Source organism: Silene latifolia, chromosome 10 (genome assembly GCF_048544455.1).
Source record: "Silene latifolia isolate original U9 population chromosome 10, ASM4854445v1, whole genome shotgun sequence".
NCBI lineage: Eukaryota > Viridiplantae > Streptophyta > Magnoliopsida > Caryophyllales > Caryophyllaceae > Silene > Silene latifolia.
The window spans coordinates 110350021-110494199 of record NC_133535.1 but is presented as its reverse complement, the minus strand read 5'-3'; the positions used below and the strand labels follow the sequence as shown (position 1 = coordinate 110494199).

The 144179-nt window shown below is 38.3% G+C and overlaps 4 protein-coding genes and 3 long non-coding RNA genes across 8 annotated transcripts; 4 read left to right on the top strand and 3 right to left on the bottom strand.

The window, feature by feature from the left end:
* Nucleotides 1–45207: 45207 nt before the first annotated feature.
* Nucleotides 45208–46206, bottom strand: LOC141608062 (uncharacterized). Its single transcript, XM_074427414.1, has one exon. It carries the CDS (start codon nt 46204–46206, stop codon nt 45208–45210), a length of 999 nt encoding a protein of 332 aa, XP_074283515.1.
* Nucleotides 46207–61248: 15042 nt separating this feature from the next.
* Nucleotides 61249–63629, top strand: LOC141605807 (uncharacterized). Of its 2 annotated transcripts, none has more exons than XR_012526482.1 (3): nt 61249–61355; nt 62213–62274; nt 63411–63629. It is a non-coding gene; the product is annotated as an uncharacterized LOC141605807 (long non-coding RNA). The 2 variants fall into 2 exon arrangements; XR_012526481.1 differs by lacking the exon at nt 63411–63629 and adding an exon at nt 62873–63048.
* Nucleotides 63630–66047: 2418 nt separating this feature from the next.
* Nucleotides 66048–71745, bottom strand: LOC141605806 (uncharacterized). The gene is made up of 2 exons (XM_074424705.1): nt 71463–71745; nt 66048–66443 (listed from the first exon to the last, which is right to left on the bottom strand). Exons 1-2 carry the CDS (start codon nt 71603–71605, stop codon nt 66311–66313), a joined length of 276 nt encoding a protein of 91 aa, XP_074280806.1. The 5' UTR covers nt 71606–71745; the 3' UTR covers nt 66048–66310.
* A 3622-nt stretch (nt 71746–75367) lies between these two features.
* LOC141608061 (uncharacterized) lies at nt 75368–77017 on the top strand. Its single transcript, XM_074427413.1, has 2 exons — nt 75368–75955; nt 77006–77017. The coding sequence occupies exons 1-2, from the start codon at nt 75368–75370 to the stop codon at nt 77015–77017; spliced, it is 600 nt and encodes a 199-aa protein (XP_074283514.1).
* Nucleotides 77018–97991: 20974 nt separating this feature from the next.
* LOC141609125 (uncharacterized) lies at nt 97992–98749 on the top strand. The gene is made up of 4 exons (XR_012527231.1): nt 97992–98037; nt 98245–98339; nt 98474–98572; nt 98665–98749. It is a non-coding gene; the product is annotated as an uncharacterized LOC141609125 (long non-coding RNA).
* Nucleotides 98750–98887: 138 nt separating this feature from the next.
* Nucleotides 98888–99763, top strand: LOC141609126 (uncharacterized). The gene is made up of 3 exons (XR_012527232.1): nt 98888–99007; nt 99493–99557; nt 99651–99763. It is a non-coding gene; the product is annotated as an uncharacterized LOC141609126 (long non-coding RNA).
* Nucleotides 99764–115512: 15749 nt separating this feature from the next.
* Nucleotides 115513–121083, bottom strand: LOC141608060 (uncharacterized). The gene is made up of 4 exons (XM_074427412.1): nt 120917–121083; nt 120552–120777; nt 115652–115717; nt 115513–115545 (listed from the first exon to the last, which is right to left on the bottom strand). Exons 1-4 carry the CDS (start codon nt 121081–121083, stop codon nt 115513–115515), a joined length of 492 nt encoding a protein of 163 aa, XP_074283513.1.
* Between the last annotated feature and the right edge of the window lie 23096 nt (nt 121084–144179).

Below are 144179 nucleotides of genomic sequence, written 5' to 3'. Positions count from 1 at the left end.
GAGCTAGTACAGACATCTATCATACAGACACTGGCCTAAAACAACGAACTGGGGGCTATCTGCCACCTACCGAACTAAGCACTCCCTGTCCTCCCAATCGGAAAAGAAAAGGAGCAACACGGGAAACAAGGGAGTAACAACGGAAGCAGAAGTGGTTACCATAACGGTAACACCTCGCTCCTACTCCACGACAAAAATGAATACATTGTCTGGCAGACTTTGGATGATAAGGAGGCCAAGAGCCATGCCACCGGACGCTACCCCGATGTTGAACCCTAATCATCGAAATTCAACAACGATCGAAGACGGCAACGTAGAACAGTGCACCCGTCTTAACCCCCAATCATCAGCCATCCTCTACCACCATCTCGGCTCTAGCAGCCTCCCCAGTCGTCTCTACTCCTCCAGGATCAACCTCCTCCTCCAAGGCCTCAACAACAGACCCCGTAGGTCCTGGACACTCCCCTACAACCAAAACAAAACAAGAACGTCAGCCGAAATTTCGGCATTACGACGGCATAAAATGGGCAAATCCAAAAAAAAACCTGCAAAGCAAAACAAGGGCAATCCCGCCCAAACCCAACCAAACAAAATAATTTACAAAAAACGCACAAAAAACAACTCGCCCTTCTTTTCAAGCAAAAGACGAGTCAAAACAACAACAACAACAACAAAAACGGCACCTCAAGACCCACACAAGGTCCGCCAACAACCCAAAACATATTCTCAATGCAATGGGGGATTTTCTTCGGCTCCAAAAAGGCAATTTTGCGCCAATTTGAGCACAAACAGGTCAAAATTTCAAAATACGCCCACAACGAGGCAACGTGATTTTACCATGTCTCAAAGCGACCTAAATTACCAATAAGGTCCAATTCAAGGCAAACTTACTCAATTTGAGCTCAAACAGACGCTTATTTTGTCAGACATAAGACCGTCGCAAAAGGCAAAATTCCAATTTTTGCCCACAATACCCGACGAAGGTCCAAAATGGCAAACACGGTCTTCCCCAACTAAAATACAACCTAGTGGGGCACACAACTCAAGCAAATAAACTTGACATTGTGAAATGAGACGGTTTCCTCACCTTATTTACGTTTTTCGAGCATAGGGAGAGGGAACGGGGACCAAAATGCAAACTAGAAGCACCCCTATACTCCTAAACAGGTTTCTAACCTAATGCAATCATCAATTTCACTCGAAATTGGCTCAATCAAAAACGTCTAATTCGATTTTTTGAGGGTATAAAATTTCGCCCTAATTCAATCAACAAAAAGACCAACAAATTCAAATGGGTTCAAGAGGAATTACATACCTTGAGATGACATATTGATAATGGCACGAACTCAAGCAAGCTAGAAGACCAACAATGGCGATTTGGTTTGTTTTGTCGAAGAATTGGAGAAGACGAAGTATGAATGACGAGCAGCCTGATCTCGCATCTTTTCTACAAAAATAGGGAAGCCCCTTCCATCGCCAAAGGGCTCGCGCCTCAATGAGGCTTCCATTTACTTTGATCAACGAAATTTTGGGCTTTGGCCCAATTTCCCTACACAAACTATCAAATTTCAACAAAGGCGATTAAAACCGCCATTCCATTTCAAAAAATAATAGTGAAAATTCAAAATTCACTATTTCTTCAAATTTCAAGCTACGGAAATTAAAACCGTCATTTCAAAAAATAATAGTGAAATTCAAAGTTCACTATTTCTTCAAATTTCGAGCGAAGGCACTTAAAACCGTCATTTAAAAAAAAAATTCAAACGACGGCAATTAAAACCGTCATCTCAAAAATAATAGTGAAAATTCAAAATTCACTATTTCTTCAAATTTCAAGCGACGACAATTAAAACCGTCATTTCAAAAAAATAATAGTGAAATTCAAAGTTCACTCTTTCAAATTTCGAGCGACGGCAATTAAAACCGTCATTTCAAAAAAAAATAGTGAAATTTCAAAATTCACTATTTCTTCAAATTTCAAACGACGGCGATTAGAACCGTCATTTCACTTCAAAAACAACAAATAGTGAGAATTCAAAATCCACTATTCCTTCAAATGTCAACGACGGCAACAAAAACCGTCACTTCAAAAACAATAATAGGGAAATTCAAAATTCACTATTTCTTCAAATTTCAAACGACGGCAATTAAAACCGTCATTCCAAAAAAATAATAGTGAAATTTCAAAATTAACTATTTCTTCAAATGTCAAACGACGACAATTAAAACCGTCACTTCAAAAACAATAATAGTGAATTCAAAATTCACTATTTCCACGGCGGCGTCAAAAGCCCCATCTGTCAAAAACAAGCAGGTAGCAGGATTCAAACCCGCTATCCCCACAAACATTCAATACAAACACCGAGATTCCCCAACATGATGTCGGGGGCTTCCTCGTGAAGCCCGCTATTTCAAAGCAAGCCCATCCAACGCGGCCATTTCCACGGTCGCTCAATCGACCCTTCATTATGGGCGGCGGGCCTTACAATCGCACATGGCTGGCGAGCCTTACAACGCATTATGGCCGGCGGGCCTTACAATCGCACATGGTTGGCGAGCCTCACAATGCATTATGGCCGGCGGGCCTTACAATCGCACATGGCTAGCGAGCCTTACAATGCGCGGGCCTTACAATCGCACATGGCTAGCGAGCCTTACAACGCATCATGGCTGGCGGGCCTTACAATCGCATATGGCTGGCGGGCCTTACAATCGCATATGGCCGGCGGACCTTACAATCGCATATGGCCGGCAGGCCTTACAACGCGTCAGGGCTGGCGGGCCTTACAATCGCATATGGCTGGCGAGCCTTACGACGCATTATGGCTGGCGAGCCATACAACGCATCATAGCTGGAGAGCCTTACAACGCACCGCGGCTGGCGAGCCCCTTTCATATATGCCCCACGGCTGGCGAGCCCCTTTCATATATGCCCAGCGGCTGGCGAGCCCCTTCATATCCGCAACGCGGCTGGCGAGCCCCTTCATATCCGCAAGCGGCTGGCGAGCCCCTTCATATCCGCAACACGGCTGGCGAGCCCCTTCATATCCGCAGCGTGGCCGGCGAGCCTTATAAACGCACTTTCAATGCAGCTGGCGAGTCTTTGTCCGCAAACAATTATACAAATCAAGGACGTATCCCGAAGATGCCTCGGGTACGACTCCTCCACACAGCTGGCGAGCCTTTGTATGCAAACAAGATACGATTCAAGGACATATCCGGAAGATGCCTCAGTTATGACTCCTTCTTATGGATGGCGAGCCTTTGTACGTAGTCTAACGGGCTTTAAACGACCCGCACGGATAGTCGACAGACTCTAAACTGTTCCCAACGACAGTTCCTTGGCTCGTACCCTCGAGTCGCCTTGGCGCCGCCCTTCCCGACGGCAGGTCCTTGGCCCGAATCCTTTCGAGCCACCTCGACGTCGCTATGGTCTCCAGGTTGTAATCTTCAATTGACCGGGGGGCTCTACTTTGACTTTCGCCCTGTCCAAGCCTCAGTCAAAGTGGGGGCTCTGTAGATACCCAGTATCTGCTGAGACTCCAATAAACACCCGATGATTATCGGACTACAACATGCTTAGGAATCGCAGCGTTTGATCGACAGTTTGTGTACAACTTTACGTCGGAAAACTTAAAACGATTTCGAAAATAAAACATTTCAAAACTTTTCAAAAGTACCTGGAGTGTTTAATGCATGACGAAGGGGTCGCAATGACACTAACTAGAGTCAAAACCGACACAGGACCAAAAACCGACTCAAAATTCAAATCCCGACTCCAACAACGAGTCAAACCAAGTCAAACACAAAAAACAAACCATTCAAATGCTTCTATGTTAAGATTTCCCGGAATCTTACATAGTCAAGTACCAAACATGTTCATCCAAATCCTAGGATAGAACAAATCATGATTGCATTCGTGTGATAGTGACAAGACACCTCGAAGACGTGCGACATGGCTCGCGCCTCTTTGAGCAGCCCAGGTGGCCACGTCGCTCAAAACTCACACAACCACTCATTCTCCTATAAATACCCCTCAAATGCCACCATTTGAGAATTACGCGAGTGTTCGCCCCCTCTTTTCTCCCTTAAAATTCTCGACTCGACTTCCTAAGTCACAATCCGACATGTGTTTACGACCTACCGATCGTAAACACAAGCCTTACACATTATTTGGTACCGTCATCGTGCATTAAATCACGTGACCGACGATCTCGACCACTACACCATCACTAAACTTAACAAAACACTCTTTTTACTTACCAAAACGGTTTTAAACCGAGTTTTCCGACCAAACGAGTTGATACACTTACGTCGATTTCTCGCCATAAGCCTAACATGTAAGTATGAGGGTGTAAAAATCTTCTTTTATCATGTTTTCATATGTTTCATGACTATAACATGCTAAATCATGCATAACATGGTCCAAAACATGGGAAGAATGAGCCAAAACCGGATTTTTGGTTGAGGCATAGGCTACTTACGTATCACACAGGCTTGCGCCTAAAGCAGCTTGCCTCACCCTCAAATCCAAACCGTGTTTGGTCTCTTCATTTCCTTTATTTTCATTTCATATTTGTAATCGGTTTTTACCATTTCAAGTATTTTCAAACCATTTTTACAAGTTTTTAACCATAAAACATTTTTCACCCTTGGTTCCTAATACCATGACGGTTTAATCTATATTTCGGTGATAATATTTGGTTAATTACATTATAAAAGGTATTTTAAAACCTTTTATTTCATTTATTTACATTTTGGAGGGTATTTTAAAGCCTTTCATCATTTCTTTACATTTTCAAAACAAATGTATTAGTCACCAATACAAAGTCATCCTTGGTTCCACATACCATGTCAGATTTTAACCCGAGTACGATGATGAATATTAACTAATTATATTCAAATGAACTTAAAACAATTAGTTCATAATTATTTTTCAAAACTATTCATGTCAAGTTTACAAAATTGAACCCGACACCGAATATCGTCAAAACGATGATGATTATTCAATTCCCGTTCTTCAAATCAACACAAAAGCGGTCTAAACGACCTTTTCAAACCAAAACGGGTTCAAACACCCGTTATTCAAAACATTTGACAAACTCTTTCAATGGCCAGAACACGTCTTCCATCGTTGACAGACTCGCGCCTAAAACAGGCCTTTCATTTTTCTATTTTCAATCCAGGGGAGACCCCTTTGCATCGTCAATAGGCTCGCGCCTCTTATGGCTGCCTGATGCAGGGTCTGTTCCCCTTCCAGCATTCGTCTAGGACGACCCCCGACTTCGGTTAACCCGAATACAGGACGGGTCAGATGACGAATTTGCTTATTCAAACACCATATTTGCAAAATGCCTTACTAAGACAAATGGATCACGTTATGCACCATAAACCTAACTCGGTAAATGGATGTTTAATTTTCGTCTTTCTTGCAAATCAACCATAAATCCAACTCGACATCTTATACTTGATACTTGGATTAATTCAAATCGACGTAGAAAGCTCACATGTTAGGTTAAACTTTTGGATGCGCATTCATGCATTTAAACCATTTTATCAATTTTTGCATTCAACCAACCAAGATCGATCAGTGGAGGCCGCTACCGCGGCCGGGATTGGGTGTCTAATTAAAGGGCTTCCCAATACGTTCCTTCACCTCTTACTCAGAAACTTTGGATAGTGGACGACCTTATCCAGGGCATACGAGAGTCATTCTAGAGATAGGATGCTAAAGAGGGACGATTCCTTATCTTTAGTACCTATTTCAAACCCTGCTTTGTGCTTCGTTTTACCGAGGTATAAAGTGGATCCGAACGGGTTCCAAGCATCCCACAAATTCTTGGTGGCGACTCCGAACATCTCTAATCGTTTCGAGACCCTTGCTGAGACGAAACTGACCAATCTAAAACGATCCGGTCGAAAGCATTCTTACGCCGCTGAGCGTGGCTTTTAAAAAGACCGCTGCCGTTGTCCACAGATCGGCTGGGCATACGCAGGTGGGCCATGTCCACAAGTTTTAAATAATTGATTAAAGGCACTAGGGTGTCATGGGTTCATAGGGGATTCATAGGAGTAGATCAGACAAACATGTTCTCAACTAGATGCAAGCACTTATTGTTGTGATGGGATCGAGTTAGTGTATATCTTACAATCCCTAAGAAGGTTTGGGTCCCGGAGCCGAGTCGTCTAGACTGTACAACACCTACAAGTCGACTTAATCCTTCATATTCAACTCTATGCATGGTCTAGTGAGGCTCGAGTTGGTCTATATCTTACAAGCCTCATTGAAGAGATAAGGGATGGATCAAAAAACGCAAGGATTCATAGGCTCGCATTTCATCAAACATAACATGTGCATAGGTTGAAATCACAACAAGCAAGCAAATTAATTATGAAAACATATTAGATTAAGCATAGATTAATCCCCATGTTTATTTCCCCTAATTCCCCATTAACCCTAGCTAAAGAACTACTCATGTTGGAGTGTCCCCGACAATAATGCGATCACAATTGTCGATCATGATGATCACATGTTTAAATCTCATTTTTAAGAATACGTAAGGGATGATTCATTTTTATAGTCAACTGATCAACGTTAATCGGTAACGATTGGCTTCCTAGAGTTTGACGTTAATGTCGTGGGACGGTGGTGGTCAGTTGATCCCTTAAGGTCACACCTAAAGGATGATGCCCTTATCTGTAAAGTTGATTAATTGTATGACGATACAAGTTAATCAATTCCTTAAAATTGAACAATTCAATTTGCGAGAGAGAATATTGATATCATATTGTAATGGGATTAAATAAGATTTATTTTATTAATTGAAATACTTTATTACTAAAGTTGTTTATTGTTTGTGAAACAATAAAGATGAGAATGAATGGTTAATTATAATTACAAGATGTTGTGAATTATAATTTTATGACCCATTTTATTTATGTGATCAAGTATCACTAGTAAATTTGTTGTATGTAATTTAATTAATTTATAAAATGATATTTATGTGATAAATATGCATTAAATTAATTAATAACATGTATCATACTACATGTGACATATTGTGTGACAAATGACAAATTGACAAAATAAAATGGTAGTCCATTTTATACATATGGACCGAAATGAAGGTAGTAGTAGTGGATTGTGGTTGATTTATTTTATGAGATAAAATACTTGTAATCATACCTAGTCTTACTAGCTAGCATACCTACACATTTTGATAAGAACAAAAGGAAAAAGGGAAGGACCATATATTGGTCCTTAGACTCCCCAAAACCGGTACACCCTTCTAATTCCAAGGGGTACTTTTGTTTTTGTTCTCTAATTCATTCTCTTTATGCATGTTTAAGACTTTCACATGCATCTTTCTCTCTACTCCTTCATCTTTCTCTAAAAACTTGAGAAATCTTGATTCAAATTGTTCAATCACATTACTAATATTATTAGTGTAATATATGAGTATTAGTAATCAATTTTAAGGTAAACTACTAAACAAATATCTAGCACATATTATTTAGTAGATATAAGGGATAATCTTGAGTGCAGTCAAGAGGAGTGGCTTCTACACTTGAAGTCTTTAGAGGATCATCCTATTACTCATCATAAATCAAGAACAAGTGAAGGTAGGAGACCTTACTTGTGCCCATAAACCGAAATATCCAATGTAAGGAACCGGTTTTCTTTTACACTTATTTATATGTTTTGCATGCATAAGATCCTTAAGTTTTTATGACTAAAACTTTAAACTAAAATATGTGATATGTAAAATATGATTTTCAACAAGTGGTATCAGAGCAACACGGTTGTTGCATGCAAAATCGGGTTAGTTTTTCCGAGTTAATTTAATTAACATATAAAACTTGTAATTTAGGATTTATGAAGATAAATCATGAAATAATTTTGCATGTTAAAAATTTCTGGTCCTAAATGGATTTTAGGTCATATGGGACGATTTATGGATTTTTATTGTTCATTTTATATATTATTGGCATTAAAATGTGATTTTTATGTGAAAAATGTCATCTTTGGACGAAAAATAGCTAAGCTTCGAATTTTTCAGTGATTTTTTGATATGTTTTCATATATATAATCTACTGGTCACATATTAAATTTCATGAAATAATAAGTTAGTTTGCATAAAATATGGATTTTATATGTTTAAATCGAATTTAAAGGGTTATTTAGGTTAATATGAGATAAATTTTGAATCTGGTCATGGAAATTTTATATGTTGTCACATGCATTTTTACTCAGTGTGTGTAAAAATCTTAGACGTATTGTACTTCTTTTACATGATTTATGAATTTTTGAGTAAAAATTCAATAAATAGTGACTTAATTTAGTATATAATGTTAAAACATATTTCATGACTAAAGAAAAACGTCATAGGTTGCATTGTATCCCACATTTCGATCTAAAAGTGAAAAGTTGATAAAATTAATTTTCTCATATTTTTATGGTCATATTTGTTAAAACCGATAAATCGCAACGATGTTTTTCTCGAAAAATTTTCGAAATTTTTAACCTAAGTTTTGAACATTATGAGTGTCATGGTATTTTTCCAGAATGTTCATGAGTTTAAATTTCAAATTTTGAAATTATTTGAAATTTTTATAATTTAATTTGGAGTTTATAGTTTAAAATTGTATTTTGGGTCCAATAATGAACAATATTAAGTTATCAAGTTGAGTCATTGTCAAAATATTAGTGAAGATTAAGTTTTGAGTCCTAAGATGGTTAGGGTAATTAACTTCAAAATAAATATGAATTTATGAGACACTTTGTGATTTTAATAAGTTTATAATCACGCAAATCCATAAAAACCGATGAAATATACGATATTGGCTCTTTAAAAGGCGATTTGGCATAAAATTAAGCATGTTCATACATATTATAAATGCTGCATTTTATTTATGATTGTCATAATTTTGGTTTATATAATTTTGAATTATGTAATTTTACTTAGTATGGCCTTAGTTTTTAGTCGATATTACCCGAAATGAATGGGAATATCGATTAGGTTGTAATTTTTGTGAACTCGTATCACCAATTTGTAATTTAATAGTTATTTATTTTTTAATTACAAATGTATAATAGGAAATTTTGTAATTCATTTTGTAATTTATTTATTCCGGAGATACTTGAAGACGGTGCCATCTAGAAAGGCGTTCCGATAAGACGGTGTTGCCTTGGGATGCGTGCCAAGACCGAAGTTCAAGGGACCAAAGGAGTTGGTTTCCAAATTTGTAATAGTTTATTAGATTTACTATTTTAGAAAGGCCATACTAGGACTTTATTTTTATGCTTTGCATTTTATTTATATGTTGCATGCATCGCTAAATCGCCATAACTAAACATGCATTTTAAATCGAGTTTATCGACCGTGTCAATTACAATTATCGTAGTTCACCGCTTTAGTTCACTTAAAACGTGATAGATAATAAATTGACATGACCTCTCGCTAAATAAACAATTGAGACTTAGCCTTACCAAAAATTAGAAACCATGAAAACCTATTTCGTGAGGGAGTGCGCTCGACCAAACCGGGGTACAAACCTTGTTACGTAGGGGAAGTGGGTGATAAATGTCTATCCACCGAATTCATGTTGATGAGGGTTGTATCGCCAAAGCGTGCCCAAGTTAATGTGAATTTGGATCATGGACACATTTATTCGAAATTTGGGTTGAACTCAACAAAAGTATTCTCGACCATAGCCGGATGTGTTTTGGGCTAAAGATAAATATTAATGTAATTTTATCGACCAAGAGTTCTAAAAGTAGAATCGATTAAAGAGTTAATCCACCGAGTTATATTGATGAGGGTTGTATCGCCAAAGCGTGCCCAAGTTAATATGAATTTGGATCTTGGAATCATTTATAATAGTTGGGTAGAGGTCACTATATAAATGCTCATATCTTGTTAAATTATTTACAAGTATTATTATAACGATAAATGTTTTGTTTTCATTATTCCGTTAATCATATTGTTCTATTTCATTACCTCAAATTTACGATATCATTTCGATTTTAATTCAAATCTCCATTAAAACATCGTAACTAATAACAAATTTGAATTTTCTTTTAAAAACCTCGTATTATCCATTGCAAGGATCTCTTGTGAAGAGTATAGATAAAAGTTATTCGTGATCAAAAGGGTTTTTGATTACGAATAACATATCTACTTACAATGAATTGTTTCTCATGTGCTTAATTGAGTTAAGTACTTTGAAACGTTAAATCATTTTGGTGACTAGATTTGTTAGAAATCGTAATTGACCAAAATACCGCAACCACTTCAATAAAAGTTTTAAGACTAAACGAATAAATTGAAGAGTAGTCTTCATGAATTTCAATTTTGCTTCTCTTAGCAAAGACTCATTGAAATAAGTGGGAGCATTCTCTTAAACCGTTAAGAAAAGGACGAGGTTCAAAGAAGTAAAATTAGAATGGAATTGATACAAGGTAATGTTAAAAGTAAAGTTATTGAAAATAACGATACTAAACCTATCAATCCCGACCGATAAAGTTTCCATTGTCTTAAGTGTTGGACACTAGAAAGGAAACTACCCCAAATTATTGAAGAATCAGCAAGTTAGTTGTGGGACATCTAATGAAACTTTCTTCTATAAATGTTTATTTGATTGACGTAAATTTTGCTAGTACTACTTCGTCAATATTAGAAACCGGTGGTGGTTTTCATCATTGTATTCGATACATAGGATGAATAGAATATGACGACTAGCGTCAAATGATGTCGAGAGATAGAGTCATTGTGTACTCAATCTAGTTTTGGGTTTATAGTTGTACCTTAATTATGACTATTAAGTGCATAAACTCTAAATAAGAATATAAACTTGTTAAGATACAAAAGGGGTTTCACTTTTGTGACCCTATACACCACGATTTGATGTATGGCTAGCCCATTATCAAGGTGATTATATTCTAAACCAAACTAGAATGATATATCATGTAGATGATGCAAGACTCAAATTGGTAACCCAAGATTAAACCTTAAATTCTGGAATGATGAATGCGAATAATTATCGAGTACTCTTGGAACCATTAGATTGTTAATCTTATGGTATATGCATATCTTGTATTCGAAGCAAGATGTCTCGTGCCTTTTGGTTGAAAAGGAGATCGAGGATGTAAATCATTGATCCAGAATAGGTTGATAAATTTCTTTTACCAACAATTTAAGTTGACACTAATGTGCTCACTTAATAAGGTAAAAGGAGAAATCTTTGAAGAAATTCAAAGAGTTCCAGGAATCACGATTTAGTCGTGATGGGATTATCAAAGAGAAGACTTTGATATAAGCCAAAGGAAATGTGATATAGTATCACAAGTTAATCTCTCTTAGCACGCATTATGGGATAATGTGTGGTTGGATAAAGAAATCAAACCCTATTATATATGGTTTGAACTTTAATCAAGTTACTTTGAGTTACTTGATCTTATTCTGGGGATTTTATCATTTTGTCAGTTATTTTTCCACTAAATTTAAACGATTCATATGAGATATGAAATGGTAAGGTACCATGCTTGTAAATTTTTCACAAGAAACAAATGCTCATTTTTCTTACAATAATCACGAGTACAACGGGTTTGTGGCTCGTGAAGCTGTCTTTCTAGAATACAAGTTTATTTCTAGAAGACAGAGTGGGAGAAAATATTCAAGAGCCACAAAAGAATTGTGTAAAAAAATTGTATGTCGCAAGAAACTGTACTTTCTTGGCTACATGACGTTGTTTCTTCGAAACCTAGGAGGTTAAATTCATCACTTGTTGAAGATGATTAATTCATGTTACTTTTAAGAAAGTAAAGAGCTTACAACTTACAAAGAAATTGTTTGATTCAAGTTACTTCTGGAAAGTAATGAATATATGACTTACATGAGAGTGTTTAAGTCACAACTCAATACAAGGCTTAGAGCCATGAAAATCCGAAATAAATTCCAAGTGAATTGTTAGATATCAAAGCTTGATTGGTGGCAAAGGGTTTTGCACTAGTTCTAATGCTTAAGTCTATTTGGATCTTCTTAGGGATTGTGTTTCATTATGAGATATATATTGAGTGAATCTAAAACCCACTTCTTCAATTAGAAGGAATGTATTCAATACATGTCTTGAGTTTTATAGATTCTTGCAATCCTAAGATAATGTGAAACTTAAGAGAGGGTCTTAAGTAGGACATCAATGAGTTGGAGTCAACATTTTGATCATGTTATAAAACTTTTCTCGATAGGTCGAGAAGTTGTGTTTATACATAAATTTTAGTGGGAGTTACGGAAATTTTAATTAGTCTAATATGTGGATAACATATTGATCATTGGGAATGATTTAAGACTTGGAGAAATATAATACATCTATAATATCTGGATTTATGGAGATAAATCCACATGATATTAGCGCCAAATAAGAAGTCTTATGTTGATAAGATTCATGATTAATCGAGTTGAACATATTTTATTGATTCCATTTGCTTCCGCTGCCGGATCAATTAAATGAGTAATGATGTATAACACTTCATATACTTTGAGTATGATGAATTGTTTCAAATCGAATTTAAGTAATAGTTACCTAGTAGCCATATAGATTATCCTTATGTGCTTGAGGAAGCATTAAGGATGTAAAGTTAAGTGTTTTTTATGCAATTCACAAATTGGTGTAAGTGCTTACACTAATGATTGTTGAGATTGTATAAGGTTTCAGATAAAAACCGTATTCAAAACACCTAAAGATGGTTAAGGAACCATTATGGCTATGTTATTTAAGAAATGGATTTGTTAGAATCGTTCTAGGCAATAAAGAACAATGAGAGATGCTCACAACGGAAATTGAGTACACTTGTAATCATGAGATGTGCGAGAGGGATGGGTCCCGCACACTGTAAAAACAGTGGGAGCCATTCTATAACTAGAGAGCTTATGTCTAGATTGGATCTAGACACGTACTCAGAAAGTTTTGTAATGCAAATGTATACATTACAAAGGAAACCGAGTATGTAGTGAGGTTAAGTAAGGTACAAGAAGTTGATAAAACCTACTAACCAAAGCCTTCTCATAGGCTAAACATGATGAGTCATGTCATTTCAATTGGATTGAGATAAACAACTACATACATGATCAAGTTGGATTATAAGAATATGAAGTAGTTATCAGGTATTGACTATTCATATGTGATAATCACATTTGTCGTTCGTGTTTTTACTTTAAAAACTCTTTTATACTTTGTTACATCCAAACGGGTTGTGGAGACAATATTGAACCCCGTTAAAGTGAACCCGGATTAACATGGTATTTGCCCATAGTCACTTGTATGAGGTGACGTCTCGAAGTGACTAGAGTGTGATGCCATTGATGGCAAGTTCAAGTGCCATAGAGCCATATGAAATGACTAGTCGATCACATAGGCAGACTGTTAGGAACACTCTGTCGGGCAGTGACCGCTTATAGAGTTCTGGCAAATTTATAAAGCCTGGTCGTGGCGAGAGCTACTATAATATTCTAATGAGTCGATTCTTTTAACTAAAGAGTGTTCGCCTAAGGTGGCACGGTTTCAGATTAACTTTGATTTATGTTACTACGACCTTCGTAAATGGGGTCAAATGGGCATATTTTTGGTTATGATGGTTGTGGCTAGTCGAAGGGAATAGTGCGACAGAAATTGTCCACCCCCTTGTCAGGGTTAAAATAATATCTCAGGGCCACTCGAGGAGTAATGAACTGGAAATGTGTGGCCACACTCGGAAGGTATCTATGGTAGATAAATTTTGGTCAATCAGTTATTCTCCAGATCGAGGAAACCACTCTCGATATGATCACTTGCAAGTATGACCCAAAAGACACCTTGCATTGAGTGGGAGATAGTAATAGGACAAGAGAATTGGTGACGCACACTTGTCGAGGACAAGTGGGAGATTGTTGGAGTGTCCCCGACAATAATGCGATCACAATTGTCGATCATGATTATCACATGTTTAAATCTCATTTTTAAGAATACGTAAGGGATGATTCATTTTTATAGTCAACTGATCAACATTAATCGGTAACGATTGGCTTGCTAGATTTTGACGTTACTGTCGTGGGACGGTGGTGGTCAGTTGATCCCTTAAGGTCACACCTAAAGGATGATGCCCTTATCTGTAAAGTTGATTAATTGTATGACAATACAAGTTAATCAATTCCTTAAAATTGAACAATTCAATTTGCGAGAGAGAATATTGATATTTTATTGTAATGGGATTAAATAAGATTTATTTTATTAATTGAAATACTTTATTACTAAAAATTTTTATTGTTTGTGAAACAATAAAGATGAGAATGAATGGTTAATTATAATTACAAGATGTTGTGAATTATAATTATATGACCCATTTTATTTATGTGATCAAGTATCACTAGTAAATTTGTTGTATATGTAATTTAATTAATTTATAAAATGATATTTATGTGATAAATATGCATTAAATTAATTAATAACATGTATCATACTACATGTGACATATTGTGTGACAAATGACAAATTGACAAAATAAAATGGTAGTCCATTTTATACATATGGACCGAAATGAAGGTAGTAGTAGTGGATTGTGGTTGATTTATTTTATGAGATAAAATACTTGTAATCATACCTAGTCTTACTAGCTAGCATACCTACACATTTTGATAAGAACAAAAGGAAAAGGGAAGGACCATATATTGGTCCTTAGACTCCCCAAAACCGGTACACCCTTCTAATTCCAAGGGGTACTTTTGTTTTTGTTCTCTAATTCATTCTCTTTATGCATGTTTAAGACTTTCACATGCATCTTTCTCTCTACTCCTTCATCTTTCTCTAAAAACTTGAGAAATCTTGATTAAAATTGTTCAATCACATTACTAATATTATTAGTGTAATATATGAGTATTAGTAATCAATTTTAAGGTAAACTACTAAACAAATATCTAGCACATATTATTTAGTAGAGATAAGGGATAATCTTGGGTGCAATCAAGAAGAGTGGCTTCTACACTTGAAGTCTTTGGAGGATCATCCTATTACTCATCATAGCTCAAGAACAAGTGAAGGTAGGAGACCTTACTTGTGCCCATAAACCGAAATATCCAATGTAAGGAACCGGTTTTCCTTTACACTTATTTATATGTTTTGCATGCATAAGATCCTTAAGTTTTTATGACTAAAACTTTAAACTAAAATATATGATATGTAAAATATGATTTTCAACAAGTCACTCATGATCAAGTTTAGCAAGCTAATAAGGTTGTTAATCATACTAACAAAGCAAAACATGACGAATAAATGAAAGTGATTAACAATAATTAAACAAGGATTAAAAAGGAAGAACAATAGAGAAATTAAGGAAAGATTAAGATGTGATTAATATTGAGAAATGTATTACAACTAAATTAAGACTAAATTACAATAGGATTAAAAGAGTATTGAGAGTTGATGCCAATCTAGGTACTACAAAGGGGTATTTATACTAAAGATTAGGTACAAGAATTAGGGTTACTAAGGGCTTAAATGACTATTAAGACCCTAAGAAAACTTGAGGAATTGCTACTCCCGAGGGAAATGCGCGGATCCTCCTTGCTAGTCCTGCCACGACCCGCTCGTCCCGTGCTGAGGCACGGGCTGTTCTGTCTTGTGATCCGCTCGGATCAGGAAGGAGACGCTCGGATCTTTGCTGCACAGTCCGCTCGTCCTGGGATCAAGCCGCTCGAATCCTTGCGGTGTGGCATGCTCGGATCATGCTCGGGCCGCTCGGATCTTTGGGCATAGTGCTTCTCTTGTTTAGCTCCTTAATAATCCACGAGGATCATGTTGGGGATGCAAGGATCCTTTCATCATTGCCCATTTCACTTTATTTATCTACTTAGGCCTCTAGTGTCGGTCTTCTCTTTGATTCTTGGTCATTAGATGCGATCCATTTAGCTCCATTTCGCCTCATAAATGCAACGTTAGCAATCCTTTCCTACCAAGGAGATAAAACCTCAAAGAATATGCAAAATGGGAAACTAAAGATAGTAAATGACCCAAATATGTGTTATAAAGCATAGGAACGAGGTTAATTCGGGGACTAAATGTGCTCAAATATGAGTCATGTCAATTATAATGACTTAGGTTTTTAGGAGTACATTAAAATATCAAGCTAAAGATATTTATCGCGTAAAATAAGCATTGACAAACGTGAAAAAGCAAATGTGTAATGTGGAGTTGAATGGAGGGAATATGTTTTTTGTTACCCCATCCTCTGGAATTCAGAGACATTATCACCATATATGTCTCTTTCACCTTTGGCCCAATCCACACAGTTGTTTTCCCATTCCAACGGCACTGTCCCCTGCTCGGCAATGCGACCTTGGCGGTGCAGAATTGGAAGTAGTAGGAGACGATCAGACTCATTCGCAATCCATAAATATGGGCCTACCCGCTGATCATCGTGATCAAACCAGAGTCTCGAAGAGTCATTATTATAGAATGCCCGCTCAAGTTTGTGAGCCTGACGAAAGCATTCCCGCTCCTCACCACCGCCAAACTCGATGAGGGCGCACCGCCCGAAGCCATCATGCGCATCATTGTCCGGGTAAATAGTTTGAACCAAATTCAATCCGGATAACCGAATCAAACCTATTAACCAGTCAAGGCTATACGAGAGTATAGCCTTTCCATGCTCGTCCTCCTTATACGGGAGATTGTGAATGATGCACGTAAAGGGTTTAGCATACATAAATATACTTGGGGGTCCTGCAAGAGGTTCATATGATGCTTCATCATCATCATCATCAGCGGATGAATAATATGAACCACTATAAGTTGATGAACTTGACTATATAATCGATGTGGAAAATTAATGGAGGACTTAACAAGTTAAGAATTGGAAAGTGCAAACGGTACAAGTTAAGATTGTGAAAATTATAATTCTACCTATAATGAGTTTGGGTTGTATTGGAAACGGTATAATAAGATAGTAAGAATTGGAACCGGTATAATAATAAGATAAGAATTGGAAACTTAACAAGTTAAGAATTGGAAAGTGGAAACGGTACAAGTTAAATAAGAATCGGTCAACTCTCCCGTGTTAAATATATTAGCTTACAACGGTTATCAAAAAACCGTTGTCCAATTAGTAAAAACACAATTGTTATCAAAAAACCGTTGTCCAATTAGTAACAACAAAACGGTTATCAAAAAACCGTTGTCCAATGATTAAAAACACAACGATATTGATTTGACTAATGCATGCCTTGTAATTTTTACTTTTTCTGATTCAAAGTTGCAGTATTGCGTGTTTAACCATATGTATAACACAAAATGATAACGGTTCTTTGTTAAGCTGTTATCATATTACATATATCAACAACGGTTGGACAGAACCCGTTTTAAAAAAAAATTGTTTAATTATCTGTGATTTTCTAGTGTTTGTGATTTGACTAATGCATGCCCCTGTAATTTTTACTTTTTCTGATTCAAAGTTGCAGTATTAATTGTTTGACCGTATGTATAACACAAAATGATAACGGTTCTTTATTAAGCCGTTATCATATTTCATATATCAACAACGGTTATTGTAAATCCGTTGTCATATTACACCAATAAACAACGGTTTTTCTTATAACCGTTGTAAATACAGATCCACTGTGAAAACTGAAAAGTTTGTGGTTTTACCAATGCATGCCCTATTATTATTGGTTGTTTGACTATTATTATTGGTTGTTTGACCAATGACAGAGTGGCAGAGGAAGGTTATAAACAGGTTAGTGAATGAGAAAAAGAGCATGGATATCAAGATTACTCAAGTGAGAAGTATACTACATCAACTTGAAGAATCGAAGCGGGGAAATGACGGTGAAATATTGAAGGCAAAAGAAGAATGCAAGAAGTTAACCATGGATATCGTAGAACTCAAAAATAATGAGGCATGTCTTAAGTTAATTGTCAAATTTCTTCTTCTAATTGTTATTTACCTAGTTTATTATGTATGGTGGTAGTTTGTACTCTTTATGTGTAAACTTGTAATCCTTTAAATTAATGGAAATAAGCAAGATTTTCTGAGAAACATATTGTAATTAGCTGGCATATACCAAATGATACTTTATTTCTTGGCGGTAAAATCAAACACAATGAAATATAAAATAAAACGGTTATACCCAAACCGTTGTTCAGGACGTATACACTTATAACGGTTCAGGCCGTTTTATGTATATAAAAATGATTATTTCTAAGTTTATAACCCGTTGTAGATAGTACTAATCAATTACGGTTTCAAACAAAACCGTTGTCTGTTTGGAAACAAAATATAACGGTTTTTCTTATAGCCTGTTTATTACTTTCCATTAAACAAGGTCTTGCAAGTGTTGTATTATTCACACATATATACTCTGACCTTCCCCTCCCCCACATAATATCCTCAAACATTGAGCTTCCCCTCAACCACCAGCCTACCCCATCGCCGTCGCAGTCATCGTCATCATCACCATTGCCGCCGCCAGATCAATCCAGATTCTCCTCTTTAAAGAAGTAATAAACCCTCCTCTCTAGAGATTTGTTTGTTATTATAAGTATGCATTGTTATTATTTGTTTATTAATTTCTGCTTTAGATATGGTCGAAAAGCGGAAAAGAAACGACGGAAATGCGTCAGGCGACGATTCAGGTGATGAGAATAATTTGCAACACACTGCGGGTCGAATGAGCCAGAGGGTTTCCCTAGAAGCAATAAATTCAAAGATACCTAATCCTTTACAGTGGGATAAAGATACGGGGCTGCCATATGGTGAGAATGCCGGGTATTTTGCGAGTTGGATTGGTTGTTGTGTAAGACAGTATGTGCCTCTCGGTACGCCGCGTATCAGTGAACTGAGTAAAATACGGAACACCATGCTAATTAACAGAATAAAGGTATGTATGTACAATAATAAATGTTTTAGATGAAATTAAGTTACTACTTGATATGTGTATTAGCCGAAACACTTGTACCAACTATGCTCATCATATATGCAGTTAGTCCCCGAAAAGTATGATAAGTACCTAAAAAAAAAGACAGGGGAAGCCCTCAGTTCTTGGAAGTTAAAGATTGTTGAGAAGCACTTGTTCAGCAAGTAAACCGGGGAGATGAACAAGAAACCACCAACAAAGAAGTATCTGTATGTCAGTCAAGACCATTGGGGTAGCTATATCGCTTATAGGAAGTCTAACAAGTTTAAGGTAACTTAATAATAATAAGTAAAGAAGTATACTTAGTTTAGTGTTTTGTCATGCTTACATTTCTTGATACAATTTATTTGATGAAGGCTATGAGTGAGAGGAACAAGGCGAACATTTAAAAAAAAAAAGACTGTCTTTTACGGCTCCCGAGGTGGGGTTATATATTGATTAAGAAGAAACTTGTAAGTACATAATTCTTATAGTATTAGACTATTAGGTGTTTTAGTCGGATGTTATATATGTTCATAGTAATCATACATATTTTGAGAGGATATCAGTGTGATGAATGAATTGTAGGCAAAGCTTGGAAAAATCAGTCATCACGACGCTTGGGTGAAAGGTCACACTCCTAAGAATGAAAAGACGAAAACTGAATATGATAAGGACATCAAAGAGAAAATTGTAAGTTTGAATAAATATATCACTCCTGCCACTAGTGGTCGGAGTTATATAATTATGAGTTGCTTAATGGTTTCATGTGTATGTAGAGGATCTGTGAGAAGGAGGACGTGATGACATTCTTGCTAGGGCAATCAGCAAAGTAGAGCATCCAGGTCGTGTGAGAGGGGTATCGACGCATGTTGGTATCAGTAAGTATTTTGGGAAAACTAATCGAAGTGTGATGATTCCAAGAAGGTAATCTATAAATATTGTATTTGAACCAACGTAATTTATAATTATATATGCTGAGAAAACTTACTAATTCTGGCCTGATGTTGTCAGGGACATCAGATCCTATCAGTACATGCCTGTCAGGATACTCAGGGTCTAAAATTACTTGATCTGTTTCCATTTTGGTTTCTGCCATATGAGTTGTCCTGACAGGGTACTGTAATTGCTAGGCGAGTGACTTACCTGTCTTGGAAGGCTTCAGTGACTCAGTATAGCATTCCTGGGCAGATTTTTGTTCACCTTTTATGGTTGCTACTCCCCATTCTGTTGGTATCTTGATGCACTGGTGATAGGTGGAGGGTATGGCCCTTACGTTGTGGATCCATGGTCTTCCTAGTATGGCGTTGTAGGATGACAGGCAGTCCAGGACTCCAAATCTTTTGTATGAGGATACTCCTTCCACATATGTGGGCAGGTGTATTTCTCCCAGTGTGTTCCTTGTTTCTCCACTGAATCCTACCAGGACATTAGACTTCTTTATGATTTGGCTTTCATCAATCTTCATTGTTTTAAGGACATCAAGCATGATCAGGTTTACTGAACTGCCTCCATCTACCAGGATTCTCATGACATGTGCAGCTCCTATTTGCATGGTGATGACCAGGTTGTCGTGGTGGATGTCTGGAATGCCCTGCATATCAGTGTCGTCAAAAGTAATTTGAGGTAAATTGCAAGGTTTAAAAGGAGATTTCATTTTTTACTCCCTGGCGATTTTCTTTGCAGCTGAACTGGTCAGGCCATAAATTTGTGATCCTCCATTGATGAATTTGACTTCATAGATGGGTGGTGCAGGGGGTAGGTCACGTTGTTGCCTTTCTGTGTTCTTTCTTGTTCCATCATCTTCCCTGTTCTTTGTTGGCATCAGGTCTTTCAGATATCCTTTCTTTAGCAGGTAAGCCACTTGTCTGCGCAATCCTAGGCATTCTTCTGTTGTGTGCCCTATATCCATGTGAAATTCATGCCACCTGGTGGTATCCTTTCTTGAGTTGGGGTTGTCTGACTTCTTTGGCCACTTGACAATGTCTCCCATATGGTCAAGTCTCTTGATCAGTCCTGCAGTGTCAACAGAGAAGTTATATTCTTGGATAGGAGGATAAGTATAGGAGTTACCTCGTTGTTCATGTGTATAGTTGACTTCTGATCTGTCAGGTCTTGTGTAAGGAGATGGCCTGGAACTGCTTCCTCTGTGGTTGGAACTTTTTCTGTTGACTTCGTCATATCCTGAATTGCTGTCAGCATTGTCTGCCTTGTAGCATTTGTCTTCTTCTAGCCTAATATAGCCTATGGCTAATGCCTGGACATCTTCAAAGGTATGACAGGGCTTCATGGTCATTGCGTCATAGAAGTCATTGTCCAGGGGTAACCCTTGCCTGAAAGCTTCCATAGCTGTTCCAACGTCACATCTGGGGATTGAAACCTTTTCTTTGTTGAATCTTGTCATGTAGGATCTGATTGATTCTCCAGGCTTTTGTTTGATCCTGTATAGGTCACGGATCTCTTTTCTAGTTCCCCGCTTTGCAAACCGATGATTGAAAGAATTGACCAGGTCGTGAAAGGACTTGATGCTTCCATTTGGCGGTTTATGTACCATTGCATTAGGCAGGTCCGTTCAGGGTTGTTCCAAATCCTTTACACATGCAGACTTGGCGTAGTTCACTGGGAATTGATGCTGCCAACATCCTTTGCTTGTAGTAGGCCACATGATTTTGTGGATCTGTGGTCCCATCATAAATTCTCATTGAGGGAATCACAAATTTCTTTGACAGGTCTGTTTTTGCTATTTCATCCACAAAGGGTGAATCAGCATAACTCTCTGGATTTGCTTCTTCAATTGGGGTAGGAACTCCTGGAATCTTCTCAAATCTTTCATGGAGTTTTTGGATTTCCTGGAGCATAGCCATCATGATGGCTGTGTTGGTCTGATCTGGTGAGGTTTCTTCATTTTGGAATTCCTCTGAGTCTGTTACTTCTCCTGTTTTGGATTTTGGTGGAGTAGGAGTTCCAAGATTAGAGAATTCAATGTTCCTAATGATTGAGGAGAATGGTGTGCCAGGCTGAACTTTCAACTTTGATCCTGAAGCTTTTTCTCCCAGCTTTAGTTTCAGGCTGGATTCTGATTCTTTCAATTTTGCAACTTCTGCTTCAGCCCGGGCCATTTTTTGTTTCAACTGTTCCAACTGCTGTTGTTTGGCGGCAGCCAGTTGTTGCTCAATGCTGTCTCCTGCCATTTCTCAAGTTTTTTGTGGTGTTTAGTTATGGGTTTTGATTATTTTTGAGCTAGATGCCCCACGGTGGGCGCCAATTGTTTTGGCAGGAATTTTACTGAATAAGAACTTTCTGCCAGGGATTTATGTGTAGGGTGATCTAACTCAAACAATTCGCCTGACTAGTATTATTAAATAAAAGAACAAATAAAAACAAGGACACAAAGATTTTATACGTGGAAAAACCTTGGGAATAAGGGAAAAAACCACGGGCACCAAGCCAGGAGTGATTGTTACTATGATCTTTGGTAGCCTGACAGAGTATTGGTTTATCAAGCGTAGCAGGCTAAATTATATATCTTAAGAGTACAAGAATATAAGTGAGAGTAAGAGTGTGTTCGATGTCCTTTCTGATTTTATCTTCTCTTGTATTTATACTCGCTTTTCAAGTCTCCCTTGCTACCGTTTAGGGTTTCCTGGTAAATAGGGCTTGTGCCATATTTACCCGGAGGTGGTTGCCCTTTATTCATCTGTTGCCTTTGACTATTTTTCACATCTTCTTCTCTTGAATTGGTCTTCCTTGTTTGTAGGGAGCCTATATAAACTGCCTGGTTCTTGCCTGTTGCGCCTGTTTAGCATTTTCTTGTGCCTGACTTGTTCTCCTTTCGGCCTGCTGGTTAGCTGTTGCCTGCCTTACATCAACTCCTGTTTGGTGCCTATCCATAATTGATAAATGCCTGGTTTCAGGTGTCTTTAGCTTGGAACTTGGCTTTGGTTATTAGTTGGCCTCTGTCAGGTCAGGCAGGATAATTCTGGGCCCAACAATTGCCCCTTATCTGCTTATTCCATTATTGGGTCTGGCCAGGAATAAGGAGATAAAAATTTGGGCCAGGCAAAGAATTGTGCAGGGATCTTTTATCGGATCATAATTTGTGTTTGATTCAGCTTCTTATAACGGCTCTTTGTCATAAATAGGGTAGGTTCACAAAACCCTAGAAGAGTCATGATTAAACTCATCCACTTGCTTTCCTAGCCGTTTTAGTTTTGCGGCTATAAATATCTTTCCTTGCCGTGTTTTGTCTTCACATTTCAATCTCTAAATTTCTTCTCTCTTTCTAAAATTCCCTGTTTGCAAAAAAATCACTTCCTAGGAAAAAATAAGATATGGCTGGTGGTAGGAGAAAGACGGCAGCTTCCAAGGCTTCTGCTGAGGTTGAGAAAGTTCCTGTTGAGGTAGAAACGGTTCCTGCTGAGGTGGAAATGGTTCCTGCTGAGGCTGAAAAAGTTCCAGATATTATTCCTGAGGATGATGTGGTGGAAATTGTTGCTGCCCCAAAAATTCTGTCCATGTCATATAAGGGGGTTGAATATACTCCTGTTAAGGCATTGGCAGCCTCTTTCCATGAAGCCAATCAGCTGAAACCGGCCTTTGAGCATTATATAAAGGGTAGGGGCCTCATTCCCAGTGGGGCTGAAGTTTGGATTCCTGAGAGTGGTCCAGTCAGGGCTAATTGGGGTAGTCCAGGCTGGTTCTGTATTTTTGAATGGGCATTCAGGGGTGGCGGTCAGCTTCCACTTTCTCCTTTCATGAGTGAGGTGATCAGGGCTATCAGGGTTCCTCCGTTTTAACTTATGCTAATGGTTTGGAAGATCGTTCACTCGGTTGAGCATTTGTGTTCTAAGCATAAGTTGGTTATTACCCTGGATGACTTCAAGAATGTCTATCGCCTTAAGAGTCATTCTACTGGACGGTTCAATCTTCGAGTCAGGTCGAAGATGGCTCACCTGATTACCAACTTTGATTCAGGGGATGACAAGGGATGGGCTCAGACCTATATGTTTATCAAGGCTGATTCAATTGCCCCTGACCTGGACTATCTCACCTATCCAGCTGTTGAAGGAGGTAACTTTCTTTTCTATTGTATTTTGGTTTGGCAGTGATATATTTTGGGAAATTTACTTACTTTGCCTTTGTTTCTTGTAGTAAATGACTGGGTGAACAATCCTGACGCTGAAGGGTCGGCTGACCGGATAGCAGCATTCATGGCGTTGCCTGAAGAGGAGAGGGCGTGGCCTGCCTGTCTGGGGCAAGCCTCTATGCCTCGTTTTAAGAAGGCCAAGTTGAGTGCGTATAAGCTAGTAAAGAGTGCTAAGGCTTCAAGGGCTTCTTCGTCAGGGAGTAAGTTTCTGCTTTCTTTTGCCTTATTGTTTCCTGTGTTGGACATATGTTTATATTGCTGATTTAGGGCCTCGTCGTGCAGCCATCAGGTCTTCTGCCAGGATTGCTAGATTTGGTTTGTCCTTGGTGAAGGCAGGGGTTTCCCAGATCACAGGGGAGAAGTCTAAGAGTAGTGAGGCCACAGGGAGTGATAGTGCTGTTCAGATTCAGGAGCCTATGCAGAAAGTCCAGTTGGTGTCCCCTGAGAAGTTTGTGGACGAGGGTGGTCGTGCTGAGAAGAGAAAAAGAGTAGATGAATCTTCAGAAAGGGTTCATGAGGTCAGGGGGGTTAGGGCTCGGCTGGATGAGGTTCAATTTTCTAAAGAACAAATCCAAGCCCAGGCTTTCATGGTTGATGACCCTTATTTCAAGTATCAGGCGGAGGATTCTTCTGCCCGTGCTTTGGCTGCTATGTATCGTACCAGGGATTATACTGCCAACCTGGTTACTATGCTTCAGAAGGTATGTTTTTTGTCTAATTTTGTATGGGTGTTTATGTGTGTTTTATTTGTTTTTGTTTTGTGGCTTAGATGGGTATGTTTTCTTTGTTAGAATGTCAATGATATGCTGAGGAGTGCCTGTCAACTGGATTCAGTCCACAGCCTAAAAAATACCTTGGACTGGGAGGTACAGATTTTGAAGAAGGATACTGCAAAATTTAAGGCTGAATTGGAAGTATCAAAGGCTGAGAATCATTCGTTGAAGAAGGATAATGAGGCAAGGAAGGCTCGTTTGGTGGTGGAGTCTTCTAAACTGAAATCTGCTCAGGATGCCCTGAAAGCTCTTCAGGCCAAGTTTGACACTGTTCAGGAAGAGTTGAAGGCTGAGAAGCAGGCTATGCAGGAGCAGTTAAAGGTGAATGAAGAACTGGCTGTGGAGAGGGATCTGGTTCAGGCCAGATATAAGGATGCTGCACTTTATTTCTTCGGCAGGGGTCGTGTGGATGCCATGAAGGAGCCTGTTGAAGTCAAGCCTTTTTGGAATCCTGACCAGGAGCTGATGCGTGTCGTTCAACACCAAAAATAAATGCCAACAAGCCTATACTATAAATAGTTAGGGAAGTCGGGTCGATTCCACATAGAGGCTTTCTATTAACCGTAGTCTAATCTGTCGGTCACAAACTGGGGGGTTTTGAATTTGATATTCTAACTACTAAAGTTTAAGGGTAAGAGAAAATAAGGGTATAAGAGAAAAATAGAGAGAGATGTAAACAAACTATCAGATAAAGAGAGATATGCCAGGATTTCGGTCTGCCGTGTTCTACACACTATCGGAATAACTAGGTCGGTAAGTTTATTAGTAGGAAGGGCTAGGTTATCTCCTTTCGGTCTCAAACCCGACTACACCTTTCGGTCTAAAGTCGCCCTAAGGTCATCCTACTTGACTTTCGCCCTCATAGGAGTCAATTATCAGAGCTAAGCAAGTTTACCCTTCCAATCTTTCGATCCAGGTCGGGGGTTAACTAAACAGACGGTCTCCTGCGTGCACTCATTCAACTGAACTACAAATAAATTGCTTAGACCTGATTCCTACCGCATAACTACCCTAGTAGTCGTCCTAACATGCTTCTAACACGGTTTCCCTCATCCCGGCATATAAAGAAATTAGCTACGCATGCTAATTATATTAACTAACGCAACTAATGATGAAATGCTAACGGAAAACATGATGTAACAATAGTATAAAGCAATGACGAGGTTAAGGCAGGAATTAACAACGAAATTAAAAGAGCAAATATAAAACATAAACAAGAGAAGAGATTAAGGGAAAGAATTATACTATAATAGCGAATCCGGCGTAAAGAACAACCAAATCCAAGATCGTAAAATTCCAAGCAGTGAACAGTAAAAAGCAGTAAAAATGTATGTAGAAATTTGAATGATAGGTAAAAGATAATGACCTAGCAACTCGTCTAATAGTTTTTATAACAAAACTCACGAGTTGTTTTATTAACCTACGGGCTTTAATAGCCCACGTAAAGGAGAACCTCTCGATCGAGAGGTTAAGGCCCTCGATCGAGTACAGGACAGCTCGATCGAGCACAGGGCAGCTCGATCGAGGGCTTGACAATTCGATCGAGCACAGGGCAGCTCGATCGAAGGCTTGTGTTCCTCTGTGTTCTCGATCGACAGCCAAATAAGGTCGATCGAGATCTTCAGTCACTTCTCAGCTTCCGTAGTAGTTCTGACTTGCTTAATTTGGTTGACTTTCGTCTTCACGCTTTCCCATGCACGAGTCCTTCGTCTTCTTTTCCGTCCATCTTCCAGAAATGCTATCTCGAGGCCACTAAAGGTTGGTTTCCGCTACAAATCTGCAAAATAGCAACAGACGCACAAAGTAGCCTATTCGGTGTATAAAGTGACATAATATCACTCAAATACATAGAAATGCGTGCCAAAAGAGACCGTAAAAGTCTATATAATATGCACGCATCACTTGCTAATCTCAATGCTACTTACCCTGAGCTCTGCAAACTTCATGCTGATGAGGAAGTGGATTCTCCACTATCCAAGGAAAAAGGTGGTGATGCTGAAGGGGAAGGAGGTGAAGATGAGGAAGAGGAGGCTGCTGATGAGGGAATTGGTTCTGCTACAGCTTCCAAAGCAGGCTAAGTTTTGTTGTTTCGTGGGGTTTTATTTTGTGTATTTTTGGCCTATCCAGGGGGGGATGTTCCCTGGACAAACAGTTGGTTTTTAGATTTGTTTTTTGTTGGTTTTTGAATGTTCCTGGATAAACGGTTGTTTTCCTCGCCCTGGGAAGGATGTTTTTCTGGGTAGGTATTTTGTTATGGCATAAATATATCGTTTTCTCCTCTTGATTCTCTTGCCTTGTTTGACCGGCTTGATTTATACCTGTAAATAATTCACTTGACGTTTTTCTATTAGAATAATGCCTGTCAGGAGGGCTTATGGCCCTCATTCCTGTATTTTGGAAAATGGTGGCTCTGTTTGCCTGTCAGGAGGGCTTGTTTCTCAAATGAGGGTGGTTTCCAATCAGGAGGGCTTATTTTGACAAGTAGTCTGGTCTATTCCACCATTGTACTTGTCTTTTATGTACTGAGCTCAGTTTAGTTTTTAGGTCAGGCAGGTAGGTGCCAAATTGTGGAGCATTTCAGGAATGCTTTTCAGGTTAGATGGAGTGGCCCTCAATCCTGAATATTTGTTTAAGCCTTAAATGCAGCATATAATAAATAAAAAGAAGGCGTGAAACAAGTTTTCAGGATTTGGTAAGAAATGATTTGAATAAACAGCCTAGGCAGAGCTAAAAGTAACAGACATGTTTCAGGCAATTTAGCACGTAGCAGGAAGGCAGATTCCTTATATATTTTCCTATAAGATTCTATTGACACATATATGGAGTGGATAGTTTTACCTGCTTCTTGATTAAACATGAAATAACTTTAAGTGGGAAATGTTCCAGGATCTGGGGATCATTTCTCCTTCCAAAGTTTGTAGCCTGTAAGCTCCTTGTCCTACTATTGAATCAATTAGATATGGTCCTTCCCATGTGGGAGCTAGTTTGCCTGCATTTTTCTCTCTGGTATTGGGGAAGACTTTTCTTAGAACCAGGTCTCCTTCCTTGAATATTCTGATGTTGACATTCTTGTTGTAACTTCTGGCTACTGCCTGTTGGTAGGAGGCTATCCTGACTTTGGCTGCATCCCTTAGTTCTTCAGTTAAGAGCAGGTTATCTTGCAATAGGGGTCTGTTTTCCTCTATGGTATTCAGGCTGCTTCTGGTGGTTGGCACATGAATTTCTGCTGGGATTACTGCTTCACAGCCATAGACCAGGGAATATGGTGTCTGGCCTGTGGTTGTTTTGGGTGTAGTCCTGTCAGCCCACAGGACTAGGGGGAGCTCTTCTGCCCATCTTCCTTTTCTCCTTTTTAGCTTTTTCTTCAGGCAACTGATTACTACTTTGTTGCTTGATTCTGCCTGACCGTTGGCTTTTGGGTAGCCTGGTGTAGATGTGACTAGGTTGATATTCCATTGTGCACAGAAGTTTGCTGTTCTTTTTCCCACAAATTGTGTACCGTTGTCACAGACTATTTCTGAAGGTATTCCATATCTGCATATGATATTCCGTTTGATGAATGATATGACATCCTTCTCTTTGACTTGCCTGTAGGAATCTGCTTCTATCCACTTGGAAAAGTAGTCAGTCATTGCTAGCATGAAAACTTTTTGTCCAGGCGCTTGAGGTAATTTGCCTACTATGTCCATGCCCCATTTCATGAATGGAATGGCAAAATGAAATGGAATGTAGTAGCTCTGATGGTTGGTGGATATAAGGGGAGTGGATTTGGCAGGCCTCACATTTGGAGTTGTATGCTATGCAGTCACCTCTCAAGGTTGGCCAAAAATAGCCTGTCCTGAGAACTTTACTTGCCAGGCTTCTGCCACCTTTATGATTTCCACAGTATCCATCATGTATATCTTCTATGACTTGTTTGGCTTCATTTGGTTTCAAGCAACGTAGGTAAGGTCCAGCCTGAGACTTTTTAAACAACGTGTTATTGATAATGGTATAAGTAGAGGCTTTGATTTTCAGGGCCCTTGCTTCGTTTTTGTCTTTAGGGAGTATCCCCTGTAAGAACCAATCATAGTAAGGTTTGGTCCAAGAGGTTGTATCCTCCTGAATGGGACGAATTTGATCAGGCCTTTCTATGGTTGGTTCCAACAGGTGGATAATGGGTATTTTATCAAACACAGCAGGGCTGAAGTTTGATCCCAGGCTGGCTAGGGCATTAGCCTGGGTATTTAAGTCCCTTGGTATCTGGTCAATGTCAAAGGTTTTGAATTTTTTGCAAAGGTTTTTGACATATTCTAAATAAAGCATCATTTTTGAATCTTTTGCTGCATATATTCCTTTGACTTGGTTGGAAATTAAGAGAGAGTCAGTTTTTACCTTGAGGTTTGCTACACCGAGTTCTATACATACCTTTAGTCCAAAGAATCGGGCTTCATACTCAGCTTCATTATTTGTGGCTTTGAATTCACAACTAATAGCCTGTGCAATTAGGTCTCCCTGTGGTGATTTCAGGACTAGTCCTAGGCCAGTGCCTTTCATATTTGTTGCCCCATCCACGTGTAGGGTCCATTCCTGGTCTGTCTTGTGGGTGTCAAGGTGATTGACCTCTTTTATGAGGTCTGGTTCTAGGGTAGGACTGAATTCAGCCACGAAGTCTGCTAATGCCTGAGACTTAATTGTTGTCCTGGGTTCAAAGGTTATGTCATAGGTGCTAATTTGTACTGACCATTTTGCCATTCTGCCTGATAACTCAGGCTTTCTCAGGACAGATTTGATAGGCAGGTTGGTTCTTACAATAATTGGGTGGCTTTCAAAATAAGGTCGAAGTTAGGTGCATGACATAACTAAATCAAGTACATATCTTTCAAGTAAGCCATACCTGGTTTCTGCATCTAGGAGACTCTTACTTACATAGTAGACTGGATGCTGTTGGCCGTCAATTTCTTTGGTCAGGACCCCACTTACTGATGTCTCCGTGACAGATAGGTAGACCGTCAGGGGTTCTCCTTTGTCTGGTTTGGCAAGTAGTGGAGGTGTGATCAGGTATGTTTTGAGATTTTGGAAGGCTGTCTCATGTTCAGGCAACCATTTGAATGTCTTGTTTTTCCTGAGTAAGTCATAGAATGCCTTGCACCTTTCTGATGATCTGGATATGAATCTATTCAGGGCTGCAACTCGTCCTGTCAGCTTTTGAATGTCTTTGACTGACTTGGGGGATTCCAGTTCCAGTATGGCTTTTATTTGTTCTAGGTTGGCTTCTATTCTCTTTTGGTCACCATGTAACCTAGGAATTTGCCTGAAGAGACTCCAAAATGGCATTTGGAAGGGTTAAGCTTCATGTTAAATTCTTTCAGGATCCTGAAAGCTGTTTCCAAGTCCCTGACATGGTCCTCAGCCTTCTTTGATTTGACTACCATGTCATCAATATAGACTTCCATTGTGTCCCCTATTTGGTCCTTGAACATTGTATTGACCAGGCGTTGATATGTTGCCCCTGCATTTTTCAGGCCAAAGGGCATTGCTGTGTAGCAGTATATGCCCCTTTCCGTGATGAATGCAGTATGTTCCTGGTCAGATGGGTGCATCTTGATTTGGTTGAATCCACTTGAGGCATCCATGAATGTTAGGAGTTCATGCCCTGCTCTAGCATCCACCATTGCGCCTATGTGTGGGAGTGGAAATGGATCTTTTGGGCAGGCTTTATTGAGGTCCGTGTAATCTACACAAACTCTCCACATGCCATTCTTCTTTTGTACTACCACTACATTGGCTAGCCAGTCAGGGTATATGACTTCTCTTATCATCCCCATATCCAATAGTTTGTCCACTTCTTCATTAATAATAGCATTTCGTTCAGCGGCAAATTTTCTTCTTTTCTGCTGGACAGGCTTATAAGACTTGTCTATATTTAGTTTGTGTGTAATAATGTTGGCATCTATACCAGTCATATCAAAATGTGACCAGGCAAAACATGAAGATTTAATTTTGAGAAAACTTACTAATTTTGGCCTGATGTTGTCAGGGACATCAGATCCTATCAGTACATGCCTGTCAGGATACTCAGGGTCTAAAATTACTTGATCTGTTTCCATTTTGGTTTCTGCCATATGAGTTGTCCCTGACAGGGTACTGTAATTGCTAGGCGAGTGACTTACCTGTCTTGGAAGGCTTCAGTGACTCAGTATAGCATTCCTGGGCAGATTTTTGTTCACCTTTTATGGTTGCTACTCCCCATTCTGTTGGTATCTTGATGCACTGGTGATAGGTGGAGGGTATGGCCCTTACGTTGTGGATCCATGGTCTTCCTAGTATGGCGTTGTAGGATGACAGGCAGTCCAGGACTCCAAATATTTTGTATGAGGATACTCCTTCCACATATGTGGGCAGGTGTATTTCTCCTAGTGTGTTCCTTGTTTCTCCACTGAATCCTACCAGGACATTAGACTTCTTTATGATTTGGCTTTCATCAATCTTCATTGTTTTAAGGACATCAAGCATGATCAGGTTTATAATCACAAAAAATACATAAACTCATATTTATGCATAAGTTAATTACCCTAACCTCTTAGGACTCAAAATATAGTCTTCACTAATAATTTTGACCATAATTAACTTTTATTTACAAAATTGTTCATAAATGGACCAAAATTTACAAAAATAAGCTATTAAACTTCAAATAAAACCAAAAATTTCAAATAAATTCAAAATTTGAAATTTAAATTCATGAACATTCTGGAAATATTCCATGACACTCATAATGTTCAAAATTTTAGGTTAAAAAAATTTCGAAATTTTCTCCGGAAAAACAATGTTGCGGTTTATCGATTTTTAATAAAATAATCATAAAAACATGGAAAAATTATTTTCATTAACTTTTCAATTTTAGACCTGAAAAATATAATAAAATGCAACATTGGACGTTTTTCCTAAGTCATAGATTATGTTTTATTAATTTTCAACTAATAATGTCACTATTTATGCTATTTTTCTTCAAAAATTCATAAATCATGCTAAAAGACTTCTTTATAGCCAATTATTTTACACACATCTTGTAAAATTGCATGTGACAACATATTAATTTTTTTATGACCAGATTCGAAATTTAACTCATATTAACCTATTTTTCTCTTAAATCCGAATTTTAATGATGAAAAATTCATTTTTCGAGCATAACAAGTCCAAAAATTATGAAAATTTACAGGTTATCTCAAAATAATATATGTGACAACATATCCAAAAATCAACTTAAAATTCCGAAGTATAGCTATTTTTAGACCAAAAATGACATTTTTACTCATAAAATCGCATTTAAATGCCATTATTGTAAATTATGAACAATAAAAATCCGAAAAATTAACCAAAATATCCTAAAACACTTTAGGACCAGAAATATTAACATGCATGTAATAATTTCGTGATATATCATAATAACACAAATTTTACAAGTTTTATTTTGTTATTCATATAACTCGGAAAAACTTTTAACCAATTTGCATGCAAACAACCGTGGCTCTTGATACCGATTGAAGGAAATGTAGATTCATATACATGTTAACATACTCTTATATGTCTAAATAATTTGTCATAAAATTAAAACGGATCTTATGCATGCAAACAATGATATAAATAGAGGAGAAATCATGTCCTTACAAAATGGATTTCGGCTATTAGGGCACAAGAGAGATCACCTATCTCTTCTTGTTCTTGAGCTATTCTAATGGAAGAACAAAGATCTAAGTTTAAGATCTCTCCCTATGCTTTATACCCAAGGCTTCTCTTAATTAAATTAATATTACAAATACTAGTTATAATATTAATCAAGGTAGAAAAATGGAACCAAAATATTTATAAACTCTTATATTATTTCGGTTTTTAGAGAGATAAAAGGGAGGATTTTATTTCTCTCTAAAACTCTAATTTTGGATGAGTGAATTAGAATGAATACCCACTAAAACATTTTAGTGTTATTAGGTAAAATTATAAGAAAAACAATGATCACATTTTGCTTCCCAAAACCGTGTAAGAGGAGCTTTAGGGTGAGCCAATGCATGGAGAAATTGTTCTTCACAAGGAACAATAGGCTTGCATGGCTAGGTTGCTTTTTAATCATTGTGTTTTCCACTAATCACAAACAACTTATAATTAGCTAAACACCTTCTAATTTTTCGGCCCTTTACATAATATGGTGTCCATATTATTTTTGTCAATTGTCTATATGTTACATGTCACATGTCACATATATTTGTTATGTAATTTTTAACTTATTAAAAATCAACGTATTAATAAAAATACGTCACATACAAAATCGACTTTAGTAATATCATAATTACTAGTACCAAAATATTTTACCAATTATAAATCACAACTGATTGCATTTATAACAATTCATTCAATTTAATTGCTACATTAAACAATTATTTCATCCGAGTAATGATACAATTCAATTACTCAGACCGTACCTTATTTAATCACATTTCAATATGATACGTAAATTTTACTTCCAAAATCGTCCGTCAATTTTCAAGTAATTTAATTAACTCGTAACATTATACGATTAATTAAATAATCAATTAAGAGTATTGCCCTTTAGGTATGACCTAGGGGTCAATCGATCACCACCGTCACACACACAAGAATGTCAAACTCTAGTCACCAATCATTACCGATATATGTTGACCGAGTTGTGAAGAACAAAATTACTTCCCAATTGTATTCATTTTAATGAGACTTAAACATGTGATCATCATGATCAACAGTCGTGATCGCATTATTGTCGGAGGACACATATTCCAACAATCTCCCACTTGTCCTCGACAAGTGTGCGTCACCAATTCTCTTGTCCTATTACTATCTCCCACTCAATGCAAGGTGTCTTTCAGGTCGTACTTGCAAGTGATCATATCGAGAGTGGTTTCCTCGATCTGGAGAATAACTGATTGACCGGATTTATCCACTCTGGATACCTTCCGAGCGTGGCCACGCATTTCCAGTTCATTACTCCTCGAGTGGTCCCGAGATATTGTTATAACCCCGACAAGGGGTGGACAATTCCTATCGCACTCATTCCCTTCGACTAGCCACACCATCATAACCCAAAATATGCCCATTTGACCCCATTTACGAAGGTCGTAGTAACACAAATCAAAGTTAATCAAATCGTGCCATCTTAGGAGAATAGTCTTTAGTCAAAAGAATCGACTCATTCGAATACTATAGTAGCTCTCGCCACGACCAGGCTATATAAATTTGCCAGAACTCTATAAGCGGTCATAAGGCCCGACAAAAAGTTCCTAACAATCTGCCTATGTGATCGACTAGTCATCTCACATGACTCTATGGCACTTGAACTTGCCATCAATCGCATCACACTCTAGTCACTTCGAGACGTCACCTCATATAAGTAACTATGGGCAAAAACAATGTTAATCCATGTTCACTTTAACGGGGTTCAATTGTCTCTACAACCCGTTTGGATATAACAATGTTCAAGGTGAGTTAATAATAACTCAAACGACAAGTGTCGACATCACACTCGGGTAGTCAATATCATATTGCAACCTTGTGATGTTTATCATAAGTGTAAACACTTATTGATTGCAATAGAAGTTTAACATCCTATGTGTCCACGTGTTCAAACTTCTTACACTTGCAATTTCCTTCACATTCATGTTCTCATACCATGAATTTTACCAAGCACACATCAAGGTTCTCGACCTTGGTTTTGGTTCTTTAACTTGAAAGAACTTTCTTATCGATCATCTCATAACGAACGAATTTGCGATGAATAATACAACTTGTACCGATCAAGTATTCCATCCACACACAATGCACTAGGTATATGTTTTGTAGAATCTTGTAACAATTGACAAGATTATTAGCTTAGTACTTCTCACAAGTCCTAGCTTTATTAGGAAAGATTGTTTTGAATAACCTCTTATTTAACCAAGTATCTTTCCAAAACTTCTCATTTCTCTTTCTGGGCTTGAAAGATTTGGGATTCTCATAAATCCTCATATGTGCTCGGATTTTCTACAATATGTGCAAACTCTTGACACACAATAGAACATCCGTCAATCACTGAAATCGCTCATCGGATTCTACTCGAGAATTCATGACGCTTCTATTATGGCTCACCAAGTCAATCATCATGCTCTTATGCATATGATTCATAATTGGACATGTACATGATTATTCTAATGGCGGAAACATTAGTTACTAATAATCATGAGATCAACCGTTCTCGGGTTCAATGAACTACCATGATTTGCTAATGGTAATCCCATTTTTCATTCATATGAATAACCTATGTAAATGTTGATACGATGTGTATCTCTTTAATACTAATCCAACATCTCATGATGTAATTGGATTCATCATTGTCCATTTTCATCCAGAATTGAAAACTCAAAAGCTTCTTTATGAAAGAAGGTATTAGCTCGTCATTCTTTAATGAGTAATGAGTTTTATACATTCAAGGATGATAGCTCCCACTAAATTCTATGTCTTCACATGAGAATTTCCTAACTCCCACTCAATTCTACATATTTTGAAATTGACTTCTTAATCGAAATTTGTCAAGAATATAAATATAAATTGCTTTGCCAAGTTACTAGGATAAAACCATATATGTTCCCATCATATCCTTTCAAAATGCCTATTTTGAAGTGGTCTTATCTCAACCTTACGGAAAGGGATTTTAAATCTCTAACACACTCATGTCATAATGATGTGTAGCAATGTCAATATTCAAATACAAATAATATTTAGAATACGTCCTTCGCAAATACCCTTTTGGAAGGAGATTTAACCATTTCATAGGGAGGTTAAGCAATGACATTTGTATGGTTAAAACGTTGGCTATAGGAGATATCGGAATATCAAACTTTGCAACTTGATTTTGATCATAACTAGTATGTTACTTTGATTCATTTAGGCTCTTAAGTAAAACTCATGATTGAAACTATTAGGTCAAAATTTATCATATAGAACTTAGTCAAAAAACTTGTTAAGACTTTGCATTAGTCATTTTCATCCAAAACTTCTTTTGGTCTCCTCGTGTAGTTATCTTGAGAATATACTCTTACGATTACTACACTTGGTCTCTTTAGTCATATAGAACTAACTTGAGACCATAGATCTCATCTATTCGGCATACTATGTAAATAGATATACCTTTATTCAAATCATTTTCTCTTGCGTAGATCTTTATTTACACAAGTACACAATTTGATCTTTGTCTTGTGTGTTGTGACACAATTTGATCTTTGTCTTGTGTGTTGTGTCCTCATTTTTCTCCCACTCTATCTTTAGAATGAATACACTAAACATTCAAAGATAGCATATGAGACACAAATTAATGATGTTGAATTATAAGGAGAACTACCTCATAGGTTGACTAATTGTTATCGATTTCATATGTGTACTTGGTGGTTGACATACCTTTAAGAGAGTTCATAGACTCAAAATCGCTTTATAAATGATCATACACAAGCCTTAAGCATGTGGACATATAATGAAACCCGTCATTATAATTGTCTATGGGATCACTTTTAAGTGAATAATCTTATGTTTCAAAACGCAAGCATTTAAAGATGAAATTTTAGAACATAAAGGATAAATGATAAAACGGGTGACTTGGGTTGCAAACCAAGTCACCATCATCCAAAATACAAACCATTATCCAAAATACCTTTCCATGTCGAACACGGAAACTTAAAGTTCTAAAATTCAAAACATAACTTAAAATAAGACAATGAAAAATAAAGCTCCATAAAAGCTATCCTTAGCTTCTCATTGGTTTCTCATGCTTGTTTTTCTTTTCCCTTGTCTTTGCTTGGTGGAGGCCCTATTTACAATAAAAGGGAGATACATTATCACAACTTTGCATCATAATACCATAGTTGAATTTAGAAACATAAAAGAAGGTTAGTCATTTACCTACTGGAGTGATCTTTCCAGCTTTGATATCACCAAGGTATTTGGAACAATTCCTCTTCCAATGTCCCATGCCATTACAATAATGGCATTTGTCAAGAGGACCCTTCTTGACTTTTGATGTGCTAGCTTCACAAGACTTAGCTTTGGTGAATGTGGGAGCTTGCTTCTTGCCCTTTCTCCCATTCTTCTTGAACTTCCCTTACTCTTTGTGCTTATGTTAAGCACATCCTTGGGAGGGTTCACATTTAACCCCATGTCCCTCTCGGCTTGCACAAGTAACTTGTGCAACTCTTCAAGAGACACGTCCTTGTCTTGCATATTGAAATTCACCCGGAATTGCACATATGCCTTGACTTTAGACAAGGAGTGTAGAATCCTATCTACGATGAGTTCTTTGGGGATTTCAACCTTTTGAATCTTCAAGGTCTCGACAAGCTCCATGAGTTTGAGCACATGAGGGCTAACCTTTTGGCCCTCTTTGAAGTCGAGATCAAAGAATGCCGCGCCGCCTCATATTGGACGATCCGCGGAGTTTGTGAAAACATAGTCACAAGTTTGGAGTATATCTCATTAGCATTGCTCATTTTAAAGGCTCTCCTTTGGAGTTCCGCCTCCATCGCAAATATTAAGACATTTTTCATTGCGGCGGACTCCTTTTGGTAAGTCTCATAGGCTTCCCTCGTGGCCGCGGTGGACCTAGTGGAGGGTTCGGGTGGAGAGGCCTCGGTAAGGTAACGAAGCTTGTCGTCACCTTCGGCGGCTAATTTGAGTTGGGCATCCCATTCGGAGAAATTTGACCCATTCTTTTCAAGTTTACATCGATCCATGAAGGATCGGAGCCAAGACGAAGTAGCGAGTGGTGTAGCATTAGGAGTGGGTGTTGATGTTGCCATTTGTTATGAAAAAGAAGTGGTCTACAAAACAAAATATAAGGAGTAAAACAAATGTCGTTTTAATTATACTCGTAAAAATGTATGATTTAAACAAGTTTTACGCATTTTTCTAGTGACCTCTACCCAACTAGATAAATGATTCCAAGACCCAAATTCATATCGACTTAGGCACGGTGGGGCCGATACATCCTTTATCAATATAACTCGGTGGATTAACGTTTAATCGATTCTACCTTTAGAACTCTTGGTCGATAATATTACATTAACTATTATCTATAGCCCAAAACACATCGACAAGGGCACGGTGGGGCCGATACATCCCTTATCAAATAATTTTGTTGAGTTCAATCCAAATTTCGAATAAATGTGTCCATGATCCAAACCCACATTAACTTGGGCACGGTGGGGCCGATACATCCCTCATCAACATGAATTCGGTGGATTAACATTCATCACCCACTTCCCCTACGTAACAAGGTTTGTACCTCGGTGGGGCCGAGCGCACTCCCTCGCGAAATAGGTTTTCATGGTTTCTAGTATTTGGTAAGGCTATGTCTCAATTAATTGTTTTAGCGAGAGGTCATGTCAATTTATTATCTATCACGTTTTAAGTGAACTAAAGCGGTGAACTACGATAATTCGAATTGACACGGTCGATAAACTCGATAAAATAAGACAATGCATGTTTAGTTATGGCGATTTAGCGATGCATGTGACATAAAATAAAATGCAAGCATAAAATAAATAAATCCTAGTATGGCCTTCCTAAAAATAGAAAAACTATTAATCTATTACATATTCGGAAACCAACTCCATTGGTCGCTTGAACTTCGGTTGTGGCACGCATCTCGAGGTAACACCGTCTTTATGTATCGCCATTCTTGAAGTAATCCGTCTTTTGGAACTCCGGAATGAATGAAATTACATAATAAATTACATAATTTCCTATTATACATTTGTAACTAAAATAAAATAAATCTATTAAATTACAAAACGGTGATACGAGATCACAATAAAAATTACAACCGAATCGATATTCCCATACATTTCGGGAAATACCAATTAAAACTAAGGCCATACTAAGTAAAATACATAATTCAAAATTACATAAATTAAAATTATGACAATCATAAAGAAAAATGCAGCATTATAATATGTATGAACATGCTCAATTTTATGCTAAATCGCCTTTTAATTAGCCAATATCGTATATTACTCGGTTTTTACGGATTTGCGTGATTTCAACATTTTATAATCACAAAAATACATAAACTCATATTTATGCATAAGTTAATTACCCTAACCTCTTAGGACTCAAAATATAGTCTTCACTAATAATTTTGACCATAATTAACTTTTATTTACAAAATTGTTCATAAATGGACCAAAATTTACAAAAATAAGCTATTAAACTTCAAATAAAACCAAAAATTTCAAATAAATTCAAAATTTGAAATTTAAATTCATGAACATTCTGGAAATATTCCATGACACTCATAATGTTCAAAATTTTAGGTTAAAAAAATTTCGAAATTTTCTCCGGAAAAACAATGTTGCGGTTTATCGATTTTTAATAAAATAATCATAAAAACATGGAAAAATTATTTTCATTAACTTTTCAATTTTAGATCTGAAAAATATAATAAAATGCAACATTGGACGTTTTTCCTAAGTCATAGATTATGTTTTATTAATTTTCAACTAATAATGTCACTATTTATGCTATTTTTCTTCAAAAATTCATAAATCATGCTAAAAGACTTCTTTATAGCCAATTATTTTACACACATCTTGTAAAATTGCATGTGACAACATATTAATTTTTTATGACCAGATTCGAAATTTAACTCATATTAACCTATTTTTCTCTTAAATCCGAATTTTAATGATGAAAAATTCATTTTTCGAGCATAACAAGTCCAAAAATTATGAAAATTTACAGGTTATCTCAAAATAATATATGTGACAACATATCCAAAAATCAACTTAAAATTCGAAGTATAGCTATTTTTAGACCAAAAATGACATTTTTACTCATAAAATCGCATTTAAATGCCATTATTGTAAATTATGAACAATAAAAATCCGAAAAATTAACCAAAATATCCTAAAACACTTTAGGACCAGAAATATTAACATGCATGTAATAATTTCGTGATATATCATAATAACACAAATTTTACAAGTTTTATTTTGTTATTCATATAACTCGGAAAAACTTTTAACCAATTTGCATGCAAACAACCGTGGCTCTTGATACCGATTGAAGGAAATGTAGATTCATATACATGTTAACATACTCTTATATGTCTAAATAATTTGTCATAAAATTAAAACGGATCTTATGCATGCAAACAATGATATAAATAGAGGAGAAATCATGTCCTTACAAAATGGATTTCGGCTATTAGGGCACAAGAGAGATCACCTATCTCTTCTTGTTCTTGAGCTATTCCAATGGAAGAACAAAGATCTAAGTGTAAGATCTCTCCCTATGCTTTATACCCAAGGCTTCTCTTAATTAAATTAATATTACAAATACTAGTTATAATATTAATCAAGGTAGAAAAATGGAACCAAAATATTTATAAACTCTTATATTATTTCGGTTTTTAGAGAGATAAAAGGGAGGATTTTATTTCTCTCTAAAACTCTAATTTTGGATGAGTGAATTAGAATGAATACCCACTAAAACATTTTAGTGTTATTAGGTAAAATTATAAGAAAAACAATGATCACATTTTGCTTCCCAAAACCGTGTAAGAGGAGCTTTAGGGTGAGCCAATGCATGGAGAAATTGTTCTTCACAAGGAACAATAGGCTTGCATGGCTAGGTTGCTTTTTAATCATTGTGTTTTCCACTAATCACAAACAACTTATAATTAGCTAAACACCTTCTAATTTTTCGGCCCTTTACATAATATGGTGTCCATATTATTTTTGTCAATTGTCTATATGTTACATGTCACATGTCACATATATTTGTTATGTAATTTTTAACTTATTAAAAATCAACGTATTAATAAAAAATACGTCACATACAAAATCGACTTAGTAATATCATAATTACTTGTACCAAAATATTTTACCAATTATAAATCACAATCGATTGCATTTATAACAATTCATTCAATTTAATTGCTACATTAAACAATTATTTCATCCGAGTAATGATACAATTCAATTACTCAGACCGTACCTTATTTAATCACATTTCAATATGATACGTAAATTTTACTTCCAAAATCGTCCGTCAATTTTCAAGTAATTTAATTAACTCGTAACATTATACGATTAATTAAATAATCAATTAAGAGTATTGCCCTTTAGGTATGACCTAGAGGGTCAACTGATCACCACCGTCACACGACAGTAATGTCAAACTCTAGTCAGCCAATCATTACCGATATATGTTGACCGGTTGTGAGAACAAAATTACTTCCCAATTGTATTCATTTTAATGAGACTTAAACATGTGATCATCATGATCAACAGTCGTGATCGCATTATTGTCGGAGGACACATATTCCAACATCCTAGGCATTCTTCTGTTGTGTGCCCTATATCCATGTGAAATTCATACCACCTGGTTGTATCCTTTCTTGAATTGGGGTTGTCTGACTTCTTTGGCCACTTGACAATGTCTCCCATATGGTCAAGTCTCTTGATCAGTTCTGCAGTGTCAACAGAGAAGTTATATTCTTGGATAGGAGGATAAGTATAGGAGTTACCTCGTTGTTCATGTGTATAATTGACTTCTGATCTGGCAGGTCTTGTGTAAGGAGATGGCCTGGAACTGCTTCCTCTATGGTTGGAACTTTTTCTTTTGACTTTGTCATATCCTGAATTGCTGTCAGCATTGTCTGCCTTGTAGCATTTGTCTTCTTCCAGCCTAATATAGCCTATGGCTAATGCCTGGACATCTTCAAAGGTATGACAGGGCTTTATGGTTATTGCGTCATAGAAGTCATTGTCCAGGGGTAACCCTTGCCTGAATGCTTCCATAGCTGTTCCAACGTCACATCTGAGGATTGAAACCTTTTCTTTGTTGAATCTTGTCATGTAGGATCTGATTGATTCTCCAGGCTTTTGTTTGATCCTGTATAGGTCACTGGATCTCTTTTCTAGTTCCCCTCTTTGTGGCAAACCGATGATTGAAAGAATTGACCAGGTCAGCAAAGGACTTGATGCTTCCATTTGGCAGGTTTATGTACCATTGCAGGGCAGGTCCGTTCAGGGTTGTTCCAAATCCTTTACACATGCAGACTTGGCGTAGTTCACTGGGAATTGATGCTGCCAACATCCTTTGCTTGTAGTAGGCCACATGATTTTGTGGATCTGTGGTCCCATCATAAATTCTCATTGAGGGAATCACAAATTTCTTTGGCAGGTCTGTTTTTGCTATTTCATCCACAAAGGGTGAATCAGCATAACTCTCTAGATTTGCTTCTTCAATTGGGGTAGGAACTCCTGGAATCTTCTCAAATCTTTCATGGAGTTTTTGGATTTCCTGGAGCATAGCCATCATGATGGCTGTGTTGGTCTGATCTGGTGAGGTTTCTTCATTTTGGAATTCCTCTGAGTCTGTTCCTTCTCCTGTTTTGGATTTTGGTGGAGTAGTGGAGCATATAATAAACGATTTAAGCTTAGAAATGTATTTGCAGTAAACAAGGCATAAACTTTATGGAAAATCAGATTAAAGTAGGTTCCTTTTTGGTGAAAATTTTGAACAACTCTCAATGAAAGACGCAGCAATAACAGGCTCACAATGAAACAAGAATTGATGGTGACATTCACAAGAGTAATAATAAAAAGACTAAGGTAAATTGCTGCCAACACAGGTCAGCTAAGGATTCAGTCCCACACAGATAACTGGTCCTTGTACTCCACACAGGAAATAAGCTGCAGAAATGCAGGTTCTTCTTTTTATCAAAAGCTTGCCCTCATTCCAGGGATGGTTACAGAATTTATAGTCCTCAAATGGCAAGTGTTTGTAGGGTTTTAGAACAGAAAAGAACAAACGAAATTAAAACAGTACAGCTAGGAATGCAATGACTCATGAAATGGACAAAATAACAGCTACAATAGTACTCCTCCTCATGTGCTCCTTTTGGGTGATATTTGTGTTGATGTGGACGTCAGCAGCAGGAAGGTTCCTAGGCAAGGTTGTAGTGGCTACCTCCCTTAGGCTAGATGGACCATGGTCAGGCCCCATGGTGTTAGACCTTGACCAATAAATTGCACCCATTCCCTTTGTGCAGGTGTATATGCCTAGTTGTTTAGGATTGTGTCTGTGGTGGGATTTGAACCCAGAGCTCCTGCTCCAATCCCCTCTCCTTGAAAGTGTGCTTCATCTGTTGGACCTTCTCCATGAACCTCATCTCCATAGTAGGGAGATAGATCCCCCAATGTTGAATGTTCCTTCTACCACATCACTCCCAGGCAGAAGGAGTTTATAAGCATTATCTCCCAGTTTCTGGCTGATCTCAAAGGGTCCTTCTGCCCTAGGCATGAGTTTGTTTTTCCTTTTGGCTGGAAATCTTTCCTTCCTCAGATGGAGCCATACCAGGTCACCAACCTGAAATGGTTTTCTTGGTCTGGCTTGCAGTGCTCTCTTCTGATACCTTTCATTTGTTTTTTGAATCTGTTGATGTACTAGTTTGTGGAGCTTGGTGATGGATTCTACCCTAGCTTGGGCATCAAAATTATACTCTTTAGTGGGTATCTTGGCCAGATCAAGGGGCATGTGTGGGTTCATACCATAGACTACCTCAAATGGGGACAGTCCAGTTGCTGCAGCAGGAGCCCTGTTATAAGCAAACTCAGCTTGAGCCAGCTTGAGGTCCCAGTCTTTCAGAGATTTGCTCACAATGCTCTTGAGGATCTGAGTTAAGGTTTTGTTGGTGACTTCAGTCTGCCCATCTGTCTGGGGGTGGTAGGCTGTACTGAAAAGTAGCTTGGTTTTGAGCATCTTCCAGAGTGCCTTCCAAAAGTAGCTTAGGAATTTCACATCCCTGTCAGAGACCATGGACCTAGGAACACCATGTAGCCTTACAATATCCCCTGAAGTATAAGTCAGCCACACTCATGGCATTCTCTGTGTTTTTGCAAGGTACAAAGTGTGCCATCTTGCTAAACCTGTCTACCACCACCATGATGGAATCCTTATTTCTCTGTGTCCTAGGCAAGGCCACAATGAAATCAAGGCTCACATCATCCCATGGTTTACTAGGAATAGGTAGGGGCATGTATGGACCAGGCCTGAATTGACTCTTGGACCTTTGGCAATGGCCACACCTTTGAATAATGGCTTGTACATCAGTTAGCATCTTTGGCCAGTAAAACTGATCTTGCAGGATTTCAAGAGTTTTGTTAATTCCAAAGTGTCCAGCTAATCCATTAGAGTGGACCTCCCTGATGAGGAGATCCCTTGTTGAGCTCCCTGGAATGCACAGCCTGTTTCCTTTGAACAAGAAGCCCTGTTGCAATATTAGTTTACTGGGTTTGCCTTCCTTGCAGTTGTGGTAGTCTACTGAGAAATCAGGGTCCCCAGCATACTGTTCTTTGATCATTTCAAAACCAAGGACTCTCCCTTCCAGCAGGGCCAACACATGGTGTCTTCTAGAGAGGGCATCTGCTACAATGTTGTGTTTGCCCTCCTTGTAGCTGCTGGTGAAAGAGAAAGCCTGTAAAAACTCCACCCATTTGGCATGCCTATGGTTCAACTTATGTTGGCCATTGATGAATTTGAGGGCTTCATGGTCAGAGTGTAGGACAAAGGGTTTGGGTTTCAAGTAATGTCCCCAGTGAGTTAGAGCCCTAATCATGGCATAGAATTCTTTGTCATAAGTTGAGTAGCCCAATTTGGCCCCATTGAGCTTCTCACTGAAGAATGCCACAGGTTTCTTCTCCTGGGTTAGTACTGCTCCTATGCCTACCCCACTTGCATCACACTCAACCTCAAACAGTTTCTCAAAATCAGGTAATGCCAGGATGGGTGCTGAACAAATCCTTTCCTTGATGGTTTCAAAGGCAGTCTGTGTTGTGGGGGTCCATTTAAAATCTCCCTTCTTGAGGCACTCAGTAATGGGAGCAACCAGGGTGCTGAAATTTTTTATGAACCTTCTATAGAATGAGGTTAAACCATGAAAACCCCTGGCCTCAGTGATATTGGTTGGGACAAGCCAGGATCTGATGGCCTCCACCTTCTCTTGGTCCACTGAGATACCCTGGCCAGAGACAATATATCCCAGGAATGACACTTCAGGGACCATGAATGAGCATTTTTCTAATTTCCCAAAGAGCTTGTGCTTCCTGAGAGTTAAGAACACTGCCCTCAGGTGATTCAAGTGTTCAGTAGTGCTGGAGCTGTACACTAGTATGTCATCAAAGTATACAACTGCAGACACCCCAATAAAAGGCCTCAACACCTCAGTCATGAGCCTCATGAAGGTGCTAGGTGCGTTGGACAAACCAAATGGCATGACAAGCCACTCATAAAGTCCCAGTTTGGTTTTAAAGGTTGTTTTCCACTCATCACCCTACTTAATTCTGACCTGATGGTATCCCTGTCTTAGATCAATTTTGGAGAAGGTCTTTGCTCCACTTAGTTCATCTAGTAGGTCATCAAGTCTGGGAATTGGGAACCTGTACTTGATGGTGATGTTGTTTAGTGCTCTGCTATCTATACACATCCTCCAAGTACCATCTTTTTTTGGAACCAACAGAGCTGGTACTGCACATGGGCTTAGGGACTCCCTGACATAACCCTTACTCATAAGGTCAGTTATTTGCTCTTGCAGTTCCTTAGCAGTACCAGGGTCACACCTATAAGCAGGTTTGTTAGGTAAAGTTGCTCCTGGGAGGAGGTCAATTTGGTGTTCAATCCCTCTCAGAGGAGGTAATCCAGGGGGAAGTTCAGTGGGGAATACATCTTTGAACTCTTCCAGAATCCTTTTGAGAGGTTCAGGTTGGGGAACACAAGAATGCACCTTGATTTCTTTGGGAATGACAGCAAAAATGAGGGTTCCCTGGTTGAGCTCTTGTAGTACCTCATACTCCCTGAGTAGTAAGGTTCCATTAATCTGATTTGTGGGAGCTTTCTCACTAGATTTGGGGGGTGTAGCTAGGGCTAAAGGTGTGAGGGTGATCCTTTGCCCATCTTTGGTGAAGGAGTAGGTGTTATTCCTCCCATGTTGTACAATGCTCCTGTCAAATTCCCAAGGTCTCCCTAATAGGATGTGGCAGGCATCCATGGGAATGATATCACACATAACCTCGTCATTATAGGCTTGCCCAATAGAGAAGGAGATGAGGGCCTGCTTGTTCACAGCAATCTCAGAACCTTGACTAAGCCACCTGATCTTATAAGGGTGCTGATGTTCCCTGGTGGGAAGCTTGAGCTTCTCTATCAATGTAGTGGAAGCTACATTAGCACAATTGCCTCCATCTATGATTAGGTGACAAACCCTACCTTGTATAGTGCACCTGGACTGGAAGATTTGTTGCCTCTGACCCTCTTCTAGGCTTTGAGTGTGCATAACCCTTCTGAGCACTAGTGTTGGACCTTCATCAGAGGCCAGTACCAGCTCTCTATTAGATTATCCCCTGTCTTCTTCTTCTGTTGACTCCTCAAAGGGGCCTTCCACTTCAATATCCCCATCCTCTTCCATAAGTTGGATTTTCATTGCAGTGAGGGTTCTTTTGGTGGGACACTCTCTACTGAAATGTCCATAACCCTGACATTGGTAACACCTTCTCTTCAGGTCACCAGGAGGAGATCTACCGATCCGGCTTTCCTTTTTCTTCTTTAGGTGGCATATTAAACTTGACAGGGGTGTAAAGCTTGGAACTTTGGGGTTTGTATTGTGTTTTTGGTGCAGTGGCCTTTTCTTTTCCTTGTTTTTCCAATTTTTGTGACACCCTGACTACTTCATCAAAGGACCATAGGAGTTGTAGTTTAACCTTGGCACCAATTTTTGGGTCTAACCCCTCTATGAACCTAGCCATTTTCTGTTCTGGTTTCTCTTGTAACTCACACTGTAGGGTTTGGTTTTCAAATTCCCTGAGATAGGCTTCTACAGAGTCATCCCCTTGTTTTAGGTGAGTAAGTTTTAGAAACAAGTCTTGGGTGTAGTCAGTAGTAATAAACTTAGTTTTCATTTTGTTTTTGAGTTTATCCCAGGATTTGATAGGTTCTTTCCCCCCTCTTAATCTCTGGTTTTTCATGCCTTCATACCAGAGTGAAGCATAGCCCTTTAGTTTTAGGATAGCTACTTTAAACTTCTTTGAATCATCGTATCCTTTGAACTCAAAGATTCTTTCCATGGACCTAAGCCATTCTAGGAAATCATCTGGGTTCAAACTACCATTAAACTCAGGGAAATCTATTTTAATGGAGTTGTCATGTTTACCTGATCTAGGCCTCACTGGTATTGCTTCATCAGAGTTAGAGTTTTCTTCTGTGGCTCGATCCTGAACCACCCTGTTGACAGCAGTTGATATGGTTTCCATACTACCAGCTAATCTCCTGGCAGTGTCTTCTAGGAGGTTTAATCTCTCATTATCCATTTGTGCTTGCTTTTTTTTTTTTTTTTGATTTTTTTGAGTAGACAAGGTTTTTGAGGGGTTGGGAAAAAAAAGGTGGTGTATTTATAGAGAGTTTTAGCCTTGGCTCTGATAACCAATTTAGAGCATATAATAAACGATTTAAGCTTAGAAATGTATTTGCAGTAAACAAGGCATAAACTTTATGGAAAATCAGATTAAAGTAGGTTCCTTTTTGGTGAAAATTTTGAACAACTCTCAATGAAAGACGCAAAGAATAACGAGGCTCACAATGAAACAAGAATTGATGGTGACATTCACAAGAGTAATAATAAAAAGACTAAGGTAAATTTCTGCCAACACAGTCACTAAGGATTGATCCCCACAGTGTAATCGGTCCTTGTACTCCACACAGGAAATAAGCTGCAGAAATGCAGGTTCTTCTTTTATCAAAAGCTGCCCTCATTCCAGGGATGGTTACAGAATTTATAGTCCTCAAATGGCAAGTGTTTGTAGGGTTTTAGAATAGAAAAGAACAAACGAAATTAAAACAAAGACAAACTAGGAATGCAATGACTCATGAAATGGACAAAATAACAGCTACAATAGTACTCCTCCTCATGTGCTCCTGTTGGGTGATATTTGTGTTGATGTGGACGTCAGCAGCAGGAAGGTTCCTAGGCAAGGTTGTAGTGGCCACCTCCCTTAGGCTAGATGGACCATGGTCAGGCCCCGTGGTGTTAGACCTTGACAAATAAATTGCACCCATTCGTTTTGTGCAGGTGTATGTGCCTGGTTGTTTAGGATTGTGTCTGTGGTGGGATTCGAACCCAGAGCTCCTGCTCCAAGTAGGAGTGCCAAGATTAGAGAAATCAATGTTCCTAATAATTGAGGAGAATGGTGTGCCAGGCTGAACTTTCAACTTTGATCCTGAAGCTTTTTCTCCCAGCTTTAGTTTCAGGCTGGATTCTGATTCTTTCAATTTTGCAACTTCTGCTTCAGCCTGGGCCATTTTTTGTTTCAACTGTTCCATTTCCAACAGTTGTTGTTTGGCGGCAGCCAGTTGTTGCTCAATGCTGTCTCCTGCCATTTCTCAAGTTTTTTGTGGTGTTTAGTTATGGGTTTTGATTATTTTTGAGCTAGATGCCCCACGGTGGGCGCCAATTGTTTTGGCAAGAATTTTACTGAATAAGAACTTTCTGCCAGGGATTTATGTGTAGGGTGATCTAACTCAAACAATTCGCCTGACTAGTATTATTAAATAAAAGAACAAATAAAAACAAGGACACAAAGATTTTATACGTGGAAAAACCCTGGGAATCCAGTGCAAAATGCTTGGATTTTGTTTCAATCAAGCTATATTTCTGGTATGATAAAACTAGGATTGGCTATGCCAGGCTAATGATTGAAGTGGAGGTAGGACAGGAGTTCCCTGAAAAATTGGTGTTCCTGGATGAGAAAGGGGAGGAGGTGTGGATCAGGATAGAATATGAATGGAAACCCATAGTTTGTTCTATCTGCAAAGGAGTGGGGCATGGCAGTGATGTCTGCAAAAAGCCTACTAAGGTTCAACCTGTGAATGCTCCAGTGCCTAAAGTTGCACCCCAATCAAGGAAAGTTTGGAGACCTGTGGCTAAACCTTTACAGAATGTACCAGTGAGACCTGCTCCCAGTAGTGTCAATCCACCTGCTGCTGGGATTGTTAGAGTCCCTGCCATCACACCTGTTTCTGCTGTTACTAGGATGGTTAGACAAGAGCATCATTCACCAGGTCCTGGGATTGCTGGGCCTTCATATGCTGCTGTTTTGACCAGCCCTACAAAAAATGTGAATGGGGGACTGACTGAACCACCTGACATTGTTAATAATGGATAATCTGGGCTGCTGGAATGTACGGGGTATGAATAAGCTCTCTAAACAGCTAGACATTAAAAGATTTTTGCACCACAATAATGTAGGTCTTTTTGGTTTAGTTGAGCATAAAATAAAGGATCAAGATATGAATGGAGTTCTTAGTAATTTGGGTCAGCATTGGCAAGGTATTAATAACAATAATCAGCATCCTGGTGGTAGGGTATGGATTATATGGATACAACAAAATTTTCATATTAGCTTAGTGCATATGTCTTCTCAGCAAATAACAGTTAGGGTTAATGAACTCTCTTCTGGTGACATTTTTCTCTTCACTGCTGTCTATGGTTCTAATGATGATGAGGAAAGGAAAGATCTCTGGGTGGATTTAATGCATATTAAAGATGGGTGTAATGTCCCTTGGTGTCTCTGTTGGGACTTTAATAATATGTTGGACTTTCATGAAAAAATAGGTAGACCTGTGTTATGGAATGACATTGCTGAGTTCAGAGCTTGTGTTAAGTATTGTGAAGTTACTGATGTCAAAGGTCAGGGAGCTTTCTTCACATGGAACAACAAGCATGAACCTGCTACTCGAGTTTTTTCCAGGATTGACAGATGCTTGGTTAATGCTGAGTGGATGAACAACTATTCTGAATGCTATGCTTACTTTCTTCCTGAGGGGTTGTTTGACCATAATCCTTGCATCTGTTATAGGAGAATTGTAGCACACAGGAAACCTCACTTTAGAAACTTCAATATGTGGGGGAGTGATCCTAATTTCAAAGGTCTCATTCATTCTTATTGGAATCAACCTGTCTCTGGCACTCTCATGTATCAAGTGGTCACCAAATTAAGGAATCTTAAGAAACCGTTGAGGGAGCTTAACAAAAATGGGTACTCTGATATTGAGAAAGCAGTGGGGGTGGCCAAAATCAGACTGGATAGATTGCAGGAGCAGATGCACAATGATCTTGCTAATCACTTGATATTGGCAGAGGAATTGGAAGCTGCTTCTACTTACAGAGATCTTTGTAAGGCTCACCATAGCTTCCTCAGTCAAAAAGCTAAAGTGGCATGGCTCCATGAGGGTGATGAAAACACTCAGTTCTTTCATGCTCAAATTAAAACACGTCAAATCCAAAACAAAGTTCTCCAAATTCAGGACTGTGAGGGTAAAAGTTACTGCAGTCCCTCTGATATTGAACAGGCTTTTTTGAATTATTATGAAGACCTGCTTGGCACTAGAAAAGCCACTACTGATGTTCACAAAGCTACTGTCAGAACTGGTCCTATGCTTACTGAACAACATAAAATCACTTTGCTTAAGCCTGTGCACCCTGATGAGGTAAAAGCTAATATTTTTGGTATCCCTGCCACAAAATCCCCGGGACCTGATGGCTTCTCCAGTCAGTTCTTTAGGGACTCATGGGATGTGGTTGGTCCTGATATCACTGCTGCTGTTCTTGACTTCTTCAGTACTGGGAAGTTATTGAAGCAAACTAATACTACCACTCTTACACTTATACCCAAAGTCCATAATCCTACCTCTGTCACTGAATTTCGTCCCATTGCATGCTGTAACATCATCTACAAATGCATTGCAAAGATTTTATGCACAAGATTGGGAGAGGTATTACCTGACATAATTAGTAGTAATCAAGGAGCTTTCATTAAAGGGAGGAACATTGTTGAGAACGTGCTTATTTGCCAAGATCTTGTGAGACTGTACAATAGGAAAGCTGCTTCCCAAAGATGCTTAATCAAAATTGATCTCAGGAAGGCTTATGATACGGTTGAATGGAAATTTGTTCATCAAATGCTTATTGCTATGAAATTCCCCAAGAGGGTTTATTGAGCTGGTGATGACCTGTGTTACCACACCTTCCTATTCTTTGGCCATCAATGGAAACTCCTTTGGATTTTTCCCTGGCAAGAGAGGGTTAAGGCAAGGGGATCCCCTCTCCCCCTTGCTCTTTACCTTATGTATGGAGTACCTATCTTGAATCCTAAATGTCATTGCTCAGCAATCTGATTTCCAATTCCATCCTCTGTGTAGACCTCTCCAACTTAACCATCTCCTTTTTGCGGATGACCTACTTTTGTTTTGCAAGGGCACTGAAGTTTCTATCATGTGGTTGTTGAGGGGTTTTGCTACTTTTTCTGCTTCTTCAGGGTTATGTCTTAATAAAACAAAGACTGACATCTACTTTAATGGTATGACTGGGAATACTATGGCTAAAATTCTTCAGGTCTCTGGTTTCAGGAAGGGGACATTGCCTTTTAGGTATCTGGGAGTTCCCATTTCATCCAAAAAATTGTCCAAGAATGAATGCTCTAAGTTGACTGAGAGAATAGTAGCTAAGATCAGAACTTGGGGCACTAGGCACCTCTCTTATGCAGGGCGCTTGGTGTTAGTTAATTCTGTTCTATCCACTATTCACACCTACTGGGCGAATATTTTTCTGATTCCCAATGGGATCATGAACAAAATTGACTCTATCTATAGAAACTTCTTATGGAGTGGCAAGGATTCATATGCTAGAGCACCTAATGTGAATTGGAAGACTTGTTGCACTCCTAAAGAAGAGGGAGGGCTTGGTATTAAAAATTTGAAAGAGTGGAATAAAGCCTTGCTTGGGAAATACACTTGGTGGATAGCTGCTAAGAAGGATCACCTCTGGGTTCGTTGGGTGAATCATGTCTATATGAAATCTGGTGACTGGCATGACTACACTGCCCCTTTGGATTGCAGTTGGTCATGGAAGAAGATTGTCCTGGTTAAAGATTCCTTCAAAGCAGCTTATGTTGGTAACCAATGGCTAGATCAAACTAAACCTTATACTGTGAGTGCTGGTTATCACTGGATTAGGACGCCAGCTATGAAAGTTCCATGGAGGTATACTTGTTGGAACCCTCTCAATGTCCCTAAAACTTCTTTTATTTATTGGGCCAGCAAACTGGAGCGTTTATTGACCAGAGACAGAATTGCTCGCATGGGTTTTGGGCATGAGACTACTTGCTACCTGTGTGATACTGAAACAGAGACCCACCATCATCTGTTCTATACCTGTGAGTCAGTAAGCAGTGTCTCAGATGTCTGCAGCAGCGTTTATGTATCAGTTTTCCTTCACAATCTTTTGATCAATGGTGTGCATCAGGCAGAGGTAAAAGTAAGCTACAAAGGAGAGTGGTTAGTGCTTGTGTGGTAAGCCTTACTTATGAAATATGGTATGCAAGGAACATTGCACGTCTTCAGCAGCAGGTTTGCCGACCTGATATACTTGTGCGGAGGATTGTCACTAATGTTAAGCATCGTTGGAGCAAGAACAATCACAGTACTCTACATCAGCGAGACCAAACTTGGATAGATAAGCTAGAATGAGAGTTTATTATTTTTCCTTTTTTTCTTTGAGAATGTATATGCATACGAACTAATTGTTGTATTCGGTTAATTCTTTTATTAATATACTTACCCTTCACCAAAAAAAAAAACCTGGGAATAAGGGAAAAAACCACGGGCGCCAAGCCAGAAGTGATTGTTACTATGATCTTTGGTAGCCTGACAGAGTATTGGTATATCAGGCGTGGCAGGCTAAATTATATATCTTAAGAGTACAAGAATATAAGTGAGAGTAAGAGTGTGTTCGATGTCCTTTCTGATTTTATCTTCTCTTGTATTTATACTCGCTTTTCAAGTCTCCCTTGCTACCGTTTAGGGTTTCCTGGTAAATAGGGCTTGTGCCCTATTTACCCGGAGGTGGTTGCCCTTTATTCATTCGTTGCCTTTGACTATTTTTCACATCTTCTTCTCTTGAATTGGTCTTCCTTGTTTGTAGGGAGCCTATATAAACTGCCTGGTTCTTGCCTGTTGCGCATGTTTAGCATTTTCTTGTGCCTGACTTGTTTTCCTTTCGGCCTGCTGGTTAGCTGTTGCCTGCCTTACATCAACTCCTGTTTGGTGCCTATCCATAATTGATATATAAATGCCTGGTTTCAGGTGTCTTTAGCTTGAAACTTGGCTTTGGTTATTACTTGGCCTCTGTCAGGTCAGGCAGGATAATTCTGGGCCCAACACTGACATTAATTTCTACTACACAGCTACATAAAATAGCCAGGTTGATTGTGATAATGTTGGAAACTGGGGAAAAGCCATCCGAAAAAGAGTTGGATATGGTTCAAGAAGTCATGAAGGAAGCAGAGGAGGAAAAGGAGGAGGAAAAAGAGGTAATAATATTTATGTCTTATATATATACAATGTGTTATATGATTTGGAAAATCAGTACATGTTATATGGACAAGTGTTAATGTACAGAAGGAAGCCGAGGAGGACATGGCAAGGGAGAAGGAAATGGCAAAGGAGACTGAGGTGGGAGCCGAGGATCGATATCAGGCAGTTGAAGAGGAAGAGGAAGCCAGGAAGGTCGTGACACAGGATGAGATTGAGGTAGTTGATGATCAGACGTGTTCTTCTCTACACCTAAAAAGGTAATAGCTTCTAGTTTATAATTATTCATCTCAGTACACGTTTTTTACTTATGAAATTTATTAAAGGTAGTGAATGTATGTGTATTAATTAATTAAAGCTGTCGTGAAGGGCGATTGGAAGGTGGCTTGTCGTCTGTTCTATTTACAGGGGAAACAGAAAGTTGTTGTTGCTAGGGGATACGTGTTCGCTTACGACCGGCTTCAACAAGTTAAGGTTCATGGTATACCCCTTCGTCACAATTGCAGGAAAGTGGAAGTGTCCCAATTATATAAAGACGAGTATAGGGAAGTAAAAGTACCATTTCTTAATAAGGAGATCACTTATTTGAAATAAGCCCTAAGCTCTTATGTGCAATGGCCTAACAACCTCATCAATGTTGTCATCCCCGAGGTACCTATACGCTGACGTTAATTATTACTTGTTCTTTAAATATATTAGGGTACGAATATTAACACATCATAAGTACTTTAATCTTTACATTTGCAGAAGTTAAGCAAAGCCATGGCGGCAGCTAAAGCAATTACTACTACGTCAATGGAAGTTGTTGCAATCAAGCCTGCTTATGATTCTTATTATGAATCGTGTGAATATAAGAAAAAAATGAAAAATTTGAAGGCTTTGCACAACTGGTCAGTAAAGAAGTCACCTAGAGGGGATGTAGTCATGATTAACATTGAAGAGGAAATTATGGGCGCAATTTGATATAGCCGCATCTTTGGACCGAAGCAACTGATGGAATTTGTCGACCTTGACAATTTAGATGCTGTTCACATTTTGATTTGGATGAAGTAAGTTTTATTAATAAAACTATTTAGTCATTTCCATTTATGAATAATGATGTTTGTTTAAATTATCAATTACAATAACATTCTTCATTCCATGTGGCGTAATAGGTACCTGAATAATCAGTTCGCTGAGTGGAAGGTCCCAATTCACGCCTACGGATTCTTGAGTCCTAAGGCATTCTCTGTGCACAGAATTTCTTACGAAGAACAAATCAATAGTATCGCTCGTCGGTTGATGTCGACCAAAAAACTATGGCTTGTCCCCTACAATGAGAATATGTATGTATAGTACGTGATTAATGTAATGAATCATGGTTCTGTGAAATTATTATTAACATGCTTAAATGCGTGTAAATGAACTAACAGTTCAATGTCCCAAATTGAATAGGAAGCATTGGGTGCTACTGGCAATCCAAGTGGAAACAAAAATAATGTACTGGATTGACTCTTACGAAGGCAAACCCTCTGACAGTTGTGTAAGGATGATAACTGAGTAAGTTTACAACCTTCAATAATGTCATTTGTTATTGTATGACTTGAGCCATATATATGCAAATAATAATGGCATGTGTGTATATTTATGAATTAGTGTTTTTGAAGCAAAAAAAAGATTATGTCCACTTGGGAAATATGAAAGCAACGTTGTTCCCAATTTTATCACGCCATTAGTAAGTATATTCTTAATAATTACTTGTATCATTTAATTAATGTTTATGCGAGAGGTTGATTATCTAATTCAGCTGAATTGTGTGTGATTTATATATTAGTCTCCTAAAGTACCAGACGATAAATAATGCGCCTTTTACGTTTGTCAGTCCATGTGGGAGGTTATCAACAGAAAATTATCTATTATTCCGATACGGGTTAGTGTGATTTGAAAACTATTTCAGACGTAAATTGACTTCAATTCTGTATACTTCCTTGTATTATATCTATTTTGATTATGTATATTTTGAATTGTAGTTTCCACTAATACTCAACAAAGCCCCAGAATATTCGCCAGAGGACATCAACCAGATGAGAAATATGTGGGCCAGTTATGTTGTTTCATTAGCGGAGTCTCAATAGGTTTCTCGTGCTTTATGTACGAGTGTGTATATATAGAGCCATTGTGTGTATTGGCTTCTTTTGTTTTTCTGAGGAAGTTGTGTTTTGGCTTTTGATCATCCTGTTTGTACTGTTTTAAAACTGGGTTTAATTGATCGCAGGGTGTAATATTTTGATACAGGATTGAGTTTTGCGATTGCCTGCACAATTTCTTTGGAATGCTATTTTCAAAGCAAGAAATTTGAAAAATAGCATTCCAAGAAATTTACAAATTTCTTTGAAAAAATAGCATTTCAAAGAAATTTGCTAGAACAAGCTAAAATCATTTTAAAAAAAAATAATTAAAAACGATAACGGTTAAAAACAACCCGTTGCAAACACTTATTTGACAACGGTTTTATATAGATAAATAACCGTTGACATATTTTCCCTCCCATTCAAACCGCCAAAAATATAAGATAACGAACGATAACCGTTGTCGAGTTCAAAACTTTTACAACGGTTTATTTAAGCAGAACCGTTGTCAAAAATTTCATCAATAAAAATAGATAACGGTTACATACCGTTGTCAACAGATGAATATAACAACGGTTTTGCAGGCAATAAAGCCGTTGTTAAATTTTGACATTCAATTAAATAAGATAACGAAATGAACCGTTATCATATATAATATTTAACAACGGTTTTAGAACGATAAGACGTTGTCAATAGTAAACTATGACAACGGATTTGAAACCGTTCTTAAGATTTAATAACGGTTTCGTAAAAGATTTTATAACGGTTCTTGATGTTATATAATGGTCGCGTGTTATTTGTACAACCGTGGCATATATTTAACAACCGTCGTTGCAATAACGGTCCCGTGTTTCTATTTAAAAACTGTAATTGCATTATTTGACTGTTATTGAAGGTCTTATTTGGCGTAGTGAATTATAAGCCATCTTATGTTTTATTTGATTCGGGAGAGACCCACTCCTTTATATCAAGTGACCATGTTAAAGTGTTGGGATTAGTTGACCCAGTAATAATAAAAGATGAAGTAACAATATCTTCTGGGGAGTCGATATCTTGTACCAAAGTATATAAAAATATAAATATTCTTATCGGAGAGGTTTTATTTTCTATGGACTTAATAGAATTTCCTTTGGGTGGTTTTGAGAATATTTTGGGGATGGATTGGTTGAGTAAAAATAGAGCCTTTATTGATTGTCATCAAAAGAAAGTATCCTTGAAGGGACCAAAGGGAGTAAGAGTGTCTTATAGGGGATTTGTCGTAAGACCAAAGGTGAGACTTATATCAACAAATACCTTGAAGTCGTGTTTGAGGAAGGGAGGAGAGTTGATCTTGTGTCACGTGAGAGACCTGCGTGGGGAAGTGAAGGGCGCAGGAGATATTTCTGTGGTGAGTGAGTTTCAGGATGTGTTTCCGGACGAGATTACAGGGTTACCACCAAAGAGAGATGTAGATTTTAATATTGAGTTGAAACCTGGGACGGGACCTATTTATAAGGCACCTTACAGAATGGGACCTAAGGAGTTGGAGGAGTTGAAGAAGCAGTTGGAGGAGTTGCTATATAGGGTTATGTGAGACCAAGTGTGTCACCTTGGGGTGCACCAGTGTTATTTGTTAAGAAGAAGGATGGGAGCATGAGATTGTGTATAGATTACAGGGAGTTGAATAATGTGACGATTAAGAATAGGTACCCTTTGCCTCGAAATGATGATTTATTTGATCAGCTTAGTGGGAGCTGGAGTTTTCTCTAAGATCGACTTAAGGCAGGGTTACCATCAGTTGAGAGTTAAGGAGGAGGATATTCCTAAGACTGCCTTTAGGACGAGGTATGGACATTATGCGTTTGTGGTTATGCCTTTTGGTTTGACTAATGCACCTGCAGTATTTATGGATTTGATGAATAGAGTGTTTAGTCCTTACCTTGATCAGTTTATTGTCGTCTTTATTGATGATATATTGGTATAATCTAAGAATAAAGAGGAGCATGAGAAGCGTTTGAGGATTGTGTTGCAGATCTTGAGGGAGAATAATTTATATGCTAAATTGAGTAAGTGTGAGTTTTGATTGGATAAAGTAGCATTTTTGGGGCATGTGGTGTCAAAGGAGGGAGTGTCAGTTGATCCATGTAAAATTGAGGCGGTGTATAATTGGGAGAGGCCGAAAAACGTGGCAGATGTGAGGAGTTTTCTGGGGTTGGCTGGTTACTACAGGAGATTTGTGAAAGATTTCTCTAAGGTAGCTAAGCCTTTGACTGCTTTGATGAGGAAGGAGAACATGTTTAAGTGGGATGAGAGTTGTGAGACAGCTTTTCTAACCTTGAAGGAGCGCTTTACCACAGCTCCTATCTTAGCTTTACCTGAAGGGAGTGAGAATTTTGAGGTATATACTGATGCTTCAAAGAATGGATTGGGATGTGTGCTAATGCAAAGAGGGAAAGTGATAGCTTATGCTTCGAGACAGTTGAAACCTTATGAAGAGAATTATCCGACGCACGATCTAAAGCTAGGCGCGGTCGTATTTGCCCTTAAATTATGGAGGCATTATTTGTATGGAGCCACTTTCAAGGTATTTTTTGATCATAAGAGTCTTAAATATATTTATACTCAGAAAGAGCTTAATATGAGGCAGGGGAGATGGATAGAGTTGATTGGAGATTATGATATGGAGATAGTTTACCATGAAAGGAAGGTTAATGTGGTGGCAGATGTTTTAAGTAGGAAGTCTATTCATGCTTTGTGTTTAGCTATATCACGAGTGAAGTTGCAAGATAAGTTAGAGAAAATGGGGATTTGTGTGATAATAAAAGGGGAATCAGTTGGGGATTTGACTGTTGAACCAGAGTTGTATGCTGAGATTAGAGAGAACCAGAAAGGAGACCTGAGAGTAGAGAAGTGGCGCACGGCCGTGATGGAGGGCGTGACGTCATGCTTTGCCGTGGGGGTGGATGGTGGTTTGAAGTTCGATGGGAGATGGTGTGTACCTGATGATGAGGAATTGAAAAGAAAGATTCTGACTGAAGCACATTCTACACCGTATTCTGTGCATCCTGGAGGGGATAAGTTATATAAAGATTTGAAGAAAACGTTCTGTTGGCCTGGGATGAAGAAGGAGGTTGCTGAGTTTGTTTCGAGATTTCTAGTTTGTCAAAGCATGAAAGGTGAGCATAAGAGACCACAAGGTAAGGTACATTCTTTAGATGTGCCTGAGTGGAAGTGGGAGACCAATTCTATGGATTTCATTGTTGGTTTGCCTCGTACTCAGAAGGGCAATAATATGATTTGGGTGATAGTAGATCGTCTGGCTAAGACGGCGCAATTTATTCCTATGAAAGATACTTGGAGTAAGGCTGAGTTGGCTAAAACTTATGTGAGAAATATTCTGAAGTTGCATGGGATTCCAAAATATATCGTTTCTGATCGTGATTCAAGGTTTATTTCTAAGTTCTGGCAAGAGTTGCAAGAGTGTATGGGTACAACCTTGAAGATGAGCACTGCATTTCATCCAGGTAGAGACGGACAGACTGAGGGGACTATTCAGAATTTGGAGGATATGTTGAGAGCTTGTGTCTTGGAGTTTGGAGGTTCATAGGAAGAGAGGTTAGACTTGATAGAGTTTTCTTATAATAACAGTTATCATGCTAGCATTGGTATGTCACCTTTTGAAGCTTTGTATGGAAGGAAGTGCAGGAGTCCAGTCTATTGGGACGATGTCATTGATGTCGTGACACTGGGGCCGGATTTGATCGAGCAGATGGTTGAGCAGGTACATGTAATTAGACAGAAGATGAGAGTTGCACAAGATCGACAGAAGAGTTATGCAGATTTGAAGAGAAGTGAGATTGAGTTTTTTGTGGGAGACAAAGTGTTGTTGAAAGTGTCACCAATGAAGGGATTTGATCGAGCAGATGGTTGAGCAGGTACATGTAATTAGACAGAAGATGAGAGTTGCACAAGATCGACAGAAGAGTTATGCAGATTTGAAGAGAAGTGAGATTGAGTTTGTTGTGGGAGACAAAGTGTTGTTGAAAGTGTCACCAATGAAGGGAGTGATGCATTTCGGCAAGAGAGGTAAGATGAGTCAGAAGTACATTGGGCCTTATGAGATTTTAGATTATGTTGGTGAAGTGGCATACCGTCTTGCACTACCACCAGCCTTGGCGAGAGTTCATAATATTTTTCATGTTTCACAGCTGGGGAAATATGCGAGTGATCCTACTCATGTGTTAGCAGTTGAGACAGTTGAGATGGATGAGAATTTGTCTTATGTGGAGGTGGCTAGAAGATTTTGGACAGAAAGGTGAGAAGACTAGAAATAGTGAGATTGCATTGGTGAAAGTTCTATAGTCTAATCATAATGTAGAGGAAGCTACTTGTGAAGCTGAAGCTGAGATAAAAGAGAAGTATCCTCATTTGTTTGCGTAAGGTATGTTGGTTACGAGGACGTAACCTTTTCTTTTACGGGGGTAGAATATAATACCGCGTTTAATTTTGGTCATAAATGATAGTAATTTAACTAAGTGTGTGTCGGTTACCATTTAATTGTTTAGTTTGGGTATTGAAGTGTGGTGAACTTCGGGACGAAATTCTTTTTAAGGAGGAAAGACTGTAATACTCCGCATTTTTAATTAAAATTTTATAATTTATAATTTATAAGATGTGAATAAATAATAGTTGTTGTCGTAAAAAGAAAAGAAAAACAAAATAAACAAATAATATGGACCGGGTGTTGGACCGTGTAAGAACACGGGTGGTTGGGCCGTGTTGCACACGGTTTGGACCGAGTAAAGAGGGAGTTAGTATGTGGTTTGGGTGTTATCTATGTACTAAGATATTTTCATTAGTTTAATATTAAAGGCAGCTTCCTAGAACCTTCCACCTTCACCTACCAATTTATATAAATACATAACCTATGCCTCACCATCATAATTATTTCACGTTAAAAACTCAATGCATATAATTGTGAGGAAGAGCTTTTGTGAGACAACCTTAAGACGGACTTTTCATCTCGCACAAATTAATTGTGGTAAGTTGTTTTATCGCCTCACATCAATTATTTACGTTTTACCTTGACCCGTACCCTTGACAGTTGACTGATCGTGGCCGTGGGAGGCGTTAACCGATGAGTTTGACCACCGTCGGGTCAACCGTGTTATGGGGGATGCGTTGTGACGGTTTTTGCGGGATTATCTTGGGTAGTTTACATCTTAAATTCATTAATAAGAATAGTTTATAATCATACATAATTTAATTGATTGTTTAGGTGGTGGATTTGTGGAAGAAGCTTTTTAATTTATTTGATTGATTGTGAAGAATTGCTAAAGGTAGGTTAACTAGTCAACTATGTTATTTGGTAATTAGTGAATTGTTAAAAGATGGATTATTATCATAACTGTTGTCTTGAGCATATTGTCATAATTGTTGTCTTGAGCATATCGTCATAATTGTTGTCTTGTGTATCTTATAATCATATTATTATTATTGTTGGTTGGTTCTCTATTGTTGGTTGGTATTGTGAAAGAGGATTGGCATTGCTATTGAGATTATTTGGTCGACCAGGCTGTAATACTCTGTATTTATATTTTATAAAATAATATTATATTATATTTATACGAGTTATATTTGAGACGGAATAATAAAATAATAATAATTATTATTAGATGGTAATGATAATAATAATAATAATAATAATAATAATAATAATAATAATAATAATAATAATAATAATAATAATAATAATAATAATAATAATAATAATAATAATAATAATAATAATAATACGTAATACGGCACATGTATAATATACGCATACTTCTACCTCACCTTATATACACTCTACCCTATTAATACTACCCTTATCCTATTGTAATCTCAACACAATCCACATTTAAGAGAGAAAAGATGAGGGAAGAGAGAAAGAGAGGAGATTTGGAGATTTGTCCCTCCGCCTCGAGATCGTAAGGTAATACCGTCTTAAACTAGCATTTATATTAATTTATTTATAACATCGACCCGCCCCGACCTCGACCGATCTTGACCCGTCATTTGACCACTCGTTTGACCGCCATTGACCGCTCAAAAACGTGTTGACCGAGTAGATCTAGGGCACGTTTTTGGTTTGTGTGACCCGATTTTTAGACGGGTTTTTACCCCTTAATTCGTGACTGACATTGGGTGGTTATGAGGTGGTTGGGTCGAGGGTTGAGAGGGGAATATAGTGGTGGTTATGGGTGGTGGAATGGGTGGTTGTAGGTGGCGGAATCTGGGGTAGAAAAAGGGGTGTACGAATGCGGGTGGGTGGTTGTTGTTGTCGGTTGTTGCTGCTGTTTTATGGTGTTTAGTGGTAGCCGTGTGGGTTGCTGGTGTCGACTAAGGTCAGGGACACGATGGGGGTGGTTGGCGTGGCCGGCCGTAGCCGGTGGTGGCCATGGTTGGTGCATTTGCGTGTTTCTGTTGTTGTTGGTGGTTGTTGAGGTCGTGTTGTTGTTGGTGTTGGGTGGCCGTGCTGCCGACCGTGAGGGCTACTGGCCGTGGACCACCGTGGCTGGTGGTGGTGGCCACGGTGGCGGCAGTAGGTGGTGGTGGTTGGATGTTGACCGAGTCATAAGACGGGTTTTGTATAGCTTTAAGACGGGGTTTTGTTTATTTAATTATATATTTAATTTAATTAGAGTTTAAGACGGGATGTAATAATTAAATAACGGGTATGAGTCGGGATTTGAATAGCTTAATTAAGACGGGTTTATAATTAAGTAATTAAGTCGTATTTAATTTAATTAGATTAGTTTGTAATTAAATATATTTCATTACTTTAATTAGGTGACGGTTTTATCAAGTGGAATTTTTATTGGATCGGGTTTGCTTATGGAGCTTGCGAAAAGGTAAGTTTATCCTACTCAGTTTCGATAATGTGTCTATTTATTAAATGAGTTGTTTGTCATTAATTGCATTTAATGAGTCGGAATTTGGTATGTTATACGGTATCTTGCATTCATTGTGTTTGTCATGTATATTGGAGGATATTGCGGTGTTGGTTGGTTACTTGTTCTATGGAGACGGAAGGCGGTTGGGAGACCGTCTTTCGCTTGAGTTGCCTATTGGGGTTTCCCACCCCAATAGGAATGTGCACATTAATGACTTGAGTCTTGGAGGGACGCGTGTGGGTGAGTCATGGGACCTGAGTCGCTCTTGGGCCCGGTACCACCGACGTGTTCGGAGTACCTTGTGTGAGTTCGGTGTCGTGGACATGTTCCTGACACTAGTGGTTGTGGGTACGTCTGGGCGTGTCCCGGTACCGGCGTGACGGTTGGATAATTGTGTGTCATTCATATCATGGTCATATTGTTGACTCACGCACTTGAGTCGTGTCACACTTTAATTATCGTTACTGATGTTTGTCTGTCTGTTTAATTGTCACCTATCTCTTTTGGGGTGGCCTGTGTCGATCCATATGATATCCTTTGGTCATATGGGGAGTAGATTATGTACAGGTTGTTTGGTTAGCACGCGGGAAACGGGACGAGCTTGATGAGCCACGAGACGAGTCTAGTTGATTAGAAATGTATAGTTGTCATGAGTTGTACCTTTATTCATTTGTTTACGTTTATGTAATTCACTAAACATTATGTTTATTTATAAAACGTTCTTTTATTGAAGATTTGAAACACTACCTCGGAAAACCGAGATGGTAACGCTCCAAGTATCTTGGTAGGATATTTGAGGTGTTACACAGGCACGGGGATGTGGAAGAGCCGTGGTCCTGTGCGGTTTTGGTCGGCCAGGCACGGCAGTGTTCGGAGTTTGTCGTGGACCTGAGCAGTACACTTTTGGTGTCGGTTGTGGTGGTTCAGTGTGGCACACGGTTTGGCCGTGTGAATGAGACGGTCTTGGCTTGTGTTTCCTTATTATATCTTATCGCAGGTTATCGTATTATTATTGTTGTTTAGTTATCCTACTCAACCTCGTGGTTGACCGTGTATTCGTGAACACCTGTGATGAACCAAATATTGGGATGCAGATTTATTTCAAGTTAGCTTGTGTGAAGTGCTGGATGCTTAAAGGGGAGCTTGGGGCGTGATCATCACTTGAGTCTAGAGATCGTCTTAAATTATTCAGACACTATTTAGTTTAATTTCCGCTGCAGTTGTTATAAACGTACTTTGTATTATTTATTTATCTCGTTGGAATTTTGTAATAAAACCTTTTGAGGCACTTTAATTCATATCGTCTTAAAGAACTTGGTAATTGTTTGTCTTTAATACTTACTACAAACCAAGTGGTGTTAGTCCAGTGGTAGCCGGGTTAAACCTTGAAGCTTGCAGAAATGCAGGAGTACTCTAAGAGCATCTCCAATTGTTGCTTAGATAGACCCACATACATTTATTTGGAAACTTTCTTCGTCCAGACGGAGAAAATTCCTTGTTGCTATTGGAGATGCTTTTAGAGGCTCTCTACGTTTGACAAGACGTTTTAGGTCCAGATGAAAACTTTCTTCGTCCAGACGGAGAAAATTCCGGGGATTTTTTTTTTTGTCCAGACCATTTTTAGACATTTTTTTTGTTTTAATTTTAAAAAAAAAAAATCTGTCTTAGATTAGTTTTGGGTGCGGAGATTGATAATCGTTAATCCGTTCTACTCTAATCCGTTCGTCAAATCAGAAACGTGAAAGTTGAAACGTAATTAAAACGTAAATATATTTCTTGAACATTGTTAATAGTTTGATCGTTGTTACCGTCATTAGTTGACATGATTAAAACCGTTTAATTGAAAATTACATAAACTAAATGACGATTTCTATGATTATGTTGTCGTCATTTTTTATTTTGTTTAGTTTTTTTATTTTTTTTTAAAAATCGTCGTTTTTAGAAAGATGTTAGAGAGAGTAAAATGGGGAAAGTTATGGGGGACATTGTTGGAAAATGGTGTTTAATTGTTGATGATATTTAGTAAATGTGTCGACAACGTTTAACGTGACCCGTATTTAATACTCGGAGTTACAAGTAAATTGCACATTGATGAGTCGGTATCAGTATCTACTCCATTTGATCTTGTAGGGATAGAGTGTTGTTATTACTTGTTATGGCCTTTTGTTTACAAAAAAATAGTAGAAGAAGTCGTAGAATGCAATAGGTTAGACTACTGGTGATCACATGTTGCATAAAAGGTGAGTAATTGACCTCGCCTTTTGTTTTGTTTTTACATCATACAAAGATACAAACACAGAGGTCAAAGTATTACTTACATGTGCATTTGTCAAATAGACTAGTGTCGCTACCTTTGGAATCCCATACCCTTGAAAAGCTTTACACAACTCCACCCTGTCGATTAGCTAGCTACCAAATCCCGTCCAATTTCAACATACATTGTGTCACACCGATATTCAATCATGAGTTTTTAAGAACCTCGAGTCATACGGTTCGATAGAGCAAACATTTAAAAAACAACACCCCCTAAATTTTCAAGGGGATATTTAACAATGAAAGTTTGTTGTAGCACATTGCATCAAGTAGTTGAGAGTTAAACCTTTTCATGACGGTTTGTTTTTTGAAACAGATAAATCATTTGAATCAATTTAGATCATTTTAACAAATAGGGTTTGATGCAAGAAACATGCAAGTAGTAGATAAGATATAGACAACCGTAGTTTCCGGCTTTATGATAATCATCTTTTCCTTTCAATGCTTTGGGTGTTTATGCCCTTGTCCTCTTGTGACTTGTGAGTCCCTTACCAAGTCAAGGAGACATTGGCGGACATACAAGACCAGCCAACATGGGTTCTGGCCCAACATCTTAAACTGACAAGAACCAAGTGGACAAAATAATTAAACAAATAGATTTCAACCGTTCAAAAACGGGGCCGATAACACCCCAAAATATGATGAAACATAACCGATTCACTTCGGCTTTGATTCCTAACAGGTACCCTACCTTTCGACTTCGAAATTTGGCGCATCTGGAAACCGTGCCGCTGAATTTAATCACATTTGCCTAGATCTCTACCACCACTGATCGATGGTGTTTGGTTGCCCCCGCCTGACAGTGCAAAACAAGATATACACTGCTCTGTGCTTCGTGTATATCTTGTTTCAAAGACATTTGAAAGCCTCGTCTTCTTCCTATGGCCTCACAGTCACAGCCCTCACACAATTAAGCATGAAACTCTTCAGCCTCGATTGGCGAGTCAAAGTATTTCAATGGCATCGCTTTCATCAAATGCGAAAATGTATCTCCTACAATTAAGGTAAAAGACTAAGGGTCCGTTTGGATTGAAGGAATTGGAGAGAAAGGGAGGGGAGGGAAAGGGAGGGATTTAATTTACTTTGTTTGGATAAAAAATATGGGAGAAAGGAAATGGAGGGGGAGAGAAATGAGAGGACTTATTTTCTCTCCTATAGAACAAACTATAATCTTTCCAATGGTGACAAGATTTGGAAAGAAAACATTATTTGAACCTCTAATTATGTCACTAGCATCCTTCAATCCTCCATCCATTCTTCATCTCCCTCCTTCCTCCCCTTCCATTTCCCTTCATAATTTTTGTTATCCAAACATCCACATCCCATTTGCCCTCCCCTTCTCTCCCCTCCCTTCACCTCCCCTCACTCCCCCTCCCCTCCCCTTCCCTCCTAAAATTGTATCCAAACGGACCCTAAATGATCATAGAAGCAGATCAAGAAAAATGAATTAATTTACCAACAGATATTTGCACCACCAAATCATCATTGTGTCAAATTTAAGGTAAACTGTTGTATAAGCGGTTAATCTAAAAATGTCTCCAAATTACAGTCACATTCACACCAGTTTGCAAGGTGCAAAGCTATGGCTATAACTTGTCATCCTAGAGCATATCAGACACTAACATTTCCCTCAATTCATCTTTTTGATATTTTTTTAGCTGCACATCATCTGACAGAGTAATCAGTCCTTTAATTTCTTCAAAAGGCCAGATACCCAGCGCCTGACACGTCGCTTCAAAGTGTATCCCACAAAAACTCCGGCAACAAAACACACTGCACATAGCTTTGAGCATGTCCATACTGATACCAAATTTCTGCATTCACAAATAACATAAGTTATGTTCCGAAGAAGCCATCCAATGATGTCTGCTACGATACGCTCAAAAGTATATGAGCACTTTTTTGAAACATGATTTCAGAAGGAAATATTAGATAGGAATTTTAGGTTCTACTGTCATAATTTGAGTTCTTTTTCAAAATAGTCCCATCACTCACAAGTCATTAGTGTCGTAAAAGCGGAACTAGTATCCTTAATAATTTCTCAGAGACAAAAAAAATTGATGCAGTGCAGCCATGAAGGGGTTTTTTTCTTACACAGTAAACCATAACTGGAGACACCTTCTAGCCAGCAATCAATTAACATACGGCTTTGGGCAAAATAAATAAAACAAAATTGCAATTGGGGCAAAACTAATTTCGACAAGCATTCCATTGCACTAAACTCCGCTACTGAGCGAAAAAGAGAGCAAATTTGCAACAGAAAGCTTCATGCATAACACCATTATCCAAATGTTAAAATCTTCAGGCAAAAACCTCATACTCCCAACTTAATGAGATTGATCACTAACTAGTGTAGCTCCCGTGCAAATGCACGGTATTTTAGATAAAAAATATTAGAGAATTTGATATAAAAAGAATTAGAATTTAATTATTACTCTATAAGATTATATTTTAAGAAAAAGATAATATTTTATTAGAAGAAAGTTTCATTTGCTTCTTTATTGAGGTAGCATTTTGGAGGGGAAAACTAAGAGAATTTTTATTCTCGTAGTAGTAAGGAGGATTATTAGAGTAGACATGAACTATGTTACTAACTACTAAGAGACTTCACTATGGTTGTGCATAGACGGTTGACCTGTCAAAATTTGACTCGGTCCATTGGTCAACCCGAAACCCGCCCTATTTTAACCCGCTTTTGCCCCTGAATTTTGAACCTGAAGCTTAAAATGACCGAACAAGTAAATAACCGAAATACTAGGTCAGAATGGGTTACGGTTAAGGTCCACCCATTGGGTCAATGAATAAGATAGATTCTAATTATGAAGTTAATTTTCCTTTTAGCTGAACTTTATTTAATTATACTTATTAGTTTAATTACTTTTTTTATTTATATTTAATTATCAATTCTATATTTAATTATTTATTTTATCTTTACTTATTTATCTTATACTCCGTATCTCATTAATAATCTTATATTTACTTATTATTTTTTCAAAAATATAATATAATGTTGAAAAATATAGCCCTAGTTAGTTTTTTACGGTATGTCCTTCCTCAACTAGCCAGCTAGCCTCAATGTTTTTTTGTCATAAACCTTACGTTGTGCATTACCAAATACTTCACTTTGTTTTAGTTGTGTCTAAAGTTGAATTGTTAGTTGAAAATAATAACTACAAAAGAATTATCTTTTGATTTATAGTTTCACAGCTTACACGTAAAGGTTTAGGTACATTTATAAATTTAAATACAAGCAAAATCATACATTTATAATACTTTTTATAAATACACTTGACCCGTATAAACCCATAGTGAAAAAAAAATACTTCAGATAAAGGCTTTAGTCAACCGTATTTGACCCTAACCGGTCTGAAACCCGTATAAACCCATACCATAAATACACTTTACCCGTATCTCCCCGAACCCGCAAACCGGCCAACCGACCCGTTTGACACGCATAGTTGTGTGGCATGACAACACCGGAGTTCTTTCAATGCAGCATCACTCAACTTTAGTCCAAAACCTGAAACTTTTCACAATAGCCATGTACTGACTTTTTTACATGAAATCGTGTCTGACACCTCTAACCTAGTTTGGGTAACATCAGCTGCGGCCAAGCAAAAGTGGAACATAACAAAATTCCTTCAAACAATAGCTAATTTTTAAAAAATAAATAAAAATAATAATTAAAAGAAAAAAAAGAGTTGGATTGACAGCCTAAAGTGCATGCAAGTATAACATCATAACCTCAAGGTTTTCCACAGTATAGACACTTCCCATCTCCAATACTTCTCCCCCCAACAAAAATTTGCTTTACAAAAAAATTGGGACTGGGGCACTTGATAACACCATATTAGCTAAACAGCACGATAGAGCATTAGCATTGGTACCAACAGCTTCATTGGATACTAAACTAATCTCAGTAATTTTAGTGTCTTGTATAACTAAAAGCCTAATCCGGTGTTCAAATACAAGTCTAATAAAGTAATCCTATGTGCCACATATAAACTGCACATTCACCCCTCATAATTCAATCCAATGATGGCTATGCGTTTCGCTTGGTTCTGATGATTTGAGCATCCACATAAAAATAACACCTTATGTTTCCCCATGGAACTTTTCTGGTTCACTCCAACACCTTATGTTTCTCTTGGCACTAAAGAGAAACATCCAACCTGCCGTGAAGATTGGTGGCCACATAGCTTGCTTATAAGCATTGACATCCTTGCAACTATCAGTATACCTCATACGAACATGCTAGCTTTGATTGGACTTCGCCTGTGTTACTCCGACTCTTCGACATGGTGTCGTGTCGTGTCTGACACGTGTCAATGTCGGATACGGCTATTTTGAGCAAATTTTCCAATTTTTTGGTCTAAAGTGAAGTGTCGTGTCAGTGTCGGACAAATAGGTGTTGGACAAGCGTGACGGCAGCTAAGTGAAGTGTCGAAGTAACATAGGAGCTCACACATCAGAAAGATATGACATCCTCACATACTTAATTGTTATCTTTGTCCAATAGTTTATTAAACAACATTATATTTAAGAACATGGGGCAACTAGCAATAAACTTTTTTCTTTAAGATACCAAAACAGTTTCTACAACTGCATGCAGCTTTTGTAGTGATATTCTAGGAGGCACATAAAAGTAACTTTGGACTTTGAAAACAACCAGTTACCAGCCTGATCAAAGGCCTCTGTTTCGTTTTAGCGGCATTAGGAACCATCATGCTATACATATCAAATGGTATCAACAGCTCAGCTAGTTACCACAAGAACAAAGCTCACCTAGCAGTTACACCTACCTGCTTCTATCACAAAATGTCCTCGAGCTAGACACCTCTGGATTATGATTGAATAAAGCAAATTACTAACTAAAGTGTCACGTTTTTTCTATTGTGAAATAGCAGTCATTCAGTACTCAACGCAATTTTCATCTTGATTAAACGGAAACAGTCTCTTTCTGTTGCTAATACCGGAGTAAGGCTGCGTATAGCCGACCCCCCTAACTCCGCAATTTTCAGGAGCCATCGAGGCACTAGGGTAATATTGTTGTTGTTGTCGTCCTTCAGTCTAGGTTGCACGGACACACCTCCTAATCAGCGTTCCCGTGTCGGACACCCGTGTCAGACACGACACTCGTCGGACACACGTCAAAACGTGTCGGACACTTGTAAAGTCGTGTCTAACTTTCATCTTTTATTTGGGCACGTGTCCATGGTATTTGGACACACCTCCAAACGGAATCAAGTTGAATTTAAGGTAAATGGCGAGAATTGTTATATGGTTGAATTTGGTGGGGAAATAAGCTGAATTGGAGACAAATGATGTTCTTTAGACTAGTAATGAAATGTCGAAATAGATTGATTATTAGTTGGTTTTTGGTTTTGGAAATCAGAATGAGTTATAATTAACGTAAGTTTTACTTTCACTTATTTAAATTTAATATTCAATACTTTTTCAAAAATAAAATCACACATATATAACTATAAAATATATATTTTATCAAATTTAAATGACGTGTCCCGTGTCCTAAATTTCATGGGATGCCGTGTCACGTGTCCGTGTCGTGTCAGTGTCCGTGTCCGTGTTCGTGCAATCTAGCCTCCAGTTGGACAGTGAAATTATTACTCAAGTTAGACTATAAAACTATTCTTAATAAAGTTTGACGCAAACCAACTACCAATAATGGTCCGCAATCAATAGTCACAAGCCTAATTCCTCTCTAGAGAGTTTATTATCCTATCATAATTTCAATACTGAATGCTACTTGAGATTTCACAACCCTAGGGACAGCGTAAGTTACAGTAAACAATTAGAAACAAATGATCGGCAAATTAGCCTAAAACCTAATTCATCTTATAAATTATACGTCTCAAAAATGTTAAATAGTACAATCTGAGATGCTCTAGTCCAACTCCATTCATCCTTCCAACCCCAAACGACCACACTAAGTATTCTAAATGGTTATCTAAAAAGAATTGGGATGATAAATGAGAGGGAATGAGTATGAAGGACATTAAAATTCAGAAGGGGCATCATTAACTAGCACAGATTCGGTATGTGACATCTAGGATCATATTGAGTCGAGCATTAACGACCATTCGGACATACAGAAATATTCAAAATTGAAGACTTTAGTTCCACAATAGCTTCATACACGTGGCCCCAAAATCGATTCCTCCATGCCAAACCCTGAAACTAATACAACTCCTCCATTTCCACTTCCCTCTCAAAGCTCCATTGTTACACAATGTCATCTTTGAATAAGGAACTATCATTTTCAGACAACAGTGAAAAACACGCCACACAAACGAAGCTATCCAAAATTAATAATTTGTACAATCATCATAGAAACGCTATCAAGGTCGAACATTTACCGTACAGTACGTCAACAATGAAATTAACTTGAGTTAAGATTGGCAGAATGAGTTTGGTTGATTCTCGGGGCTAACCTATGCTAAAGATTAAATCTACTTTCAGCTAGTTTTACCCATTACTGTTAAAACCCCATTAAAGGGTAATAAATAAGTTGACATCTTCCACAAACAGAAATTAATCAAACTTCAAGTTCATCACACCGTAAAATAAAACTTTAAGTTAATCAAACCCCATATATAGTAAAATAAAACAAATATTGATCTGGGTCGCATTTAGGGTATCGGCTATCGCGGTCAAATCTGGCAGAAAACAGTAAAATCCGGTCTCAAAACCAATGAAATTATGATGACAACCTAATTGTTCACATTCATCAAAAAACAAAACCAATTAAATTCAATACAAAATAGATTATAATGAATGTAATAAGGATAAAAAAAAAAGGAGAATGCAGGAACCTTGGAGGTCTAGTGATGAGAACTCGAGAAGGTATAAGAGGAGGAGGAGGTGGTGGGGAAGATAGGGAAGGTAATTCAAAAGAAGAAGCCATTGATTTTACATCTTCAGAGAACTTTTGGAAAGCAGTTTGAAGTCCTTCCATTAATTAATTCTGTAAAACCCTCGTACGATGAATGATAAATCTTCGCCCTTTCGATTGGGTTTTTAGGGTTTTAACTTCATGAGGTTTTGTGTTTGTGTAAACAGCTGCCACCAAAAAAAAAATAACAATAAAAAAAAAAAAAATAATAATAATGTTTGTGTAAACCTTGTGTATAGTGTCTAGCAACCGCTAATAAAATTCCTCAAGTTTAGGGAAGAGGAAAAAAAATTCCGAACCGCTTTTTTAAATCGGAAAATTCACGTGTTATGCTCGAATTTTGTCCTTTTGCACGTGTTATCCATCTTTTAGAGTTTGTGCACAAGATATCCTTGAAATTTGATTTTCAAGCATAACGTGCCTTTTTATCGTTCTTAAAGTTTTTGATTAAGCATAAATCATAAAACAGAAATCGAAATTGACTAATTTTTTTTTTCAAATTAATTAACTCTTCGAGATCTATAACTTGATTGCTTCCGCCTACTACAGTCACAGATTGCTTCCGCCTTCTCGCGGTGTTAGCTATGATCACAGGTTCATCCCGCGAAACCCAGACCATTAATGTGCACTCCCCCCTCCCCCCTCCCCCCTCCCCCCAATTGTGGGTGGGAAGACCACAAGGAGCGGTCCCGTGCGGATTCAATCTCCCAATTGACTCCTCAACCACCAATCAACAACACAATTCATATTCAATAATCAACATCACACTATATCATCATTATCAACGATCCATCATGGCAATATCAAGTAAGATTACATGTACACCAATATCTGAGTAGGGAAACCCTACCTTTTCGCAAATCCGAGCACGACAAAAGCAATCTCAATAGCAATCATTCATGAAACCGTCACCTACATTAGTAATTACATATAATTACTACCTATTCTATCACAATCAATCTTACCTATCTACTTTCCCCCAATTTATGATTAGAAGAAGAGAAATGAGTTTAGGGAAGCTTAAGAAATGATGCAGGTTCTAACATGAGGTTTAGAAAACTGATTAAGAATATAAATAAACCCTTGGTTTAAAATAAAAAGAAATCGTCAACTTCTTGCTGAACCAGCCCACTCGACCGAGCCAACACCGAGTAGATCATTTCTGGAACTTTATGACACGACTCAAACCACTCGGTACATGCCACTCGACCGTGTACACTCCACTCGGTCGAGTGGAAATACGGAGTATTATTACAATAATAGCAACATTTCAAAATTATACTCATAAATAAGAGGATGGTATTCCAACAAAATGATTGTTCTAGTGAAAGGGAAATTAAAAGCTTAATTGACAGTACGATTAGAGAAAAGGGGACAAGAATTTGGGTTCAGATATTAAAAAAACTTGCCCAGATATAAGTAGAAAAAGATGGTCAGAGTAGCGTTATAGGGTTGCCCGAGTAACATCAGAGGGTGGCAGAGTGATAGTGCGATAGGTGGACTTTGTTTTGGGATTTTGTTGGGTTCCTTTCTCTTAGGGTCGTTTGTTTCAAATATTAGGAATGGAATGGAATGGATTTCAACTCCAAGGAGGTATGGAGTTAGAATCTCATACATGTTCAAAGTTATTTGGTTCAATCCGGGAATGAGAATAATAATGTGATGGGTGGAATGGACTTGGAAACTTGGTAGGAGAGGTGGGTATGAGATTCCAAGTGATTGGAATAGAGTTGGAATCCATCATATATCTAACTCTATTCCAAAATGTTCCAACCAAACATTGGAATGGGTTGAATCCATTCCAAAAGTTTGTGTGACACCCCCATTTACCAAAAAGTATTTACCGAGGCATACCGTAGCAAATAGGGACGTTACTATCTCGGTTGCCCAAGGTAGTACATATTAAATCGACCATAAAGAAACATTTATTAAAGTAAACAACGATAAAACGATTACAAGATTTCTAACTCCAAAATGAAACACAACTCAATATTCAAAATGAAATAACTGTTACTAAACTCAGCGGGAGCTACAAACAAATGACTCGTCAGGTGTTCCATCCAATCCCGCTAACAAGCTCAATCATCAATACCTGCTAAACTCACTGCAACTCGTTTGCCGGCAATATCAAATGGTTCACCACATTTTTGAAAACATACGAAGGTCAGTACAACTATACGATTAATCACAAGATTTGACAATCACATATAACTCATATGAACAAACCAACACAACTCCATAAACCCCGAACTACATAGTAGCCTGTGTCTCAACCGCAGCGCAGATACCAATGGTTCCCATCGCAACAGGTAACCAACCCCTACCAATGCCAGACCGCACCACTAGTCATCAAAAGCCCGCTCATCACAACGAGCGAACCCAGATCCTAAATGTGAAGATCCCCGACATGGCTTCACAATCTCAACCATAACTCCATCATCATCCACAATTCAACAATAATCACAGTAATGTAAATCACACATCATGTAAACACAAATATCTCATAATTAATCATATAATCATACTAATTAGAGAAACCCTACCTTATTCGCAAATTCGACTAGCACGCAAATCAACTAGAAATGCTCCTTTACGAAATCGTCACCTATATAAACGATACAATTACAATTACTGCAACAATTCTATAACAAATGCTATCAATTCTCCTAATCAACCCAAATTAGGCTTAAAGGAAACATAAAGTGAAAAGAACAGAGATCGAGACTTACAACGCGATTGGCACGAAAATGAGAAACCAGAATGCCCAAAAATGCCAAAACCTTGCTTTGTTGATGATTAGGGTGATTAGGGAGAGTATAAGAAATGTGTGTAGATTTAAAAATGACGTTTAAGAAACTGAAAGAAATGTTTTATAACCTCTCTAATCACTTTAATCAAACTGCAGAAAAACGTTTTCCCATACCCGCCACTCGGTCGAGTACTACATCTCACTTGACCGAGTAACCATTACTCGACCGAGTGCACCACCTACTCGGTCGAGTAACTCCAAAACAGTAACCATCCCAACTCCAACCACTCACTCGACCAGTCACAATCGGCCGAGTAAGGCCCACTTGGTCGAGTTCCCCTCCCACTCGACCGAGTACCAAAACTCCAAAGCGTAGTATTACAGTTTCAACCAAACACCCCCTTAGAGTTTTGAGATAAGGAAAGCTTTGAGACAAATGAGTAAATGACATTGAAAGTATGAGAAACGTGTGCGTCATTTTTTTTACTTTCATTTTTGTGTTGAAACATTTCGACTATTTCAAATAGTGTTACCTTAATGGCAACTGATTTTTACTTAGCGAGTTAGCACCACTTTTATAATACATAATTTATAGTTTACATTAATATAGTCAATTTTATACCGGATCGTTTTTATATTAATACATATTATTATGATATGCAAATAATTACATGTAAACATTAGATGTAAAAGTAAAGACAAGTCGATTGGTCAGATTACGTATTCGGTCATTTTAAGTTTCAGTATAAGATAGTTCAAGTCTAATTCGTGTTTGGAAATTACGGGTTTGTATGAGTCGAATTTATATGAGTTTCATATCGAAATAAAGTTGAAATACGAATTTATATATTTTTTAAAAATTATAAATACATAATTATTCTTAATTTCCGCTTTTATCTAATTTAATACTCCGTGTATGATGTTGCTAAGAATAAATATTAGCCATTTTATATGGACTCTTATTGTTTAAGAGTCTTTTTGCAAATACCGACAGCAAAACATCATTATCAATTAATATTCGAATATTAATATTCGAATATTAATTGATAAACAAAAATGCTTTTGCTAATGTGGAGATGAGTGCTCAATTGGCTCAGCTGCAACTAAGGAATGCTCAGATTGCCCTTCATGGGGATCCAAAAAATTTACTTCTACAGGAGGATGAACGAATGGCTGGTCAGGTGTATAGAGGCTTGTCTGAAGCTAGAGATAGTTTCTTAGATCAGAAAGCTAAGGTGCATTGGTTGAAGGAGGGAGACAGTAATTCTCAGTACTTTCATAGTCATATGAAGGAAAGAAGAATGTTGAATAGGGTGCTGTCTATAGAGGATATGAATAGTAATATGCAGACTACTTTGGATGGCATAAAGACTGCCTTTCTGGAGTATTATGGTAATCTGTTGGGCACTCATAAATCAGTAAAGAAAGTACATTATCCAACTATAAGAAATGGTAAAACTGTAAATGATGCTCGTGCTTGTCTCTTATTGCAACCTGTTATTCCACAAGAGGTTAAAGAGGCATTATTCTCCATTCCTGCTACTAAGACCCCTGGCCCTGATGGCTTCTCCAGCCAGTTTTTCAAAGATGCATATGAGGTTATTCGAAAAGATGTTGAAGCAGGGGTTATAGAATATTTTCAGAGTGGGAAACTTTTGAAACAGGTAAATGCTACTATGTTAACTTTAACACCTGTTGGACCATATAGATATATGATTAAGTTTTGATAATGACAAGTGTGTGCTTCGTTTTATATATACTCTTGCTCGTAATCGTTTGTTTAGTCTTTGTTAGATTGACTTAGGTTTACAAGTTTAGCAAGTAATGTTATAGCATCCTTGGCTATAACATTGAAGATTTGTGAAACATCGTTCAAGTAATGTTATAGCAGCTTGAGCTATAACATTGAAGATTCTTAAAGCGTCATAGTAACTGTAACAAGTTTCAAGTATTATGATCACTCAAGCAAAAAGGCTTGATCAAGTCTATAACAAGCTTAAGATGAAGAGCTTATGATCAAGATAAAGAGAAGATCCTTTACTGAAGATCTCCAGAAAGATTAGCTAGTATAGGTCTTCATCTAGTAACTGTATCTTAAGAAGAAATATTGGGAAAGTAAAGTTATAGCTATTTCACCTATAACTTTACTTACCAGACTTAAGGTTATAGCTGTTTCTACTATAACTTTGAGTAGCAATTTTATGGCACGATTTTAATAATTTTAAAATCATTTTCAAAAGATAAAATTCTTCAAATGTGTTTCAAAAGATAGACTACCAGCTGGGGCGATGATCACTTGGCCACTGCAGCCCCCGAAGGGGGTGGCTTACATGGTCCATGTGGTGGTGCGGGAATGCATGGGCCTGGGGGGGGGGGACTCAACCCCCTCGTCATCAAAAAAAAAAGATAGAGATAAAATATGGGTTGTTATAATGAATAATTTGCATTTCTCTATTGGTTAGTAAAACGGCTTATGGGTGTCATGCTACCTAGGGTTTGCTAGATTATTTGACCTAACCCCAATCCAAGGAGTGGATTTTCTACCTAGCTGGACACGGCCAAGGGTTCGGCCACACGGCCTTGAGTCGTCTTGGTTTCGTGAGTCCTCTAGTACAAGTAATCTATCCAATTTAATCTAATAATATGTTAACAAGATATTCTCATATCTTAAATATATATTTGATTTAATTTGTTTACTTATCTGAAAATCATAGAGATTAAATTAAGGTAAGATAAGATCTACTTTTATCTTATTTGCTAAAGTTAAATTATCTCATGGATTAAATTAAGGAAGAGATAAGATTTATTTTTCTTGCGAAATAATCTATCTATCTCACGGCATCCATAAGGGTTTCGATTTAAACCCTAATCTTCCTCTCTACTATAAATACACATGATAGTTGTTCATTAAAAATAAGCTTTTCGAAATACAAAATTCCTTGCAAATAATTTTGAGTTTATTTCTAATCAGTTCTTTTATTGTTTTGCATTTGAAAATCTTTACGAAAAGTCGTGCTCTTTAATTTGCATATTATTCTTAAGGTTACGTTATAAGATAATAGTACTTCATATTGTTTCTTACTCGTTCAAACTGTGTGAACACTTAGAAGAACAATCAAATGCTTTCTTAGAAACTAAAGATAGTCAAATCGAATATCTAGTGATATTCAAATTGACTTATAACTAGAGTTAGTTATACGAGTTGGGTTGATAATTTTGTAATCCGGAGAAAGGTACTAAAATTATTAATCGAGAATAGTGGACGTAGGCTTCGACGTGTGAAGCTGAACCACTTCAAAACCGCGTGTCTTTGCAGTTTTCGTTTCCGTTCATTTCATTACGTTCACAAACACTTAGTTAATTAATTAAAGTTTAATCAATAAACTTTAAGTAATTAATTGCATTGACATAAAATAAAAAGTGGGCATAAGTTTTTAAATACTCAACTAGTTTTGAAACCCGTGAAAAATCACGGGTCCTATACAAATTTCCCTTTTCTGTTAATACTACTTGTATAAAACAGATTTTGATTTGGAAACATTGTATGCGATAAAATAGGATGGAAATTATGAGATTGAACATAATAACACGGTAATATAAACAACAACAACAACAACAACAACAACAACAACAACAACAATAATAATAATAATAATAATCTAGGCCCTGTCCGGCTTGCTCTCGGGTTTTTGCTGAGGATGTTTTTGGGGACCACGTTGTTTCTTGTACTGGTACTGTGGGCGTTAAACATCGGCATAACCTTGTCCGGGACACTCTTTTCGACGTCTGCTATAGATCCGTATTCTGCGGGAAGGAGGTTGATATCGGTTTGGTTGATGGACATGGTGGCTCTCTTCGTCCCGCGGATTTATTGCTTTATTCTTGGGACAGGGGGCGTGATGTGTGCGTCGACCTGACAGGTTTTTCACCCTTGACTCGGACTGGGTTGGCAGATTTTGGGCCGGGCCGGGTTGTCGCTGATGCTGCTCAGCGAAAGTGTGCTAAGTATGGGGATTTGTGTGCGGTAGCGGGTTATGGTTTCTTACCCTTCCCTTTCTCTTCACTTGGGGAGCTGGGTTCGGATGTTGTTGCCTTGCTCAAGCGGATCCAGAAATTCTCGGTATCTCAGGATGCGGGGGCTCGGGTGGCCGCTTACATTTTTACTAGACTTAGCTTTGCTATTGCTAAGGGTGTGGGAGCTCAGATTGTATCTCGGCTCCCCACCAATTTCATGTAAACTTTTATTTTTATTTTAATGAAAGCTGCGCACCTCCCTATAAAAAAAAAATAATAATAATAATAAAAAAAAAAAAAAAAATAATAATAACAATAATAATAATAATAAGAGATTAGTGGGGAATAGCCGAATAGAGGCATTGTATTTGTCGTTAAAATGTGGGTCTTTGTAAGAGATACAAAAAAAAAATCTAATCATGAATAACTCTTGTTCTCCCCTATTAACAACCTAGTAAATTAATGGGATTTAAGAATTTAATAGAGAGTTTTTTTGAATGTATATGGTGAACGGATGATGTTGCTCATTGCTCTGATGATTCATGATTTATGCTGACTCGTAAATTCAGTAATGATTTGCATTCTCAATTCAACATACTCAAACTAAATAGTCTAATTATATGTATATAGACATCATTTGTTTATATAGAAATCAATGATTAATACTTATACATGGGTTATGTATTATGTAACTTCAAGATATTGGTGCTCAGAAGATTGATGAGTTTCTTTACCGCCAATTTACCAAAGACGGTCAAGTTTTTCTCCTTCAATAGGTAAGAGAAAAATAGGCTAACAAAGTGAATGAAGTAAGACTAATATAGTAATTGAATACATTGAATACGTGTCTCTCCATTTCAAATTTAATTATCATTTGATGGTTTTGTTTTTCTTGTAAGATTTATCCATCAATGTTGTGTCGAAATTATTACTACAACTAAAAGGCCGAGAATAACTAATAGGCTAAAATTTTTAGCATAATTATTGGAACAAAAATAGATAGGCTAATTAAAATGATCAACGACATAAAAATACATCCTCAATATGGTGATTACTCCATTCAAGAGCTTCAGATTTGATCATCCATATGAACACATCCTCCAACATCAAATATCGTGATTTATCCATCAATGTTGTGTCGAAATTATTACTACAACTAAAAGGCCAAGAATAACTAATAGGCTAAAGAATAACTAATAGGCTAAAAACCTTAGCATAATTATTGAAACAAAAATACATAGGCTAATATCAATTAAAATGATCAACGACATAAAAATACATCCTCAATATTGTGATTACTCCATTCAAGGGCTTCAGATTTGATCATCCATATGAACACATCCTCCAACATCAAATATCGTGTTAACTGATATTGAACTAATATCTGAAATAAAAAAATTGATAATTCTTAAATTGTGTTGTGTACTCACCGATTGTCATGTATTAATAATTAAAATAGGAAAATCTCCAAAAAAAAGAATTTCCAAGAAAAAATGAGAAACATCATGCTACCTCTTACAAAATCCACATACTTATCGATTGTTATTTGCACTTATTGATCTCCAAGTATGTCATGCTCCTGAAAAATTCAATCAATTGTACACGAAATGCAAAATTCCACAAGATATACCGAGTATATGTAAAATATTATCAAATGAGTTTTGTATTAATAATTAAAATAGAAAAATCTCCAAAAAAAAAAAAATTCAAGAAAAAAATGAGAAACATCATGCTACCTCTTAAAAAATCCACATACTTGTCGATTGTCATTTGCACGTATTGATCTCCAAGTATGTTATGCTCCTGAAAATTCAATCAATTGTACAAATTAGTATTATGCCAAAATTAATTGTACACGAACTACAATATTGCATAAGATATACCGAGTATATTTAAAATATTATCAAATGAGTTTGACCAATATAGTAAAATCTTATATTAGAGAACATGAGAAGAACGAATGAGTTGTAGGCTAATAAAAAATTATAATAAAAATGCATGCCTATTATTGTGCTCATGGAATAGACATTATCATCTCAAGAAAAAAAGTAGTAATTAAGAAGTCATAATATCATCAAACGTTTCAAAGTAAATTTCTAAAAAAAAAAATCAAGGTAAATTAAAAATATGAATCATTATAAAAGAACTTGAGATATGAGTTAGGAAGAAAGAAGATGAAAAGTATAGTTAAATGCTTGTGGTGAATTGAATAAAGTATTAAAGTGGAAGAAGATAAAAAGTTTATTGTCTTCTTTGATTTTTTCTAATATTGTAATTGTAAGAATAAATATTAGGGAACATAAAAGAAAATAATTATGATATGATGAGACTTGTAATATGGCTTCTTGAAATCATGTGGTTATATCATATGTCATTTAAAAATACACTCAATGTTAACCTTTTTATAATATTATGATTATATGGATTTTAAAGAAAGAAATAAATGTATACTTTAATTTTTAAATTTGTGTTAATATGAATAAATTTAACCAATTCACTAACATATATGTTCTCTTCCAAAATTTCAATTAAAATGTGAAATATAATTGTAAATTATGAAACTTTAATGTTAATTTTGGTAAGTTACATATTTTTCTGGTTTTTTTAGCTCATCAAATCTTGAATATATACATTTTATTTAAGAATACTAATTATTAATTTTGATTTTCTTTATTTGTATGTTACACAATATGTAATGACATTTTTGTATGGACTTTTAGTAATCATTCATTTTTAAAAAAAAAAATATATCAAATAATCAATAATCTAATAATAATTAATAAATAATTAAATAATCGATAAAAATTAATAGAAATTAATGGGGTATAAAATATTAAATGTTGATGCCATGTGAAATTAAATTAAATGATATAAATAACTTTTTAACTATATAGTATAGATAGATGTCTGCGTGGAGAATGATGGGGGTAGACGTGTGTCAATTTTAACCAACGTGGCAATGTGAATGTCTATGTGGCTTTTCCACATCCCATGTGGCTTTGTCTAGTTGGCCTTTTTAGGATGCCTTTTAATAATATTTATAGATTCAACCCCCCCTCTCTCTCTCTCTCTCTCTCGAGTATTTCGACTGTGATAGACTCTTCAATTGGTATCAGAGCCTCGTGCTCTTTATTGCCTAAACCGCAAAGAGGCTAGATCCGTCTATCTTTTTATCTTTTTATTTTATTTTAATTCTGCTGCCTTACACGTGTGAAATGGATTCCAAGTATCTTAAGTGTCCTATCTTTGATGGGAAGAATTATGGACTTTGGAAAAACATGATGACACACTACGTAAAAGGACATGATTGAGAGTGCTGGACGATTATTAAGAATGGACCACACAAAATTTTGGTCGCATCTTCGGAAGGCACTGCCTATGAGAAAAAGGAAGAAGACTATATTGAGGCTGATTACAAGAAGGCTGAGAAAAACTCGAAAGCGATAAGCCTGTTACAAAACGGCATGACATCGACCGAATTCGATCGTTTTTCTTCTTGCACTTCGGCCAAGGAAATATGGGATGGTCTTGAGCTAGCCTATAAAGGAACGTCAGCTATTGGGAAATATCGTATTGACTTGCTGATTCAAAAATATGAACTGTTTAAAATGGAAAAGAATGAATAACTCGATAGCATGTCAGCACGATTTTCTACCATAGTCAATGAGCTTAAAAATCTTGGCAAAACTTTTAACTCCGAGGATATTGCTAGAAAAGTACTTAGGAGTTTAACCAAGAAATGGCGTCCCAAGGTCACGGTTATGGAAGAAGTCAGAGATCTCACTTCTCTACCTTATGCAGAACTTATTGGTGCTCTCATGGCTCATGAACTCGTCTTGGAAGATGATGAGGCCGAGGCCAGTAACAATAAGAGCATGGCTCTACAAGCTTCTGCTAAGGAAGAAGAAGATGTTGAAATAGAGGACGAAATGGTTTTATTTGCTAAACGATTTAATAAACGCATCTTCAGAAATAAGCAAGCAAAATCGTTTAACAACAACAAGTCCTATAATATGAAAACTTCTGAGTCTAAGAATACGTTTGCTAACAGAGGATGCTTCAAGTGTGGAGAATCCAGTCATATGATTAAGGATTGTCCCACATGGGATAAAATTAAAGACAAAGTAAAACGTCAGAAGACCAAGAATGAATTCAAGAAAGTAATGATGGCATCATGCTGGGGAGATCTCGACACTGAAGATGACGAAGCATCATAAGAAGAAGAAGTTGCTAACCTATGTCTAAGCAACGTCAGTCTTGACCTCTTTTCAGACAATGATAGAGATAGTGTGGACTCCTACTGCTGCTTTCTAGGAGATTCCAAGTCAGAAGAAGAAGAAGAGGTAAGCTATCTTGAACTTAAGAAAAGTGTTAAGAAATTGCCTAAGAATGCTTTAATTGAATACTTTGAGCAATCTCTTGATAAGTGTCACGAACAAGATATGGAATTGAAAGACTTAAAAGAACAAATTCTCGATATTGATGAAGAGAATCATCTCCTTAAAGCAAAGGCCAAAAAGCTTAAATCTAAAGTTACAACTAATATAGCTACAACTTCAGATATGACAAATGCTGAGAAGAAGGCTCTTGAGTCTAAAGTTATAGCTAATGAAGCTATAACCTCAGATCTGAAACTCAACATTAAGCATCTCCAAGCCAAAGTTACAGCTAGTGAAGCTATAACCTTGGAATTGAGGAAAGTCAAAGAGCTGCTTGAGTCAAAGGCTACGGCTAGAGAAGCCGTGATCTCAGACCAAAAGAAGGAGATAGAATCTCTAACTCAGCAATTAAAGGAATCTAAAACCGTTCTATCAAATACTAAAAGAACGCATACCGAGACGGTACAAGTTCTCAATGACAGATTCCAAAACTTTCGTGATAATTATGAAGAGACTCATCCTCCCAAGGTCATAGAGTCAGACCATTCCGAATGCAACAAAGAGATACAATCCTTAAAAGACTTACTCTTGCATGCTAGAAAGGTTCACGAAAAGTGGGAAGGTAGCACACGTGTCCTAAATTTCCTAACTGAGCAATCAGATAATAACATGAAATTAGGATTAGGGCACGAGTGCTATGGTCGTAGAGATCACTCTAAATGCAAATCAACCCCTTCCGAACGAGATTTCAGAAGAAGAAAATATTCAAATCTACCAGAATACTTGATTTGTAATTACTGTGGTCATACTGGTCATATCAAAGAAAACTGTGTCAAACATGCTCAGGATTTAAGAAAAGGAATCAACTTTGTTAAAGCTTCTGACACTGTTTTCGAGGATAATGATTGTACCCCATATGAACCAAGTACAAATGAAGAACGCAACAATGATCACCGTTGGTTCTATGATATGAGCTTTGATTTTAAGAAGGCTACCAAATCAGAACAAACACCTAAACCTAAAGAGCCCTTCAAAACCAAAGCTCCCCCAAAACAACCTGAAAGACTACGACATGAGGAACCCAGAACTTAAACCAAGACGGTTCCCAGACAAACCCATTTGCCTCCAAAATGTAAAGTTATTAAAAAGGTTTGTGTCAGAAGAGATTTAGTTTTTAGAGTGACTAACGTCAAAGGACCCAACTTAGCTTGGGTACCTAAAAGCTGGCTCTAATTATTTTGCAGGTTGTAGTGAAAGAAAATAACTTATGGTACCTTGATAGTGGATGCTCAAGGCACATGACTGGAGATGTAAATTTATTTCTTTCACTTGAGCCCTTCGATGGAGGTAAGGTCACATTTGGCGATAACAATAAGGGTAAGATTATCGGTGTTGGTAAAGTTGGAATATCTTCTTCTCATGCTATTAGTGATGTTTATCTTGTTAGTGGTCTCAAGCATAATTTACTGAGTATCTCTCAATTATGTGACAAAGGAAATAAAGTTGTCTTTCATTTAGATTCTTGTCGAATAATAATTGAAGGAACAAGTAGTGTTGTGCTTGAGGGACATCGTAGAAGGAATGTCTATTTGATTGCTCTAAATAATATTCCTACTAATTCGTTCACATGCATGAAAGTAACAACGGATGATCCGTGTCTTTGGCACAAAATATTTGCTCACATAAATTCAACAACGTTGAATAAGCTAAAGAGATAGGATTTGGTTGAAGGACTTCCCTCAATCAAATTCGATCAAGAGACTTTATGTGACTCGTGTGCTCGATGCAAACATGTGAGATCATCGTTCAAACCCAAGAGAATGGTAAGTACCAATGAACCACTAGAACTCGTGCATATGGATCTATGTGGCCCTATAAAGGTAAGAAGTAGAGGTGGCGTTTTAGTTGATGATTACTCTAGATATGTTTGGCCAATCTTTCTCAGCTCAAAAGATGAAACTTTCGAAGAGTTTGCAGTTCTAATGAAGCTTGCCCAAAACAAATATAAATCCAAATTTGTATGTATTCGTACGGATCATGACACTGAATTTGATAACCATGCTTTTATAGAATACTATAGGGAGAATGGTGTTGGGCATAACTTCTCGGCACCATGAACCCCACAACAAAACGGTGTTGTTGAGCGTATGAATAGAACATTGGAGGATATGGCACGCACGATGTTGTTATGTAGCGGCCTACCTCGCAATTTTTGGGCTGAAGCTGTTAGCACTGCATGCTATGTTCATAATCGAGCTTTGATTAGACTCATTCTCAAGAAGACTACTTATGAGCTTCTTAGGGGACGTAAACCTAACATATCACATCTATGTTGCTTCGGGAGTAAATGTTTTGTCCATAATAATGGCAAAAATAGATTAAGCAAATTCGATCCCAGAAGTGACGAAGCGGTGTTTGTTGGTTATTCTAATCATAGTAAAGCATATAAGGTTTTCAATAAGAGAACCTTATGCATCGAAGAAAGTGTTCATGTTGTTTTTGATGAGAATAATATATTTGACAAAGCTGAACAGGATGAGGAAGAAGATTTGAACGAACCGGACTTCCGACTATCCAGGGATGATCTTCCAGAATTGGATGAGGAGGATAAAGAAATTGAGGGCACAAATGATGAACAGGGAAGCCCTTCGAACGATAAAGGAAAGAGAACTGAGAGTTTAGTTGATGATACTAAAACCTCTTCTCAATCTAAGCAATTGGAGAATAAAGTTATAGGTGATGATGCTATAACATCAACTCCAAGTCAACGAACTAAGTCCAATGTTATACCTGATTCTGTTATGACCCCAGGATTGGATTCAGGGGGAACAAGGCTTGAACCCCAATCATTTGAAGAAGATGAGACTAGTTCAGATGAAGATGTGCCTCCTGTTTCTAAGAAATGGAGATATAAGGACTCTCATCCAATGGAGACCATCCTAGGAAGTCTGAATGAAGGTGTTCGAACTCGTAGAAGACTTAACAAATTTTGCTCGTTCTACTCCTTTCTCTCAGCCATTGAGCCAACAAATATCAAAGAAGCACTTGCAGAACCAGATTGGATCGTTGCTAAGCAAGAAGAGCTTCAACAGTTCGAACGGAACAAAGTTTGGCATTTGGTTGCTAGACCTAAAGAGCGAACTGTTATTGGTACAAGATGGGTTTTTAGAAACAAACTGGACGATACAGGAGTTATTATACGAAATAAAGTCAGATTGGTTGTACAAGGGTACAATAAACAAGAAGGAATTGACTATGATGAGACTTTCGCTCCTGTAGCTAGACTTGAGGCTATTAGATTATTAATAGTATTTGTTGCTCATAAAGGAATTAAACTTTATCAAATGGATGTTAAGACAACATTTCTTAACGGTTATTTGAATGAGGAGGTTTTTGTTGAGCAACCTCCAGGATTTCTCGATAGCAAATTTCAAAACTATGTTTTCAAATTGGATAAAGCCTTGTATGGTTTGAAACAAGCTCCGAGGTCGTGGTACGACAGATTGTCAAAATATCTACTTGAAAGTGGGTTTAAAAGAGGATCTGTCGACAAAACCTTATTTCTGAAAACTGAGAATTCCGATTTATTAGTTGTACAAATTTACGTTGACGATATTATTTTTGGTTCAACTAATGATCGTTTATGTAAATATTTTTCAGAATTAATGACCTCAGAATTCGAGATGGCCATGATGGGAGAACTCAAGTTCTTCCTTGGACTCCAAATTCAACAAACTTCTGAAGGAATTATGATACACCAACAAAAATACATCAAGGAACTAATCAAGAAATTCGGTATGGAAAATTTTAATTCTAAGCCAACTCCTATGGGTACAGATAAGAAGTTGACTTTGGATGAAAACGGTAAGTCTTTCGATGAGACGACTTATCGAGGTATGATTGGCTCACTTCTTTATTTAACTGCAAGTCGTCATGATATTATGTTTATTGTATGCGTATATGCTCGATTTCAATCGTGACCTAAAGAATCGCATATGATTGCAGTTAAGAGAATCTTGAAGTATTTAATTGGTACATCTAAATTATATCTATGGTATCCTATTGAGTGTAATTTCGATCTCATAGGGTATTCAGATGCAGATTATGCAGGTTGTTCACTTGACAGAAAAAGTACTTCTGGCATAGCTACGTTTGTTGGACTGTGTATTATTACATGGGGGTCAAAGAAGCATAATTCCGTTGCATTATCTACAGCTGAAGCCGAATACATTGCCGCTGGGCTGGTATGTTCTCAACTTTTATGGCTTAAGCAACAATTATGTGATTACGGTGTTAATGTTGGATGTATACCTATTTTATGCGATAACACGAGTGCTATAATTATATCTAAGAACCCTGCGTAGCACTCACGAACTAAGCATATAGACATTAGACACCATTTTCTACGTGACCATGTAGATAAGGGCAACATAAGACTGGAATTTTGTAGTACAGAAAAACAATGGGCTGACATTTTTACCAAAGCATTGGCTAGAGAACGTTTTGAGATTTTACGGTTGGAAATTGGTTTAATTGGTGGCAACTAAACTTGTCACAAATATTTTATTTTCCGTATGACTGACTAGATTTGACGAGATTGTATAACTATGTCCGTATGTTTCGTTGCAAGTTTATTTGTGTTAAATGTTATATTATATTACGAGAATATTCCATCTGCTAGTCATGTATATCTTATGCTCTATTACGAACCTTAAAGTCGGTAACAAATTTTATCTGTTATATCTCCTTACCGAAAATTCCTCTATAATTCTATCTTTTGTCAAATTTTATCTTACCATATCTCACAAAAGATTTACCCTAACTAATATCTCCTAAACTTTCTATAAAATTTGGTAAGTAAATAAATAAATAAAAATCCCACAAAATCCACTTGCCTAATCCTACACGCTACCCTACTCCCTTTCCTAATCCCACACAAACTCAACTTACCATAATTTACTTTGATCAAACCCATAAATACCCCACCTCTATCCGTCACCATCACCTCACAACTCTCAAAAAATTTACCTATCTCAATACTTTTCCACACTCAACCTCCAAAAATTAATCATCATCATGACACCTCCTTCAACTCGCCTCCACTCTCCCTTAACTCGGTCCACAACTCGGACCGGGTTATCTAAGCCACCATGCAACAAATCCTTTACTCTTACCAAAACTCCCTCACCTCAACCAAGCCATAAGCCTACCAATCCCGATCATAACCGGGTTGATCCTAACCTAGAAGGGAAATGATGAAAGCTTAACAAGGGTAAGAAGAAGGTTGTTGGTTTTGAGGGTTCGGTTGAAGAAACCGAGATAGTGGTCAATCAAGATGGTCCTCAAAGAGCTATGTTTCGTGATTACATGCCGAATGCAACATTGACGGGTCTGGATAAGGTTCGGCTTACCGCTGATGAAAGGACTCGGGTAAACCGTGTTATGAGATACGGTATTCATGGAGGACGGTCTTATTCCGAAAAGTGGTATGGAAAAAATTGAAGCTTTACAATTTTTCAAAGATTTCTTAACCTATCAAGAGTGGAAAAAGGTTAGCTCTTTCATCGGTCCCGTATATCCGATAGAGGTAATCCAGTTTTATTCTTTGGTTTCTATGAGGAATAACATGTTGCATGCAATGGTCAATGAGTCTGAAGTCACCATCTCTTTTGACGATTTTTGTACTCTGTTTTCGGTCCCTGATGATGGGATCGAAATCAACCCGAGTGTGGAATGGAGGGATGTGACGGAGGAAGAGAAGCTCAAAACTAAAAGGTCTTTTGATGATGGTGCTACGGGGTCGAGTAATATGTTAGCGGGGCCGTTTAATCCTAAGTTGAAATTTTTCCTAAATTTTCTTTGGAATACGGTTGTCCCGAGGAGAGGTGGTCGTGATAAGTTGTCAAGTTATGAAATGGTTTTGGTCTCAAAGTGGCTCGAAGGAACCAAGGTTAGTCTACCCCGACTTGTTTTTCATCGGATTATCCAAACTAGTATTTCCGTCACCGAGGAAAAATTGTACACCACTTTGGATTTACCTTTTGGAATGTGGATTTCTCGATTGTTAGTACATAAAGGGGTTGTCGGTCCTACTAGCTATGGCGTCATGGTCAAGGATGAGATGTGTGACACTCATCTTCAATTCATGAAAATTGGCGCAATTGGACCCGACTTGGTTTTCATGGCTAAGGGTAATGTGGTGGAGAAGACTTCGGATGGGATGTCGGTTGTGGAAAAAAAGTTGGACTCGTTTATGGCGAGTATTTGTGAAAAATTAGATGCTCAAAACAAGTTGATTGCGGAGTTGGTCTCGGGTTTGGGTAAAGAAAAGAATGGGGCTTCGGTTTCGAATGGTTCGGGTAATGCCGAGGTCCTAGCTTATTTGCATGGGTTGGAAGCTCGTGTTGATGCTATGGCTCGTGATGCGGCTAGAGCGGCTAAGGAGTGCGTTCGTTATTCCGGGTCATTGGCTAATTTGGCTAGTCAAGGAGGGGCGATTTGGCGTGAAGGGAAGGCTATGCATGAGGATATGGGGGTCATTTACGAGGCTACTAAAGCCTTGTCCTTAAAGGTGCTCAATTTTGAGACGTGCCTCACGGCACAAGCTAACCATGTCCGGTCGTGCTTTGATCGTCTTGACTCTCTTGAGTTTAGGACTCGTCCCGGTTATGTGAACCCGAATGTCGTGAAACGCGACTATCCTTAAACTCGCCACAATCCTTTCCTTGCTTTCTTTTTATTAGACTTTATATTTTGGATTTATGTCTAATTCGGCCTATTTTGGCTTACTTTACTATTCGGCCCATTAGGCATTAAAACTTGTTAAATCATTCGGCCCTTTGGCATTAGACTGCTTGGTTTGTAGTAGACATATGTTATATTTGGCATGCTTATCGTAGATTACTTTCTCGTTTTATAATCTTTCTTTGCATGATTAATGCGTGTCTCGATCTATATTATTCTAGTTGTTTCATGTCTTTTCTCGTCTTTTCGATGATGTCAAGAGGGGGGAAGAAAATGATCGTGACTTAAGTATTTGCCTTAGCTTGCTCCTTGTCAGAACCTTTAATCTCTTAAGGTCCTTAGATGCTATACTTTGTATATAAGTGGTTTGTTCTTGCGTTCAACTGACCATGACTTTTATGGTATTATGTTGAGGGGGAACTTACACTTAGTCACAAATCGTAAGAGACTTGTCATCATCAAAAAGGGGGAATTTGTTGGACCATATAGATATATGATTAAGTTTTGATAATGACAAGTGTGTGCTTCATTTTATATATACTCTTGCTCGTAATCGTTTGTTTAGTCTTTGTTAGATTGACTTAGGTTTACAAGTTTATCAAGTAATGTTATAGCATCCTTGGCTATAACATTGAAGATTTGTGAAGCATCGTTCAAGTAATGTTATAGCAGCTTGAGCTATAACATTGAAGATTCTTAAAGCGTCATAGTAACTGTAACAAGTTTCAAGTATGATGATCACTCAAGCAAAAAGGCTCGATCAAGTCTATAACAAGCTCAAGATGAAGAGCTTATGATCAAGATAAAGAGAAGATCCTTTACTGAAGATCTCCAGGAAGATTAGCTAGTATAGGTCTTCATCTAGTAACGGTATCTTAAGAAGAAATATTGGGAAAGTAAAGTTATAGCTATCTCACCTATAACTTTACTTACCAGACTTAAGGTTATAGCTGTTTCTACTATAACTTTGAGTAGCAATTTTATGGCACGATTTTAATAATTTTAAAATCATTTTCAAAAGATAAAATTCTTCAAATGTGTTTCAAAATCATGTGTGTATATGGTAGAGATAAAATATGGGTTGTTATAATGAATAATTTGTATTTCTCTATTGGTTAGTAAAACGGCTTATGGGTCGTCATGCTACCTAGGGTTTGCTAGATTATTTGACCTAACCCTAATCCAAGGAGTGGATTTTCTACCTAGCTGGACACGGCCAAGGGTTCGGCCACACGGCCTTGAGTCGTCTTGGTTTCGTGAGTCCTCTAGTACAAGTAATCTATCCAATTAAATCTAATAATATTTTTACAAGATATTCTCATATCTTAAATATATATTTGATTTAATTTGTTTACTTATCTGAAAATCATAGAGATTAAATTAAGGTAAGATAAGATCTACTTTTATCTTATTTGCTAAAGTTAAATTATCTCATGGATTAAATTAAGGAAGAGATAAGATTTATTTTTCTTGCGAAATAATCTATCTATCTCACGGCATCCATTAGGGTTTCGATTTAAACCCTAATCTTCCTCTCTACTATAAATACACATGATAGTTGTTCATTAAAAATAAGCTTTTTGAAATACAAAATTCCTTGTAAACAATTTTGAGTTTATTTCTAATCAGTTCTTTTATTGTTTTGCATTTGAAAATCTTTACGAAAAGTCGTGCTCTTTAATTTGCATATTATTCTTAAGGTTACGTTATAAGATAATAGTACTTCATATTGTTTCTTACTCGTTCAAACTGTGTGAACACTTAGAAGAACAATCAAGTGCTTTCTTAGTAACTTAAGATAGTCAAATCGAATATCTAGTGATATTCAAATTGAGTTATAACTAGAGTTAGTTATACGAGTTGGGTTGATAATTTTGTAATCCGGAGAAAGGTACTAAAATTATTAATCGAGAATAGTGGACGTAGGCTTCGACGTGTGAAGCTGAACCACTTCAAAATCGTGTGTCTTTGCAGTTTTCGTTTCTATTCATTTCATTACGTTCACAAACACTTAGTTAATTAATTAAAGTTTAATCAATAAACTTTAAGTAATTAATTGCATTGACATAAAATAAAAAGTGGGCATAAGTTTTTAAATACTCAATTCACCCCCCCCCCCTCTCGAGTATTTCGACTGTGATAGACTCTTCAATACCTAAGAAAAATAGACTTGTGGCTGTCTCTGATTTTAGACCCATTGCATATTGTAATGTATTATATAAGTGTATCACAAAGATTATGAGTACTAGAATTTCTCGAGTTCTGCCAGATATTATTAGTGATAACCAGAGTGCTTTTATCAAAGGGAGAGACATTGTTGATAACATATTGATTTGTCAAGATCATGTGAGACTTTATAATAGGAAGAGTTGTTCACCTAGATGTATGATAGAAGTGGATTTGAAGAAGTCTTATGACTCAATAGAATGGGAGTTTATTGAACACATGCTGAAAGCTTTAAGATTTCCTAATACTGTCATTGGGTGGATAATAAAGTGTATCACCACCCCTTCTTTCTCAATCTCTTTGAATGGCTCAACATTTGGCTTTTTTAAGGGACAAAAAGGGATAAGGCAGGGTGATCCTATGTCACCTCTACTCTTCACTATCTGCATGGAATATTTAACTAGAATTCTGAATGTGTTCACTGGTAGAAATGGATTTAAATTTCATCCTCTGTCCAAGACTCTAAAATTGTGTCATCTATACTTTGTTGATGACATGCTTTTCTTCCGTAAAGGGGATGAAAACCCAGTGCTTGTGTTACTTAAGGCTTTTGCTACATTTTGTGAGGCCTATGGTTTGTAAATTAATAAGGATAAGTCTGATATCTATGTAAATGCTATTAGACAGGGCAGTGCACATGCTATTTTGGCAATGTTTGGGTTTCATGAAGGGGTGTTCCCTTTTAGATACTTAGGCATACCTATCTCTTATAAGAGAATTGCAGTGGGGGATTGTAGCAGACTGGTGGAGAAGCTTGTGGGCAGAATAAGAAGCTTGGGTGCTTTTAAGTTGGGCTATGCAGGCAGACTGGTCATAGTTCAAAGTGTGTTGTCTTAGTTGCAGTCTTATTGGTCCATAATTTTTGTTATACCCACCACTGTGATTACTAAAATGATGAATATCTGTAGAAATTACCTGTGGGCAGGATCTGAGGAATTTCTTAAGGTGCCTCCAGTGTCATGGGAGAGGGTCTGTAAGGTGATTCAAAGCAAAGTATGGAATCAAGCTATGATTGGCAAATATTGTTGGTGGATTGTCTCTAAGGCTGACCATCTCTAGATCAAGTGGCTCAATCACATTTATATTAAAGGTCAGGACTGGCTTTCTTATAAGCCTTCCTTGAACTCTAGCTGGACTTGGAGAAAAATATGTAAAATCAAAGAATTGTATGTTGAAGCCAGGGTATGTGCAGGATTAGTAGAGTATGAATGGTGGTAGGTGTACTACTGTCTCTGGTTATGAATGGGTTTTGGGGGCTCAAATTCAGGTACCTTGGGTGCCTGTGGTGTGGAATAGACTGAACGTACCTAAGCATAGCTTCATTGCTTGGATGTATGTTCAGAACAGGTTATTGACTAAAGTCAGATTAAGTCATTTTGGTATGGCTGTGGCAACTGGGTGTGATATGTGTATGGTGCACTCTGAAACTCATTCTCGCTTATTCTTCGAGTGCCTATACAACAGAGCTTGTTTGGACAGAGTAAATGTATGGTTAGGGGTGCAGGTTCTGGTGTGTGATCCAGTTCAATGGTGCCTGCAACTGAGATGTAAGTCATTGATGCAAAAGAAACTTATCTGTGCTCCAGTCTGTGCTTTGATCTATCTTATTTGGTTGGCCCGAAATAAATGCAGAATTTACAATGTGCTCCCACATCCGGCCTTCCTTACTCAAGAGCCGCAGAAGAGTATTAGGTTCAGATTTCAAAATCAGAGATGGAATTTGAAGAATAAGGTACCATGTTTATGGTTGGCTCAGATTGGTTTTTCATAATGTAACTAGTTTTTGTACCCGTGCAAAAAGGACGGGTCGCTTTAAATATTAAAGTGAAATTCGGTAGTTTAATTAATGGTTGGTAAATTATTAAACTTCATGCTTCATATTTTACTACACGTCATTTTAGCTGTTCCTTTTTACCAGAAACATCTTTAGAAGCTCACCGGAGTGCAACGTAAAATAGCTTCATTTTTCGTTAATCAATAAATACACACTTTTCTCAAATTGATACATTTTTTTGAGAAAAATCAAATATAACTTGATTACTGAAAACTAAACCGTGCTTATTTGTTTGGGTAGGATGAGAAAAATTGAGTAGCCTTATTACTATCATGATTTGAGTGAAGTATATTTAACGTGAAATCTGACAACACTATCAATTCACGGCGCACTGAAAACTAAGATAGTTATACATTTTAATAATTTGATCATTTACTACACCATTAAAACTCATAGGAAATTGAAATTGCGGTATCAAAATCTTTTTTAGATTTAACCATCATGAAAATATGTTTTACAATAATGACAGTTATCTACTTGTCTAGAAATTTTGATAATCAACCATCTCAACTTCTTGTTAATATAAACAGTTCACTTACACATTAATCATGTAAATACTTTACCTACTCCATAAGCAAACATTTGAAGAACCAATAAAATACTTGAAATATTCTAATTTTTCACTAATTTATGGCATTCTTGATCTATCTAGGGAATGACTTTTTCATTCAATGTAAACACTTGTTGAATATTAGAATAAAACTCCAATGCCTTCTCCCTCTCTATTTACTTTTGTAATCGATCAATTACTAAATGCATACATAGAAAAGAATTAGCGGTAAAAGTAATAGGAAAAAAAAAAGGAAGAATTCTTACCTTCTATATGGAATATAATTATTATCCAATACTTAATCTTTCATTTGTTAATTAAAATTAAAATATATTTATAAAACAGTATTACCCAAGACATATTAAGAGTCACTAATTTAACATAATTCATTAATTACTAACTAAATACCATGAATTATGTGACCACAATCCACATTAACTTCTAATAAGAATATCCTAGATACATTGCATACATTTTTTGAGGTAAATGATGAAGAAAAATTGACGTCCAAATACATTGGTGTAACCTTTTTACAACTTTATAATTTTTTTTTCCATATCCATACTCTTTAAAAAACCCAAGGTATGGTTACTGTAACTGTAACAGTATCATTTAGCTATTCTGCCCATTATGCCCCCCTTTTATTCCTATATTACTTCCGTGCCATTTTTTGGGTTAATTTACTCATCTTCATCTCATTCCCCTCATTTCCTCTCGAAGGCTCATATCCCCTTTCCTCATTTTCCATTTCTCTGGTTTCTACTTTCTTCTGTGGATTTCTTTTCTTTTGCTAATTTCTTCTTTTATCAAAAGCAATCAACTATGGCATAATCTCCCTTTTTAAAATCCTGACCCTAAATCTAGCCAAAACAACAATCGTCATTACAATCGCCAATATTCCCGTTTTTTATTTATACAATCGCCATTATTCCCTTTTTTATTTATATATTACGAGAAAGCATCTCACTTATGAGATCGACAGCAATGGCCGTCACGAATTCAGTCTGGCTGAAAGAACATATAGCAGGGCAAGTTGTCATGTTCATTATTATGATTTTCTTCCTATATGTGTTGATTGTGAGTTATTATATTATTTGCAAATAATTTTTAGTTGGTTTTTTGGGTTTTAATTGATTGCATGCAATGATTTGGGGTTTTTAAAAGTTTATTAGAGTGCTTGAATGCATTCATTTGGGGCAATTAAACTTTCTGGGTTATTTGCGTGCTTGGATCCCTCTATTACTGTGATTTTTGATCGTGAGTTAATTTAAAAATTTAGGGTTTAGTCTTTGGGTTTACACATTTATTTGCATGCAAGGTTCTGGCCATTTTTAAAGGTTAAAATTGATTGCATAATTTGGTTAGCTAAAAAGCACTTACAGTATTTTAAGACAGTATGTTCGTATGGAGGTCAGTCCAGAGTTGTAAACAAATACCACATTTAGTGTGAGCATGGTTCGAAGTGATCTTCTATCGGCGATTCTGTTTTATTCACTTTAGCCTTTTCCGTTTGATTTTATTTTATTTTATTATTTTGATCAATTAATGGTATTTGAGGTTTTATGGTTCATTTTTTTATCCGTTTAGCTCTGGTTTTATTGGCTGGTTCAAGATTTGTTGTTTAAGTTTGTGTTTGGATAACTGACTTGTGAGTAGCTATTTGATTATGATTCGCATTTTTTTTGGGTGAATGACTTTATCTAAGTTTGTAATATGGGTAGTTCTGTAGACTTCTGAAGGTGATCACCAGTAGGTGTTGGTCCATGATTCGTTTCGTTAAATTATTGGGTTAGGAGCTTCTCTTATACAATAAAGTATGAGGTTAGCGGTCACTATTTCCGTATACTACTACGATGGGGATGTATTTTTTTGATCATGTCGTACTGTAAATTTGATAGTTTTGAACTATCTCTGTATTTCAAGGCTACCATTCATTGTTGCAATTCAACATGGATTTGTACTTAATAGCTCACTGTTTGTCATCAGCAAACCATACTTTAGTTTTTGCATTATAATTGGTTCATGACAATGATTCGTTAGTTGTATCTACTAATCATGGTACACTGAATTTGCTCTTAGGTCTTACTTTTCTCTTTTACCATTCTCTATGAAGAAGAGATAAAGTCGAAGCCTGATGTTGCATTGATTGTGGTAAGGTCTTTGATCTCACCCCCTTCATACATTTTATGTGATGTAAGTTCTTAATATTTCATCACCTACAAAATGAATAAATGGGTTCATATGTGAATAATTGATGCACAATTGACTAGGAAGATGAGCTTAATGGGAAAGTTATGGTTCTTACTGATTTTTGGAAGTCAGTGTGCATGCTTTATATGGTTGGGTTTGATCCAAGTAAACAAAGGATAAGTACGTCCTAGCTACCAGGACTATTTAGGCGTCTTTTGAATTTCTTTTATTGTGGTTTTTGATGTTTTGCACCTTTATTACATTTTTTGCATTAGGATAAAATATTGGTTGGCTTACGTTGATAAAACAATCATGGAAGAGCTAAACTGAGTAGTTGCCTGGTAAATATGGAATGGACGGTAAGCATTGCGCTTATGCTTCCTTTACTGAAAGTCGGCCCGGGATATAAGGTTAGTTTTTTTTCTTTTCTTCATCCACTAATCTAATTTACATAACTTAGGGTTTAGTTTCTGGGTTATAATTGATGCATACGATCATCTGGGCTCTTTGGTATGTGTTAAGTTGTATAGAGTTAGTTATTGTGAGTTCCCCTGTTCATTATTGTAATTTCCTTTCTAAATGTTGCCTATTGATGAGCTGGCTTATTGATTGTGAGGTAATTTAAATAATTTAAGGTTACCACTTTAATTAATAGTTATTGCTTGAAGTGTAGTTAGAGTAGTGACGTTGTTTGGCAGTTTAAGGCATGGTTTCGTTCTCCGGTTCGCTTTTAGTGAATATACTTGTGTTCATGATTTGGTTTGATCAACTTGTAGTGGATAATTGACTGGTGTTCATGATTTAGTTCCGTTTGATCCAAGTCATATTTTGGCTTGCTTATTTGAACTAGGTTGCCTTCTAATTTGAATTTCTTGATGATTATGGAATGCTTATTCTTGGTTACCTTTGTGTGTTTAACATGGGTTGTTTGCTGGTTCGATATTTTACTTTTATTGATAGTACATCTATATTATCGGGCGCTTTGCGTTTTCAAGCCATTGTTTGTTACTCATTTGATGATGTATACTTTAGGGTTTTGCTTTGAGATTAGGCCATATTTTTCGATCTAGGGTTTTGCTCTATACGCTACTTAAACATCTTTTTATCCTCTGTTCTTCGTTTTGAGCTTACCTGCTCCACTGCATTTTTTTCAGCTTTCTTTGTTTTTCTTTTTCTTGTGCCTTTTTTTGGTTTGACCCTCCTTTTAATCGTGTATATCTGGAGTTTTGCAGCATTGCTGCAAAACATCACATAGATTCGAGCACAACCATATTAGGTGTCCAGGGTGTGGTATGTTATCTGGAATATTTATATTCGAATAATGTTGTGGTGAGTACTGAGTTGGTCGTTGACATATTGGTTAGCTTTTGATTGTATATTATTGTTTGGTGTGTGAAGGGTTTGAAAAACTTCACAAAGTCTGCCAATAATCTGATACAGGAGCTTCAGAAGATTGATGGTGATTATTATCCTGAGGTATGCATCAGAGTATTAGACATTAATAACTTCTATTCAGCGAGTTTAACTTATAGACCAAATGATCAGCTTCTTGCCATCTACTGACTGTCATTGTGACGGTTTTATATGTGCAGACACTTTACCAAATGTTTATTGTCAACGCGGGCCCTGGATTTAGGCTTCTATGAAACTCTATAAATAATTTCTTAGATCCAAAAACCACCTCAAAGATTCATGTATTATAAAGTTTCACCTTCCCACCGAAGCAACTTACTAATTCATAATCATGTGAAAATATGTTGTAGGTTCTTGGTACCAAGTTCCAAAGTAGGCTACTTGGAGTGATTGATGGTAGGTAGTTTGTTTATCATTTGTCAGGGTTGATTTCAATTCCTTATCTGACAGACCTACAATTTCTACAAGTTCTCTTAATTATTTAATTGTTGAAAATTTAAGCAACATTTTGTCGAGGTGGAGTGTAGTCATTGCATGACATGCCTTTGTATTATTCTGTTCTAGAGGTAGCTTGTCTAATAATTTGGTAATTGTCGTATGCAGTGAGTTGTCGGATTTCTTTGTGGTACGTGCTCTTGTTCTGACCAAGGAGGGTGTCTTCTGTCTGATAAGGGTCACCTGGGCCTGAGATATTGAAGGTCTGTCATCTGTTTAATGAATTCACTGTCTTCCGTCTTTCTTTGAAGGTTTTATTTTTATCTTTTAGGTAATTCATCACATAACCCTGAATCCTTTTTTTTGTTGCTATTTTTTTATATTTATTTTCATGCAGATGGTTCTTAATGGGGAGGCACGGCGTGCAAGATAAGTTGTCAAAGCCCTGAATACTGATGGAAAGGTTGTTGCTTATGCGAAGCCACAATTGCCAATGGTGAGCCCATTCATAAGCTTGAAAATGGGTACCTTCATTGATGTGAGTTTGTTTATTATTTTTTGTTATGTGATGCTTTTGTTATGAAGCAGTTAAAAGAAAGTGACACATAACTGCCGAGTCAAGATCCGATGCCGAAGATATTACTTCTCCAAAGGCGTCAATTAACTACTCAAATTTGACTTTGACTCATGTGCTTGAAGAGGTAGATTTGGAACACATATTGTATTTAAATTGCTGGTGTTACTACATAATCTATTTCTGTTTATGTTGAAAAATTATCGGGTATATCAAGACTGTTGTTGGGGGCATGCAGGCTAAGATCAACGGAAAGACGAGCTATGCTACTGGCTTTTCAGGTTATGATGAGTACGTAACAATGGTGGATAAGCCTGTGGATACTGGTTTGAAAAAAGCAGTCATTTGTCCCCAAAGGTAAGCAATTACATAGCTTTCTAAGAAAATATACCAGGCGTGATTTGTAGCGTTATATGTATGGAGTACTCCCTATGTCCTAGATTATGGTTCACACTTTTCGCTTTAGGTCCTCCCACCACGACAAGGTTCACACTTTGTTTTATGAAACTTTTTTTGTCTGTTTTGTTCTAATGTACGCCACTCATTTTTTTCTCCTTTCTTATTAATTTGTCTCCACTTACCCCTCTTTAGTTTCTTGTGTCTAGACGGGTGCAGATCCTGCTTTGGGACACAAGGAGTAATATGTCACTATTCTCGAACTTATGGAGATCAACTCAATTGGGTGTAACTATTACGTTTTTGTATTGCTTTTAGTTTCTGAAAGAACGGTATAGAAGACAAATTAGATAAATGGGAACCTCTACTTTTGTACTTGCTGATGATTGATGAATTACTATTGTATTATAATTGTACATTCTCATACTGTTTCTCTATTGTTGCAGAATTCCTTCATAAGCTATGACTCTCTTCATAAATTAGGAATACCCAGCCTACACAGTTCTTGCAGGTATATAGCAGCCTCTTTTGTTTACATGTGCATATGTTAATCAATTCACCTCCCTACAGATCTTAATTGATGTGTTATGACTTCTGAATGTAGTCCAGATATCCTGAAGGTATTTCATTAATCACCATGTTCATTCATCCCTCAATGATTAAGATGTTGGATGCATCTGTTGATGTCTTGATGATGTTATTGAACGTAATAGCGGGTAAGTGTCTGTATTGTGCTATAAGTTGATAATGGTGGTTTATGTATGTGAGTTTCACCATTGAGAAATCTTGTCTCGGTTGCTAACACAGTGTGGGGCTTTGTACAACAGACAACTTAAAACATGATTTGTGGGAGACTTTGAGTCAGCGAGTAAAATAGTAGTATAATGGTGTGTCAATCCTTGAATTTTTAAGATTCTGTAATTGATGTATGATCGGGTTGGAAAAATGTTTTTCCTTTGCATAGATTTGATAAGGGATTGTTGATATAGAAAGGGGCATACTCATAGTAGTTCGCAATAAGAAAATGCAGTTATTTACCTTCTATTAAAAGTGACTCATTTGGCATGAGAATGGCGGGAGGAAGAGATCGTTTAGGTTTGGTTTTGTTAAGATTGAGAGGAGGGGAGAGCGGAAGGGAGGGAGGGAGAGGGGCAGAGGGTGGAACTGACGGAGATCGCCATGGCATGGTTTTGTTCAGATTGAGAGTGATGGGAAGAGTAAGGGAAAGGAAGGAAAGAGAGAGGGAGATGGGGAGTGGCGCAGGGTAAACGCGAGAGAGATCGCCAGGGCTTGGTTTTGTTCAGAGTAAGGGAGGGAGGGAATGCATCTTTAAGAGGTGCGAATAAAACTCAGGGTTGCGTTTTCTTAATCCCTACTTTTGGTAGGTGTTGTGTATGTTAAGTTAAGAGATTTTTTGTTACTCTTAAATAACTGAGTTTTATGTACTGATGCAGGCTATAAATAATTGTCGAGATTTACCCTTGAGACAACATTGACATTGGAAATTAGAAAAATACATTAACTAAAGGTATGACATATCACCTCCAATTTCGTGCAGCTTCTCCATGCATTTTACCTGTAAATGTACACTATTATTTATTCTCCGTTGATGTTACTGGCAATTTAATTGTTACTTTAACCAAATTTTGGAATAGGCAGTGACGCATAGGGAGAGGGCGGAGAAGAGCAGGGTTCATCTTAGTAAGAGTTTAAATGTATTATCTATAAGTAAGTTGATGTTTTTTTTTTCTTTTTGCCACATGGCAGCAAGTAGAGGAGGAGTAAGGGAAAGGTGAAGAAACAGGTTGTGATTCTGATGAACGCGTAGCATTGGTACGATAAATTTTTTTGTTGCAGAATCAGATGCTTTTCCCTGTATGATTCTGCTTATAATTTCTCTATCCTTGATATATCCTCAAAGAACTCAACCTGCCAAGGTTAGATTTTCAAATTTTTGTGATAGAGATTGACCTTTGTCAGCCGCTGATTTTGGTTCTTAACATGTGACTTATTTTAGTTTATTTGGTGTAATGTTACTGGAATCCAGTTACATCTATCTTCGGAACCAGTAGTTGCTAGAGTACGCTAAATGTGACGAACCTGGCTTATTTTAGTTTGGGAGGCATGATTACTCTATTTAGCTCTTGCAACTCATTCTTCTTTGCTGTTGGGTTTAGATCGTAAGTTAGGCTAAAAGTGTGTGCTTTCACTTTCTAATATGCAATGTCAGTCGTTTGTTGCTCCAAGGGTCGCTGAAGAAGTGGGTATTAAACGTGGTGAGAAAGTTGGCTATGTGATTAGATCTTAAAACATAACAACACCGATGAGACTATTTTCCCTCATTTATATCTGTATTGTTCGGTCTGCTTAATTTAGTCATAAATAGTCAATCATGCATAATCTGCTTCTCGTGAAAATTGAAGTGTTTCAGCTTCCTATTACTGATGTACTAGGATAAGGTTTATGATACATGGCGTGTTGCTCGGAGAAATGATGGATGATTTTCCACTTTCCAAGTACTGGTACTACGTAGAACTGGTTTATGTAATTTTTCCCATCATTTGCAATAAAAAGTGTGTAGAATTATATCCGTAAAGTTTTTCTCCATACTCATTGATCAAGGGTTTTTTTTTAAATTTGGTTTATGTTTTTGGAATTGTTAGCCCATCAGTGACAAAAATATTCTTTTTTGTTTTCGACTGGGTAGCCATTGGAGTATAGAAAGTTTCTAATGGAAATGATTTCGTTCATTAGTTTCTCGAAAATGTTTGGCTAAAAAAAGAAGGAAAAAAAAGCTATAAAAGTTTAAGAATGCCAGATCTGTTTCTGTCTTTTACGCATTCGAAACTTGACATTTGACTTTTTTGCCGACTATGAGACGACCCTTTGACCTCGTTTTCTTCATTATTTTATTACAACGAGTTTTGTGTCGAAATTATATTTTCTGATGCCTCTTATAATAAATGTCTATATGTCAAATTAATATTTAAATTATAAAAATTGGACTAAATATAATTGCGGTCAATATTTGATAAGTTTGACCTTGAAAAGTGCATGAATCGTTTCAAATGGGTAGGAGAGAGTATTATAATAAGATTGAAAAATGTGAAATAGTTTTGAACTTTGTAAAGACCTCCACATGTTCGGATGACTTTGTACGGCGGCTATAATGTTGCATTGTCATTGCCATTTTTTCATAATTATTAATCAGTGATCTCGCTCTTGACCTCACAAAAAGTTTTTAATTTTGGTTAATTTCTGAAACTGGTGAATTGATTGCGCATTTTTTATAATTTTGTATAATAAATGTATGGCAAGGTTGCAGTACACATCAACAAGAGGAAACAAAGTAGCAAATGGAGTAAAACTTAGTCCATGGAGTACAAAAGCTTACTTTAAAACAAGCCTTAGATGCAACCAAGGAACGAACTATCATGAGGTACATACTATTTCACCCATTTGCGTAGACTTTGTGTAACACCCCCATTTATTTAAGGGCCTGAACTAGGACTCCTCAGATAAATGACGGTGTTACCATCTCGGAAACCCGAGGCAGTAGATAACAAAGGAAAGAAACACAGTACTTTATTAATTTCTTATAGTGAGATTACAACTGGAATAAAACAAAGCCTCCAAAATATGACCCAAAAGAGGAAGTCTGTTAAAACTACTAATAAGACTAAGGTGGGCTAAGCACTAAGTCCGTCATCCAAGCTCTCTTCCGCCAGCTTCTTCTATCACGAAAATACTGTCAAACTGCTCCCAATAATTGGATCATCACAGCGTACACGAATACACAGGGTCAGCCGCGAAGCTGAGTAGGGAAAACAATTGAACAACAAAATATGATATGCATGATCCTCCGTCACCTCCATCTCCATCTCAACTCATATCTCATATCTCATTTCTCATATCTCATAACCCGGACAACCCAGCCATACCGATCCCCGGTAGACTATATATATCGACCGTAGCCGATCTGCCAGCTCGCAGCTGAGGACACCAGGGCAAGTCCTGCAGAACCCGCCTGGGCCTTATCACAATCCACATCGTATCTCAACATCGTCACTCCTACACCATCCTCCAACTCCAATGCATATGAAATGCTCAACAGTAATAATGCACACAAAGTGTATATTAATGAATGAAATCATGCCAGCTATCAAAAGATTGGAATAACATACTCAACACTAACAGTTCAGTCAACCCCACCTCATTACATGAAACATAACATCAATCACAACCACGAACAAGTCAACGATCTCAGCTTGGTCATATGAAACACAAACAAGTCAACTCAATTCAATAATACGGTAAGGAGTCAAGTGTGTTTCCCCTACCTCAAAGTGCCAAATGAATCCAACTAAGCAGTTAAGCAGTCCAGAAATAAGGCAATGAATTTGATTATCGATCCTTCACGATTCCGTCACCTAAAACCATTATAATATTTATAATTACTAACTACTAAATATAGCAATCTCCCAAAATAGAAACTTTCCCCTTATAGTAACTTTCCATTTTAACCAGTCCCGACTCAAAGTCCATCTCTAATTATTTTAATGCACTCGGGAATTAATTAATTAATTTAGAATACGACCCGATACGAAATATAACGATTAAATCAATAAAAACCGTTTCAAACAACCAAAACAGCCCGTACCCCTTCACACTCACCCACGCACCACCACACAGCCACCGTGAGGCCGTGTCAACCACCAGCCCCAACACCCACTTCAACCCAGCCACCCGAGACCACCTCCAGTAGGGTCGACTCCCGCCGGCGAGGTGAACCACGGCCGCCAAAACACCTGGTTCACCACCACGCAACACCAAACACCCCTTTTCTCCACTCACCACCACCGCTCCTATTAACTAATCCCTGCCCAAACCACCACCATTCTTTTCGCCGCCAACCCATGAACACCGACAACACAAAGACCACCTCGTCGACCTCCCCTAGTCGACGGTGGTGCCACCCAAAACCCACCGGTCTAAACTCCCCGAAAACCGTGTATAAACCTGTTTCCTACCCCCTTATCGACACCGCCTCTCCGCCCCTACAACCACCTACGACCACCCTAACCGCCACCAAAGCACTCGTCACCAACCACCCTTTACGTATACCGGACACCACCACCATTATCCCCTCCCTAAGACACACAACAACCGCCAATAACTCGACATAAAACAAAAACAGAGAAGGGAGTTTAACTTCTTACCTTGCCGCCACACAACAACAGCCACCACGGCCACCCACAGTAGTCGACAAAAGTCCCTAGCCCTTCCTTGCTTTGTCTGTCAACACTCACGGCCACACCCTCTCCCTCTCTATGCGTGAATTCGGGTGTTTTGGTGTTGGTGAAGGAGGGAGGCGTGTGAGATGAGGGGTGTGTATGGTTAGGGTAAAATTAGGTTAAAAACTTAGGTTAAACAATCAAGTTAGAAGGTAAATGGGTCATGGGTATGGGTAACGTGATATGGGTCATGGGTAAGCTATCGTTCAGTTAAGCCCGTCTCAACAAGTTTACGAGTAACTTGGTCTTACGATATCAACACGACTAAACAATTACTCGACTCGATAGGCAATATAAAATACGGGGTATTACAGTCTTCCCCCCTTAAAATGAACTTCGTCCCGAAGTTCGCTCAACTACCAAACAGATTTTCTAGTACGAGGATTCATGAACTCAAGCGGATCAAACGGAATGTTATATTCTACCCTCCTAAAAAGAAAGTTACGTCCCGGAACTTACTTCATGCAAATCTATCACCACTCATGAACTCGTGCAACTATCGGAGCGCCATAAAAAGAAAGCAGTTTAATTACACAACATAGAGAACTCATTTGTATGGGTACCACGCAACGAAACATCGCGAAACATCGTTTGAACAAACTACGATCTACAACTTGATCAAAACCACAATCTATACACAAGTGGAACATAAACCTTAAGATTTTACAATCCTACCCAACTAAAAACATGGTTACGTCCTCGTAACCTCTTCTCAACTTTCATATTCCAATGTAACAAAACACTGTCAACAACATGTAATCGAAAAACAACACATGACCAAAAGATTGCGCAAAGAACATTAAAGTTGAAAACAAGGTTTTATTATGAAATTAACGATTGTCAACAAGTATCACTTATTAATTAGTTCATGCTTGACTTAAAACACAACATCGAACTAAAAGAACAACAAGAAGGAACCAAAGGTTTACACGGTTTCACAATGACCAATCATGGTGTTACTAGCCCTAACCTAACGGTCCTTAGGTCGCGCTTCCTCTGTTTCTGGTGACTTCTATGTCATCCCCTTTCTGGTTCACCTCTTCCTCGAAGTCTGGCATGGGTGGTTGGTCGTACTTTCGGCATCGGTACATTAGCGTAAAATTCGTGTCTCGGTCGCCGCTATAAAGTCAAAGGTATGCTCGGGCGGGTATTTGGCCCCGCCGCGCATGAATTGGGGTCACGGAATAGCCTCATGCAATGGGTGGTCAACTCTCTCATATAAAATCGTTTGCTGTCCTTTAGTATGCCAGAGTCGGGAATAGAATCGATAAGGGTATACGCTCTTAATCGAGTATTAGTTAAATACTGGTGCCCATTATGGCCATACATGTCCATGGCAAGTGCAAAGTCTCTCACAATGCTCATTAAAGTCAGCATCAAGTGACATGTAATGAGTCTTGCGGGTGTACATTGTAGGGATCCATCCTACAAAATGGAAGGTTAACAAATTTAGACACAAGGGTGTTAAGACAAAGGATTCATCCTCGAGGTTTAAGTGTGCGAAAGATATATAACAAGTTTTCGTGGTAATCGTTGTAATACCAGGGTTTTGGTCAACTCAAGATCATCACAATTCGCATTATCTACCAGAGAACAATCATTTTAGAAATATCAACTGCAAGAATACACGTAAACCAAAGCATACAATCTACATTGACCCCACCAAATTCCACTCCCAAGTCAAAACTGTTACCAATTCCGAATAATTGGACAATCTGCTACTAATAAATCACCAGGAGTATTAAAACATGCGGTACATGAGCATTACTTAAACACCTCGAAACCATAGAAAACATAACACGTAATCAAAACCTTTTTACTCATCGGGCATACAACACTTAATTGGCCAACTTGTTTGATATAAATTCTCAAACATATTCGCTAATAAAAGTAACAACATATGATCCATGCCAACACAACATTACTTCCATATCACACATGTGTTTGACATCATAGCAACCATATCGTTCAATTGTGTCCAAAGAACTTAGTACCACTCATTTTCAAAGAAAACAAACGATATCGCATAAATAGTTTAAACATACATTCACCATCGTATACTTTGTAGAATTCTAGCTATAGTAAAAGATTAGCAACTTGGAAACTTCACCGATTTGCACGACTTAAATACTTAGGCAACCCGTAGACTCAATTAAATGTAACTATAACGACTATCATTTAAACCAATGCATATCATGTGAATCATCAAAGGGTTATCCTATTATAATTGTCAACATAGTTATCATAACAATCTTCATGTTAATATAATTGATAGTAACGACACGAGAATATAAATATGCCAATTGTCGTGTTATATCAAGCAGTTTCCTTTATATCATACCCATGCATTTGCAAGAATCACTTTAGTACTTTACGACATTGTAATAACGAACATATTCAATAACAAGAATAACAACACTGTTTATTATCATGTCATAAGTTTAGGTTGGACTGAAATAAATTAATGCAACGAAAGTAATAAGTATAACTATAGGCACACAGACTCACATAAAAGACATGAGAACTCGAATGACATCCTACACGTGTGAACATTTAGACACAATTATTATAATTATTCATGTGTGTATATTAGAACGATCAATTAACTTTTAACGCCATCAATTTACCAAGATATGACAATATAGTTTTATATTTATATATATACCCGACCACTATGCAAATAAGATGCACACCCAGAGACATTACACCATGCCAAAAGTATCCAAAGTATGCAAACAACTGGACTCGTATAAACATTTCACCCTCGATTAAGAATCAAATTAAGCTATCCAATTTAATTCATGCTATCATGCCAACAATGTTATCAACTAAGTTTTAAATTTTATCATTTGTTAAGGTATATAACTACTGAACATGCGTGCTACTACCATCATATAAAACATTATAATTTCACATCACTAAGGCTCATGAATTTATCAATCAACTGTATGAAGACTTAATATATAACGTATATTTTACAGGTCATGATCCACGTTGTAACTTTCCGAAAATCACGAATAAACAGCCGTTCAACGAAAACTTGAGTTACATTACTTTTCATAACATACAGAGAGTTAATAGTTCGGGATAAAAAGAATGAGGTCGAAAGTTCAAGAATTCAATTTTTAAAGAATTTTACAACTCAGTTGGTCCAAACAAGTATGTGACAGCAATTGGTCCGGAACTTGGGTCAGTTTGCAAAGCTTACCATTTAATATAGAAACATCAAGAATTTTCGTGGCTTATCAATTTGAAAACGTGTGCGAAACCTCTAGTCAATGGAGTTAGAATTATGCAAAAATCATTTACACAAATTAAATGAGGATTTTTACAAAAACGTTGGTCAAAACGTCACCGCACAGGAACTTCCCGACCACAGCCCACTAAAACATTTATTACTCTTAATCCGTATACCCTATAAGCATGAAACCAACGCCAAAAGAACACTAACTCACGAGGCTATTTCTCATAAAATTTTCGTCCATAGAAAATTAACAGCAAGGAAATGACAGCAAGATCAATTACAGAGTAAAATCAAACAAAACGGATTTCAACACTAAATCATTCATTTTCCATGTTCCACCCTATTACAACCATACTATCGACACTAACTCATCCTAGCTTAAATCTCGCACTTTTGTATATACGTAAACATCTATCCCATAGAAATCCTTTCGCACCCCGACCTACCCCTTACATCTAATCACGTTTGCTACGACTAGAAACAAGCAATTCAATGGTGCCTCTCATTACCATCACGATACTATATTAGCATGGCTTCGGGGTCACATAACCGCATATCACTAGACATAATAGTACAATCAACACATCATTCAACATCCAACTAGGCACTATCATCGACTCGCAATTATTTTCATACTCACGGCTACCACAACACTTCATTGATTATTAACCTGAACTCGAAAATTTTACTTCTCATTTCTACAACATCATATGCTCACGTCATCATTCATACAAAATACCTACCGTAGCGTTGTCCTGCAGAATGGTTAGAATATATGGGTCGCAAGGTATACATTACTCGGTTATGCAATAATCAATGTATCAATCAGTTAACACTTAGACAAAAAATGATGTAAGAATTTCATGCTCTACCTCAAGCCACTTTGCTACCCTTTCCCTCATATACACTCGGGGTTTAGGGTCAAACCGAGAGGGTCGCTGGTTCGGTGTGAGGGGGCCCCTAACTCATACCTTACCTTAGTGTGCCCCTAACAGTTCTATCCCGGGGTTCATTTTATTTAGACTCTTCCTATGTTCATTGGATTCATGAGTTTAGGCCTGAGGATCGTTCGCTCGATACCACTTTGTAACACCCCCATTTATTTAAGGGCACGAACTAGGACTCCTCGGATAAATGACGGTGTTACCATCTCGGAAACCCGAGGCAGCAAAGAGATAACAAAGGAAAGAAACAGTACTTTATTAATTTCTTATAGTGAGATTACAAATGGAATAAAACAAAGCCTCCAAAATATGACCCAAAAGAGGAAGTCTGTTAAAACTACTAATAAGACTAAGGTGGGCTAAGCACTAAGTCCGTCATCCAAGCTCTCTTCCCGCCAGCTTCTATCGGTCTCGAAATACCGTCAATCGCTCCCAATAATTGGATCATCACGGGCGTACACGAATACACGTGGTCACCGCGAAGCCGAGTAGGGAAAACAATTGAACAACAAAATATGATATGCATGATCCTCCGTCACCTCCATCTCCATCTCAACTCATATCTCATATCTCATTTCTCATATCTCATAACCCGGACAATCCAGCCATACCGATCCCCGGTAGACTATATATATCGACCGTAGCCGATCTGCCAGCTCGCAGCTGAGGACACCAGGGCAAGTCCTGCAGAACCCGCCTGGGCCTTATCACAATCCACATCGTATCTCAACATCGTCACTCCTACACCATCCTCCAACTCCAATGCATATGAAATGCTCAACAGTAATAATGCACACAAAGTGTATATTAATGAATGAAATCATGCCAGCTATCAAAAGATTGGAATAACATACTCAACACTAACAGTTCAGTCAACCCCACCTCATTACATGAAACATAACATCAATCACAACCACGAACAAGTCAACGATCTCAGCTTGGTCATATGAAACACAAACAAGTCAACTCAATTCAATAATACGGTAAGGAGTCAAGTTTGTTTCCCCTACCTCAAAGTGCCAGCGAATCCAACTAAGCAGTTAAGCAGTCCAGAAATAAGGCAATGAATTTGATTATCGATCCTTCACGATTCCGTCACCTAAAACCATTATAATATTTATAATTACTAACTACTAAATATAGCAATCTCCCAAAATAGAAACTTTCCCCTTATAGTAACTTTCCATTTTAACCAGTCCCGACTCAAAGTCCATCTCTAATTATTTTAATGCACTCGGGAATTAATTAATTAATTTAGAATACGACCCGATACGAAATATAACGATTAAATAAATAAAAACCGTTTCAAACAACCAAAACAGCCCGTACCCCTTCACACTCACCCACGCACCACCACAGGCCACCGTGAGGCCGTGTCAACCACCAGCCCCAACACCCACTTCAACCCAGCCACCCGAGACCACCTCCAGTAGGGTCGACTCCCGCCGGCGAGGTGAACCACGGCCGCCAAAACACCTGGTTCACCACCACGCAACACCAAACACCCCTTTTCTCCACTCACCACCACCGCTCCTATTAACTAATCCCTGCCCAAACCACCACCATTCTTTTCGCCGCCAACCCATGAACACCGACAACACAGACCACCTCGTCGACCTCCCCTAGTCGACGGTGGTGCCACCCAAAACCCACGGTCTAAACTCCCCGAAAACCGTGTATAAACCCGTTTCCTACCCCCTTATCGACACCGCCTCTCGCCCCTACAACCACCTACGACCACCCTAACCGCCACCAAAGCACTCGTCACCAACCACCCTTTACGTATACCCCGGACACCACCACCATTATCCCCTCCCTAAGACACACAACAACTGCCAATAACTCGACATAAAACAAAAACAGAGAAGGGAGTTTAACTTCTTACCTTGCCGCCACCACAACAGCCACCACGGCCACCCACAGCCGTCGACAAAAGTCCCTAGCCCTTCCTTGCTTTGCTGTCAACACTCACGGCCACACCCTCTCCCTCTCTATGCGTGAATTCGGGTGTTTTGGTGTTGGTGAAGGAGGGAGGCGTGTGAGATGAGGGGTGTGTATGGTTAGGGTAAAATTAGGTTAAAAACTTAGGTTAAACAATCAAGTTAGAAGGTAAATGGGTCATGGGTATGGGTAACGTGATATGGGTCATGGGTAAGCTATCGTTCAGTTAAGCCCGTCTCAACAAGTTTACGAGTAACTTGGTCTTACGATATCAACACGACTAAACAATTACTCGACTCGATAGGCAATATAAAATACGGGGTATTACACTTTGTTTTCTTTCGAAAGGACCGCTGCTGATCTGAAGTTTGGATTCAATATTTCGATAGAATCTATATCAAACATAGGGTTAGATATGACAATGATATTAGGTCTTAAGTATATATACTCTGCTTTCATAAAGAATTCGAAGGGGTCAATTTTGTATACCTAACATGGGTTAACCCAATGGCGGATTATTGCTGTGTTGGGAGTGGTCGAGATTATGTTAATGGGCCACCTATATAACTATGGAAATAAATTTGAATAGTTGTTTGAAATGTTACTATTTATGTGGGTCAGCACTCGACTTATGGTAATCGTTAAGGACGCTCTAAACATTATTGTTGATTATTTGGTTAAGATTTTAGTATTTATTCTACTCCAATTCTTCCTGAAAATTGCTGCTTTAGGAGAATGGTGATACAATACTACCCTTTAATTAGCTCCTCAGGCTACACCTTATGAAATTGTGTATGGTCAGGCTCCAGCTGTCCATATTCCATATGTTTCAGCGGATAGTAAAGTACCGACCAATTAAGTGTGCTGCTTTGCTTTTATTTTGGCTGTGTACTAAAATAGATAAGAGTTGTAAAAATTATGAATTTATAATTTAATTTTTTTTTTCCAGTATTGAGGGATTTGGCGAAGTAGAGCCTACAGAACATGATATCATTTTAGGAGTACATAATTGTGTAGGTAATGTTTATTGGGTAATTTATGAGTTGTTTCAAATAACCACGAGATTGTCAATATCGACACATGTAAGTATGGTGTGTGGTGGCTATGGGATCCTGCCGAGAAGGGAAGAACATAAGGCAAAAAAAAGGGTGGCAGGGGCTGCTCGAGGTATTTTAGGGTAAGGAAGGCAGAAGAAAATGGTGGGAATATTGCTTAATGTGCAAGTTACGGGCAAAGATAAGGATCAATTGAATTAGGGGCAAAGCTTTCAAGGAGACTAAGAACTCAAAATAGTTGAATACCGCACTTTTTAATTACCAACAATATTTACACGGGCGTCTTGCATTTGAGGTCATGAGGCCAATATATTTATCTCAATATTAATCACGTAACATTTACACGAAAATCTCACACATATGAACTTCTTGTACATGAACCACTTTTTTTTTGTTCTCAATATTTTCGGATATTGTAGCTATGTAATAAATAAGATGTTGGTTTTGGATTGATGGTTCAGGAAACAAAAGGCCCCATCAAAGTAAACAACCAATGGCTGCTTTCTTCTTATACCGAAAGAGGGGGAAACAACTTTGCTTGGAGAGGGGAAGAAATACGTGAGGTAATTGCATAGATATATAATCTGATCTAAGTTACTAAAGTGAAGAAAGCTACTAAAGTGAGATCTATTTTATCTTATCATGTATGTGTTAGGCTTCAAAGATCATTTTTATGTGCACCAGTTTTCAAATACTTGTGTGCGCCTGTCAAATAAAAGGTCTATGATTTCAAGATGAAAGATACTACGAATTTATGCCTAAGATTTAACCATTTGAGAAGAACTTTTTACTATGAAAATGTAAAAGCTGGCACCCCAAAAAAACTTGGAAAATTCACAAGTTTAGTTAAAAGACGGTTTGATTTGAGAGCTCACTGTGTTCAAGTGTGAATTCAGTTTTAAAATGAAAACTAGGTTATTAAGATTGTAGGGCCTTTTGGGTTTCTTATTGATGATATTAGGGTCTCACCTTTCGTCGAGCGTTTTGACATTGGCGGAGTTGGATTTAATATAATACACTAACCCCCTCCCAGTTTGCCAAATAAAATAGGTTATTGCCGTTATATGAAGTGGTGCACTTGAGAACAGTCAACAGTTCTCGGTGGTTGTTAGCTTAGTGATTACGCATTTTTGACTAAATTCATTCTTTTCTCTTGAAGAATACTGGTGGTCTTGTATTGTTGGACTGGTTATTTGATCAGGACTCTTAGTTTAGCTGAAAAAATTTCTAATAGAAAGGTGATTTTTCATGATTTAATCTTTGGAACGTGGGAGAAGAGACCCTGAGCTGAAAGACGTGCGCAGACTGTCTCATTCTTAATTTAAACCTATTAGACACCGAAGAGGAAGAGGAGAGGTAAGACTAAGGGAACGGGGAGGAGGCGGCAGAGAAGAAGAAAAGGAAGTAGAAGGGCTGGGATAAGGGAAAGAGAGGAGGAGTTCTACAAGAATTCAACCTTGGATGCTTTTGATGCATACTTATTCTTAAGCCCTTCATTCTATAATATGTTTCAACAAGGTAACAATTGTGCCCTATACTCAAAACCTATTAGACAGATATGATCACAAAGCCACCTAGACCAGTCTAGCATTTTAAAGTCTGAAGAAAAATCGAGAGAAAGGTAATAGTTTAATATTTGGTCCTTGGTGCCCCTGCAGATAGAGAGCTCGAGTGTCATGAATCTGTGGAATACTTGAAATTAACTGGTGTTGGTATAGTATGATTGTTGATCCAAAACAAATCCAATGTGTTTGTAGGTTTTTTCCATTACTCTTTTTAGTGATTGGCTTCGTTCAACTATTTGTTTGGTTATTTTTTTATGGTCATCTGTCCGCATATTATGATTACTTAGATGTTGTCTTCATATATGTCCTTCAGCATCTAATAACCTTGTCTGTTCCTTGTTTGATTATTCATGTCGTTTCCTCCCCACCTCTGCTCCATTTAATTTCAATAATAATTCCCTCTTTTTCATCGTCACTCCTTACTTTTAACTGTTTAGACTAGGGGAGGAGAGGAGGAGCTGAGAAAGGGGGAGTAGTTGCAGGAGGAGGAGGAGGAGGCGGCGGATAAGGGGGGAAAAGTAGGAGGGGAAGGAGTAGGACAACATCAAGGAGTTTAAGAGAGGAAGAGGCCGCAAAGGCGGCTAAGGAAGGGGAAAGGGAAGAAGTAGGAGGGGAAAATGGTGCAAAGAAGAAAGGGAGTGGCAGGGAAGAGTGGGCAAGTGTTGGTTAAGAACTGTAGTGCACAATTTAGTGAGATATTTTTGCCTTTTGCATTAAATTGACTATGTTTTTTTAAAAATGTGTAGTTGTGGTCATTTGTTGCGATGCAGTCGGTGAATCCTTAACCTTGGTATTTTAGTCACGAGGCCACATAATTTATCATTAAACTTCTTGCCAGTTGGTGCGACGCGGTAGGTGAATCCTTAAAAATATGTAGTTGTGGCCATTTGGTGCGATGGGGCAATGTTCATGTTACCGTAGAAGCTCATATAGGGTTCAAAGTAATTTATATTAACTTCTTGCAGAGTTGTACTGACATGTTGACCTTGATCATGAAACAAACACAGACTTCTGCGCTTTATAATTTTGACCTTCATTTCAAAACTTGAAACTTTTTTTTTGAGTAATCTTGAATTTATAACTCTTGTTTGTGATAAATATTTTATTTTCTAAGAACTTGGACTCTGATTAACAGCAGGAGAAGAATAATCTCAGCATTGAAAGATTGGAGGAAGGAAGTTACAGAGAGACCGTTTAAAACATAGAGAATCAGCAGGTGGATTTCGGCCTCACCATTGATAAGAGCTTTCTAACAAGATACTGTCTCCTCTAAGAATAATTTAGCAAAGCGTTCATTTAGTCATTTTGTGTTCTAATCTCGGTCTTTAGATCTGTTTGCCAAAGGCATATGCCTTTGTGGTCCTATCGTTCCACCATATTTTTTGCGACTCTTGTACTATAATTATTTTGCATTAAACATGACGTTTTCAAGCATTAACGGCCACCATTATATAAATATATAATGGACCATGCATCTTTCTATCATACACTACCGACTTACTTTCGCTAAGCGTTCCACCAAATTGGAGCACCGCGCCCGATAGGGCGCGGTGCAACAACTAGTGTTAAAAAAAGTTTAAGCAATAATTACCAAAAAATATTTTACCTTATATGAAATTCACAACCCTTTGATTTATTATATCATACAGTGACATGTTATTTGGTAAATAAATCTACAACGTGAAAGCCAATTTGGATTCTCTTCATTTTTTTCCTTCGTGTTTTCTCTCTAATACACTAATATTTTAATATATTTTATGTTTTCATAAACATTACTTTTATAAAGATTACAACCATTAGATCGTGACAAACGAATTCGAACTGTCTATTAGAAATAAATGGAGAGAATTCAAACCGCGTGAAGGCATGCCACTCCGTTTTTATAAAGCAAGACACATTCACTATTTATAAGTAATGAGAAATATAAATGAAGCTCACTTCCGTTTTTGTACTTATTAATAAAGGATAAAGTCTCTACTATATCTATTGGTGTCAATTTATGTGTTTCGAGTTAACAAAGCAATATGTAAACTACACATTATTGGATTGCATACGCTTTTGACTTCTTTTTAGAACGGAAAAATATACATAAAATAATGACCTTGATTGGTTAGACAAAATGAAGGAAAGGGAAGGGATGTTTATACATAAATTGTACATTTTTACATTTGTTTTCAAATGGAGTGTGCAGCAATTGAAAAATGTCGACACTAATATTTAAAAGTATGAAAAAGTATATACGAAGTACTAAACTAATAAGAAATTCAAAAAACTAAAATATACTCTTTATAAACTAAGACGTAAGCCACTGGTCTATGATATACTTGTATACTCTTATAAAGCAAAACGCTCAATTACTTACATATATATGATATAACAAAAGGGTAAATGATCTGTCAAATTTATAAAATTGATTGAATAGCTTAATCTTGAGATAAAGTACCCCTAACATTAATCTGCAAGAAAAAAAAAACAATCACCCATTATATATGCAATGTAGAGTCTATTAAATTAACTACAAAGTATAATATGTAAATGCAATGATCAATGAAATAAACTTACTTGTTGCGAAGGATGTGAGATTTTACCAAGAATAAAAGTGTCTAAAGTGGTTTCATGAAATGACAACTGCAAAGATTGTAATATGCATATGTGAAGTACAAATCATGGAGGAAAAATCAGAAATTTATAGGAATTGAGAAATAATAGTGGTTACTCTTACATTCAAGAAGCCATGTCAAAAGACAGGTAATCAATTCAAAATTTTATAGAAATTTATTTCCATCTTTCACCTTTGGAATTCTTTGGCATTTATGTCATTAAAAAAGGGTAATTATTAATTTGCTTAAGCTTTGAATTATTATTTTTTCACAATAATTTGTTTAATAAGTTAGGAGAGGGATTTAGAGTATGTGATGTGGTTAAGTAATGTGTTATAGGTAGGCTTTAATTATATTTGTGTAGATTAATTAATATTAACCAATAGAAAAATGACATGTGAATTAAAATTAAATGTGTTAAGTAGCCTTTTAATTAAATTGTATAGATTTATGAGAGGAAACCAAAAAGTTTGTATTAATTTAGTATTAGAGATTTAGTTTTTTTTTTTAATTTGTATTTGCAACTAATATTTTTGAAATTTTTTGTACTTATTTGTATCACTTTTAAATAAATGAATGAAATGTAGAATTATTGTCAATTAGGTCATCAACATGTCTTTAAATATTATTTATTGATAGATTAAAGAAATATTATAAGATCTCTATTTTGAGATCAACAATCACCTAATAATGGTTGAAAATCATTCAACACCTGAAAAAAATATAATATAAATGATAAAAAAATAAGGACTATTGTCATGATGGTTGAAAAAGTAAATTGTAAAATTTTAATGGTTTTTCATAATTATCTACATTTATTTTTTTACTATTAATTATGAGAGTAACTTTTAAATGTGGAATTGATAATTTCTTTTTCATGTATACTAATATGCTAGTATTTCCACGTGGACTATATTTCACCACGTCATAATTAATTGTTGTCATGTCACATTTATTTTGCCAATGTGGCATTTAGCCCATGTCTACGTGGCTTTTAATGTCTAGCCTTTTAATAATATCTTTATAAACTAAGACGTAAGCCACTGGTCTATGATATACTTGTATACTTTTATAAGGCAAAACGCTCAATTAGTTACATATATATGATATAACAAAAGGGTAAATGATCTGTCAAATTTATAAAATTGATTGAATAGCTTAATCTTGAGATAAAGTACCCCTAACATTAATGTGCAGGAAAAAGAAAAACAATCGCCCATTATATATGACAATGTAGAGTCTATTAAATTAACTACAAAGTATAATATGTAAATGCAATGATCAATGAAACAAACTTACTTGTTGCGAAAGATGTGAGATTTTACCAAAAATAAAAGTGTCTAAAGTGGTTTCATGAAATGACAACTGCAAAGATTGTAATATGCATATGTGAAGTTCAAATCATGGAGGAAAAATCAGAAATTTATAGGAATTGAGAAATAATAGTGGTTACTCTTACATTCAAGAAGCCATGTCAAAAGACATGTAATCAATTCAAAATTTTATAGAAATTTATTTCCATCTTTTCCCTTTGGAATTGTGTGGCATTTATGTCATTAAAAAGGGTAATTATTAATTTGCTTAAGCTTTGAATTATTATTTTTTCACAATAATTTGTTTAATAAGTTAGGAGAGGGATTTAGAGTATGTGATGTGGTTAAGAAATGTGTTATTGGTAGGCTTTAATTATATTTGTGTAGATTAATTAATATTAACCAATATAAAAATGACATGTGAATTAAAATTAAATGTGTTAAGTAGCCTTTTAATTAAATTGTATAGATTTATGAGAGGAAACCAAAAAGTTTGTATTAATTTAGTATTAGAGATTTAGTTTTTTTTTTAATTTGTATTTGCAACTAATATTTTTGAAATTGTTTGTACTTATTTGTATCACTTTTAAATAAATGAATGAAATGTAGAATCATTGTAAATTAGGTCATCAACATGTCTTTAAATATTATTTATTGATAGATTAAATAAATATTATAAGATCTCTATTTTGAGATCAACAATCACCTAATAATGGTTAAAAACCATTCAACACCTGAAAAAATATAATATAAATGATAAAAAAAAATAAGGATTATTGTCATGATGGTTGAAAAAGTAAATTGTGAAATTTTAATTGTTTTTCATAATTATCTACATTTATTTTTTTACCATTAATTATGACAGTAATTAACTTTTAAATGTGGAATTGATAATTTTTTTTTCATGTATACTACTATGCTAGTATTTCCACGTGGACTATATTCCGCCACGTCACAATTAATTGTTGCCATGTCACATTTATTTTGCCAATGTGGCATTTAGCCCATGTCTACGTGACTTTTAATGACTACCCTTTTAATAATATTTATAGATGATAGAATCAGTTTGATAACGTGTAAGCTGTCATCTAGGGTGTAGATGGTCACAAATGCTTGTAATGGATGTATGGTGTACGGATTCATTGTTTCATTAATATATTTTTTACCTTCCACCAAAAAAAATATTCGAATATTTAAAATTTAAACTTTCACTTACGAGTTATATACTTATATGTACTTGTTATTGAAAGAACGCAGCATTATGTCATTAAAGTTCATAGATTATCACTGAAATTTCGATTTAAACATTCAATCACAACTACATAATTATTGTTTGGATAGTTTCATAATAAATTATTATTAATCAATCTTTGTATGCTATAAACGATGTGTGTTATTCAAATTTCATAACATTAACCTCGTAGAGTTAGTTATATAGCAATAGAGGTTTGTTTGCGCCATCATAGGAACTAATTCTAACTAGTCACTAACTCATTGTTTCAAAAGTAATCATTAACAACTAACTAGCATTAAGCAACAATTAAATCATTTTCATGTGCTATGAACATTATAAAGTATTTAACATTAACTAATCTTAGAAGTTCGTAAGATAATGACATGAATTCAACTTAAACTGGTAAAATTATCGAAAAATCGATCCGATAATGAATTGAGGATACAAGCCAGGCAAAACCCGGCCAAACCTGAAACAACCCGTCCGACTTGATAACGAACACTATAGTAACCCGACCCAACAACAATGACCCGACCCAACCAATAGGCGACTCGAGCAAATCTATTTGAATGACCGATTCAACAACGACTCAAACCGACCTATAAGTGATCTAAACCCGACCCGAAGCTGACATGAATATAGTCCTGACCCACATGACTCGAACTCGATATGACCCAACCCGACCAGACCCGACCTAAATTCGTGACTGACCTGATTGCCACCTGTACATGTATATTTCTGTAACACCCCCATACACCAAGGTGCCTTACGAAGACCACCCTAACACATGGAGATGCTACCATCTCGATTACCCGAGGTATAGTAATCAAAGGAGATCATAAAGAAACATACTTTAAGTAATAAAGTTTAATGTGCGTACAACAAAACTAAACTGAAAGTAAAATACAACTGTTTCAAAACTGAAATCCAACTAAATTAAAAATGTCATAACAACACAGCGGAAGACTAAAAACTCTAACACGTGGTGACTCTATCCCCAGCTAGATCCCGCGCGTACTCCAAAGAAATACCTGCTAATCAACTGCTCACCATCCTCAAATGGATCACCACAGTTTTTAAAACATTTAAACAGGGTCAATTACTCCATAAACAAAATAAGTAATCAACAACATCCAATTATACAAACACATTCTCCAACTCCGTCGTAGCCCTGCCAGAATATCCATCGCAACAGATATTCCACTCCGTCAGTGGGGACCGCAGCCGTACCACATAAGCCCCACTCAACACCATAGAGCGAATAACCCATGTCCATTAATGTGCACACCCCCCCTTGTGATGGGAACCACAAGGGACGAATCAAGGGCGTGAAACCACTCTCGCAAGTGATTCCACTCAGCCAAGGGCGCACCTCACGAACCACATACAACAAACAACCAATCCACAATACCAATGTAAACATGCTAATTCCAATTAACGATAACAATAATCATGCCAATCAAACAATCATGTCATCTTATATTATTTACGCAGTCAACTGAGTAGGGAAACCCTACCTGAAACGGAATCACCAACAATAAAAGCAGCGGATAAAAAAGGCTCCTCTACGAAATCACCTCCTATAATCAATAATCACATAATTAAAAATCTACACATAATCACTCCCAAAAATCCCCCAAATTACCCGATTAGGGTTTAACCAACATTAACTATATGACATAAAAACAATATAGAAAACTTACCCACAAGATGACAATCACAAAGGTATGATGAACTCAGAAATCCGACAACCCTAGCCTTGATTTTATAGCAAAGAGAGAAGAGGATTTGAACGTCGCTTTGTTTTTCTTTTGTAAAGGTTTAGAAAATAAAAGTAAAAGTAAAAGAACTGTCAAAATAACTTTAAATACCTCTTCACGCATTACTATCAAACCCGGCCGAAAAACCGTAAAACATGACTTACTCGATAGAGTAACTAACGTACTCGATCGAGTACCGCCTACTCGATCGAGTAACTACGAAGCAGAACACTCTCCAGAATGCGTCAAAGACTTACTCGACAGAGTAAGCCCTTCTCGATAGAATACCCTACAGCTCAAATATCTAAGGTATTACAGTCTTCCCTCCTTAAAAATGAATTTCGTCCCCGAAGTTCAAACCCATCATGAAAAACAAACTCACCATACTCAACTATAACGCAACAACACAACTATAACACAAAACAAAACTTAAACACAACTTAACAACCCAAAACATATACTAAACTTGACCAAAACTGACCAAAAATCGTACCAATGCGATCATCTCCTACCCCCCTTAAAGAAACATGGTTACGTCCCCGTAACCACACATACCTGATCAAAAAGAGACGGATAGCGCTCCTTCATAGCTTCTTTCGCCTGCCAAGTTGTTTCCCCGACATTGTGATTGGACCACAAAACCTTTAGCAACACTGTCTCCCCAGTTCTAGTCTTGCGAACCTTGCGATCTAGAATCTCTTTTCGCACTTTAAGGTAAGACAAAGATTCATCCAACTCAATGTGTTCAACCTCTAGCACATGAGAAGGGTCACTCACATACCTCCGTAGTTGAGACACATGAAACACATTGTGTACACGATTCAAAGCTGGTGGCAAAGCTAACCGATAAGCAACCTCTCCCACACGATCCAAAATATCATAAGGGCTAATGAACTTCTGACTTAGCTTCCCTTTCTTACCAAACCGCATCATACTCCCGCATGGGTGACACCTTCAAAAGGACCTTATCTCCAACTTGGAACTCAATGTCCCGACGATGCAAAACCGCATAACTCTTTTGTCGATCCTTGGCCGCCTTCATCTTTTTCCGAATCAACTTCACTTGTTCAACCATATCTTGTACCATCTGTGGCCCTAAAACCACTGCCTATGCGCTATCATCCCAAAAAATCGGACTCCTACACCTCCTTCCATACAACGCCTCAAACAGAGCCATCCCAATACTCGTATGGTAGCTCTTGTTATAAGAAAACTCAACCAGATCCAACCTATCTTCCCAGCTACCACCAAACTCCATCACATAAGCCCTTAGCATGTCCTCTAAAGTCTTCATAGTTCTCTCCGTCAGCCCATCTGTCGCAGGATGAAATGCAGTACTCATCTTCAAAGTAGTCCCCATCAATTCCTGCAATTCTTGCCAAAACCAAGAGATGAATCTCGCATCCTGATCTGACACAATGTCCTTTGGCACCCCATGTAGTCTCACTACATTCTTCTTGTAGCCATTTGCCAACTGCACCTTACTACATGTATCTTTCATGGGAATAAAATGAGCTGACTTGGTCAATCGATCAACGATCACCAGAATTATGTTATTATCTTGCTGAGTTCTCGGTAATCCCACAATGAAATCCATGGAGATAGATTCCCATTTCCACTCAGGTACCTCTAGAGACTGAATCTTACCTTGCGGTCATCACTGCTCCCTTTTGTCTCTCTGGCAAGTCAAACATCGACCTACAAACTCATCTGTCTCCCTCTTCATCCCAGACCACCAAAACTTCTTCTTAGGATCCCTATAAAGCTTGTCATCACCTGGATGCACTGAATATGGAGTGCAATGAGCCTCTGTCATGATTATCTTTTTCAGCTCCTCATCCTTAGGCACACACCATCTCCCATCAAACCAAACACTCCCATCAGAATGAATAGAGAACCGAGACACTGTCCCCGTTTCTACTCTAGCCCTCCACTCCTGAATGTTAGAATCAAGAGCCTGTTTCCTGCGAATATTATCATAAAGATCAGGTTCAACTGTCAAATCTCCCCTAGCATCCACCTTCTAGATCACATGTATCCCCATCTTGGTCACTTCATCTTTTAACCTCATCAGTGACATAGATGTGCATAGAGAATGCACACTCTTCCTACTCAACGCATCGGCCACAATATTCGCTTTCCCTTCATGGTATATAATATCCATGTCATAGTCTCCAATGAGCTCCATCCACCTCCTCTGTCGCATATTCAACTCATTTTGAGTAAAGATGCACTTTAAACTTTTGTGATCAGAAAACACCTTAAAGGTCGCCCTATATAGATAATGTCTCAAATCCTGAGAGCAAACACAACTGCACCCAACTCTAGATCATGCGTCGGATAGTTCTCCTCATAAGACTTCAACTGCCTAGAAGCATAGGCAATGACTTTTTTGTTCTGCATCAACACACAACCCAACCCGTTCTTCGAAGCATCTGTATACACCTCGAAATTCTCACTCCCTTCAGGTAAAGCCAAGACTGGAGCTGTAATCAAACGATCCTTTAATGTTCGACATTTGTGGTGATTGTATATTTGTATATATTAAACTCTTTATTGAATATTTAAGGTTTTTTTTAAATTATACAATGTTATAATAACGTTTATATGTACACATACATTTGATAACAACTAGTGTATCTCTGTATAAAAGAGAGGAGGAACTAGACTTGGCCAAAGCAACAGTTTGGCCCAACCCGACCCGGATCACGGGTTAAATTTGGCATGGCCCGTTCGGCCTTAACCTTGGCCCGCCTCATACACAGGCCGAGTACAGGTTTCACATTTTGAACCCGACCCTCCATTTGGTTCGCCCTTTTAAGAAAAACTAAAAATAAATAAAAAAATGAGTAAGGCCCACCTGCCCGCCCCGCTTGTCCGGCCTGCCTTAGACCCATCAGAGCCCGGGTTCGGGTAGCTTCCCCATACAGCCCGGCCCGACCCTCCAGGCCACCCCATTCACGGACCGATTAAGGGCTCGTCCCCGACCCCCGTGATCAGGTTTAGGAGGAAGAATACTTAAGCTCAAGAGAGTCAAAGTTAAACCTGGCAAAATTAACCCGACCCGAGACCCGAAATTGACTCGAGCCACCCGAAAGTGACCTCAAATCCAAATTGACCGACCTGGCCGAAAATGACCTGAACTTTCTTGACCCGTAACTGACCTGACATAGCGACCCGAGACCCGAAATTAACTCGAGCTACTACACCCAAAAGTGACCTGAAATCCAAATTGACCGACCTGGCCCGAAAATGACCCGAGTTTTTTTATCTGTAATTGACCTGACATTGTAATACCCCCATATTCAGAGGAGCCTTAACTAGGCCTTCCTTAGCATATAAGGGCATTACCATCTCGGTTGCCCGAGGAAAGCAGTTACCAAACGTCAATAAAAGAACTATTAAGTTATATACAAGTGATTCAAACCAAAATACAATACAAGGTACAACTCAAAGACTACTCGCTATGACCATCATATCTCGTGAAGACTCATCCCTGCCCGGACTCCAGCTATCCACGACATCAACACCTGCTAAGACCGACTGCTCACCATAAGGGATCACGGCAGACACATAACAAACAAACAACCACACAAGGTCAGTACTGAGATAAGACAAGACAACGACAACTACAATCAACAATACAAACGCCATTACCAACTCCAACCACAGTCACCACAACCCAATCAACTCACATCGATCGTCCACCGGACCACCCGCCCGCGTGGGGGACCGCAGCCGTTCCCACCTAAGCCCCGCTCATCATACGAGCGATGACCCTGTCCCATTAATGTGCACATCCCCTTTCGTGGCGGGTTCCACGAAGGGCGAAACTAGGGCGTGAAGTCACTCCCGCAAGTGACCCCACTCACCGAGAACGGCTCTCGAGAACCACCAACCAGTAATCACAATCACAAACACAGTACAATCAATTACTCTGTCAAACAATCACAATACTAACATAACGACCGACACACTAGACTATCTACAGAAACTGAGTAGGCGAACCTACCTTTAAGCGACCGCAACCAATCCATGCCGACAGATAACATATCCAGCAACCAAGCAACGCCTATTACCATCATGCAAATATCTATTACTATCAATCAAACCCTAACTATAGAGACAAGGACACGGATGATGATTGTGACATACCTATAAGGAGAGACAAGGCAAAAGACCGCTACCCGACTCTAGAGACGCTCTTCTAAGGCACAAGGATCTTCACAAAGGCTTCCATGGAGGTTTTGAGGTGAAGGGAAGGAAAGAGGCGGCGAAGGATAGGAGGAAAGTGGCGGAAGTGATTTGCGGATTTAACAAAACGCGATATAAAACCCTCATTTGAAAACCAGGCACTCGATCGAGTACCCAACCTACTCGATCGAGTGGCCCCCTACTCGATCGAGTACCCTAGCTACTCGATCGAGTAGCCTCTACTCTATCGAGTACCACTCTTAAAACGCACCCCAAGATGGTTTTGGCACACTTCCCTAAGGTTACTCCCGCTCCCAAGGACAGTCAACGCTGGTCAAAGGATCCCTAAAAGGGCGGGTATTACAGTCTTCCCCCCTTAAAAAGAACTTCGTCCCCGAAGTTCAACTCACCTCTCCCGCTCATGGCACGGAACCAACCCAATCTCACCAATCTTCCCGATCAGGTCATCACCCCTTGTAAACACCATTCCCCCCCCTCATGTCATCATCATCACCGTCCACAAATAAACCTATCGACTCTTGTCACTATCATGCAAGCTTTATCACAGTCACCGTTATTTTATATACACCTAAAACATCCGACGCGCAGTGCGAATCGCCGCTCACGAACTTCCAACATACACTAATTACTGTCCAACCATCCATCTAGAACATGTCTCACATCAACTTTCATATGGTACAACTAATGCCACCATGTTACTTGGCAACATGATTCAGATACAATCACACTCACTTTAAAGGACCAAAGAAAATAAGTCGTTATAATTCAACAACAAAATTTTTTTTTTTTTTTTCAACACATGACACCAACCGCCTTATAAACAACCACCAACAATATTATAAACAAGCAAAACACTATTCGAAAACAACCTTTTTATTTCGCGACATTACTCTTCCCCTCTAAAAAGGAACTTCGTCCCCGAAGTTCACCACCCAAATTACCACGCATTTTACTTATTATTTGATTCATGACATGGGTTAAACACGTTATCTATTGCGGACATTACTCGTTAAGCACGCAGTCGTTAAATTGGCAATTATACACTAACCACCGGACTAGTTAGCTGTCTTTCAGAGGGCACGATAATATGGTATGCACAAGCATAGGCGAAGTTACAACGGCGACAAATAGATCGTAAGGAGGCGTATGCAGTATTAAAGTAACAAGAACTTATTACCGCCTTACTAATTGTGACAAATACGCTTATAAACTTTAAGCACGACTTCCAACATATGAATTAACGGTTTAAAGGTGTTACTACGCATTCACAACTACTTTAAACATTAAACTCGCAAATATAAAACAGTTGAACATTTTTAATTTCCAAAAACCCCCTGTAACAGTGCTACTCGATCGAGTAACTAGCGGTACTCGATCGAGTGCCATGCTACTCGATCGAGTGTCTTGGCTACTCGATCGAGTAGCCCGAGATCAGAATGTCTCCTTTCTTCCTTTCCTGCAGCTACTCGATAGAGTGTGGGGTACTCTGTCGAGTACCTGCAGGTCAAGTACTTTTCATAACCCGTCGTAAACCCAACATATAACACATGATTGTCACATAAATTGAGTCGGGATGATGCCCCGACTCTCAATAATCCTGCAAAAGGTTAGAGTAGCAATTCCGGCCTTATGGCCAATCATACAGATCCGACTAAGTCTCAATAATAAAAGGAAATAGCCACCAAAGTCTAACAACAATACCACCATCTAACATCAACTACTATCAACAAAGCTAAGAACGAGGAGTATCACTCCTCCTGCTGCTGCTGCTGCTCGAACATCACCTCATCATCACCACCACCGAAGTACTGCTCCGTGACCCGATCCCCGCATCCACCCCCGCTCCGCTCCCGGGCCCACGTACCATGGGGTCAAGCCACCGTAAGGGAAGGACTGAGGTGCCCCCACGTCGACTGATCCACCCCGTAGGAATGGAAAACCCCGAGTAGTTCCGACTCCACTCCACCAAATCGGATGCGGTCCCTCGGTCCCTATCCCCTGAGTGTACGCCATCTCGTGCATGTTCCGAAGTGTCAAGGTAGATGACACTCTCTTCGCCATGGTAATCGGATCGCGTCTCGGGGTGTCGAGGTAAGGGTAGCATGGGAAAGCTGGCTGCTTCGCTGCGGTGCTCGGGCCGTGGCCTAGACTCGAGGCCCTCTCTCTCACTCGACGGGGTCCCCTCACCACTCTAGGCCTCTCTGCCGCCTGAACTCCCGCATTCTCACCCTTCGTCGGCTCCGGCATCTCCGTGAGAATGGTATCGTCGATGAGATAGGTCTGTAGCTGGCGGGGTACGTCCTCATCCTCCTCCTCCTCATCATCGGAGTCCACCGTCACTACTGTCGGCTCCAAGGGCTCCGTGGGTGGGAGGTGCTCGGGAGCTGGAATTTTCATCCAACTCATCCCATGCACCCTCCATGCTAGGCTGCCGTCCGCCAAGGTTCTCAACCATTTCAGGTCGAGGTAGTATTCACGATCCATGGTAGGCACTGGTGTAGCTAGAGGCACGTACGCCGAAGAAGCCTCAAAGGAGGTTAGCTTTTCAGCTAACCGAGTGGCAATGGCACCACAACTCAGGTACCGGGAAGAGGAAGAAGCCATCAAGGCAAGAGCAGCACAGACTATAAAAGGAGCGTTAAAGACCACCTTCTTGGCCCGCTCCGGGTTGAGGTACGACATCAAAAGCAAGACCTCATGGTTATTTAACTTACTAATATCCTTCCGGTCATAGAGGAGGTTCGAGAGAGAACGGAGAAAGATCCTCAAGGTAATATGCTGAACATCGTTAATCAGCATGTTGCTCGAGGTGGGAGCTTGCTTCCCCAGTCAAGCAAGGCATTAGGCGGCAGACGCCGCACTCAGCTGGAATGTCAGTGATGGAGTCCTTGGGAGGCTTGGCCAACCCAAGGTGAGAGGCAAACAGGTCCATAGTCAACAGAAAACTGGTATTCATCAATCTAAACTCAACAATCTGACCCACTGGGTCATAGTTAAAAGAGCTCAGGAACTCCAAGGTAAGAAAAGGGTAAGTATGCTTCCTCAGCCTATACAAACCAGTAAAACCCAAGGTCTCGAATATATGACGGACATCCGTCTCTATTTCCAACTCTTCTAACACACCGGTGTCTATACACTTTGTGGGTCTCATCTTGCGTTTTTGTAAAGCTACAAAATGCTCTCTTTGCTTAAAGTCAACAAAAACAACAGAAGGGTACTCAGAAACTGCGGGTACTACCGGTCCACTAGCCTCCCCCCTCTCAAGTGGATCAACCCTTCCCCGTTTACTCTGACGGGTTCCAAGGTTTAGTCTCGGCATCTGCTTTAGACATATGTTCAAACAATTTATATAAACATGCAAGCATATACTTCATGTAATTTGGGTTCTATATACTTAGTAAGTTTACTAATTCATCAACCAGTTCCATATTTGAAGCACATAAATCATGTCACCAAACTTAGTTGCTCAGCTAGGTACACACCAATTTTCCAACCATTCTCAGCATGTGAAGCACATATTTCACGTTGTTACTTTGAGTATGAAAATAAGTATACATGTTCATTAGCAGTTTCTACGATTTCAACACACAAGTTCATATTATTACTACTCATAAGGCATAGTGGTGAAAGTAAGTATCATGATGGCCGCATATGTTCAGCGAATTTGAATACCCTATCATGCTTCTAAGGGTTGTTCTAGTACATTGCTAATTACATGTTACTAATTCAAGAGAATGAATAATTTATGACAAATTTATATCACCCTTCACTATTATGTAAAACCACTCAATCAAAATTTTCAGACGGTCTTTACAGCTGTGAAAATTGTGGCATGTATTCATCAATCATTGTTTCTATTATCATATTGAAGTTCAATTCATGCTTATATTATCAATTACAACATCAATTTTCTAATTCTAAGTCACGAATTTCTCATAAGGCACTTTTAAGACGGAGTTTTAAGGCAACTTTTCAAGGGTAAAATCATCAAAATCTATCCTTCAACATGATATAATCAATACTTAAGGTTCAATTCTACCATCTAACCATTGTAAAACAACCAAAAATCAACTTCAATTTTTGGTAACCCTAGAAATTTCGATTCCCACTATGTAAGTTTCTAATCTAATCTACAGCAATTAGTCACCAACAAGCACGAATAGGAGGCATGTGAATCATATTCCAACCATCAAAACAACAACTTACTCATGTGAATCGAAGTTTTCAGTTTATTTCACTATTTTAACACATTCAAAGTAACAAATCACATAAATTAAGAAGGATAACATACCTTGATTGATTAGTAAAGTAAAGAAACGAATTAAACAAGGAAAATCGACCCCAAGAATCACTACCAACCCGAGGGAAAGAGAGGATTTGAGAGGGAGAAAAGGATTTGAGAGTGGATTAGGATGGGGGTGTCGAAATATAGAGGAATAAGAAGAAGAAATAGAAAGAAGAAGGGTTTTAAGAAATCCCGTAGGAATTACTGCACAGTAACCTACTCGATCGAGTGCCTGGGGTACTCGATCGAGTGCCTGGGGTACTCGATCGAGTACCACCCTACTCGATCGAGTAGGGGCTAAATCGTCGAGTATCTGCAGGAAATTTTCCAAATCCCGACGCTATTGCCTCCTAACTAGGTCGAGTGAGGTCTACTCGGTCAAGTAAGCACTCGCACTCGGTCAAGTATAGCTAAGTACGAAGTAACTTGAAGATTCCTGCAAAACAACACCACGTGTCGATTCCAACTAAGTTCGGAATTCGGCACTCATTATCAAGTTCATTCATGCGTTTCTATTATTAACAAAGCCTACCATATCGTCAATCAAACGGAGTTTATTCCACTTACACTACACTCATTACTCTACTCGGTTTACCTGCTACCGAATCTTCCATAGACATAACCACATCGTCGTATTACATAAATGCATACTTTTCAAAACAAATTAATCTACCATGTTTCACATTTTATCATAAGCAATTTATCTTACTTAAATCAAATATTACGCAGCGGAAAAGTTTCAACTAAATAGCAAAGCATATACACCTTACCATATACCATGGTTCGGATTATTACTCGTCTATACTATAATTATCATTATAATCATCGCGGTAGGATCTATAATCTCACTTACAACTCCCGTCATCATAAATTCTATGGCAACTACCCCCGTGTTCACTATTCATATTACACATTCGATTTCACACTTTCACGCATCTCCATGACGAGAAATTTCGTCACGCATCACATAGCTATCATATAAGTTCACTAATCATTCAAAGAACTCAATAACTTCGTCAACAATTACCATATTCGATCCAAGCATTACTATCACACCGCTATTAATTCTAACAAAACTTAACCGGAGGTACTCCGGCACAATTAACATACATAGCACACCTAGACACACGGACTCCACATTCCCATCCCATGTGACTGGCTTAAGCGTCATGGGGCCAAGATTTTGAAATGAGGGCGCCTACTCACCCAAAATCTAGCATCAGCCGGGGCTCCCATTACACATACACCAGGTTCATTTTATTAGACTCTCTACATTCGTTATGTTCATTTTTACGGAGTTCCAAAATCGTCGCTCGATACCACTTTGTAACACCCCCATATTCAGAGGAGCCTTAACTAGGCCTTCCTTAGCATATAAGGGCATTACCATCTCGGTTGCCCGAGGAAAGCAGTTACCAAACGTCAATAAAAGAACTATTAAGTTATATATAAGTGATTCAAACCAAAATACAATACAAGGTACAACTCAAAGACTACTCGCTATGACCATCATATCTCGTGAAGACTCATCCTCGCCCGGACTCCCTATCCACGACATCAACACTGCTAAGACCGATTGCTCACCATAAGGGATCACGCGGAGACACATAACAAACAAACAACCACACAAGGTCGATGCGAGATAAGACAAGACAACGACAACTACAATCAACAATACAAACGCCATTACCAACTCCAACCACAGTCACCACAACCCAATCAACTCACATCCGATCGTCCACTTTGGACGACCCTTGCCAGTGGGGACCGCACTGCCGTTCCCACCTAAGCCCCGCTCATCATACGAGCGATGACCCTGTCCAATTAATGTGCACATCCCCTTTCGTGGCGGGTTCCACGAAGGGCGAAACTAGGGCGTGAAGTCACTCCCGCAAGTGACCCCACTCAGCCGAGAACGCATCTCGAGAACCACCACCAGTAATCACAATCACAAACACAAGACAATCAATTACTCGTCAAACAATCACAATACTAACATAACGACCGACACACTAGACTATCTCGTAAACCGAGTAGGCGAACCTACCTTTAAGCGACCGCAACCAATCCATGCCGACAGATAACACATCCAGCAACCAAGCAACGCCTATTACCATCATGCAAATATCTATTACTATCAATCAAACCCTAACTATAGAGACAAGGACACGGATGATGATTGTGACATACCTATAGGGAGAGACAAGGCAAAAGACCGCTACCCGACTCTAGAGACGCTCTTCTAAGGCACAAGGATCTTCACAAAGGCTTCCATGGAGGTTTTGAGGTGAAGGGAAGGGAAAGAGGCGACTGAAGGATAGGAGGAAAGTGGCGGAAGTGATTTGCGGATTTAACAAAACGCGATATAAAACCCTCGCTGAAAACCAGGCACTCGATCGAGTACCCAACCTACTCGATCGAGTGGCCCCCTACTCGATCGAGTACCCTAGCTACTCGATCGAGTAGCCTCTACTCTATCGAGTACCACTCTTAAAACGCACCCCAAGATGGTTTTGGCACACTTCCCTAAGGTTACTCCCGCTCCCAAGGACAGTCAACGCTGGTCAAAGGATCCCTAAAAGGGCGGGTATTACAGACATAGCGACCCGATCAGAAACAACCCAACTCGAAAATGACCCAATAAAACTGTGGACGCGGGCCCACGGGGTCGCTTGGGAAACAAGCATTTGCATTTGTGGAGTCGCCACCAATTTATTGTGGAAAATTGGAAACCGTTCGAATACTTCGCGTCATGTCAAGACACAAAGTAATGACATCGACACTAAGAACTCGTTACCCTTAACATTCTATGTCTAGAATGACTCTCGTGGATGCCAATGAACACGGATGTTCACAGAGATCTTGAGTAAGGGGTGAGGGTACGTATTAGGAAGCTCTTTTGATCGAACACCTAATCCTGCCCGCCTCGATAGCGGCCTCTACTAATGATTAGGGAAAACCATCTATACTTGATATGTTGTCGATTATATGCATGCAATGCAACAACCAAATAGATTAATCCTAGCATGTGAATTAAACTAAGTCGGTGAACACGTAATTTAGCATACAATAGGGTCAAAGTAGAAATTTAGGGTTGATTACATGTGAAAACATACTAACAAACGATAATAAAGAATACGAGAAAATACAATAATTGAAATTACAATAATTACATTGGTTTGATTGATTTACGTCGAAAATATATTTAAAATGGATAATTTGAGAAAAGAAAAGAGAAAATAAATTAACGAACAAATTAAAGGTGATAATACGAATAATAGTAGATTAATACGTAAACTAATAAACTAGGTCAAAGCAATAACGGAAGTTGAGGCGTAACTCAACCGAAAGCAGCAGCAGAGAGCTGCGTTCGTTGAAAAAGCGCGATGGTCACCGACATCATTCTTGAGGTGAGTTCTGGCTGTGAAGCCGGAACTGCATACTGTTAATGTTCGTTGGTGAATTTAGTGCTCGATTATTGACATTTGACTCGGATGGAAGTGATTTAATGGATTATTTACATATGAATGGGTCATAAAAATAATAAAGGAAGGACTCGAATTAATTAGAACAAATTAAAGACAAATTACAAGATTAATTATGAATTAAATTTACTAAAACTAACTAATTAGGTTTAATTAATATTAAACTAATGATGATGATGACGATAAACAGATGAAAAATAAACAAAAGATGAATTTCAAAGACTTGATACGGATGAATCGAATCTCTAAAACCCGGATTTGATTTTAATGACGAAAACCCGCAAATATTAATTACTTGGGATTTAAGTCGGAAATTAAAAGTGATAAATTATTAATGCATTATGTATTAAAATTATCATGCGAACGAAATAAGAAATAAACAAGAAAAGACGAAATAAAATAGACGAATTGACAGAAGACGAAGGAAGAAGAAGGAAAGCAGGAACTGCGGCAGCCTCGGGAAGAGGCGCAGCAGTTGCTGCGTTTCTTCTCGACATCTGTCTCCCGTTAATTCATAAAAAGGGTTTGAATAAAAGGTTTTATAAATCGGTTTTAAATATGCTTTCGACGTAAATCTTACAATAATTAGTACAAAAATAAAATACAATAATAAAAGATGGGATTTACACCCTCAGACTTACATGTTTGACGAAACGAGATTAACTAAGTTAACGATTAGTGATTGCTCGACTCGAATGTACGACGAAAGTGCCCTCGTAAGAAGAATTAAACTAAATTGATTAAGTTGATTGAGTGGAGTTGGTCAAATTGGTCGGTCATTCAAATAGAGGCTGGTACTCAGAAGGATCCGAGCTTACGTGGTCGAAAGTTCAAGCACGTAGACGCCAATAAGCAAAGAGCACGGTCTTAGAATGCAAAGGGAGAAAAGAAGGGCGGACAATCGCGTGAGAAATATGAGGAACGAAGGTCCCTATTTATACTAATCACACGGAGGAATTAGGGTTTCGGTAAAACTTTGGAAGTAAATCTCGAAAAGATCTTAAAAACGCAGAAAGGAGCTGGGGAAGAGGCGCAACAACCACTGTGGCTCTTGGAAGAGGCGCAGCAGGTGTTGCGTCCTTTACCCAGGGGTTTCCTCCTGCGGAAGAAAGATTTTCCGCGTTTCTATTATGGAATTGCGGTTGATCTCAATTTCCTTATTATTTAAAATATAATTTCGGGATATAATTTGCTAAAAGATTAAAAGATTGAAATATGGAATAGAAATATCCGGAACATTCCAGAATATTCTGACTCGGCATTTTAAACGGTTATTAGAAAATGAAGACGGTTTTTGACCCGGACTCCAAATGTACTCTAATTATTGTCAAAACGACCGTAACGGCGCGTAAATGACGACCAAGGGGTAGACACAAGTATTTGAGCTATCACTTGACGATAAACTTACGAATTGTCATAAATCGTTCCGTGTACCAAACATGCGGCCCAATCATCACCGGGTGGTTTGCTGGAGGTGCAGAAATGAGGTATCTACAGAGCCCCCTCTTTGACTGAGGCTTGGACAAGGCGAAAGTCAAAGTATAGCCATCAGGTCAATCAAAGATTACAACCTGACGACTAGGGCGACGCGAGGCGGCTCAAGAGGTCTGAACCAAGAACCTGTCGTCGGGAACATTTTAGAGTCTGTCGACTATCGGGGAGGGTCGTTTAAAGTCTATTAGACTACGTAAGGAAGCTCGCCAGCCATAAGAAGAGACCATACCTGAAACTTCTTTCTCGGAATAAATAAAATTGAGGACAACAGGACGTCGGTAGAAACTGCTGGGGGAATATGCTTGCGTCGTCTCAAGCGAACTCCGGCAAAAACTTGAGGTTGAACTCCATGTCTCGAGAGGAACAATCGGCTGTCATGAACTCTCGCTGGGGGAACATAATTGAGGTGTGTCAAAACACCTATCAGAGAATATTCGCTCGTTGTGGCAAGCAAAGTCTTGATAAAGTACTGCGACAGTTTGCAGTCTGCTCGAAAATACGGGTCCGGACGAAGAATAAACATCAAACGGACCAAATATACGATATATGATGTTGAGGAAGAGGCGCACCAAAGATGGGCCCACAAATAACGAACTTTTGAAAATCGAATTGGAGCGAAGCTGAGGAAGAGGCGCAGCAAGCGCTGCGACTCTTGGAAGAGGCACAGCACCTGCTGCGTCCTTTCCTGGGTTTGTCTCTGTCCGAGTAAAAACTCGACAGAATCGCGTTTTATTTCATAATAACAAAACACAAATTCGTCAAAACTCTCTCAAATTCCGACCATTTTCCGTCAAAATTTGATCAAGAACTTGCATTTGCCATGACTAATCGAGGTATGTGTCTTATTTTTGCATTAAACTTCCGTATTTGCGTAATTTGGATCGACAAAATTAGGGTTTTCAACCCCAAATGTCGAAATTTTGGGGCTTTTCCCCCAAATGATCTTACCTTGTAAAATTGACTTTAGAAATGGATAATTGGTAGTATAAGGAACATAACTATGTGTTCATTTCGAATTTTCACCGAGTATTGAGCATTTGAGTGAAATTGTGACGGTTTCACAGTTGAGTCGTAAATTGCTTCGAAAATAGCCTTAGGATTGCCCATTTGTGACGAAACTTGATATTTGGAATCCTTGTGTGATGAGTAAACTTCCTACCATCTCGGATTTTTGATTTGCAACGGCTTTTTCAGGACACTTTTCTAGGGCATAATCGCCGTTATAACGAAATGCTGTCGAAATTTCGACTCAAACCCATGACTAGGCTTGAACTTAGACTTGACTTGACCCATATTACCACATGAGCAGTCGGGTTTTGGGAGAAATGGCCAAAGATGGCGAGAAAAGAGCCATTTTTGGATCTTGAAAGCTCGAAAATCCCTTAACTAAGGCTCGCCGTCACTTGACGCGGCCTAATTCAGTCAAATTTTGCAGGTGATGAGGCTTCTACGTCAGGGAGGGCTCCCATTGATGTGGATACTGGTTTCGACCCTTCTCTTACGTTCGAGGAGGCGTTAGAGGAGGCTTTTGCTGCGGTGGCGGCCGAGGAGGAGGTCGTCGAGGAGGAGGTTGCTGAGGAGGAGGCCTCGAGGCGGGCCAACGTCGGACGAGGTGGTCGTCAGCTGAGGGGAGCACCCAAGTGGGCTGAGAGATGGGATAGCCGACATCTCATCTGGGCAGCGGAGAGTCACATGTCCTATAGGACGGTGAGGAGTTTGGTAAATCTCGAATACATCATTCTCTTACTTACCTTCTTTTGTCATTCGTTTGTCATTCCTTTTCTCTTTCATTCGAGCTAAAGATAGCTTTGCATTGAATCAAAATAGGAGGCTGAGAACATGAGGTCCTTTTCTGGCTACACGACGATGATGGAGGCTTACGGGAGACTGTCGGCGGAGGAGCAGACCATCATCGAGCTGGGAGCTTTTGGGGCCTTGGTGCGAGCGTGGAGGGAGATCAAGGGGAGGAAGATTCGGGCTAACCTTTGCCTGATTCGAGCCTTTCTTGATCGGTTCTGGGACACGACCTCGACCTTTCACATGCCTTTCGGCGAGGTCGGGGTCACGTTGGAGGACTACGGCATGATTTCTGGTTTGCCGTGTGGGACAGAGGCTATGGTGTAGCCGTCGACGGCCATGAGGGTGGACTCGGCTGAGGCCAGGAGTCTGATCGGTTGGAACCTAGCGGCAAAAGTTGCTGCGGTTCCCGGGTTGGTGCCGAGCTCCTACGTCAGGGATTACTTTGCTGGCAAGGTCCCGATGGTGGTGATGATCGATGGGAGGGAGGAGGCTCCACCTCCTTGCAGTGCGGAGCAGAGAGCTCGTCTGTGGCTCTGGTGGTTCTTATCTTCACTCTACCTTGAAGACAAGGGGGAGAGGCTGTCGACGAAGCTTCTTCCTTTTCTTTCTGACTTGAGTGACCTAGGTCATTGGGACTGGGTCACTCCTGGCTTCGCGGTCCTCACTCGCTATATGAGGGCCATTGTTCGTCCTGATTTGGTGGAGAAGGGGACTTCTCCTGCTACTGTTGGCCCTGGACTGCTGCTGGAGGTATGAACCTTCATTTCGTATCATGAAAGATTATTTCTCTTCCTTGTCGAATCACGAAAGATCGCCATTGATTATCTTGTTTTGCAGGCGTGGGTGTACTCCTACCTTCCGGGCTTCGCGCCCAAGAGGACGGAGGCGGGGGCGAGAGCTTTTCCCGTTGTTAGGGATTGGGTGGTGTGTCGTAGGAATAGCCAGCACTCTTCTTACGATGTCTGTCGACGGGACGTGAACGCCCTGCAGCTGGGTGGCGTGAGTATCTTTTAGTCACTTTCCTTTATTTGATTACTCATCACTTCTTTTTAGAAACGATCATAAGAATGACCTCTTGTTTTCTTTGTATTAGTGGGTGCCTAGGCCTTGGGCGGACTACGCTGACGTCCCTCCTTTCGTGGCCGAGGTCCTTCGACCTAGGAGCTCGAGTCGGTTGCGTTGAGGACGTCGATGGGTCCAGTGTGGTACTTGGGCGAGCGTTTGACTCGCCAGTGCTCTCGAGATGTCTTCACGGTCCCCATTGATCCTCCTAGGACGATGTTTAGGGAACCTTCCGATGCTGAGAGGGAGGCTGACCTGGCAGACGTCGGCGGCGACGCTCTCCTTCTTCCTGACGAGGACTACTCTGCGTTCACTCATCGGAGTCTGGCGTACTTGTCGGTCGTGGTAAATGTTTCACTTTTCTTTCCGTGTTGATTTGAAAACATGATGAATGATCATCGATTACAGAAACCATTTGGATTTTGCAGGAGGTTGAGGCGGCGGGCGTCGAGCTCCCAGCGTACCCTGAGACCCTCGAGTACACTGACGGGGCGGGGATGACGACGATCTCCGAGCTTCGCGACTTTGGCGAGGCGGTGACAGATGCTGGCCTGGACGAGTGGCAGCATTTGATTCGGAGGGTAAGTTCCCCAACTCAATTAGCTTCTGTATAAGGATACATTTGCTCATTTTTGTCCATTTGTTGAGAATCTTTGTTTATTGAAATGCAGGTGGCGCCATCTCGGTTCATGGCTTTGTGGAGGGTAGCCAACCGGCTACGGGCTACCGCCGTCGAGGCACTTGTTAGTGGTCGAGGACGTCAGGTATGAACCTTTTGTTTACTTCATTTTTGAATTTTCTAACTTTCTTTGCATTTGAAATGATTAACATGAGCCATTTCTTTGTCATTTGCAGAGGGAGCGCGACCTGGAGCGTGAGCTAGCGCGGTCCCAGGAGGAGACGACTCACCTGCTGAGGGAGTCGGAGGTCCCCGACGCCGAGATTGCTGCTCTCGAGGCGAGAGTTGCTGAGCTAGGCGGCGACCAGTAGTAGTTGATCTTGTTTTTTGTTGCTCATGTTGTACCACATACATTTTGTACATTTTAGGACTTTTGGACTTTGTTTCGGGCACGAGCCCCCAGTTTGATGTACATATGACTTCTCGATTGTATATACGACGGCCTGAGTGCCTTTGCTGCTGGGTTGTCTTGTTTGTACCTGCAGGTTAGCTTTGAACAGGTTTGGTAGATGACGGTTTACGCCGTCATGCTGCCGAAATTTACATAGAAATTGCACATAAAACACATATTTGTACACATGGCCTAAATCAGCGCAAAAGAGAAGACCTGAAAATGCAAAAAAAATGCCGAAAATGACCGGACGGTAGGGAGGGCTACCCCCTAAAAAAACGAAAAAAAAGAAACGTATAAGTTTGAAATGAAGTGTGAAACGGGAGTGAAATGATTTCCCCAAAAATAAAAATAAAAATAAATGGGTAAGGTTGAAATAAAATATGAAATGGGAGTGAAAATATGAAATGGGAATGAAATGATTCCCCCAAAAAGAAAAAAAAAAAGAAAAATAAATGGGTAAGTTTGAAATAAAATATGAAATGGGTGAAATGCTTCCCCCAAAAAGAAAAAAATAATAATAAAAAAAAAATGGGTAAGTGTGCTTGTTTGACGAAAATGCCGATTTTGTCTCGAAAAGCGTGCCCGTAAGATTATAAAACACAAAATATGGTAATTTGACGGAATTACCAAAAATAATAACCTATACGAATAGGAAATTATGTTTTAAGGAATTAGGAAAGATCCAACGCGGAAAAATCACAGAAACCCTCTGAGGAAGAGGCGCAGCACGAGCTGCGATCCTTCGAAGAGGCGCAGCAAATCTTTGCGCCATTTCCCAACTTACTGTTTCGCGATTTTTTAGGAAACAACTTTTAGTATAAATATAGACGTCGATGGAGTTTTTATTCACACAATTCTTCCGTCTTTCTTCCGTCTATTACATAAAAACTCTCCAATTACATAGAAAATTCATACATCATGGATGCTTTGGAAATCCGTCTCAAAGAATGGACAAACGATTTTACAAATGTGGAGAAAACTGATATGGGTGCTTTCAACTTGGGGTCGATCTTGAGCTTGAAATTGGTGAAGGTTGTGAAACCGTTCTTGGATGCTTGTCTCGAATATTGGGACTCTAATTTCCACGTGGTTGCCTTCCCTGGAGGTGATATCTGTCCTTTTCCCGAAGAAATTGCTGCAATTCGTGGATGGGACCCAGAACATATGCCTGCTATACCTTCTAGCTCTCAAGGGTACAAAAACAAGTTTAGAGACTTGCTTGGACTGACTAAAGCTGAGGTTGACCGTCTTGTGACCTCAAAAGGAGTCCGAATGCTTGATTTCATTGATCGATTTATAAACAAGGCAGACCCTTCATCTCCTATGTTACGAGGCGTAGGGCATTCGGGTTTTGCCTATTACATGGTTATGTCCTCCAAGGACATGTTGATGAGGAGATGAGAGGTGATCCTCGTTATCTGAGCTTGGTTGAGCAAATGGAGCTGTGTAGGAGCCCAGCTTGTCTGTGTTTAGGAGAGATCCTATTGGGATTGGATAACAGGAAAGCCAACTGCGACCTCCCTTATTTAGGAAGTCCTATTATTTTGCAGGTAAAAAACACCCTCTCTTTTTTTCTTCTTTTTTTTTTGTTCGTTTTTTTTGTTTTCTCTTTTTTTTTTCTTTTTTTTTGTTTTTTTTTTGGTTGGATATTAATTCCTGCTTTGGTAGGTTTGGCTCATGGAGCGTCTGCGGTTGATCGAGCCCCCAGTTAATGTTCCAGCATACCATGCTCGCTCGATTGCAATGAGGACCAGGCTTTATATGGTGGACTTCACTCGGGTTTGCAACTATTGGGAGAACAAGTTGAGAAACGAGGATGGTCCCCTGATCAGGTGGATTGTACCATGGTGGCATCTCAAGTCAGTTACTGGAGTATCGTCTTTGGATCCTACTCGATCGGTGCGCATTCCTGGCCTGGAATTCATGATATGCATCTTCCCGGAGAGACTGATGAGGCAGGTTGGCTTAAAACAGAGGATTCCTAAGCTCGATACTGTCCCTCAGACTGCAGTGGCACTTACCGCCGAGAGTCGTAGAGAGTGGGCTCTCAAATGGGCTCAAAGAAACATGTGGTTCTTAAATTCTTCGGTTAGCTCATTATGGGTATCGGATTCATACTTGCAGTGGAGGACGGCTACTACTCCTGAGGAGCGTGAGAAGCTAAGGAAGCGCGAGCCCGTTGATTACAAGATTCGGGATGTAGGGAAGGAGAAAGAGAAGTATTTGACCGAGGGAGAGGAAGAAGTCGGATTCCGAGTTGTTCATCCGTCGAAGAAACCGAAGACTTCTCCTGTCGTTGAAATGGTGGTTGATCGAAATGGTAAGGCTAGACCGCGAGAGAGACTGTTGGTGATTAGGTCCGAGATAGCGCAGGAGCGCCCGGCTCGTGGTCGAGATAAGAAGTATGACAAATGACAAAGGCAAGGGGAAGATGGAAGAATAGCCTAAGTCGTAGTATTATTTATTATTATTATTATTTGTAATAAAATGGTGGAGTTTTTAGAATCCTAGCCTATTTACTTTATATTATGTGGCGTACTATTATTATTTATGGAAGGAAATGAATAAAAGATTAATTAGTTATGAAACCGTTGTGATTTTCTTTTATTATTCTTGTCGAATTCCAAATGCATATGCAAATGTCCTTCTATTTACATTTATAATAATGGGTTGTATCCTGTGAAGGATTGCCTACGTATTCATTTTAAAAAATGAAATCAAACTCTTGCGCGTAGTTCAAGTAAATGTAAAAGAACAATTGTTCAAAGCAAGAGCTTGTAATGAACTAGAAAATGAGCATGAGCTTTACTTACTCCTAAAGCACAATTCAATTTATTTGATGATATGAGGATGACGAATTGTCAAAAATGCAAGAGCAAAGTGACATAAGGTTTATTTCAGCGGGCCAGGGGACGTTTTTTTTATTTCGTGCCGCATGAGCGACACGTAGTGTCGCGCGAGGCACGTTTTTGTCCTATTCTAGGCATAATATCTTTTCAGTTGGTCGAGGTTAGTTGGATTGACAAATTCATTCCCATCTAGGTCTGTGATTCTAACCGCACCCCCCGGGAGTATTGACTTGACCAAGAATAGTCCGGCCCAGTTGGGTTTGAACTTTCCTCTTGGATCGACAGGTAAAAGAGCTCTAACCGATTTGAGGACTAAGTCTCCTTCTCTGATATTTCTAGGCTTAACCCTTTTGTTGAAGGCTCGTTTGATACGTGCCTGATATGTTTGCACATTGTGTAATGCGCGCAACCTTCGTTCATCCAAGAGGACGAGTTCTTCGTATCTATCTCTCTTCCAATCAGCTTCTGGGATTTGACTTTCGAGTAGAATACGCAAGGATGGAATTTCTAGTTCAACTGGTTGCACGGTTTCCATGCCGTAAGTCAAATAGAAAGGAGTAGCCCCAGTGGGCGTCCTAACGGATGTGCGATATCCCCATAAGGCAAATGGTATCTTACTTGGCCAATCTTGATAATTGTCAATCATTTTCTTGAGGATGGTGACAACATTCTTGTTGGCTGCCTCTACTGCGCCGTTAGTTTGTGGTCTACATGGCAAGGAATGGTGGTGTTTGATCTTGTACTTGGCTAGCAATTGTTTGGTCTCAGCCTGGAAATATGATCCATTATCACTGATGATCTCGTGTGGGCAACCATATCGACAAATGATATTGGTTTGTATGAACCTTGCCACGTTTTTGGCTGTGAGACTAGTGTAGGATGCCGCTTCTACCCATTTGGTGAAATAGTCGATTGCCACGAAAATGAAACAGTGACCTCCTGTTCCTGCTGGGGTGATCTTCCTGATGATATCGATTCCCCAAGCATTAAATGGCCAAAGAGATGTCATGGTGTAGAGTAATGAAGGAGGGACATGTTGCACATTCCCGAAGATTTGGCAGTTGTGGCAATGTCTGACATATTTGATGCAATCGGATTCCATTGTGGCCCAGTAATATCCCAAACGCGTGATTTTCTTTGCCATCATTGGTACACTCATGGGAGGGCCACATTCTCCATCATGGACTTCTTCCATCACTTTCTGTGCCTGTGAATGATCAAGGCAACGCAAGACTACACCAAGAGGTGTTCTTTTATATAATTCTCCTTGCATGAGGACGTATTGGGAGGCTAGTAAGCGTATAGCACGTTGTCCCCTCTTATCCATATCCGGCGGATAAGTGCCATTGAGCTTGAAGTTCAGAATTGCTTGGAACCAAGGCTCCTCTGAGTTTTCCTCTTCATCTGTGATTTGGTGCACATAAGCTGGTTCTGACCGTCGTTCGATACATAAAGGCATTTCTACCATATCATCTGGCATATTAATCAAAGATGCAAGTTTTGCAAGAGCATCTGCAAATTGATTCTCTTCTCGAGGTAGGTGTAGGTAAGTCACTTGATCGAAGAATTGGGCAACTTGGTCTATTCTGGCTTGATACGGTGCTAGACTTTCACTTCGAATTTTCCAAGACCCCGTAACTTGGTTGATGATCAAGGATGAATCTCCATGTACTCGAAGATTCTTGATGCCTAAGCCTACTGCCGCTTGTACCCCAATGAGGCAAGCTTCGTATTCTGCTGCGTTATTTGTCACCTTGAAGTCGAGCTTGACAGAGAGTGGTGTATGCTCACCTTCAGGAGAAATGAGGAACACTCCTATTCCAAATCCTCTTAGGTTCGACGCTCCATCAAAATAAAGGTCCCAGGAGTGTACATCGGCTTGGAGTATGTCCTCATCCGGAAACGACCATGTGTCTATTGTTTGTGCATCATTGATGGGATTTTATGCGAAAAACTCGGCGACAACACGTCCTTTTATAACTTTCAGAGGTACATATTTGAGATCGAACTCTGAGAGCATCAAGGTCCATCTTGCTAAGCGTCCATTGAGAACGGGTTTTTCGAAGAGGTATTTGACAGGATCCATTTTTGAGTATACCTTGACTGAATAGCTAAGCATGTAATGATGTAGCTTCTTCGTTGCCCACACAAGAGTGAGGCATGTATTTTCGAGTGGTGTGTACTTGCATTCATACTCCAAGAACTTCTTACTAAGGTAGTAGATAGCTCTTTCTTCTTTCCCAACGTTTTGCTCTAGCATAGCCCCCATGGCTATTTCGGTCACTGTGAGATATAAACCAAGAGGTTGATCTCGTTGGGGAGGCATGAGCACTGGTGGTTTGGCTAGTATCTCCTTGATTCTGTCGAACGCCTTTTGACAGTCGTCATCCCACATGGTGTGATCTATTTTCTTTAGATTTTTGAAGATGGGTTCACAGATCATGGTGAGTTTTGATATGATTCGACTTATGTACTGCACCTTGCCCAAGAATCCTCTAACTTCCTTCTCTGTCTGAGGTTGTGGCATTTCAATTAGAGCTTTGATTTTGGAAGGGTCGATTTCTGTCCCTCGTTGACTGACGACATATCCCAGAAGCTTGCCTGATGTTACCCCAAATGCCCCTCTCTATCCTTGGACTTGACAATCATATCGTCTACATACACCTCGACTTCTTTTTGCATCATGTCATGTAGTAGCGTAGTTGCGGTGCATTGATATATAGCTCCAGCATTGATTAACCCAAATGGCATAACTGTGTAGCAATAGGTACCCCATTGAGTGACGAAGGCGGTCTTGTGAATGTCCTTTATGGCCATCTTGATCTGATTATATCCCGCATACCCATCCATGAAGGACAACAACGCGTGATCTGCTGTATTATCCACCAATATGTCGATATGTGGTAAAGGAAAGTCATCTTTGGGACTCGCTTTGTTCAAGTCTCTGAAATCAACACAAACACGGATTCTCCCATCCTTTTTGGGCACGGGTACTATGTTGGCTACCCAGTCTGAATACTCCGAAACTTTGATGAACCCGGCTTTGAATTGCTTATCGACTTCTTCCTTAATCTTAAGGGCCCATTCTGTCCTCATTCGACGAAGCTTCTGCTTTACAGGTTTGAAACCTGGTTTGATCGGAATTATGTGTTCGACAATATCCCTGTCGATCCCGGGCATGTCTTTGTAGGACCAAGCAAAAACATCTTTGAACTCGTGTAGGAGGTCTATAAAAGTGGCCCTTTCAGTGGGGCTCAAGGTTGTCCCTATCCTAATTTCTTGGGGTTCTAGTTCGGTTCCTACGTTGATGGGTTCAGTGTTCTCTATAACTGGTGCCCCTTCCCCCTCTTGTAGTATTTCTTTAGCTATGTAGGGAGGTAGCTCGATTGAGTCTGGGTCTGGGTCATCCTCATTATCATCGTAAACAGAATTGCATTCAGAATAACACAAAGAGTAAGAAGAATCTGATTTATTCATATTAAAATTTAAAAAGAGTTGAAACAAGGAAGCCATATGTTCAGTAGTCAGTGGCGGTAAAGGGACAGCTGTCGGGACATTTCCCAAACTACTGTTACTACTCGATGCTAAGCTAGGAGAAACAAGGGGAGTGGGAGTGACGATAGGAGGAGACTCTCTAGGGACTTCTCTAGACTCTGACTCTGATTCCGACTCTGACTCTGACTCGAATTCGTTGTCTTCTGGTTCTCCTTTGAACATCTCTCCTTCTCCAGTGGTGAGCTTGAAGAGTCTTCCTTTGTTGTTTGTCCATTTGATTGATTTCCTCCATCCTTTCTGTTGTGCTTTCTGTGCCAAGCGTGGCAATGATCTCATCTATGATGCTTTCGGCTTCTTTGATTAAGGGAAGATCCTGGAGGTAGATATCTTCCTCGCTATCTGTCCATATCATGTTGATTACCTCT

What these genes read in the sequence shown, in the direction of transcription:
- LOC141605806 (XM_074424705.1), bottom strand. Translation starts at nt 71,605, where the DNA reads ATGGAAGGACTTCAAACTGCTTTCCAAAAGTTCTCTGAAGATGTAAAA. An exon ending in CTCATCACTAGACCTCCAAG is followed by an intron (nt 66,444 to 71,462) that starts GTTCCTGCATTC and finishes TTGTGAATGCAG; the next exon opens with AAATTTGGTATCAGTATGGA.
- LOC141608061 (XM_074427413.1), top strand. Translation starts at nt 75,368, where the DNA reads ATGAGTGCTCAATTGGCTCAGCTGCAACTAAGGAATGCTCAGATTGCC.
- LOC141608060 (XM_074427412.1), bottom strand. Translation starts at nt 121,083, where the DNA reads ATGGTACAAGATATGGTTGAACAAGTGAAGTTGATTCGGAAAAAGATG. An exon ending in CGGGAGTATGATGCGGTTTG is followed by an intron (nt 120,778 to 120,916) that starts GTAAGAAAGGGA and finishes TCAACTACGGAG; the next exon opens with GTATGTGAGTGACCCTTCTC. An exon ending in ATCCGTCTCTTTTTGATCAG is followed by an intron (nt 115,718 to 120,551) that starts GTATGTGTGGTT and finishes CAATCTTTGCAG; the next exon opens with TTGTCATTTCATGAAACCAC.
- LOC141608062 (XM_074427414.1), bottom strand. Translation starts at nt 46,206, where the DNA reads ATGCACACTCAAAGCCTAGAAGAGGGTCAGAGGCAACAAATCTTCCAG.